This window comes from Numenius arquata, chromosome 2, assembly GCF_964106895.1.
Source record: "Numenius arquata chromosome 2, bNumArq3.hap1.1, whole genome shotgun sequence".
Classification (NCBI taxonomy): Eukaryota; Metazoa; Chordata; class Aves; order Charadriiformes; family Scolopacidae; genus Numenius; species Numenius arquata.
The window spans coordinates 115,874,123-115,993,289 of NC_133577.1; the positions used below are offsets into that span (position 1 = coordinate 115,874,123).

The window sequence follows — 119,167 nt, forward strand, 5'->3', positions numbered from 1 at the left end:
GGCAGGGGTGGAAAGTGAGCTGCCAGTACCTATCAGCTGGGGAGTGAGAACTCTCTCATTTTATTTTCAGCTGCTGGCCACCTGCTAAGCCACAGAAATGCCGCCTTCAAACACCAGTGAAAGACTTTGAAAAGAAACGGGGATGGCTCTAATCTCCATCGCACCACCACAGCGAATCCCTTGAAATAGGTGCTTTCATCACAGGGATCACAGCTGCAACTACAGGGACAGCCGCTTTACTTTTTCTTTCTTTCTTTGTGGTTCTTTTTTTTTGTGTTTGATTGCTAACATGTAAGTTCAAAACCCAGTTTGCTGGTTGATCTGTGGCTCTGGGGTCAGAGGTGGCTGGTGGGGACGACGCACAGGGGGAGCTGGAAACCTCTGAGTGACAGAGCAGTCACTCCTGCTTGGGGACGCTGAGGGGCACCAGCAGCCTCCCACCCCTCTGGGAGGCACCACCTAAACCTCTGCTTGGAAAAGGAAGGTCCAGCAGAGCCCAGACTTCCCAAAATGACAGCATGAGTGCAGCTTCTTCTCCCTTCCATCACCAAAACAGAATCCAGCAACACTTTCCTTTTGGGCTAAATCCTCTTTTTTCCCCTTGGTCCAAACCACAGTGCTTCTGTTCCTATTTCAGGCATCTTAAAAGGCGGCAAACATAGGATAGAGAGGCTTTAAAAACCCAGGCAAGACAAACTATTTGCTGAAAATCAGAGCTCGGGCCCCTTGGTGGGTGGCGGAGGGGAAGGCAGAGAGCGTCTCACTTCGAGCTGCGGCTGCCTGGCTCCAGGATGCCCTACCGCAGGCTGCTGGCACCTCCGCTTGCAGCTTAATCCCCAAGGTCTGCACGCATGAGTCCCCCTTCTCACAGTGACATGCCCCTCCCGCAGCTTTGCTCCACGCTCTTTAGGCTTGGCGCTGCTTTCTTCTGTGCACGGAGCTTGGTTCTGAGGTGGCAATTTTCTGTGCAAGTGCTCAGTTAACACATCACCTGGCACTTGGTGGCCAGGAAGAGCACGTTACTTGCTACTTTTTTCCAGGCAGCCCTCACTGGATAAGAATTGCATGTATACTCCCAAAACAGCTATTTGCATGTCTACCCTCTCAGTTCTTTGAAAAACACTGGGCAATTGGAAAGCAAGTAGTTATGCTCTGTGAGACAGCAGTAAATATGGTTTTTTCACATCTATGCTCTCTGGTGCAATTACATGGGTTTTCATTAGTGAAAAACCAGGCTGACAGCTCCAAAATCAACAGGCAATTCCACTGGCAAATAAACCTTTGAAGTTCATTGCATCCTTTTAACGCACTTTCTGCTCTCAATACTGTTCATTTACAAGATAGTGCCCCGTGTGCCAAAGGGACCTTTCTACTAACCTCTGTGTATTGCTGAACTACGTTTTCAGGGGTGGGTCCAAGGAAAACATAAAAGTCGAGGATGCCTCCAATAGTGCGGAAAGTTAAGGACGGGTTTGGACTCAGGGAAACATCTGAAAAACAAAAAAAAAAAAACAGATTCTCGGTACAAACCCACTCTGTATGGGAATGGTTCAAAGCTGCACAAGGGGAGGTTTAGACTGGACATCAGGTGTTTTTTTACCGAGAGGGTGATCAAACACTGGAACAGGCTTCCTAGAGAGGTGGTAGATGCCCCAAGTCTGTCAGTGTTTAAGAGGCATTTGGACAATGCCATTAACAATACACTTTAACTTTTGATCAGCCCTAACGGGTCAGGCAGTTGGACTGGATGGTCATTGGAGGTTACTTCCAATTGAACTATTTTGTTCTGTTCTATTTTATCCCATCCTGTTCTTTTCTATCGATTCACCCTGGGCTCTTCCGTGCATAAATGTATCCTCGGGCAGAGGTGGCTCCACTTTCAAGTCACTACCCAATGCCTTGTGGGTACCACTGGATGAGCAAACAGGACCTGTATGTAGGCTAGCAGTTGTCCAGTGTTTCTGTAATCCTGCTTTCAGGCTGGCATTGTGCAGCAGTAAATCACAGAAACCCACACGGAGTAGATTGCACAGATCCATTTTCTCAGTTTCATTTATATATAAAGGAACCACAAGCTTGTGTTTAGGGTTCCTCTATGCTATTTTAATCTTCTTATTGGAAGTCATTGCCTGCCAGGGGAAACTGATTTTATAGACTGAGTGAAGATTCCCCTTTTCTGAAATTATACCACTGGATTAATACAGTAAGGTGACCATGGCAACGCACAAAATTATGCTCCACAGACAGAATATAGGACTAACTTAAATTGATTTGATTCAGTTATGCCAATCCCAGAGGAAATTTCTTCTACCTTCTCCTTTCCCTGTATGTGCATCTATTTTCAAAAAAACATTAATCATGTATTTTCACTGAAAATACCTTACCTTGTTAAACAGTCATTCCAATGAAATCCCTTTGAAAACTTTATAGTACTTCCTGGAACCTCAGTTATGGAACAGTCACTCATATTTGTACCACATTGAAAAAGCAGTCATTAAAACAGTTTTTTATACTTAGTAATTTACCGTCTTTTCTATATGCAGTCCATACAGGGAAACCACATATCTTTTTACCTTGTGCATTGGAGTTCAGAAGGAGAACACCGTGGGCGTTGGAGTCAGGTTCTACACACATATAGAAAGGGTGAACTCCATAGAGGTTGGCAAATGGCTGAAACATAAACAGCACATTAGATGTGGTTTGACTTTGCTATTTTTCATAGTTTTTGCCAGCTAGGTACACATGCAAAGACAAGGAAACAAATTTATTCATAGAGACTTGTTTTGAAAGGTTGGGGATTCTTTCATCTAAGCTGATGAGAAGTCAAATGGATAGAAAAGAGTTGCTTTTTCTGTCTCATCACAACAGTACCCTGTCAATGGTATTCTGTCTCAGTTAAACCTTCCGTATTCTACCAACCCTCCAAAACGGCATGGGTAAGAACTGCTTTGCTAGTTAAAGTGACTCATCAGCCACTGACCTCAGTTTAGCCAAACATCTAATGAGTCCTGCTGAAGTCCAGCTTATTTGGATGAACAGGGATTCATCCAAGCATGAAATTAAATGCTTTCCTGAACCACGATCGTGGCCCACAAAATACTTTTCTCTGAACTCTTGCTGCACCGTAAGAAAGCTTCCAATGAAAGGTTTCAATGTCCCTTCAAAATGACTCATGGTTTTGTCAGTTAATTAAAACTTACGACACCTGAAAAACTTGTGACATTCCCTGTTTGCCATTGATTCACGTTAGCAGTGCTAACATACAGGCAGAGGTGCTCCCTCGACAAAGCTGTACTTCGCCACCTCCGTTTGGTGGTACAAGTTAGGACAAAGTGTGGCATGAAGTGAATTACCGTTGGTGCCTGATCCCTGCTGAACATGCCATAGGTAACAAAGTCCATGTTGTGTTTGAAGGACAGGTGCTCCTGCTCACCAAACCCATAGACTGAGGTGGATGGCACAGTGGTTGTGATCTGAAGATACTGGTTGGAGAAAAACAGATCGAGCAGGGGACTGTCCCACCTGTGACAAATAGAGGGAGACATGATTAGTTTACTTATCTTTGGCATGCATCATTTTAAGTTCACATCTGGCTATTTATACTTCTTATGTATTTTGGAGAGTAACAATATTAAAAAAACATTAAATTCTATGTATGCCTCTAACATGCTTAACCTAACACACATTAAATTAACCTTGCAATGGCTGCAGATATCTCATCTACTTATACAATAAAATGCATCAGTATAATTTTGAAAAGAACAACCAAAATAACAGAAGACACTATCTATAACCCTATTACCAAAATAAGTGGTTGCTTGTGCTATTTCTATGACAACCAACGGGGCAGGCTAAAAATTGTTATTACGCAGTGGGGTTCAGAATCTTTAATGAGAACAACAGACATTCAGTCGTTATCACTTTTTACTTTTTAATGCTTTGCTGGATCAGAACCTGACTACTCTTGTTACCCCCGGCTTTATGCAGGCACCTAAAGCAGAGCGATAGCTTCCTCCAGACTCCGCTTGAATGAGATGTTTATATTGTGATGACTCTCTCCTGCTTCCCTCGCCGGCTTAATGCCTTTATTTCTATTGAATCATCTGTGGACACGGGCTCACATTTTAATTAGGTGTTACATTCTGTTTCCTATCTCTAGTGCTATAATGAGCTGCAAGCTAGATGGGGGAGAACATAGTCAAGCTGTGGAGAAGTGTTTCGTTAATGGTATTGTGTATGCCATGAGTATCACATTTAGATAGCACCCTCTCGAGCCTTGTTTAACCATGAATTTGTTACAGCTAATTAAAATAAATGAGCCAAAGCCATAGAGTGTAGAAGTGGCATAACTCTCCTTTTAATGGTCTTTTGTCAATGATTTTGACAAAATTAAATGGTTGATCAAATTGACCGGCAAATCAGAGAAGTGGAAGGCTGTGTCACTGGGGAGCAGCGCTACCCCTGTGAGGACAATGCTCTCTGATGAGCCCTGGCTGCCACCCACACCACTGGCACTGCTGCTTGGGGACAAGTCACTGCTGCTGGGACAACTGGGAGGGTACCACCGCTTCCCCACAGGGAAGCAAGGACAAGCACATACAGGGATGCCTGGAGGCAGATCCGAGGCACCCTCCTGCCTCTGCATGCAAAAGGCAGGCACAATCTACCCCTGAAGTGTCCTAGTCAAGTCCTAAGTCAAGCACATGTACTGAAAAGTCTCTCTGACCTTTCTCACAAGCAGGAAAATTAAGAATTTGTATTTAATTCTTGTTTTGGTTGTTTGACAGCAGAAACCCTCCCTCCCTCCCATCATCTCCTCCACCCACACCCAGCACTGAATAAGGTTATTTTCTTATAGGAAGGTTAATGCACGCAAAATATCTCTGAGAATCCAATCCAGCCCTAGGCAAACGGAGGCCTTTCTGCAAGAGGCTGCTGCTGTGTAGGAACAGGGATGGGCTCTGGAGCTATATTCCTGTCCAAAGGAACGCCGACACGTAGCTCTGCTGTGTGCCAAGGCAGGCACGGTCACTGCTCTGAGCAGACCACGGGGTTACGCAAAAAGCACAGAATGCCGGAGGGGAAATGCTTTGGGAAGAGCTTAAATATCTGTCCTAACTCATTGAGCACTCTCCATGATATCTGTTCAGAGGACACGAGGCTGTGTACATTCATGGAACCCACATTATGGCACCGACATTTCCCACTGTGAGAGCAATTAGTGTTACCATGGCATTAAAAGTGCTCCTTCCGCTCTCCCTGCCCAGGAGGGTCACTGGGGTGGTGCAAACCACAGCCCCTCTGCCCCACCATGCTTTTACATGGCACGGAGAAAACTGTTTTATACCTCATGCCTTCCCTCAGGCCACTGTCACGCACTCAGCTTCTGCATGGCATCGCCGAGCAGTGTCCCTCTCTGCAGCCCTCCATCACTCGGCTCCTGGGGGCTCCCCATGCTCTGCTGCCAGCCATCGCTCTCCACCAGCCTCGGCTTTTGTCAGACCTCTGCTTGCCAGAACCACCATACGCTAAATATGGCATTAACTATGACATAAAAAGACAGGTAATGACTCCCATTTTTTTTCCAGGCACCATTGTGTCTTCTCCATCTGAAGGAAAGCATGGACAGGTTTTCCCCTGGCACCTCTCTCTGCCTCCACTCCCAAGTGGCTGCCCTTGTGCTCTGCAGCGCGCTGTGGTCAGCTCTTGTGTTACTTTATGCGTTTGCTTGTGTTGTGTTGGCAAAGAGCAATCATTTAAATGAAAAAAAAAAAAAATACATCTGTCATTCCTTAAACGCTTGGAGGCAATAAAATAAAATGTTATATTTCTCCGACCTCCCCCCTACTGGTTTAAAGCAGATAGAAGGAACAAAACAGGAGGGAGCACAAAATGACACCATGCGCGCAGGAATTTGCGTGGTTCTCCTCCAACAGTGCTACAAACCGTAACGGCGCTGTGATGGACAGTAGAAGGGATCTAAAAATCTAAAAAAAAAAATCTAAAAATACAGCTGAGCAGTTGCTCACTGTCAAAAATTCAACCCCTACCCGCAGTTAGACATGGCAAAGCTTGTGAAGATGAGAATCCTTTTCTTTGCACAAGAGGTAACAGCTGCTCTCAGCGTCACTGCTGAAAGTCCTAACCTTTGTGGTGGGAACACTCCTGCCTGTGGAAATACAAACTGGGCTGCCCACACGCCTGCCTGGCCCGTTGCCTGCTGCCCGTCCGGGAAGTCGGACTGATAAAAGCCAGTGTTTTCTTCCAAACACCATGCACTACACTCAAGAGTAAATCTCTCTATTTTTAAGCTCACATCAGGAAAAAAAAGAATGAATCGGGGCTGAAAAGACCTGTGTGAAAATTAACATTTCTGGCCAGCAAGTGAACTAGTCTCACATCCAGCAGTCAGCCCTCAGGCCACCGGGACGAAACGTGACTACAGCGGAGCAGGGAAGCCGTATTCAAGGAAGGTGGGTAGGCAGAGAGATAAAACGTCTGTTCGTGTTGAAGGTGTAGTATATGACTGATGTTGTCACGGCGTTTGAGGGGGATGACTAAAAGGCAATGTAAAGTGGTTTTCAGAAGTGCAATCATCTGTCCTTTGTAATACAGACCGGACACGGCGACGTACCTGGTTGAATGACTTCGCTCTGTTGAAGTTTATTGGAGACCAATAACTGCAGTGTGTGCGATGGAGCACTGACTCGCCTGCCGCGAGCAAGCAGCTGGTGACACTTATAAAGCTGGTCTATGAAACCTCCAGAACGAGGAGACTTGGGACACGTATGATATATCACTAAGATATGCATCATACATTACCTGGACATTCAAAAATCATTTTAGGTTAGGAGAAGGTTTTATTTTTTTCTTGTTGTTGCAATGTATCTGAGAGAAATAAGCTCATTACTTTCAGGTGTGAACACCTGTCCCACTCAGTTGCCTGGAGAAAATGTCCTCTTTAACATCTGCTTCTCTTGGCCTCCAGGCCCTTTAGAAATGGAGCCTTGTGAAAGGGAGCACACTGTATATATTATCTGTGTGCAAATTCAGGTGAAAACTTCACATGCCTATCAGAAAAGTGGGTCTAAGCCTGCTGGCAGAGCTTTGGCATACCTTTTCAGGGGGCATGGGCTATCGCCGTATGCACAGGCTGCCTGTAAGCAGTAAGGCACCTTAGGGACTGAGGACTATGGGCCCTATTTTCAGAAGAAACTCAAATACACTTGACCCCTGAGTCACTACACTTGAGCTGCTGGGGAACATCAGGACCCCAGGTCTCCATGATTTTCCATTGCTTTCAGATTGCTGAAAAATATTTCCAACATCTCACAACAGCCGCATTCCTCATATTCTGTAAGTCTTGGGGCAAGCCCAGGCACCACTGGCCTGCAGAAGGCACACCAAGAAGGAATTTTTATATGCTCATCTTACTTTAAAGGTGATTTATCAAACAGAAGGAGAAAGTCAGCACCAGCAACCAACAGATTTTCCAGAAACGTGACGTTTTAAAAGAAATAATTGCAGGGTATATTTACAGTTATCGACACAGTTCTGCTCTATTTCTGTATTCATCATCAAGGTATCTTCTACAAGTGGCTGGATATATAATACTTCATTTTTGTTCTGAAAGACACTTGGATAAGTGATATAACTACAATACTTCTTGCCTACATAACATAGATCTTTATGATTAGAAGACTAAAGTAACGGTTCTTACAAACTAGGAGCAAACTCAAGCTACCCATGATGCACACAATTTGCTCCTGTTGCTTTCAGCAAAATTGCAGTTTAAGACAATAGCATTATAAATCATTCTAATAGCCTTGCCTATGTAAAAACGTCTTCATGGTAAGTGGCGTCTGTGCTTACTGTCACAATCAATAAAAAAGGCAGCTGAACTCTGCAGCAGCCTTTTTGGAATTTAGGGAAAATCTTGATTAGATTTCAGTTATTTGTGCTGTATCTTCACAAGTGTGATAGCAAACGAGGTATTCCAAACTCTTAATAGAGAGAGAGAAGCACTTATCTGGCTTGGGAAAAACGTTCTGCCTTCCATTATTTGTATGACATCATGAAAGAAAAGTCAGTCGGAGAACGGATATTAAAGTGGAGAATCAAATCAATAGTCCATCCCTCCGCAGCCTGTCTCCAGCAATGGCCCAGGCCAGATATTGCAGAGGAAGGCATAAGATGTCACTCAGAGCCAGTCTTGCAATAATCTGCTTATGGAGGAAGTTTCTGGCTGTTTTCATAGAATTAGCTTATGTTGTGAAACATGGAGACAAAAATAGTTTTGTTTTTTTTTCTACAGATGATTTTTTTATGATGTGTGAATGTGTATCCTGCTAAGCCTCCCATGTCAGTACTGCCCTGGGGCAACGAGTCCCACAGAGCAATCACACACTGCAAAATGAGGATGTCTTTGTTACTTATCACTGCCTTAAAGCAAACAGTTCCCGGCCTTTTACTCTCTGTTCTTGAGGAAATCTATGCTTTCTTGAATCCCTCACGCTCCCTCTTGATACTACCTCCTCCAGTGGCTGCTGCTGTTAGTGGCAGGAGCAGAAGGGAGAACAGTACTCAACCTGAGAGCCTGTGACACTAAATAATGCAGAGGCTCTGTTTTGCTCCCTCGCCTGCCTTATTACAACCCAGTATTTTCTCTCCTGTTTTTATTACTGTAGGGCCCTGGCCAACGATGGGCCAGTTTCCCAGCAGAGCTGCAAGATCAGCTAGGATAGCGTGAGTGAGGATTTATTAAACTAAAGCCAAGTACGAATTTCTTGACAAAACGTTTTGCCACTGATTGTGCCAATTTGCCAAAATTACAGAATCACAGAATTGTCATAATAGATATTGTTCCAGCACCACAGGAGCAGGGAGAGGTTCGATGGCCCCACAAAGCTGATAGTTTGGGAGCTTCACCTCCAGGGTCGGAGACCCCAGCCCCAGTCCCTGACCCTGGTGGTTCAGATCTAAGGCCTGGAGCCTTAAATCAACTGGAGGTTTGGGTTACATCCCTGGCAAACTGGAAAACACCTGACATCTGTATAGGAACAGGGGCTCTGCCTTCTCCAGCTATAATCTCACCTCCTTGGCACTTCACCAGCACACACATTGAGGTAGCACCTGTTCACCCCACGGGTGAAGGACCTTCCCCAGCTGCCAACAAAACAGCAGGACCACCGGAGAGGGTGAAGAAGAAGGGCAGGAGCAGGCAGGGCTGGATGGGACAGAGATAAGGACAGCAGTGGAGGAGGAGAGAGGTAAGAGGGAGGAAGCCAAGAGGCAGTACTGGGAGGAGAAAGGGAGGTAGCCCAAGAGCTCCTGGTCCCACAGCCCCCAGCAGCGCCTGGATCATTTCCCCGCATGACCCTGTCTAATTTTCGCCCCATGCAGGCGAAGCAGCGGCTGTCGCCCTGATTACCTCGGAGCAAGCTGAAAGCGTAGCAGGACTTGGTCTTTTATTCTTGCTCCTGGCTCCGCGTGAGGTTTGCAATCAGCTGTTAATGGCTCTCCCCTCACATAATTCATTCCTTCCCCCCCCGTTATTGTAATTACACGGAGCCCTGAGTTTGTCCTGCCCTCCCTGAGCGGGTGCTTTGGTAGCCGGGCTACGGCAAAGGCTCCTTGCTCACGGCAAGCAGGAGAAATGCCTGTGAAGCACATTCAGGAACATCTCCAAGTCTCCGCTGCCTCTCCCCTGCAATGTTTCCAGCCCAGCATTAAATCATCCCTCAGCAGGAGGCGGCTTCATGCGCAGGAATGGCAGCGCTGGGATGGGGTGTTGTATCTGGCAGACAGACGGGGGGCCTGCTGTCAGCTACCCCCTCACGGCAAAGTCTGCGGCGCAGACGCACTGACAGCAGGACAGACCGCACCACGGAAAGGAGGGGAGAGAAATACAAGCATAGACTTTCAAAGAACGACCCAAACCCATAGCATGTCTCTGCTCGGGACAGGCTGCTCCCTCCCCAAGTGGGCTGGGTCAGCTGTGCCACAACACACTGGGGATTTTAGGCTTTTTTTGGGGAGGGGGCTGTCATCCAACAGTGCAAAGCTACTTAAGGAACACCATGTAAAACAGATTTCTGAGTAGCTGGGATTGCTTTACAGTGGGAAAGCCTTCCTCAGAGAAAGGTCCAGCAGAGCACCCGGAGCTGGTTTGGTGTAGATACTTGTTATTATGCACTCACACCCTGGGGAGTGCCACTGCAGCACCTGTGGAAGAGGATTATTTGCACACATCAACTGTTCTGAGCAATATCTGTGTGCATGTGAAGACTAATGATTGATTCAGCTGTTCATTGAGACAGCAAGGCCACGGCTGTTTACATCTTAAAAGAGGAGATTGAAGTCCCCCCAGGTGTTACACATTTGCCTGTTTCTCAGGGACACTTGCCTACGCAGCCTGCCTTGACCTGCCACAGCCGGCTCTGCAGCTTGGTGCCTGGACGTGGGCACACTGGGTGGCCTGGAGAGCAGCAGCTCCCACCTCTGGAGGGAGCCCAGAAGAAAAGATTTGGGCTTTAGCACCTTCTCTGCAGACTGCACCTGGGAAAGGGACGAGGGATGAGGCAATGATGAAGATGCTCTGCAGAGGTTCCTACTGAGCCCTTGCTGCAGCCGCGGGGCACACTCAGACCCACCTCCCAGGTGTCAAACCTGCCTTTGGGCAGGTTGAACTAACATGAACATCTACTTAACATGCCAGATGCCACCAGCACTCCCTGGCCCAGCCAGCCGGTGCAGTCACTGGTGGGGATGCTGCTGTAATGCTGCTTGCCGAGGGTTCATCCTCCCCAGTTGAGCAAATGCAGCCTCCCATGGCTTTTAGGTCAGGATATATAACATGCTTTCCTGTTTGGAAAGAAGATTTCCATCTGCACAGCTCTGCTGGTGGCTAAGGAGGTTGCAAATCCCTCTAAGTCAGGCTGTGCAGGTATCCCTGAGCATCTGCATTCACTCACTCTGACGGGACAGGGAGGCGAGCAAATGAAAGGGAAGCACTTTTGCTCCTCACACAGGGAATTTAACTCCAAATATGATTCAGCTGTGAGAGGAATGGCTCCCTGCCAGGATGTGATCCTTCAGTCCATAAGTGCCGGCTGTGCCATTTCACATGAAACAAAAATTCCCAGGAACATATAATTTCCCTTTCTATATACAAAATATTGCATCTCTACTGATGAGAATCTTTTAGCAGCAGCCTTGCCGTTGTTTGCAGGATAAAAACCCATTAACTGCGCATTATATTCACCTGCAGTTCCCTCTTTTTGGGGTCGGCTGGGTTTGAGGAGAGCTCCTTTACCTGCCCAGAGGCAGCATATGCTTTTCCAGCAGTGATGCTCGGCAGCAGAGCATCGCAGCCCAGCACTGCGCCGATGCTGCTAACCAAGACTGCCCTCTACCTCCCTGTCTTCTGCAGCACAGCACTGCTGCATCCCATGCCTGCGCCACTGCTAAGCACAGATTTTGGGGGACAAGGGGTACCCTGCTGCCAGGGGTATGGAGGAGGCTTCCCTGGGCCAGAAAATGTGCCCTCCTGGAAACTTGCTCAGTGAGGACCAACTTGTGCTCCTCACTGGAGTTCCACCTTTGGCAGCTCAGCTGATCAAACCCTGCATCTGCTTCACAGCCTCTTCCCTTAACTGGAATGTCCCAAATTTGAGCATGCCCTGACTAACCAAGCCTAAACCCTTGGGGTCTGGGTGAAGATGGAGAGGACTGAATGGGAATGGGCCATGAGGTAGCTGCTCGCCGTGCCTCATTGTGCATTCACCACTTACATCACCATTCCAATTAATGAGTCTTTACAAAAATCTCTTATTACAAAGAGAAGAAAATTGGGCCTTTAACGTAAGCCCACTGTTTTCACAAAGCTGTTAAGTCTAATGAGGAATTAAATTGTTTTTGTTATCGGAGTAATGCATAATTTATTCATTTACAATAGCCTGCAAAAAGAAAACTTTACAGAATTGGCTGTGACATGTATGAAAAGAGGTGCCACAAGACTGTAGTTTAAAAGGATGGGCAGCTAATTAAAAAACAAGTGCAGTGGTTCCATCTGCAGACTCAAGCCATTCTAGAGGCTGTTTTGTCTTACTTGCACCACACATGTTAAGTCATCCTTACATTGCTCGCAAAGATTACACTTATATTTTTAATCTGGTTAACAGAGAGTTTCTTGGGAGAGGGAAATCTGAGCTGATTGTTTTTTTAATTTCTTGATTGGGGGTTAGATTTTCTAATGCATGAAATGAACCATTTGGATCCCAATGCACTAGTGGTGGGGTGCAAGTTGGGCAGAGCTGGTGCTGAGGACCCAGCAACTGCACATGTGCTGGGGGCTTGCTCTGAAGCAGCCCTTTAGCGGCTGGGTCACATTGCGTGTGAGAGGACACCTCCTGGTAAGGTTGTGTGGAAGGGACCTAATCCATGTTCCTCAGGACCACTGCAAGGTCAGACAATATGCAAGAGGTGGGTGTAATCAGGAGATCCATACCCCACGCGCTGCTGGTCTGAATTAAAACGCTAATATGGACACCACCACAGCCTGATGTGAACGGCACCCATATTTCTAAATCCTGTGCATCTCCTTCGCCTGCCTGAGTCAAGGGGCGATAACCCAGAGCGGTCTGTAACACTGTCATTTGTCTCCGCAGGCGGCCAGAGACGGCTGCTAACACCACGCTGTAGCATCCCCAAACGCAATGGCAGGAGCACACCTTGACTGGTACTCCCTTGCAAGGTAGCATTACACACTAGAGATGTGTTGGTGGAAGCCAAGAAAATGGGAAATTATGACATTTGCTGGCGAGGGCAGCTTTTGCTGAAGTTAAACTTACAGTACCGGCTTGAGAATACATTCAGTATTTTTGCAGAGGGGCAAACTAGGCCCCCAAATGCCATTGACTGAAACCAGTGGAAGCTGGAGGCTTATGGCCTCTGTGGCTTTGGACTTTAGTTTCCTAGAACTAAAGTGTCAGGGGATTTGGCGCTCAATTTCTGACATGTTAAAACACCTCAAATTTCAGAAATCTAAGGTCAGCGTTTTCACAAGTTGAGCCTACCACCGTCCCAAGCTGGGACATTGTAGCCTCAAAAGTTGAGTTGCTGAATAACCTTTCATATACGCACACAGATAATTGTTTGTTATACAGGCACGTACTCCTATTGATAATGAGTGTTTTCCAGGGACAAGGCATAAATCCGTATTTATGCCACATCCAGTTTGTGCCTGAGCCTGTGTCACGCAGACACAAGCAACAGGGTGTGAGGAAACAGTGCTCGCCCCGTCACGCTTCATTTCTGAGAAAAGGGACATGAATGACATCTGGTACTCACAGCACCGTGCCGGTGCTTTTCCTCTTGATCTTGAAGTGTGAAGAGTCATCTGCAAACTCCACCTGGTAGTTGGCCTCTTCGGCGGTAACCCCGGGGGAGTCGATCTTGAGTGGGACCTCGAACCGCTCCTTGTTGGGGTCGTAGAGCTAAAGCAAGCCAAGGAGGTGGCAGGTTAGCCCATTCGTTAGCATGTGTTGCTTTGATTAAATCATTTCCCCCACCCCAAATACTCACCCTGAACCGGAGTCTGTCCTTTGTCTGGAACTCCACTTCCAAGATGACCGGGGAAATGTCATCTCCGAAGAGGGACAAGGCCTGGCGCTTGTTCAGCTTTACCCTGCAGTGGAAACAGGCGTTGGTGCCCACCACAACCACTTGCTGCCTGCAACCAGCCTGGCATGGACCCGGGGGGAGCAACTCAGCTGTTCTACCCCAACTCTTTAAAAATAAATCATAGACTTATTGATAGAAATAATCTCTGAGGTTAGCTTAGGCTCTTCCTTGACGTTCATGGAGAAAATAGGTGCTGCTGAAACAAGGAGACCTAATGAGACACAGCTCCCAGGGTGGTAAGGACCACCCCGTGCCAGAGCATGGTTTCCTCACCAGCAGCATGATGAGGTGAGGAAACACCAACTCTGCGTGGCTTATACACAGGGAAATATATCCATCATCCTCCTCGTCACAAGCTGAGCACATGGTAGTGAAGCAGCTTGGGGAAGGTCTCCATCAAACTGCTCCCGGAGTGGCAGCAGTGGTCACCACGTGGCGCCGGAGCACGGCACCGCAGGAGCCACGCATGCTTACCTCCAGCCCTTGGTTGTCTGCTCAGCGTTCCCGCCCAGGGAGTAGCCGTAGGGACTGTCCTCAGGGAAGAAGCACCATGGAGCGTTGGTCACATCAGTGGGGCACCAGCTGCAGCCCCGTGCCTCACAGATCTCCTGGGTGGCTCCCGGCTGGGGATGGCAGTCGATGCGCTTCGCCACCACCCCGGAGCACTGCCCCTCCTGGTCTGCGCCCAGGCACCCACCCAGGGCTGGACATGGGGAAAAAGCCATCAGAGCAGCAGAAAACATCTTAACATCTAATCTCCCACCCCCACAATGCAGTGCTCTTTACTTACGCTTTTTTTTGTTGGGGTTTTTCCCCATGTGGGGGCTAATACTTGTGATTCTTTTGACTGAGGTGACAGCAGAGCAGTGTGCCTGCTCTCGACTGAGACAAGAGGAACCGGTTTCTTTTACAAGGGAAGGCAGCGGGGCTGAATTGTCCCCTGCTCAGAGCTGCCGGTGCTCAGCTGAAGCACGACTTGCTTCCCATACGCATGGGAAGTTAAACAGCAGGTGAACGAAACTGCCGGGGAGGGGGGAGGGCAGCACTGCAGGCTGGCCCAACAGGAGGGGTACTTCAGTAAGGACTAAAACTATTATTGGTATTAAAATGCTACTTTTTCTGTAGTTCCTGTATGTTTCTGTAGTTACTCTCTCTCACGTTATACACAGAGGTTATCTATCTATATATATATATATATACACACACATACATATAAACAACTACGTGAAATCAGCATGCACCTGTACCACATAGAAATAAAAAAATACTGATTATAGATATGTTTGAGTTTCATTTCTATATTGCATGACTACTGCATATATGTAGCATTAGTAGCTTGTGTTAGTACAGGCACGGTTATGAGTAAAGGGAAGATGCCAGCAGCGAAAGAAAAAACACACACGAGTCATTTGCAGAATCATCCTGACAAAAACCTCAGCAAGGTGCTAAATCTTTTCGCTTTTTGCAGCTGCAGGTGGAGCCCTGTGGTTCCCCTGCGCAGAGCGAGCCTCAGAGAGCAGGGGGACCGCGAGACCGGCTCCCTGCTGTGCTGACAAAACACTCTGTCACCAAATATTCTTAAAGAGAGCAGGCGTGCTGCGGGCAGAATACTTACTTCGACGTTAACTTATGTCATTTCAGTCATTACAGCAATATTCAAAGATTAAATCTACTTGAACGATAATTGCTCTTTTCCATAAAATGACTAATACCTCTGCTTTAATTTTTATTTTTTTTTTTTTTTTTTTTTTTTTTATGTGGACTGTTGTGTGCTTGAAAGCTTAAAATGTGATTGCCGATGCAGGCTGGGCTTCTCCATAAAAAGAACTTTACAAGCAGATGTGCACAAGCAATAATTATATATACTGGGAAAATTTACAGAATAAAACTGTAGATTCACTAGAAAATGCCATCCTGCTGCGATGCCAGAGTTGATTTCCAAGCAGGGGATGGGAACGCAGAAAAGCAGGAGCTGAGTGCCATCTACATTCGTCTTTTGAGAAAACTCTCATCCTTCCTTTGATGCAGCAGCGTCTGATACTCAGGTCTGACATTCCCGGGACGCGCAGCAGAGCTCGCTCCTCCCTGCCACAACACTTCTGTCACCTTCTAGAGGCAGGAATGAACAGGCGAAATCCTGTTAACCTTCGCCTGCTGCCAGACAGGCAGGCTGGGTGGAAACCCTTCTTTTTTGGGGTGGACAGTCATGCCCCACTGGCTGGCTGCTTTCTGTCCAGCATTCACCTCCCGTGATCTGTCAACATGGGAAAGCCCTAAATTCTGACCCTCTTTTTCATCCAAAGCATAATAGGAATAGGAACATCCCTCTGCAATCCCTGAATTATTTCATCTTGGAGCAGAAATCAGAGAGGATTCATCAGTGATCTACTGATACACTGAAGACCCTGGGCTGGGTGGGTAAAGCCTCGCCTTTTTGTACCGTGCCCCTGCTGCAGATGTGGGAAGAGACAGATTGCAAGTCCCATGGAAATGACTACCACTCCACACTGAATACTCCTGCTTATTGAGGTGGAAGGATTTCAAAGGCTTCCTGCAGCCCTCTGGATCCTCAGGTCCTTAAACCTGTGCAACCACAGAGGCTAAAAAAATGCCATACCGAGCACCACCGCTGTGGTCAATGCACAGTTCTGTGGTCAGCAGCTTTGCACTGCCGTGGCTTGCACATTCGAGTTAACACCTTGGCAGACAAAGCACAAAATAGAGTTAACCCATCACATTTCATTTAGTTTTGGGGTGGTTTGGTTTTTTGGGGTTTTGTTTTGTTTTTCTAATGGGAGACAAATGTAGCCTCAGTGTGCTCATTGCTGAAATCAAAGAATATGACTGAACACACTACAGCAGAATATTAAGTAAGCATCATTTTACATAGCATAGGTTCACAGGAGACTTATCAACTCATTTGTATAATAAAATCTTTTCAAAATACTTCATAAGACAGATATTGTGAATGAAAAAGCTAGTTCAAGGGGAAAAAAAATGCCCCAGCAGAAGCCAAGACATTACTTTAATTCCCTCCCCCCCCATCAACGTGAAGCTTAAATTTTCCACCAAATTTGGCAAACAAGCACTTGCAGGTACAAGCAGCTGAACAAGGCTGCAACCTCCTTCATCCCCTGTGTCTGGATTGACTTCTATTATAGTAAAAATGCAACAGTAGCAAGTGGGAAGATGCAATTTTCCTCCCCTACTTCTTAAAAACAGTTTAATTTTAAAATCTCTGCATTGTTTTCACTGCATTTATGGCCCATGTCTGCAAACATACACAGAAGATGAAATGCAACCGAGCAGTTGAATATAGCAACAGCTGTGGCTACTTGCTGCTTTTCCATGATAATTTCCATGGGAACAGAAGCTATAGCGAGGTAGTTTGGAAGATATATGTGAAAAATTATCCCCATTGATTTTTTAAAACCTTGACTCCAATTTTGTGAAATTAGATTAGAAAATGGTGCAATAAAGCATAAGCAAGGAGTTAAAGTATTACTGCACACCTAGTCTTTACATTTTGGGTTCATCCACACGTTTCAAAGGCATTTGCTGCAGAGGTTCCCTTTTCCTTTATCTACCAACGTAAGATGTATTCTCCCTTTATTAGACTCTAGACCAAATTAACCTCTGGTATACTGGTGTAAAAGTCACAGCAAAGAAACCAGCAAAGCACAGGGTAACTTTCAGCAGCTGACCAGCCCCATTGACACCAACGTGTCTATGCTGGTGCCCAAGAGCTGACTGGGATATACTTCTATACAAGCCAGCCCTTTTGTCTCCCTCACAGAGTCACCTCCGGTGGAGTTAAAGCCATGCCCGTTCTCTCCTTTCCCGTGTGAAAAGAAGACCTCCTCCCATAACAGCTTTTCTCTTGTTGCCACATTTAGATCTTGCTTTGAAGCCTATGACAAAATACAAATGCTGTACGTTTACCTGCCAGCACGGCGGCCAACAAACACAGGCTCCTCATCCTCTCCATGGTCGAAGGCAGATTTCTGCGGGCAGCAGGGAAGCTTTTATACAAGGCAGGGGCACGATAAGCACTTGTTCTGATATGTAACAAGAAACATTGCAAATATTTTCTCAGCATCCATATCTTAGCAGAGACTAATTGTAACACATGACCTTGGCTGTCATCAGCAGATAAGATGGGATGTGGTTACTTATTTGTCCACAAACTTCACTCAACTTCTGAATTCTAACTTTGAGAGAGAACATGTTTTTCCCAGGATTTCTTAGAATTCTTAGAAAATTAATTATTAGAAAACTCATTTTCCAGATAACGCTGCCTCTTTTTCTTTTTGAACAGCTTCAGCCAGAGTCCAACACTTACCTTTTCCTGGTTTCATATTATCTTTTGTTACATATGTAGTTTTATAGCACAAATGAAAAGTTTAGGGAAAACCAGACAGTTGAAGAATTCTACATTAGAACAAGACACCGATACTGTGACCTTTACAAAAATGGCAATTTTCTTCCAATTACTTGATGGCAAGAACTTTCAGAGTAAAGCTGTGTTCAATGATAAGGTCCGGTTTACGTGGAATGTCTTCCTGGAGGAAAAAAAAAAAATAATTTTTTTCTATACACACATTATCTAAGTTCTATTGGTGCCTATCAGGAGATAGCTCTGTGAGACAGAATGTCTGTGCTTGTCAAGCATCACCAGAGAGAAGCATCTGCAATTCGGACCGCTGCCACCACAGCCCCTCACCATATGGTCCGTGAAAGCAGAGCAGCCTGACAGCAGGTCATCACTTCCTAAGTTTGTAAGGACTTTTCTCCTGCAGTTGCAGAACAAAATATTCACACAAATCTTACACACACCAAAAAAACACAGCTAGCCAGGGTTCCCAGATGACACCCATGAGCGTTCAGCTCCAAAACCAGGGGTCACCAAGCCGTTGGCACCATCTCTGTAGCCTGGGACCGTGGGTGGCCTTTACCTGCTGGGCCAGGAGGAACAGGGACCCTCTGCCAGGCACACACAGCCTCTCACAGGAGTCTTGCACGTACATCCACTCTCCACTGGCAGTTTTGCTCAAAGTTGTGATGTGGTCCCAAATCTTATGTGTGTATACCCCTTGAGTAGTCAAAAAGCATGACAGATAAAACCAATTGCTGCTGTTTATTTTAACTAACCTATACATTGTTTCTTAACTATATGTATTGTTAAGCATTTCTGCCCAAGTCTGGAATAAATCAGTAACCTCAAATCACAAGCAGTTTGCATTTTCATCTCTTATCAAGCCGAGCTGAGAAGGAAATAAATCCTCTAAGATCAGTAGGAGGCATCAGAACTTTCCTTTGTTTGACAGACCATATGTAATAAGGTAAGAACTGTCATCTCTTAGGAACAGGAGCCATCTGCTTCATCTTAAGTCTGTACTGTACTTAGGATGAGGGAATCCTACAGGGTTCCTAAGTACTATCAAAACACAAATAACGGCCAAGGAGAAGACAGGCGTGGGACACCAGAACAAGCTATGGGCTATATTACTCAGCAAGCTGTTGCTTGCTACCCTATTGTGTAAAATTGTGCATTTTATATTTGGGGCCTTTGCAAAGGAAGTGATTTATAAGGAAGTATGGTGAAAAAGGCAAGGAGAAGTAGTTCACATTCACATCTTTATTTAAGTGTTACCTACATAAGCTATAATTTACAGACTAATATTTTCTGGGAAAAACAAAACAAAACAAAATAAAACCAAAAAAACCTCAATATCCAAACACTGTATCTGAATCTATGTAATTTTTTAAAATTTGCAGAATTTACAAATTAATATTCAGAGCAGTTGGGTAAATTATACATCCTCCCTCAATATCCACACTCTAGGAGCTTTAAAAGTCATACAGGCACAAGATAAGATATTTTCTTTGTACAACCATCTATTTACATAGCTTTTTCCAATACACGTGGTTCAGTTCTCAAAGTAACTGCCAAGGTTTGCAAAACAGTGTATTTAAAATACATTTAGCAGCATATAAAATTAGATAAAAAGGAAAGACATTTTGCTTTAAAAAAGAAAATGTGAGATGATAAAAACAAATCCATAAGAAAAATAGATTAAGATATATTTCTGTCATGACATTAAGAACACCTAGTCATTACAGAGTATAGGCAAAACACTAATCAAACGTACCAGTTTAGGAGCATTTGAGTTCTAGTCCTGAGCACAGAGTATACATAGCTGCACAACTTTGGTCAACAAGGATTATATGCTAACATTAACACAAATCATAGGGCCTTCGCTGTTAGCGGGGTACAGCCATGTCAGATAGATGTGTCATTAACAGCTTTTACCCATCTTTTATTCACTCCACTTTCCTAACAGCAGTGTAAGTGACCTTTAGAATCTTGAAACTTCTTGTCATAATCAAAGGCTTGTTACTGGGACATCATCATTTCCCTGCTACCCTAAGATGCAGAACAGCTGATGATACTTGTGAGTGAAATACAGCAGAGCACTTCTGTTACATATTCCAGGTTATAATTTTGAGATGGTCATTAGAGAAGACTGATTTCCAGTTAATTTAAACTGCAAGTGTTACTTATGCACACAAATTCAGCCATAATATATAGACATATACATGTGACCATTGAGACACAAGCATGTTACCAGGAGGCTATTTTTTTCTTAAATACAGTACATATTTTAAGGACAGCAGGTCTAGTAGAAGAGTTCACTCTTATTTCTCAGTTCATTCCAGTCATCAGTGTTTACCTAACAAGCATGCAGCAAACTGCATAGAGTGCACCTCAAATTCATCAATATATTCATTTATCCCCATCATTTCAATTACTGGCAAGATCTTCACTTGGATCTCCTGTATCTGAGATCTGTCCATCTATTACATTTCGAGCTTTCCAGATCCTCACAGTCCGGTCACTGAAAAACATAACAAAGCAGTATTAGAGGTAGGTAATTAAATTGGGGAGGTGGGGGAGCTTTCTTAAAAGCTCCGGTGTCTTATTCAGAAAAACATTGTTGGCAAAGTAAGATTTCCTTAATGCATATGCAAGGGTCATTCCACGTCCAGGAGACTTTGTAATCTAAGATGTACCACACTTAAAACTCCCTAACCTTATCATCACAGCACTGGCTACTACCTTTAACCATCTGGGCAAGTATAAAGATTATGTCTAAGGAAAGTAAAATCCTACTTTGTCATTACTTAATTTTTTAAAACACAGCTAATCGTAATAAGCTGAAGTAGACTGGCATCAGAGAAGAACTTCCACCATGCAACTCAGATGACCACAGGCAAACAGCCAGCGTACAGCCAGCAGAGAGAGAGACTCAATAGGACAAGACCACTTCTTGCCATTAAAAAAAGCGTGGAAAGTTATAACAGGTTAAATCAACAGGACCTGAAACATGCTCCATTGGCACAGGAGGTGTCAGTCTATAATAAGAAAAGGTAAAAAAAAAAAAAAAAAAAAAAAAAAGAGGCATAAGACACAACCATAAGACAATGGAAAGTCCTAACCCACCTCACCTCCAAGAACATCCATTTGCTAGGTTCTGGAAGGTGAATACCAGTGAGCAGGTGTTCAGAAGCCCAGGAGAGGCAAGCTGTAATTCTGTACTCTTGGCAACAATCACTACTTACACAGTTTTAAAATATGCATAAGTAAAGTATCATATGGGATGTGTTACAAAACTTTGTTATCATAATTAAAAAGTAAAATATAGAATTAGTCTTGTTAAATGGCAATTTATCCTGTGCAAGAGAAGTTATGAATTTCTCATAAACATTGAATTATGTGACTAGCAAACATTGAGTCATGTGTTCCTTATAAGCCCCTCAAAAAAGCCAGGAGGCAGGAGTCAGGACAGGCTTTATCACAGTACAGAGGTTTTCTGATTTGAGCCTTCACTTCACTGTAAATTGTCAGTAAGTTCTATAGACCTTCACCACAATGTTACAAGTGCCAAAAAGGCTGGGATTTTCTTTCACTAGTATTAAAGAATAAATTTCAGGTGCATGTACGTTCTAGACTTATTAATAATCTTTAGGCAGAGACATAAGCTTTGACATCTCTATCCCTATATATTAATGCTTAAACATATAAATTGGCCACCAAATGTGGAAACTTGACAACTTTGAGATCCTGCTTTGATTCAGAAAGACCTGTTTTCAATTCAGAAAGCCAGAAGCTTCCGTGATTAGCAGAATAAGATAACACAACAGCCTTCACAGCTTCTTTGCTCAGGCTACGCCACTAAGCAGGCTCAGCTGCTGTCGCTCCCGCATTTTCTCCAGAACAACATATTTTTCTTGGTCAAGCCCCCTGAGATTTCAGGTACTCAATCTGCTTATTTTTACTGATGAAGCAAATATTCAAATGAAGGTGTTTAAAGGACGGCAGGACAGCTTGCAAAGCTCCTGCTATATGCCAACACTTAAACAAACAAAAAACCAAAAAACTACATACCATGGCATTTAGATAAATTGCCACAGGTCAGGCATCAGTCCTAGTAGTAAATAGCCCAACTGTAAAGACTAGCTGGTAAAGTTCTCAACTACTGCCAAATTCTCCCTGCCATCACTGGTCTGCAAACTTTTTTTGATCATGCACGCTTATCACTAAAAAATTTTTGAGAACATACCCCCATCTGTATTTATAAATTATATACTTGCACTACTGAAGTTCTAATATTTTCTTCCTGTGGCCTAGTGGATCATGGCATACAGCCCACTATGGAGTTCACTGCAGTAGATTCTGAGCATTTAGAGGCGCAGACCAGGTCTTCCTGTGCTTGCTATGAAGTGAGTTACAGAGCTGAAGATCTCCTAAATGCATCTGCATGGACAGAATTCTCACAGGAGCTATGGAAAAGAAAGATTCATAGAGAAGAAAAAACTCACTCTGCTGCTGTGAAAATCTGGCTGGAGTTCGTGCAGATTGCATTTATGGGGCTGTCGTGTCCCTTCATCTCCCCAATGGGTGCGAAGGTATCCACATTCCAGAGCTTGAGGGTTCCTCCCCGGCAGCCACTGAGGAGAACCGGAGCGCCAGGTACCAGGCCAAGAGCACACACCCAGTCTTTATGAGCATTAGGAACTTGCTGAAAAAGAGAAGGCAGGCAAGTCTCACAAGGGCTGCAAAAACTTCTAGAGGAACGACCATGGCAACGGAAAAGTCCCAAGTTCTAAGGCCGATTTGTGTCCTGCAGTAGGTTGACTACATGGTGCTGGGTATATCCCTGCCCTGTGGCTTCTCCTCCTTTAGGGCAAGGAGAGGGTTATCTTCCATGAGGCTACTTCTATACCATAAGTTTGTTTCTCTTTGTGAAATAGTATTGTTAACAAGAAAATCCAATATGCACAACTGACCCGACTTGGAAGAGAAATTAATTTAGGCTAATGCTAAATCTGCATACGTTCAAATGCATATTTGAACATGTATTTGAACATATGGTCTCCGTATATGTTTGAAGTCTGCCTATAAGACAGTTATAAAACACACAAAGAAAATCCAAAATACCGCTCAAAAAAACGCACCAAGGAGACAAACCATTTCTATATTTGCCTTCCTCCTTTCTTCTTTTCCCATTACACATTATAAATTGATTTCATGATGTAGCACTTAAAAATACATTAATTCTTTATTGAGGAAGGACACTAGCATTTTACAGCTAATTCAGAAAGCAAAATGCTGCACGGACCAGCTGAGAACATCCATTTGATACCAACACTGGGGAAATAATAGCCCAAGTTTGCTGTCTTCTCAGGGGACTCAAGAGTGGCTCTTCTCCAGTTCAGTTTGGTAGGATCTGCTTTTGCTTTGCTGCCTTTCTCATATTATGAAGCGCATTCAGCTTTCTAGGATCATCTCGGCATTTTATCTCTAACGTGCACTGCTATCACAACACTGGTGGTCTGGTCCTGCAGCATTTAATGAAACTGGAGGGGGGGTGGGGCAGGCAGGATGTTGTTCTTAATTTTGTGACAGAAGCATTTTGTGGCTTGGGTTGTACAGCACCAAGTGAAGTAGATGATGTCCGAATTCTTTCCAATAGCATGTTTGTTAAGCATTTTTCATCAGTTTTAGAGGACCAACCTTGTTTAACACGTGTGCCAAACCAGGACGTCTGTTGAAATGTTATACTTTAAAGCAGCCCAGCTCTGTTTCCAGAGTGGGATTTTTTCCCCCCTTCATCTATAGCAGTCACACCATAAATGTACACACACACATAAGTGTACACACCAAAATAAAGTTGCAATGAGAAATTCTGACTGGATATGGGGAAGGGGGGGGAATCATAGAATCATAGAATCATAGAATGGCTAGAGTTGGAAAGGACCTTAAAGATCATCTAGTTCCAACCCCCCTGCCATGGGCAGGGACACCTCTCACTAGAGCAGGTTGCTTAAAGCCCCATCCAGCCTGGCCTTGAACACTTCCAGGGATGGGGCATCCACAACTTCCCTGGGCAACCTGTTCCAGTGCCTCACCACCCTCACTGTAAAGAATTTCTTCCTTATATCTAATCTAAATCTCTTCTCTTCCAATTTAAAACCATTGCCCCTTGTCCTGTCACCACTCTTCCTGACAAAGAGTCCCTCTTCAGCTCTTCTGTAGGCTCCCTTCAGGTATTGATAGGCTGTTATAAGGTCTCCCCGGAGCCTTCTCTTCTCCAGGCTGAACAACCCCAGCTCTCTCAGTCTGTCTTCATAGGAGAGGTGCTCCATCCCTCTGATCATCCTCGTGGCCCTCCGCTGGACCCGTTCCAACAGGTCCATGTCCTTTCTGTGTTGAGGACTCCAAAGCTGGACACAGTACTCCAGGAGGGGTCTCACGAGCGCAGAGTAGAGGGGCAGAATCACCTCGCGAGACCTGCTGGCCACACTTCTCCTGATGCAGCCCAGGACACGGTTGGCTCTCTGGGCTGCCAGTGCACACTGCCTGCTCATGTTGAGCTTCTCATCCATAAGCACTCCCAAGTCCTTCTCCTCGGGGCTGCTCTCCAGCCATTCTCCACCCAACTTGTATTTGTGCCTGGGGTTGCCACGTCCCAGGTGCAGGACCCTGCACTTGGCTTGGTTGAACTTCATGCAATTTGCACGAGCCCACCTCTCCAGCCTGTCTAGGTCCCTCTGGATGGCATCCCTTCCCTCCAGCGTGTCAACTGCGCCACCGAGCTTGGTGTCATCAGCAAACTTGCTGAGGGTGCACTCTATCCCACTGTCCATGTCACCGACAAAGATGTTAAACAGTACTGGTCCCAGTACCGACCCCTGCGGAACACCACTCGTTACTGGCCGCCACCTGGACATTGAGCCATTGATTGTAACCCTTTGGATGCGGCCATCCAGCCAGTTCCCTATCCACCGAGTGGTCCATCCATCGAATCCATGAGTTTCTAATTTTGAGACCAGGATGTCGTGCGGGACAGTGTCAAATGCTTTGCATAAGTCCAGGTAAATGACGTCAGTCGCTCTGCCCTTGTCTACCAAGTCTGTGGCAGTATTGTAAAAGGCCACCAAATTTGTCAGGCACGATTTGCCCTTGGTGAAGCCATGTTGGCTGTTTCCAATCACTTCTTTATTCTCCATGTGCCTTAGCAAGGATTTCAGGAGGATCTGCTCCATGATCTTGCCAGGCACAGAGGTGAGACTGACCGGCCTGTAGTTTCCCGGGTCTTCTTTGTTTCCTTTTTTGAATATTGGAGTTATGTTCCCTTTTTTCCAGTCAGTGGGAACTTCACCAGACTGCCACGATTTCTCAAATATGATGGAGAGGGGCTTAGCAACTTCGTCCGCCAGTTCTCTCAGGACCCGTGGATGGATTTCATCAGGTCCCATGGACTTATGCACCTTCAGGTTCTTTAAGAGGTCTCGAACCTCGTCTTCTTGTACTGTGGGTGCTTCTTCATTCCCAGAGCCCCTGTTCTTGCCCTCCGTGACTTGGGCAGTGTGGTTAGGGCCCTTGCCAGTGAAGACTGAGGCAAAGAAGTCATTCAGTAGCTCAGCCTTATCCACATCCTGGGTGACCAGGTCTCCCGTTTCCTTCCGGAGGGGACCCACAGCTTCCCTCGTCTTATTTTTATCCCTGATATATCTATAGAAGTTCTTCTTGTTATTTTTCACATCCCTGGCTAGATTTAGTTCTGCCTGGGCTTTCGCTTGCCTGATCAGGTTTCTGGTGACTCGGACAGCTTCTCTGTATTCTTCCCAGTCTACCTTTCCCTGCTTCCACCCTCTATAGGCCTCCTTTTTGGTCCTGAGTTTGTCCAGCAGTTCCTTGTTCATCCACGCCGGCCTACTGGCTATTTTGCCCGATTTCTTCTTTTTTGGGATGCACCTCTCCTGAGCTTGGAGGAGGCAATCCTTAAATACCACCCAGCTTTTTTGGGCCCCTCTCCCTTCCAGTTCTTTTTCCCACGCTACCTTACCAATCAGATCTCTCAGGAGATCAAAGTCTGCTCTTTTGAAGTCCAGGGTAGCCAGCTTGCTGCGCACCCTCCTTGCTGCCTTATGAATCTTGAATTCTATCATCTCATGGTCACTGCAGCCGAGGCTACCCTTGAACTTGACATTCCCGACCAGCCCCTCCTTGTTGGTGAGGACAAGGTCCAGCACTGCTCCTTTCCTCGTTGGTTCCTCTATTATTTGCAGAAGAAAGTTGTCGTCTTCGAAATTCATACAAGAGTAGTTAAAGGTTTGCAGTGGGTCACCCAGAGCAGCTGTGCAATCTGTGACCTTGGAGATTTTGAAAAATTCCACTGGGCGAGGCCTTGAGTAACCAAACCTAACTACAAAGTTGGCCTTGCTTAGATTAGCGGGCCAGTTTTGCCCTGTGTGACCTCCGGTGGCCTGTTCCCCCTTAATCATGGGATCATGATTAGCAAAAGTAACAGCACTTTTCTTCATTCTCTAAAAAGACAGTGAATAAAAATTATTTATATTGTTTTGTTAAATGCTTTCGTGTCACCTCCTTGGAAAACACACATCATTTTATAGAGATTAAAAGAAGCAAGATCATTTTTATTCAATTCTACTTTTAAGACCAACAAAAAGTAGGGGAACAAGAAGTACAGGAATTATGAAACGCACATAGACCAAAAGGAAAGTAAGAAAAGGAATACTAGTCCACTGTTACATTCTACTTCACCCCTGCCCCTGTATTCTTTCTGTTGTTAAATTAACTGCAACAGTCAAAATGCACATGGCATAATATTTTTAATAAGCCTAACACACAAAAGTGAAGATGCTTCTTACAACTTTAATGAAGTCATCCTGAGAATACTGAAGTCTTTCCCGTTCCTGGGGTCTCCCCTGATTTTGCTGACAAGCTGCTTAGTACATTTCCCCAGACAGACAGAAATAAGGGCAGATGTCCCAATATGGCCAAGTGAAGATTTTCTGTAAGAAGCTGAATTTCTCAATCCTTATTTTAACTGTGAAATCTTAGTAGTATTCTGAAAAAGAACTGGCACCCAGTTGGACAATTCTGAAAGAAAGTCAAGAAAGATTGTGTATTTGTGGAATACACAATATGGCCATATAGAAATTTTCTTCTTAAGGTGACCAGTCCTTTTTTGTCTCATGTTCCAAAACTTTAATGTTCTATTTGTTTCCTTGCTATCAGTCTGCACATTAAATGCACATAACAATACGCTTGTCTTTCCTCTAAAAATTATTAAATGATTGGTATCTAACCAAACCTTTGCAAAAACAGTGGCACCTTCTAGCATTTGTTTTTCTGCCTTCCATTCTCACGCTGTCTCAACTTAAATAATTGTATCTCTACCTCAACAACTTCTCATAATACCTAGAAGAACAGATTGGCTTACAGCAAGTAGCCAAAAATCTAAGTTCACCATGTCAGACAAATTACAATGAATTTCAACATTCCTCTGGATTTGAGGTCTGTTTTTGCTCTCCCCCATCCTCTCCACACCTTTTTTTTAATGGTAAAAACTTACAGAAAATACATTCTAACAGCAAACAGATGATGTGTGTGTTTTGTACACTACATAATATATGTAGTAGAGATCTAAGGAGCAAGCTTTTTAGCAAAAAAAGGCTGGGTGGAGCGAGGCAGGTTGTAAACCCTCTTCACAAAAAATATCCTGTGGCCCCATCTAAAGCACTGTTTGTCATTAATGGGTTCCCAGTACAAAATTCACCAGCTTGTCAGTGACAAAGATGATATCCAACAGTTCAAATCATAGAGGAGGCAGGTGCTGCCTTCATTCTGAAGCAAAAAAACCCACAAAATCCACATACTCAAAGCTAAAATAGAGGACTAATCACTTCAGAATTTCCTGATGCTTCATACACTGAAAAGAAAAGCAAGCGCATTCCCAGTGTAAAGGATCAAGTACATTATCGATTTCTTTCTTAGTCAGTGTTTTGTGCCTTCCCTATGAAAAACAGCAGTATTTAAGTGAATAGTCACTGTATAAGCCTGAACATTTACACAGCCTGAAAACAGTTCTACAGTATAACCGTCACATTAGCTGCATGATTTTTTCCATTACCTGAAGAAGGTCTTTTTGAGCCAAATCCCATTTCTTAATTCCATTATCTCTGGATCCACTAAAGAGGTTGTCTCCCATAATAGCAAGTGCTTCAATGCCATCATAATGAGGAGGTTCAAAATTGTGTGTAGGACTTACACTTCCAAGAGCCCCTTCAGTCACATCGAACATCTAAAATAAATAAATAAATAAATAAATGATCAAATACGTTAAGAAAAATTATCTGCCATCTAATCATCTTGGAAGATATTGCCATGATAAACTTGAGAGAAAAAGCTTAGGAAGTCTTATTACAGGCCACTGTATCATGATGTATATTTGACAGGATTTATCTACCAGAACAACTCCTTTCTCCTCTTCTACCTCTTGCCTGAAGCAGGAATGCTTCACTGATTTCAGAGAAGGTTGCTCTGGGAAGAAGTGCTAATACTTGGTTATGAAATACACAGTATCTTCTCAAGGAAGAGCCTATATATGTACTGTGTGATGGGCTAGAGGAACAAAGCTCATGAGCGAATGTGGGAAACGTGGCTCACGCTGGGAGAATTGTACAGGCAGCTGCAGGAAGAGGCATTAATATATTTTTCCAGACAAGGTGTTTTGGCAAGGCTTACATAGCATTACATACTGATGCTTTCCATGGGCTAGACACATGCCTCTGCTTGCCTGTGCTTCCAGGAATGGGGGCTTAAAACAGATTCTTAAAGTCAGGCCATTTTAGCAATTTAAAGCATAATCAGCCCCATCAGCTCTTTGTCCCTGGAGAAACCGTGTAAGCAACTCTGGTTTGTTATGGACTGTAGCAAGCCAGAACTCACCCAGTTAGACTGAGCTGAGGAGGAACAGATGAGTCACAACTTTTTAAACCACTACCTCTGTTTCACAAGCAAATGTCAGACTTCATCCCCTATTATTTGCTCTTCATTGACTTTTTAAAATGAGTAAGCTTGGCAATAAAAAAGGGCCCAGTTAGTAGCATAAAAGAATGCCTTGAGTTAAAGGTATTTTAAGTTACAGCATTCAATTAATGTGCATTGGTTCCAATTGTAACAAAAAAATTCAATGATACATCAGAAAAATTAGGCGCTTAGAGGTGACTAATATTCCTGGCTTAGCAGACAAAACAGTAGTTTCCTGTGGCAGGGGACAGCAATATCTCTGACCAGATCTACTACCCCCAGTGGCCCTTATGCATGTGGAAGAGCACTGAGGATTTCCAAACTGCTGCACTGACCATGCACACACAGATCATTTCCACTGTCCAAAACGGATTGACAATATATATGGACACAATCACCTTGCAGAACACCCACTACTCTGCAGCACATACACATGGCCAAAAACCCCTGGATATTCTAGTGGCGTAAGTCAAGAAGCAGGCGGCCTCGTAAGGATTTATGTAGCCTGCCCACAGCAAAGGAGCACACAAGAATGGCAGACAGATTGGTCTGGCTGTTGACAGCTCTCTTTTCCAAAAGCCCTTTCACCGTGTTGCTTGTCACATGAGTGGTAGCATGACAAACTTGCTTTACATGATCACATCCTGTTGTCCCCACTGAGGTCCTATGCTTGTTACTGTGCCAGGATGGTTGTCTTAACTCAGTATTCTGAACTGTGCACAGAAGGAATTATTAGAGTGCCTCTCTCTGTCGCCGTACTGCCTAAGAATCCTCTGGCCTCTAGCTACAGGGACTGCTGATAGGATTCAAATCCTTGGCCCAAACTGTCAAGCTATCCACCCACCTCCCAGTCCATCTTCTGAGGCTGGCCCAGTGCACAGCCAAGCATCCAAGAATTGCAGGTAACATCAAAAAGATAAAACCCAGCTTGGTGAGAAAGATCACGCAGGTTCTGGTTCCTGCTCCACTCCCAGATGTGTTTATACACTTTTTCCAGTGTGCAAGAAGAATAAAGACTGGACTGAAGGGCCCCCCCTCACAACAAGCTAGAGTACCTTGCTCGTTCTCTCTCTAGTCTCATGAATCACATGTTCTTTGCAGTGTGAGGGTCAGCTTTATGGGGAAGATTTCGTATAGTATAGTTCCCATAGTCTGGCGGTTTGAGCATGCTCCTGATAAACAGGAGCTTGTGGGTTCAAATATCACCTGACTGGGGTGGGCTCAAAAAAGAAAAAAAAATAAAGAAAAGAAAAACAACCACAAAAACACAGACACACCTGCAACCCACCTCCCACCCCCACCCCACCCCCCAACCCCGAAAAAAAAAGATTCCCTAGTTACTTTCAATGCCCAAAAGCAGGAAAGTATTGTAACACCACTTCCTGTGCTTTGAACACAACTCAGAGCAACCTGCATGCTAATGAATACACCAAGTAGACTGGGCATATTGGCTGAGACGTGCTGATCTCTCTCTCCTTCCCCACTCCAGAACTCCAGGAACACTTAAGCAAAAGAGCGGGGTCTATCCCAGGCTCTTCTGTGAGGAGCACAGAGTGTCTCTGCTGAGGCAATTAGGTCTGCATTCCGAAACAGAGACACTGACGTAAGATACTTTCAAGAGCTAAATGTTACTTAAAAGTAGGTGTTAGGAGTATTTCTCCATGACTTCACACCTGATGTTCACCTTACTAGGGATTAAAAAAAAGATTAACTACAGACAACCATCCAAATAAAAATAGCACTGAATTATTAAGCTTAAGTGATTATTAAGATTATTAAGAGTTTCTTAAGACTGAACATTATTCATAATCTGTAACTGATGAAAGAATTTCCATCTTGGCTGTCACGTTTCAGATCTGGAGATGTGAGTCACTTCAGTCACTTCAGTCACTTCACTGGGAAGCCTGCATCCCAGGCTGATGTGAAGAGTCAAGATACAGCAGCAAATATTAACAATTTACCTTTATATAATGATCCTTTGAACCAGTGACAATAAGATCTTGTCCATTGGAAATTCGATCTACGGTAAGGCACATAACAGGACCTTGGTGACCAGTTAGCTTTCCTGTAGACTGAAATCTTCAAGATTAAGAGAAGAAAATGAGGTTTTGTTATTTTTTAATATATCCAGTACAATCTATAGCACAGTTTCTGCCAGAAAGGATCCTTTAATTTTGCCAATGTCTTCACTATTCATCCCATGGTTATCGTACACTCTCTTGTTCATACATACGCACGTGTAAATGTTAAATCTATGCTAAATGTAAACAAAAGTTTCTATTTATGTAAAATAAGAATTTAAAAATTTTAAAGACAAATCAGACTCCTGATGGACTAGATGACCTTTAAAGGTTCTTTCCAACCCAAACTATTCTATGATTTGGAGTTTTCCAATCATTTTTAGTGAAACGATTCACCAGAACCTTAACACCTGAGGAGATCAGGAGCACCTCCATTATCTCAGTAACCACCATGGCATGGATTAGTTGATCCATATTCTTGACCATATTTTGCCCAGGTTACAGACATTACCATAAACAGAAAACACTTCACTGACTTTGTATGCACATGTAACCACCTGAAGAACATTCTCTTCTGCTGGTGTTCAGTACCTTTTCAGGTCCCACATCCTCACTGAGTTTCCAGCAGCTGCATAGAGGAATGTGCCAGTTGGATTTAGTGCAATCTGATTGATCTGGTTCTCTCCAGCTGGGATAGTGACTGTTCTGTTAGTACTTCCTGAACACACATCACCAGGCATCGCCTGGCCTGAAGACCTGAGTACAGGAAGGAAGGAAGGAAGAAAAGAAAAAAAAAAAAGAAAAACTCCCTTATTGATAAGCCAATTATGGATATTGAACATTTGATAAAACATTATAGGCATGAATGCAAATTGGTTGTGTTTCTACGCCCTACAGTGACTGAGCCTGAACACAAAGAAAATCTCCAGCCCTGAACAGTGTACTTAAATTACAGTGCTGTCCTGTTGAATTAAATCTAATATTTTTTAGTTTAAATCTAGCTGTAAAGTTCATTTAGACTCTGCATTCGAGGTTTAGCATACTTACGTCAGTGTCCGAATACACTTAGCAGAGTCTCTGATGTCCCACACCTTGATATAGGAGGTTGAGACTGTGAATACCAGGCTAGTGTAATTGCAATATTTTATAGAAACAACATTATTTGGATGACCACCCAGAGACATAATCTCTTGTCCAGTTACCAGATTCCAGACTTTACAGGTACGATCTAAATAAAGACAAGCAAAAAGAGGAAAAAAATTAAATAAAATATTTAAACAAAACCCACCAACGAAACACCACAGAAAACATCTTTTTCCAAAACTCAATTAATTTTAAGAAGTCCATACATTCATTCATACTCATACATATCCCTCCATTTTAGTAGGCACTTTTAAAGACCCATTTAATTAATCTGGTTTTGTAGAGTACACATGGGCATCATCTACCATCATCAAAACTAAGCAAGGTTAATCATTAAATGGCACGTAGAAGGTGTGCATATTAGGTCCCATAGCATTTTAAAAGGATAAAATCCCATGTCAAGCCCAAACTGACAAACAGTTTAGAGGCTGTAAAAGTTTAGATGATGACAGATCAAGAGAACTACTCAATTTTTAATTCAAGGATTCTTCATCAAGAACATAGTTCAGGAGGGGCTTTGAGCCTCAGCATGACAGGGGACTGACAGCCACAACAAAATGACAGAGATGAGAAAGAAACCAAACTACATAGTGCTTTAGAAGTCTCTGAAAATCCCAGTGTAAGTGCTTGAGTCAGTTTTCATTCAGTAGCAAAGGAATTTAAATTCTGCGAACTTTTGTGTACTAAATGCCCAGATGCCTAGAAGTTCTTAAGACTTTTGGAAGACGAATGGAGCCCACACAGGAAACTCTCCTTGTCGCATCGTGTCTCTATCACTCCCTGTATTTTAGAAGTACGTTTTTACGGCAATAAGTACCCGTAGGATGAAGAGAATGTGTAGGCAGTGTTTATAAGAGCACAAACAAAGTAAGTATACCAGGAACTCATCAACCACTTTAAAAATCCCAACTATCAAGACCAGAGCCCAATATCTGCAATGCACCTGAAAGCTTATTGGCACTCCTGAATTGGCACTGTCTGGTAGTGTTACGGCTGTCAGCGAGCTGGGGCTTTCTGCTTCAGCAACAATTTCCAAAAGATTTAACTTTCATTAAACTGCTGTCTACACTCTTGTACTCCTGAGTACAAGTATATTTTGTAAAGCTTTCCCCTCCAAAAATATACACAGCAAAAATTCTTCCATAAGTATGGGAAGCTAGCATATGACGAGAGAGAGCAAATATTTACAACATCTGCAAGCACCCCTGTGTTAAAAACAAACAAAGCCTTTAGAACACAAATGTAGATGTAAAATAAAAAAAATAAATTTGAAAGTCCTTCCCCCCCCCCCCCCCCCATAGCCACTAAATTTGAAATCTCAATACAAATTAACTGAGCAACATTTACAGAAGCTAAAAATGAGCCCTTTTTTTGCATTTGTACCCACTTGCACAAATGCTAAAATGTTGGCTTAAAACTTATTAGGCCAAAAGTTTGTCAATTCACTGTAAGAACATGTCTTGGTATGTTTAACAGCCACATAGTAGATAAGCCACAGAAGGTGTACCTTTCTTCTAAAACACTATTTCTACCAGCTTGTAAAGTACAAGTGAGTGGCTGCACCATCCATTAGGTAATTTAGTCACTACTAGATCTAGTCTCTCTCACAACAGTCATACAACTCTTACACCCATGAGGGACAGGTCAAGGGGGACGGGGGAAGCAGAAAATGGCCCTAGCTCTGCTCAAAGAATCAACTGTGGCAGGAAGAATCTAGTCTGTAGGTAACACAGCCAAACATTTGCTAAATTCACTAACCTCTACTCCTACCCCGAGGCTATCACTTTGCATTGCACATCACGTGTGCACGTTTCCATGATTGATTCCACCATATCACTCAACAAATGTTAATGTTATTCTTGAGAGCTACTTTTTCCACTACAAATAAACAGCCAAATACTACCCATTGGAATGAAAAATCCATAGATAATTACTGTAAATCCTTCTTCAGCTTATGTTGCACAACGGATCCTCACACTTTTCCAAAGCGTTTACAGCACTAAGCACAATTTCACAATACCCCAAGTTATCAAAGCAGCCTCTGTAGGCAGCACAGATGCATGAAGCTTGCCTAACCTTTAGATCCAGTAAAGAGAAGATCATCAGTTGCATCAACACAAAGCACAGCCTTGGTATGTCCTTCAGCTGTATAGATACACTGAAGTGGGGATGACCTGATGCATTTTGAAGCAGGATATGGATTAATTATCCCCCTAAAGAAAAAAAAAAGAATGTGAGTTGGGCATAGTAATAGACACACATCAAAATAATTTACTTAAGTATAGGGAAAAAATTAATCTAGTTTTCTTACATGGGCAGAACAGCTGAATGCCTTTCATAAACTATGTAAGGATTTTTACTGTTTAGCTTCAACAAGTGTCAGCTCTGGACTATCAATTAAAGGAAATCACATACGAAAACAAACAATGGAAAAAGACAAGATGCTGAGCATGGGGTATATGGGAAAGTCTGCGTAATGCTGAAAGAACCAGGAAGCTTAAAGCTCCTGAATTCATAGGACCAATGATAAAACTCTAAATTGCATGAAGTCTAGTTAGTCTAAATATCACGTCTGAAAAATGGAACAAGTGTAGTTGCCAAGTCCAAACTCAGCAGGAATTTTACATCAACTGCCCTCTACAGGCAGGCTGGGAGAACTGCTGCTAACTTGTGTGACTAAGCAGGGCTCCTACCATGCTCCGTACCCAACACCGCCCTTTGTACTCAGGTGGCTAGAAGGGAGTACGGTTGGAGTACAGATACCCCAGAGGAATCCTCCTCGGACTTTGTAGCTAGTCCTGTGGCGATGCCAAAAGACTGTAAGTCAGCCTGAAAAAAAAACCCCAATATCCACAGCTCATCACCAAACAAAAATTCTTTGCAGTGTAAAATCCCATGCATACAACTGCACACACACGGACCCCGCTGATTTCTATGAAGTGTAGAAAAGCCTCAAGGTAATGCCCACAAACACTCAACACAGTGCTGTGACCTGACCGGCTTGCAGTTAAGATTCACTGTCATGTTCTTTTGGGGATTACACTCCACTGAGAAACAGGAACTAAGCCATAGCCCTATCTCACACAAAAAAAAAAAAGTGTCAGATGATTTAGGAAAATGTAAAAATTCCATAATATTGCCCAGAAGCTTGCTATAGGAAGGAAAAAGTCCTTCCTGATACTATTTAACTTTGTGATAATTGGCTGGTTTGTCTACTACAGTCTTAGCAATTATTATTTTATACATTTTTACTGCTCAGGACATCTTCATTCATATAATTCATTACTCCTCTACAATCCTTTCACAGATTTTACTAATATTAATATTGCCTTAAATTTTTTGACATTAACTTTCTCATTTTGGAAAGGCATTCACCTTTCAATCTGCACCTTTTTACATTTTCAAGAATACAGGAACAATTTACCTTATTATTAGTAGTAGTATTATTAATTTAGGTCTCTATGCTTTCATTTTCTAACACCACACAAACCTAATATGGTTTTCTCTGTAGTATTCCCCAGTGGATCATACTGTCTCTAGACTGTTATTCCTACTGCTGTTCTGACCCATTCATTCCCTTGACAAGCCAACTAAAATACAGGTCCCAGAGCTATTTATCTACCTATGCACAGACAAAAAAATGCTACGACTGCTACAATGACCAAAGGTACCATCACATTATTATTAGCCTTTTGACTGCCCTCCTCTTTATAAATTAATTTTCACTGAGTACCAAAATCCAACATGAATGGGGACATTTCCTTCATCTCTTAAGCCACTGTGCATTCTGACAGAAAGACCTAATGAGAAAACTACTAATTTTTATTTACACTAAGATTTAATTTTTACTGACCAAAGAACACAACTAAACAAAAAGAAAGAGAAGCATATAAAACCTAAGAAAAGTCTGTTCCTCTTTTTTTAAAAAAAAACAAAGAGAGAAAGAATATGTCTAAAGAAAGGTTTATATCATACTTCATTCAAAAAGAAAAAACCTGACATGCTCAACAACGATAAGAACATCCTAAAAAAGGAAAGGGGGAGACATGCTTGATGAAAATTTCAGATTTTAAAACTTCTGTCAAAAGCAAAAGAGATACAGTGCACAAGTATCAGGAAAATTCATGCAGCAAAATGAAATTTCCTAAGAACTGGAATAACTTCAGTGAGAGATGCCAAGAAAACAGAAAAGAGAAAGAGAGAGTACCTGTGTACCTCCGACAGAGAGGAATCACTTTCATCAGACCTACAATCAACAGTGGTGGAATTGTAAGGAGAAAGAATATAGGTATCAGCAAAGTAAAGCCTCCATGTGAGAAGAGCAAACAACAGCATGTCCAATTCAGAAAAGCAATGCAAATCCACATACAGTATGTGGCATTGCTCAGGGTATCCTTTAAACTCATCATAATGGGGGGGGAGAATAATCTTAAAACAGCACTCTCAACAGTAGGGTACACTGGTAGACTGTCTCAGCCCAAGAAGCTGAGTAACACCAGCTGAGCCATTTCTTATTTCCCCAACATTTTTTTCTACAGAAGTGAAGGTGACAAAGTAAAAGGAGAAGATGGATGCATAATTTAACCTCCATAACACAGAGCTTATTGAATATATCAAAAGGGAAAAAAAAGATTTCTGAACATCAATGCCTGTTAAGTGTAGAAGAAACATGTAAAGTGTTAATCACAATATAAATATTTAACGTATTGATAGCCCACTGAAATAACAACAGCAATTTGCAAACAATCCTAAGTTTAAAGTTCTTCACCTCTCATTTTCAAAAATTTTTGAAAATAAAAACCAAGAAAACACTCAACAAGAAAAAAATCCCCCCCCAGATATGAACATTTGCAGTAAGTCTTAAGATGTCCTTCATTTTCAACTCAAATCAAACAGATTCAGCAGTTTCAATTTAACTTCAAAGCCAGTCCAGAGAAAATGAAAAGGGTTAGGTGGGAGTTAGCAGTAAGGTAAAGGTAACATAGCTAAGACAAAAGTTACAAGCACAGTTAAACTACTGAAAGCCTTGCAAGCTACTGCTTGGTTACTCTGTAGACCGCTGAAAAAACCCCAAAGTTTTATAAAAAAACAACAGTGTGAGCAGACAAGAGTAATTTCTTGTCTTGCTACAGTCAGAACTAAAGGTTTATTCTAAGTTTGAGGTGTGGTTCATAAGCACTGCACAGCACTAGTATCTGTAGTGAAACCTCCAATAAAGATTCTGCTCAAGTCAAGTCCACTGCATCTTGGAGCAAGGCTCCTGCAGGAACAGATGCCTACTATGCCAGGAAACTGAGCTCTGCTGTTTCTAAACAAGGTATGAATATCACCTGCTCCTCCAGGTCACCTCCTAAAGTCAGTCTGTTCAATAATTTGGATAATCTCTGAACAACTGTGTTCTAGCCATTTTAACATCCCATACTCTGCGGTGCTGTCGTGACAGCACTTGGAGCAACGCTGGAGTAACTGAATAACTGTCAAAATCATTATTTCCTAAATTGTCAGCTAAATCCTACTTTCAGGTGTAAACACACACACAAATATACATATATCTAAGAATTCTACCATTCTTCTCTATCTTGGGTATAAAACTACAAATACCAGACATAGCCTAGAAAACAGGAAACAAGGTTCAGCAGGAAACAGTTTTTCTTGCATTTTTACAATGATTCCATGGCAGTTTAAAATATTTTCTTTGAAAACTACAGGAAAACACAAGAAATGTCTCCTCTTGTTTTGCAGGAGAAGGGCAAAATGTCTAACAGATACTACACTGAGTGCACTTTGCAATTCCCTGGTTGGGGGCTGAGGCTTCCCTCTGTGACTTACTTATCCTGCTGAACTGATGTGTTTCCCTGAGAAACAGTAAGACGACTAAAAACATTCATTTCATTACGGGGCCGGCTTGGTGGGGAAGTAGGAGGTGACAGACTAGCCTCTGGGGCTCCAGAATCTGAGCTACAAGAAAAAAAGAACATCTTCTTAAACAGGTTATGAATGGTTAGAGAAGTTAAATTCAACATGCCTCAAATGTTAGATGCTCTTTTCTTAAGCAAATAAATAAAATTATTAATGCTAGCTACAGGTGCTTCCCAGAGAAGGTAATAAAGTTAAGAGTACAAACCGCTGCAGAGTGCAAGGTGGCACAACGTTCAAAGTTTACATTACTAACAGTGTAAGCTCTAGGCAGAAAACACACATATGTAAAATGAAGACATTCTTATAAAACTCTGGTTTCTTAGAGAAATTGATGACTTCCGGGGTGGAGGGGGGGAAGTCATTTGCAAATGCTCCAAAGGACATTTTCTTGGGAGTCTGCTTCCAAGGTATTTTGTACAGAAAAACATTCTGGAAAAAAAAAAACCCACACACAGAAGTTCAGCAGTGAATAATTTCACTGCTAACAATAAAACCTGTCCTAGAATTAAAGAAATAGAAAGATCTATTTTTCAAGAAAATATACCCAACGTTTAAATTATTTCAGAGAAAATAAATTTAAAAGAATCTTACAGTTTCTGTTCTTTTGCCTTTGTCTTTTCCATTGTTTTCTCATAGGCTTTTCTCTTTGCTAGTGGTGAAGGCTCAGGTATCTTCTTCTCTGACAGAGATGGCTGTCTAGAACTAAAGCAAGAGGAATCATTATCTTACTTTAAGGCCCTTTACAAACTTGCTTTTCTTACATTAGATGTCATTCTCCCACTCAGATTGCAAATTTCAGAATGTGCTTACTCTATTATTGTCTCTCTTGACCCTATGGACTCTAAATGTGTTCTCACGCTTTAATATAAAAGTACACCAAGTTTATTAACTTTCATAGTTCATGAACATATGAAGAGCCAGATACTGAATATGCAATGGAGATTGACTAATTCAATAATAAAAGAGACTGACTAAAAGAAATACAGCAGAGTATGCATCTCAAATTAAGACCATGAAAAAGATGGAAGGTCTAACTAAGATCTAAAATTTCAGATTCCACAACTTTTATCTACAATAGACCACCGACAAACATAAAGAACAGAGAAATCATGATGACTCTTACATATGAATTAAACTTTGTATTAACATATTCATGTTTCAATATCAAATTCAAAATTAAGAAATGAGAAAAAAGTATTTCCCATTGACAGCCTGACTATTATAACATTGATTCTCTTCACCCCCCCCTACTTCTCTTCTTCCTTGCTTTCCATTCCTCCTTTGTCTCTCTGGTTCTTTCTCTGAAATAATTCCAGAGTGCAACATTAATGCTGACACCCAACTGTCATCATTTCACCACAGTCAGTTAAAAGAAAGAAGGGAATCTGGATGAAAAGAAGGTTCATCTGCACCTTCCTGAACTCCTGTTTACCTCTCGCTGGACAATCAGAAAAATAACATTTGCTTTTATTTATCCTTTTCTTCTTCTGTTTAGAAGTTGTTTCTACTAAAATAAGGTCCAGAAACACTTCCTAAAAGAGAAAGCAGATTCTGAAAGTGGTTTTGTGCCACAAAACTTTATTAAGCAGACAAAGTTCATTTGGCAGGCCACCTGCTTAACAGTTACTAGCATCTGGTCTCAGAGTTCTACAGGCTCTGGATTTACACAGCTGCAACTTCTCTACATGAGAAAAGAAGCTGTACCAGTTTCCCTTGAGAGGGAATCTGTGCTATATAAAAATCCATCTGAGGACTGGCATGCAGAATAACATGGTTTACCAGGGAGAGCACAACCAAAACCAGCTACTTGACCCAAGTAGCTGAAACTGACTGTCTCAGGTGATCACATGCACTGTGAACACAAGCCCTAATTGGAAGGTGATGGTCCTACCTATAGGACCTAATGCCAAGCATTTTGTGCAGACCCTAGAGTCCTCCCAGGCTCTTCAAAAGACAGAAAAAGGAGGACAACTAGCAACCTGTCTGGTTTTGCACAAAAGCCTAGCAGTTAAAGCACACAAAAAGGGGAAGGTGGGTTCAATTCTCTCCTCAAGGCCAGAGCACACATTTGTCTGCAAGGCTCCCTTACCTCTAGGCATACGCTCCCAAGGACATAAAAAGAGGTGGAACAGGACACATACGCCTCCTTTCTTTATGGTGGACCAGTATGCATTTAGGAACACAAAAGTCCTGGGGTCACAAGGCAAATCCTATGATCAGCCTGATATCTAGACCTTTCAGCAAGGATGAAAAACTTGGGTTACAGTCTACACTGCTGCGGTTGCCTATGTGTCTACTGTGCAGCTACTACATTAAATAAACCACACCAGAAACTTGGAACCCAAGCTCCTCTGCCTCACACCAGCATCCTATATATTCAGACATGGAGCCAGCTACATCTTCCTCACCCTCTACCTGCCCCTTGAGTCTTCCATCTTTGACTCCACAGTGGCACATCGACAGAAGAAGGTGTAAAGACCATGATCATATTGTGAATTCTTTTTGAAAGCCTGGAAATGCAGGTATTACAAAAATGCAGCAGTCTCACTGAATAAGGTCCTAAGCATAGGCGTAAAACACAGGTGTGAGATGTCAATGACCTGAATAAGAAGGAGCAAGACACACCTAGTTATATTTTCCAGTGCTGTTTTAGATTTCCCTGGATATCAGACATCTGAACAGAGCTGGCACAAGACCTACAGGAGACCACTCTACCCCGAAGAGGCTGTTATAGATGAGTTGAGCATATCAAAGGACAACGGCACTAGCCATCTTTGTAAGCAGAATTCCAACCAAAGTAACTGTTGCCCACATGCAATTAGGTTCTTCTCTGAATCACCACAGATCTGAGAAATCTGAGGGCTTTCCAGGGTGGAGCAGTTTCTACATAAGCAGACACCTAAATTTGCATTTAAGCATGTAATTAATTTCTGTCGCTTCCAGAGAATGCGTATTTTGGATCGCTGTTACTGCGTCTACATCCCTGAATGCCACTTAAGTGGGACAAGGGAGATGTTTATTGCAGATAAGACTACACTGTGCTCTAGAAGACTGCATTTTATTACAAGAGATAGGATGGTACTACAGGCCCATATAGAAAGGTCAGATGGCTCACAAAGACAACCTGGGTATGCCTGAGTATTCTCAGTTCTGTATTCTGAGTTCTAGTTTTGAAAAAGCATCTCAATTACAGTGAGGAAGTCACTGTACACTGATTGTGGGAATTTTCGATCACTTATCTGATAGAAAATGATCAATAACAAAACAAAATACATGTGAGGCCTGCTGCTGATTGAATTGATTTACTGACAGCGCATAACTAATGCTCACAGAACAGAGTTTTGGAAAACTCTTCGTTTTCCTTGTTGCTGGCTCACTTTCATAAATGGATACATTTTAGAAGATGGAGTGAGACAAAAGCTGGTATTACCTGAGTCCTGGATGCCAGGTCATAACACTTGATGTTTTAAATCTTGAAGCTTCAAGAGTCTCTAGTGATCTCACACTAACTGCTGAAACAAGTGGGTTTCTCCACCTATCCTCACCCCCAAGAGCATTCTTTCCAAGCAGATTCTACTCGTAAAGTGCACTGAAGCCATCAGCATGGGTTAATAATTGCTGTCAGCAGTGTTTCTACTATTCATGATTGCCACCTGAAGCACATGCTAAAATACATAGTAAAATAATATTCATTGCAAATGTACATTAGATGGGGACTGCTGTAAAAATATTATGCAAATAGGACAGATGGACAGCAAAAGATGCATAATTCCAGAATCTGTAATACAGACAGCTATGGGACACAGTTCTTCCATATCACTGAATGTGCCAAGCGCATTCAGTTTACGCATGAGTTTGTGCAATTATAGGAGCTAGTACCTAAAAAGCCAAGAAAAGGGTCTCTAGCGGTGAATGGCTAATAACCAACAGTGCTATTGGTAGATATAAAAAGAACAGCAAAAGCAAGTGGGGGAAAAAAAAAGAAAAAAGGGAGTGCACATGAGAGACCTGCTGGCACCAAAGTAAAAAGACAAAAATAGTATTTTTAGTTCTAGTTGGCATCAAATAATACCTTCAGTTAGTAAAACTGTTCTGCAGGTAAGTGTAAACTGCAAATAGAAAGGATTTTTGAGGATTCATAATATCCAATATGTTTCTTTCAACTTTGCACTTGCATACTCTGTTATTTTACAGATATCTTCTTTGTAAGCATTGTCCACACAAGATGACTCACAGAAAGATTTTACCTAATAGTTAGGACCATATACAGATACCATACTACATTATATGAAGTTTTGGGGTTGGGTTTTGGGGTGGTTTGGTTTTTTTATCTCTGCTGTTCTAAGCAGATTCTCACTACCTCCCTAGAATGTGCAGGTCACATAGCACTAATAAAGCAAAGTATCCAAGGAAATAGTTGGGGTTTTCCCACTACTTTGAAACAAGGGTACAATAATTTTCCTATGTCGAAGCAACTTAACAGAATTTATATCTTCAGTATGAAACACGTCACTTACAACAGCGTGTTTATAGTTTCTAGAGTGGTGACGGTAGAAAAGAAGGAGGAGCTTTGTCAGTATTATTTAGTAAGCTTCAAGTATATCAACCTCCTTTGTAAAATTAAACTAATAGATTACAAGAGATTGGCAACATGCAATTTTTTTAAAAGCAAAGGATAATTAGTACAGCATGGCTAAACTTACATGCTGCCTATCTTAGAAGGTAAGCCAGATGGTGGGGGAATAAACTCTCTGTCCCTAGCAGAAGCATCATTTGTGTCAGCAGCCATCCCACTTTCTTGGGTTTCTGCAACTGATGCAAGAGGGCCAGCTGAAGTAGAGTCTGCAGCACTAATGTCAGAGACTAAATCGCTGCTGTCTGCATATAGCAATTCCATCTGGGTAGTGGTCCTCCGGCGGGCCTGGAGACAAATAAAAACCAAATTGTGACTTAAACATTTCATGAAATGTGTCAAAAGTGCTGCATTTAAGCTTATCATTAGCTGGCAATTAGCATCCCCCTCAATTCACTTGGCAACTACCTTTGGAAAGTAAATCAAGGAGCTCACCTGTACTCTTTGGCAACAGTTTCAGAGGAGGCAAGTCAAATTCAACAGCGTGAAACACTGATTTCAGAACTGGTTTCTAAGGTTATCCTTTCAACCAGCTACAAGCACCTCTCGTTACTACAGGAGTACAATACTATTCTCCTAAGGTTTATCCAAATAAAATGTTATAAAGCAGAGAGGAATAAAGTAAAGTGTGAATTTAAATAGCTACAATTATATTGGCATGACTTCTTATATTGATGCTGATTCTGATGTAAAAACTCTGCTTCTTACTTAGTTTATATCATTTCAAAAACAGTTTAAGCCAACATGAATTAAGATTTGCTCAGCATTTCAACAATTTGAAAACAACAGAAAACCTCACAAAGGAGCCAAGCTTTGTGCAATACAGACGTTCTTAAAAACCTGATCATACATGTTGTGATCATCACACATACAAGGTGTGATCATGCTGTGGAATTAAGATCTATTCCTCAGGGAAAGAAAGGTCACTGGGAAAGACAAACGTCCAGTCTGAACAAGACCATTACAAAAATGACGTGTTTATTTTATGCCAACATTTTCAGACCAAACTCACTCAGTTTACCTACGCAAAGACCTGCACACCAATGAAGGTTACCAATAATGCAACAGCCAACCTAGATGTATTCCTCCAAAGCCATCTACAGTCAGAAGAGCGGAGGCCAAGCTTCTGTTTACTTTGCTAACTTGGTTTATGCTCCTGTGAGCACTGAAGCAAAATGGCAATCAGTGCATGTTTCCAGTCCCCACTGCCATTAATATTAAACTGCAGACAACCTAGATATATTCCTTGAATGCCAACTGTAATTAAGAGCCTGGAGATCAAATTTCTATTTATTTTATAAACTTCCTTTACATTTTTATGACCACAGAAGCAAATCACAAACAATAAGCATGTTCACAGTTCCCACTGGCATTAACAATAAACTGCAGCCTAACTAGTATTAAACTGCAAATCTGCTCCAGTTTGGAATACAAGTAAGTGGAAGAACGCATCTCTTTCTGAAATTGTAAAAATTCAACCACAAAAGTATTGAAAAAGTATATTTGTTATTGCTTTTCAGAGAGGAGTATCAGACAAAAGCATATTAAATACAAATCCCAGTATGTGAGTCCACATTTGCACATCTTTGTTCATTAACGTCTCTAGAGCAAAGCAAGAGCATTCCCCAGAAGGTGCCATTAAAGTATGAATTATTATTGTCATCATTGTACAGCCTACCTTGCTTTTGGGTTTGACTTCACCACAAAGCTTCAAAAGATCTGAAGATAATGAGCTAAAAGAAAATTGCATCACAATTAGGAAAAAAAAGTCATATTTTTGCAGAATGTGCATTGTTATTTGATTCTTTCTACTGAAACGCTGGGCAAAGTTGAACAAAGCAATATCAGAGATCTTTTAATAATGGATACATGATGCGTTACAAAAAGAGGAAATGACAGTGTTTTTTCTAGAACCAGTTCCAGTTACCAGTTAACAAAGATTGCTCACCTTCCTTCTGTCCCAGGACTATGCAATGGGGCATCCTCATCGGTACTATCTTCCAAATTTTCTAGAAAATTTCCAAAAGAATAACGTTAGTCTGTCCATCTAAAACACGATGTGCAAATTTTAAGTGCTATACAAGACAGCTCGACAATGTTAAATGTAGATGAAAAGCATACGAAAGGCAGGGTTTTTCAAAATATCTTGACTATTTGCTAGCCAGTTCCCATTGAGTTTTCCTGGCATCTCTAAGGTTTTTTTTAATACAATCTAAATAAATCATACACCTCGTCATACTGAGCCAAATGCGGTCCTCTATTTATTGCAGCAGAACAACAGGGATGACAGAAAACCCGAAATAAATTCTAAAAGGAAATCTGGAAGAAAGAAGATAAAGCAGAGGAAATTAACTGCAAGACATGGAAGAGACAGGACGTAAATCAATGGACAGTAAGGATGTCTTTTCCTCTTTTTTTTTTTTTTTTTTGGTAATCTTTATGCTCCAAGACAGAATCAGCCTGGTTATAATGAAAAAAAAAAATAGTATTTTTAATTAGGTAGTGAGCTGAGTCTTAGCCTCAGCTTATATAAAATGCCACCATTTGGACTGACAAGAAGCAAGCACTTTTTTAGTATATAAGCATTTAGAACTCAAAAGAGGACGACGCCACCATTTATTACTTTAGAACTCTTTCCTAAAAAGAGATTAATTGTACTGAAGTCAATTGTAAAATGAAGCATTTCAGTAGAAATGCTCCTGAAGTAAAATGTGTACACAAACCTGTCCACAAAAGACAAAAACCAGCATGCACGTCACATACTAATACTGTCCAACATTACATTAACATGTCTGCATGCAAACAGTGCAAAACATTAAGCCAAGACAACCAGTCCAGGGCATAAGTAAAATCAATTCCAAACTGTTGGGAAACCAAATCCCCTAATTTGCATATTATTCTAATGATATAGTTTAAGCATAGGTTAAGGATATTGGTAATACAATCCTGCAAGTCCCTTATTTTAGAACATACTCATGAAATTTCATTACATCTCTTTATTCTTAGAGACACTTTATTTACTTAATTTCTGCCCGAAAGCAGATACCATTTGTAATGCATAGAACCGATATATTTGGGACCCATATTAAAATAGGTTTGTCCATGTATGTTTTAAGTGCGATTTCATGCTTTGAAGAAAGAGAGGAAAGATACAGTGTCCAGTTGAATTCTGAGATGGAACAAAGAAAAGAAAATCAAAGGAAAATGCTGCCTTCTTGTGTACACTACAACTAAAAATGTTTCCTGAAAAAAATCAAAACCATACATCAGTCTACCATCAAAACCAACAATGCACTTCAGAGGTACTCAACTACTGTATTAGCTTTAACAATATAACCTTAACTATCAGAAAAACAACAGTACTATAAAGAAAGCAGGCTCACAGAAATAGCACTCTAAACTTTCTTTTTTGTTCCATCCTGGATTTGAGCCCACATTAAACCTTTTCCATACTTGTTATTATTCTGAACCTTCTGCAGAAAAGGGGATCTAGAGAACTGCTTCTTCTAGAAAGGCACAAAAGCAGCATAAATAAAATGTATTTATTTAAAAATATATGATTCATATTAGGGTGATGTTACTTCATCCTCCTCTCAAAGAGCTTGCGATCAGCTTTTACAGGTAACAAAGTAGAAAGCATGGGATGGCTATAAAAGATGGGATTTTATTTGTAGGCTCACACTCATGTGACTTGACATGTACTGATATTTTTCTCCAGTTTGTCTGTAATTCAGCACAGCAAGACTACAAGAAGCCCCCATATGAAACCAGCACATGGACTCAACAAAGGACAAATGAGAAGACGCAGAAGAGCAAGATTCTGCAAGTCCTGAGTGAGCAGAGATGAAAGGAGCAATAAAGTTAGTACTGCTTGCAAGGAGCAGCAGAGATAATAGCTAATAGACCAGTGATTGAAGAACAGTGGAGAGCTTTTCTGATGGCTTGTCTTCATCCTTATACAGAGGTAACTGGACAGTACAAGTACAGTGCAGTGCACCAGCACAGTTCATCCAGAGGAAGTGACATTTGACCAGCCCTCTCAAGATCTGCACATACATTGGCTGTGAGTCACATCTATGAATGTCCAGATGCCACAGGTAGGAAGGAGAAGCAGCTCCCATGATTCTTTAGAAAGGAGTCGCTCCAGCAACACTCCAGGACTCAGCCTTGTGGTCACGTTAACTCTTCACAAGAGCAGATGCAATAGTGAATGGCAGCTAGCTCATCCACACACAAGGTAGGTGTGCATCCAAAACCCATTCTGAGGGTCAAAACCTGAGCCTGTGCGTGCTTTGCTGCAGACCAAACCCTTTCCTTAAGTCTATGCTTGAATGCTGGTGCACAACTACACTAGGGAATGCCTCAACTTCTTCAAGCCAAGTATGTTCAAATGGCTAAGAACTTCTGAAGATACCAGACCTGAAAGTAGGCATCAGGGGAGTGGTTCACAAGCAGCTGATGACAAGCACCCTGGAGGTGCAACCCCTCTGCTTGGGATGAGGCTGGCTGGGTACTGCCACTGAGCTGTCAGACATCCTGGTGAAATTGGTCTCAGGACCTGATGCCACCCAACTTCCACCCCTGGGAATCATGTCAGGTTACAAGGGAGCCCCTGCACCGAGAGTCCCTGCTGACCAGCTGGCAGCCCCAGCCTTGAAACCTCACTTTAACAGTGTCTAAACTCCTTGCAGCTCAAAAGATTTAGCCACTAGCAATCTACAAAACACAGACTATGGACAGTTTGGATTTCAGTGTGGCCTGAGGTTAGTGTGGCGTATTCAGCCAAGATACATCCACAGCGCAGTTTTCTTTCTATGAAGTGTTAACATAGTCCCGAGTGGCTCAGGTGTTTTAAGAGGTTCAGTTCATTCATGCAAAGTGTTAAAAAGCTTCTTTGATATACTCTACAAAAATTGCCATGATAGAGCTACTGTTTCAACGGATTTAACAAGTGTCTTCTCACTGCTTCAGAGCCTGTTAATAAAAATAAGAGCTAAGGAAAATGCAATGCTAACTTCCTGACTGGAGAAGCATCACTCGCATTCCAACAGCGCTGAACACACGCACACACGTTAAGGGTCTATTTTAGATACACTGTGATATTAATAACCATTGAGGTGCTTGAATAAATACTGGCCATATGCAGCAAGATGCCCTGACACAGATCTTCAGGTGTCACCTGTCAGGAATCTGGCAAAGTTCTCACCAGTTTACACCGGATGATGACCTAGACATTTTCAGTGAAGTCAGTAACTAAACCCAATTGAAAAACATGAGATATATTTATATAATTTGTGTAAAATATTTACATTACAAAATAAGCTATTTACATTCCAAAGTAAGCTATCTGCAAAAGGTTAAAAATGACCCACATGTTAAGAATTACTTTTTTCAAACCTAAAAAGATGAGCAGAATTTGTCACCACTACAGCAGTAGTATATCATGAAATAGCTTTATGTAGTCTGAACATACTATAGGTTCGTAAGCAGCAAAGTCATAAATTCGAAATACAGCTCTGCTTACTGTGTTCACTTCTTATCTGACAAATCTAACTCACATGAGGGCTATGGGTGATTTCAGAAAGGAAGAAATGCTCTGTAAGCTCATGGTAATGAGTATATTTACAGAATAGTTCATGCAAACTTCACAAACTCATAAATTCTAAGATGCACCAGTTAGTGAACATGAATGAATTAGTAACTCATGCAGAAAGCTAAACATACTTACCCAACGGTATGCTATCTAGGTCTGTGTAAATAACAGCAACAAGGAAACAAAAGCAACACTCCAATCAAAACATATCCATTTATAGAAAGAAATAAAACAAAAGTACCCAAATATATTCTAAATTTTTCTTAATATCAACTCATGAGAAGCAGAATAGATGCCGTAACAGACATATGATGCCACTTTCAAAATCACTAACATATGATGATTGAACAGGATTGCATACTTAGAATTTCACACTCAGAAGCTAAAATCATACCAAATTGTAAATGCATAATCTTTTGTAAAAATAACAAGCAGATTATTTGAAGTCTTAATAATAAAAAAAACCTTCTTTGTTTCCTATATTTCACTGCCAAGGGGATATATTTAAAAATTACATACATGCACTCAATTGTGAAATAGAGTTTAAGATGTTAAAATACAGCATCTATTCAGAAAAGAAATAGCCTAGAACGCCCAGTACAGCATGCATGAAAGGCAAACATGACATGCACCTGACTCTTCAGAATGCAAGATGACAAAATTACCTTGCAAAGCATGACCCAGCAAAGCATCAAGTTCAGGATTTAACTCAGCTTTTTCTTTTAGCATATGAAACAGCAGTTGGTTTTGGGTAGCACTAGTAATTTCTGTCTGCTTAAGGCGTCCCTCAAGAACTTTAATCTGAGCTTCTTTCTGAGCTGCTTGGAGACCCTAGGAGAGAGAAAGATGACAAATGCTTTATAACAACTCTTTTGTTACAAAATGAGAATTGCCAAAAATTTTTAAAAACTACAAATACAAGCAACTTGTACATTGTAACCTTCCTCTCACATCCTAAAGATCAGGGGCAACTGATCACAGTATCAACTAAAGGACTTTTTTTTTTTTTTTTTTTTAAGGGACTCATTAAGCATTCATTTAACTTGCATTCCTCAGATTCTGCTTGCAAATATGCATCTAGTGGCCAAGTTGGATGTGACTCCCAAGTGCAATTCATAGAGTCTTTGCATTTAAGAATTGCAAGCATCTGAAAAATCAATACCTCCATTTTTCACATAGAAGTACATTGGTTTTTTTAATGATTACCTGTGATAGTCTATAAAAAACAACAGAAAAACAAAACAAACAAAAAACCTAAACCCCCATCTTTCCAACAGAATCACTCAGTGAACTTTCAGCTTCTGCTGAAAGATCAAGGCCTCACTTAAGGGAGAATCCAATCTATGGAAAATTCCCTAGAGTAGTGTAAATTTTTTAGTTGCAGAAAACATAGCCAAGGAAATTTACAGAGAATGGTTTCCAAATAGAAGAAACAGTAAGGAAAGAAAAAGGTACAACACATCTTCTCAAAGACTTGTAGGATAACAGTGGACTTTGAGTGCTAACACTTGAGAAAAGAAGTGTAGTACTAGGGACTTACACATTAGATTCTGATTTTATGATGCACTAAAACAACATATCAATAGACATGTTTTGTGTGTGGAAACACACAACAGAAGAGACAGCTGGCATGACCAATTTTGCAGGAAAATGTACCTTCAGTTTTTCTAAACGATAATTACTTATCACAAATGGGAGAAACACCTTCACATAATGGAGCTGTTTACCATGACAAGGAAAAATTGTTAACAGAGTAAGTCAGAGACACTTCTCCCATATTAACTCTACTGCAAGGAATCAGATATCCATTCAACCCACCCAAGGGCTGAAAAAAAAAAAAAAAGAAAAATTTTTAAAAAATCAAAACAAAAGACTGAAATTTGCAGAAGCCAATGTGATTGTGGGAATTTTCTTTTCCTTTTTTTTAAAAAAATAAAATTTAAAAAAAAAAAAAACAAACAAAACCCCACAAACTCTTTTGATTACCTGCATAGCATTTCAATAGCCTTGAAATCTGTCATTTGATTTAATGACACTGAGTATGGCCTCCAAACAAAGAAAAGCAGCAACAAAAGCATATGATACATGCGCACAGGGTTATAAACTACCAAATACTTGTTTTGAAAATATTACTCCCCAAGGCTTTCAGAAAAAGCCCTTGTTGCTCTACCTAAAAGTAGAGGTCTGACTAAAGTATGCCACACGAATGTATTTTAAAGGCTCACATTTTTAAGGAAGTGGCTGAGCAAGTCTTTACAAAAGATCCTGAGCGCTCTGGAGCTTGTTGAAAAATGTAGAAGGATACTATTTATTTGATTATGAAAAGCTAGTGCTCTTATAAGAGCAATATGAGGTAATTAGCGAAGCAGGCTCTACTGAGGGTTGAAAAACAGGCAGGAGATTGAAGGGGACAATGAATTTCAAGGGCCTTCACACTGAGAACCAGCAAGACTCAGTGGCATTGACCAGCTTTGTTCTGTCTGGCTTACTTTTCACAGGTATGAATTCACATTAGTTAGTATTTACATCAGCACAGCTCTGCTCCTGGTACATGGCATAGTCCTGGCATACACATATTTCACTTAATGCATTACCTTATTGATGCCCATCGTGAGGAAGTGATCAAGCAAATATCGAGCTTCTGTCAAAGTGCAAGCATTAATCACTGCAGTTACATCCAAGGTCTCTCCTTCTTCCTATGTGTGCAACAACAAAAACAGTCAGATGGAGAAAAAATAAACTTAAAAATGCATTTTTTTAATTCGTTACAGTAATCATAGAAAATAGGAACAGTGAAGATGCTGCAATATCACCCAGTTCATCCCCTTGGTACCTCTAAACCATGTCTGACATTTTTTCCAAACTATCCCCAAAACATCCCACAGTACAGATTCTGCAGCCTTCCCAGTCTCTTCCAGTGTTTCAGTTCCTTTCCTATTAGAAAGCATTTATCAACCTCCAACTCAGATCCCTCCTTTCTATAAGCTAAGGTATTCACAATGGATGCAGAAATGAGTGCATTTCTTCACTTTGTGCAGCCTTCAAGCATTTGAAGACTTCTCCTCCTAGTATTTTCCTCATTTTTCTTCCAATTATTCTCAGCCAGTATTAAGCACTCCAGTACCCTTAAGAATTATTAAACCTTTTGTGTTCACTACTTCTTTACTGGTAAAGTCCTGTAACCTTGAACCGTGCTGTCCAAAATTCAAGCAGCGCTGATGTGAGTAAAAGAGTAAAAGCTGCTGGCCATGTAAAATGTATTAAAGCACAGATCAGCCCAAGGTGGGAGAGGAAGAGCTCAAGCACTGCCATATAAAAATGCCAGTAAGTATTAGTTCAGACTTCATGCTACTTGTGCCAAGAAACCTCGGAGACTGTATGTGGTGGATTCTTCCTGCTAGATCGTGTAAGGTACGATGCACATTATAAGAGTTTTCACATTTGGATTTCTGCTTTCGGCAATATTCAAATTTCTACATCAATCGTAATAGCAATTTATTAAAGGGAAATTGCCTATTTGAAAAGTCAACCCTAAACAAGCAACTTGGCCTGAAAAGGCTCTTTAGTTATAAAAAGACACTGTTCCATAACTGAAAATATACTAAAATGCAATATAAAGAATTTGTATAAGTTCTTATATACAAAAAAACCTTAAATATATTTAAAGCATACAAAAACAATACAAAGGAGTGGAAGCATATCAACAGCTGCAGGAAGATGATACAAGCTGTTAGCCTTCAGTTCCAAGAATTATATTAATTTAATGCCAGCAGAATAGAAAGCATCAGTTTTGACATTCAAATATTTTGCAGTCTTAACTTGCACTATTGACACTAAGACTCAGATCTGAAAGTTCAGTTACATAAACGCTCTTCATTTCAGACTTCACCCAAGTTTTCACCAATTGTCACTTCCTGGTTCAATAATTATGAGCCAAACCAAAACTAATTTCTAAATGCAAACATTTTCAAGGCTAAACAAGTTGTTTTTTCTTTTCTCCATTTACCATATTTGACCTACCTTTGCTTCTTCCATTTGCATAATGTTTGCTTGGCAGTCAGAAATGCTGTCGTTAATATAGTCTATATTCGCAGTTAGTGATTCCATCTCTTCATTTATGTTTTGGACATTTCTATCAGCTTCACTGCCACCCCCATCCTTGATGAGCTTCTCCCTTTTCTTTGAAAGCTTTTCTCTTCTTTTTGTAAGTTCTTCACGTTGCTATTTTCCCCAAAGACATAATATTACATAAAAAGGAATTAGTAAATGCTTAGGTGATTTAAGCGTCTTTTTGTTTTGTTTTCCTTTCCTTGTAGTACTTCAACTAACATATCATGATTTCTACAGGAAGAAGTTATACAGGTGAATATATGAATATATTTGCTCATGATTCCATTAATGTGCTTTTTATTTCTTACTAAGCACAGCAACCCCATGGTCCAAACGCTTACTGGAATTGTTTAAAATGTCTTCACTGACTGCAATGGATTCCAATCACTTTGCCTGTGCCACCATCATGGCAAATTAATTTACAGCAAATGTAAATGCACTGCTCTCTCTTTATTTAATACAATGATACCACCAACAACGTGTAGCAGATCACCCACCGTAAGTAACCTGTTCATATCTGCCTCCATATTGGAAATGGTCATCCTCTGCATAATGATGTCAGTCACTCTGCGTTCAAGTAACTGCCACTTCATCCTGGCTGCCTTTGAGGAGTAAACTCTGCTTGTCACTGTTTTCCGCTGATATTTCTTGCTGTGATAAATTCAAGAGAAACATACAGCTAAGTGTGAAGTAGTTCAATTACGCATTTTAATGTGGAAATGATCAGACCAGAATATTTTTCATGGACAACTTAAAAATTTCTTGGAGAATTTCTTGCAGTTTTTTGTCACACCAGACAGCTACCTGCACCCAGCCCTCAACTCTACTGCACTCTAATATACTGCATTTGAAAAACAGCTATCAAACACTGTGGCATCTCGTATGATGCTGCATTGAAATTGAATGCCACGTAAGAGCTGTTCCCTGTTTAACAAGGGGACCCGTTTCAAACCACAGTGGAAGATCACCAGTAAACCTGATGCATTAAATTGTGCTTTGCAATACGTTTTTTATGGCTTTTGTTCTTGTTGGTTTTTGTTTATTTGGTTTGGTTTTGTTGTTGGTTTTTTTATGTAAGAATACTGCAGGCGTTGGACCACCAAGGGCTTTTCTCTTTAAGAGCAGATTAACTGGATTTTGAAATTTTGGATTTTCTTAATGTGACTTGTTCTTTAATGTCATTTTATATTATTGCACACAGCCTTAAACCCACAAAACTCATTTGATTTGCATTTGATAATGGTAAAATGCCCGTTTCATGAGCTTTATGTGACATCAGCTTGAAAAACAGTAATTACTACAGTATGTATCATCATAAGATTATCTGCTAGAAAGTCCATGCAATTTTCAGTTCTCTTAAGAGATTACGAAACAGTTTTAATCCTTACCCTGTTCCATTTGTTGCAGTTACAGATAACGCTTGAACCCTTGCAACAGGAATTCTCATCTTCTGCTGGGCTGCTGTTCTTGGGCCATCGTGCTCGACTGATGAACTAGAACCGGCTTCCTGCATAGGATGCTCAGGCAGGCTCAGCTTCCGACTTACTTTTCCTGCCACTTTATCAGACAGAGGCCTTACTTGCCGACGAAGGGCTGTAACCTGAAAGAGAGTACAGAGATATGATTACTTCTCCCCAAAACTGCATTCTCAGTTACCATACAATATCATTTTGTTTTCAAAGATGCATTACTGTTTGACCACAGTACCTCTTCAGTCTTGCGACGTAAGATAACTTCTTGATTTCTTTTCTGAGCTTCCAGAAGCTTGAGCTGATGCTGTGAAAAAACAGCAGATGATATTTTTTCCATTATCTGCCACAAGGATGGTATGGTACATATAAAAAAAGACCTTTACACAATTATACAAGTTTGCAAAACTGTTGTGACATGAAGTGGTCAAGTCACAATTGTTTCTTACTCTTTCTAGGGCAGAACGAAAACAAGTGTTTCACTATATCAATTCTCTATGAAAAAGAATACTTTCATGCAAGATGTTAGTTTTGTGAAGATTCACTAATAAAATAATACTGATATATATATATTCAATAACTCTTCTGTTTTCTGTTGCACTTATCTGAAGCTAGGAACTGAGTTATCATAGAAATCAAACCAGATTATGTGCATTTTGACTGGCAAAAATATACAGGTGCATGCCTGCCTCAGTGAATGCATGTACACATGGTGTGTGTCTGCAAGCAGATGCACTTCATAATGATAGATGCTTATTCCAAATTAAAGCTCTTTATCCATCAAATCACCTCTCGTTTGCGTTGCTCCTTTTTAAGCTGTGCAATCTCTCTGTTTCTTCTAGATTCGGTCATTCTAGCTTTCTCCTGTTCTTCTTTCATTTGTTTCATCAAGCGAACCTGTAAAGAGGTTGTCACTTAGAAAAGCTGTTTACACTCAAGTGCTGCTCCCTGCCCCCACTGATACAGAATTTCTTCTTCAAATTGCCATCTTCCAGTATATTACATGCTTTTAGCAATTTACCTCCTCCATCTAATGTGTCTTCTTCACTCAGTGCTGAATAACAGCCAATAAGCAGTGCGTCTTCATGTTCGATACTGTAATTTCTGTTCATTAAGCCTAAAAGCCACCCCTCTCCCCCAGGAATAGCCTAGTCTTCATATCTTTTCTGTTTTCAGACTTTTGAGCAGCTGACAGCAAGAACAGAGTTATCTGGTAGGTAAATGCACAGGAGATTTCAACTCATTTTTCAGTAAAACACTCATTGTACAACACTTCAATATACTGAATTATACCTTGGTTTTCTTCATCTCTGTCACCTCCTGCTGCAGTTTCTTCAGTTGCTTTTCATATTGAGACTGATTTTTAAGCAATCGTGCATGTTCCTTTTGCGCTGTTTGAAGTCTCTGCAGTTCTTTATTCATGGCTTGGAGTTTCTTTTCATATTCTGACTTGATTTTTTTTGCCTTTTCTTCTGAATAGGTCTCTACAGAACCTGGAGCAAAAGGGAGTTCTTAATCTGCTTTTGTTCAGGATATTTTCACTTTGCCAGCCACAGCAGATGACTGCTTTCTCTGTTTTTAGCATTATTAGCATTATCTGCAATACCTTTAAAGAATTTAGTTTGTCTCTATCTCCCGTCACCTGCACTGCTTTGAACTATCCACCTTATCTGTCTTCTTGGATAAGAGATCAAGTATTAGCACTTTCCTTCTGATATTTTTGCACTAGGCAACAAATATGAAGACACAGACACACATATGTTCATTCACACTTATGTGCACTAGGTCATAACTGTCCCAAGGGCCATCAAGCCTAGTATTCCTTTTCTGGCACTGATCAAACAGGAAGGTCTAAGGAACAATAAGGAAACAGCAAAAGCATATCAAGTATGTAACTAGAAAGTGTATATAGTATATTTTTAAAAAGAAACAAAAACAAAACACTTCCCCCATTACTCTCCCCAGTTGAACTATTTGTGACTTAGGACTTCCTGAGCCAGAGTTAGTTTTTCATCTCAATATGATCACATATTCAAAAACATTTGGTCAGTAAAACATCTCTGCAAGGCCACTGATCCTAGTTCTATTTTTATGCAAATCAAAAGAAAGGGGGGTAGGAAGGAGTGGGAAAGTACTTTTAATTCAGGAACTATGTTAAAAAATGATTGTTCCTAGAAAACTGAAAGTGTTTATCCAACCAAATCAAATACCTGTTAGTAGCAGTACCTTTGTAAAAAAAAAAAAAAAAAAAAAAAAATCTCAACTCTGGTAGGAACTAGAATGAGTAAAGTATGGTTCGTTGGCATTATGGGTACAAATCTACTGCTTTGTGCAATTTCTTACCACATTTGAAAAAAAAAAAAAAGTGAGGGAAGTAGCAAACGATTCAATTTGAATATCTTACACAACATCTAGTTTTAAATTATTTTGTACTTCTTACCCAAGTTCTGAAGAACCTGATCTCTTTCAAGCTGAGTGTCTCGAATCTTATGTTGCAGCATCATTAGTTTCTCTTCATATTGTTTTTTCAGTGTTTGCAACCTTCGCTGGCTGTTCTCTAGCTCATCTATCAGTTTCTGCTTAATGGCGATTTCACAGGTGATATTTGCCAAGTCAGCTTGATAATTTTCTAAAATAAAAAGATTTGAGTAATTGAAAATTCAGACTTCTGTTAAAGTAATAGTGAGGATCACATAACTATAGATACCCCCTACAACATTAGGGTCCTTTCGTAACATGTAAGCTGTGCACAGGAGAATTCTACACAAAGCACAATGCAGCAAGTGAAATTATCTGTAATTCACGATAATGTCTCCTCCTTAAACACACTCCCCATTCAAGAACTGGGAAAGCAGTAGGAAAAGGAATCTCTCATTGGATCACGATTGCCCATATGTTGTAATTCCTCACATTTAAATCTTAACATCAGCAATCTGTTCTTCCCCCTGCAATAGTTACACAAGCTGTGAGACTTCAGTCACATCTCAGGGCTGGAGAATTACTGTCATTCATAAACCCAGCAGATTATAAAAGGAAAATTTGACTGCTGGCAGCCTCTAAGGGGAGGCTTTCCTTTCCCTAGCTATTAGTAAAGTATAGTCAAAATTCTGAGAAGATAGGAGCCACCTCAATCATGGAAGTGGAATGGTGAGGGAATGAGAAAAGTAGGAGGAAAAACTAAGGGAAAAGGACTAATCCACATGCTAAGTTTATAAAGTTTAATTAATTTCTTTCATTAATTATGCCCTTTTTTGGTTTAAGATTATGTGCTCCAGAATAAAGATGTCAGTTGAGGATTATTATTTTTTCCAGATTCTGCAATTCCTGCTAACGGTCTGTGTGACCCAAACAAGAAGGAACTAACAGACTTGGTTTGCCCATTTGTCCCAACTTCCATCACAGAATTGCTGTTGATGCTGTCTCTGACTCTAGCAGTCCTAATTTGCATATCACATGTAAGCCAGTGTTTAATGTTTCTATAGAAAGCTACAGCCTCTGAAAACGAAGAAGGCTGATGGACTTGCAGCCTTTCAAAATTAAATTCTACCCATTTCCAAATTAGCTGAACAGGAGCTATCACCTTGGTGATTAGTCCCGAGACATAAAAATAACCCAGTACTCAAACTTTATATTTTGGATATTCTGACTAAGGAAGAAATGTGTTATCAAACACCTGATGACCTCTGGTCAATTTTAAAGCCAGTACAGAGACACTTGATCAGATGTGTATTACATGCTTTAGCACCATAATCAAAAAGGAATTCACTGGACGTACAATCCACAGAGAATTATGGGCAGTGGGTTGACAGCACGCTGTCTTGCCTACCTCAACACATGGAATCACAGATAGTATTTAAAAAATTCTACAAAATATTTCACTGACATCACCTTTTTCATCAGAGTCAGAATCCGATTCGTCTGAGCTTTCGACGACTTCCATGTCATCTTCATCCTCATCATCTTCCTCTTCGTCGTCCTCATGGTCACTTACTTCCTGAATTTCCTCCTACAAAATGTACAAAATAGAAAGATGTTGAAGCACACCCACACGTCTCTACCTCCCAATCTCTTGGTGACTATCATTGTGAAGCCACAGTAGTCACCTGACCCATTCCTAATTTCCTTTCTATAATATGTAAATCTATAAAAAGACAATGAACAAATAACCCGAATACTTCTAAATACGTACTGCCTCCAATTCATTGTTCTCTCTCTCCGAAGTGCCTTTTTCATCTCTCTTCTCTTGCTCGTTATCTGTGTTATCTTCTTTAACACTACCAGAAGAGGCACAGAAAGAAAATATTCACAAACTGAAATGGCACTTGTTTCCCATCCCCCAAATCAGTAAATTGTAATTCCAAATACAGATGAAAACCAAAGTGAAGTTAGACAAAAGTACAGGTGTTGGGCATGGGTAAAACACAACTTCCAATTTCCCACAAATAATAAAATAATGCTTAATTACTCATAATGCTTAATTACTCATAATCTTAGCTTGCAAAATATTATTAATAATTAGCATGTTGTTTCAGGGCATATTGCACAACCAGGACAATCAGAATATACATCTTCATATACTACAGCAGTACTCGTTTTGCGTGGAAGTTGCAGTGTTCCCAGAATAGATTTTACAAAACAAAGAAAGAGCATTGTGTGCAGGTACAACAAACATTACAGGTATTACTACACTCTCAAGCTATAACAGAGCCTACTGTGCTTACAATCATCTGAAAATTTATGTTTAAGTCTTAAACAATATCCAAAATTATCCTACTATGGCTACTCTTTTGATCAGTTATCTACTTCGACATCAAGGGAATGCTCAAAATAGGCATTGATACAAAACCTAAAAGAGTTGAGAAATACTGAATTTTTGCAATAGGACTGTCTGGCTCAAAAAGAAACTTTTCCCAACTATTAAGATAACATTTTAATATATTTCCATACTTTTATTTTTCAGACTCTGGTTCAAAACTTATTTGAAAGCCAAGTGTCTGTATATTCTTTCCTATCTTGGCAACATGAACTGTAGTGACAGCTTATGGGGTTTTTGTTTACAGCAGGGTTTTTTGTTTTTGTTTTAAAGGTTTGGTGTATTAGCCATTAAGACAAGTTTTAACGTTTCTAAGTGCATATTTGAGACATCACATACAAATACGAAATTCAAAAAACCAATGTCACTCCGCAAATTATCATGGACAAAACATCAGTCCCTCTAACACTACATATGCAAAATCCAAACCATCCCCAATAGATGGAAAATTGTGATAGAACAGGGCTAGACACCATAGGGTGTAATAAACAAAGTGGTTAGGATTGCGTAATGTGGAATCCACCTTACCTAACTTCAGCTACATACAAGTTTGGTAAGTTACGTGCTGTCACTGATCAGGCAGGGTAACTAGAAACGCACATCTTCCTCCACTGACATCGGAAGTTGCTCAGACTCAAGGTCTAACTCTTAGACACATCTAATACTCAGTGAAGTGACAAGAAATGTCAGTAGATTCAAGACACTATAACTTGGCAAATGACACCTAAAAGCCACCTTAAAAACAGAGCTCTATTCTGAAGAGAGCCAGTTAAGTAATGGAGCGCTTCTATACACACACGATTTTTTGTTATATTATTTAAACTGTTCGGTGCTAATTGGCTCCTTCTGCCCCACTCATCACCAGCAAAATGGAATCCAGCTACAGCTGAGCATGCGCAAGGCAGAAAGATTTTGCTTCGACCGTCTGAATCCACACAGCAGCCAGGGAGGCTGGAAGTAAAAAGCCTAACCGGATTTGTACAGAAAAAAAAATGCCAAACAGGGAACACTGAGCCACACAATCTCATTTCTACAGATTCTCATCTCTCTCAGCCCACAACATATTCTGTTTCGTGTTCATTAATAAGCCTAAATGATAACAGATCCTAGCTGCAATCTTCCTGCAGATTGAGGCAAATCCCCCGTTTCCCTTCTGCCTGCACACAGCACAGAGCTCACCACTACAGGGCATTTGTGTTCTGCCTAATAAAGGGCAGAGACAGGAGAAAGGAGAGCCAGCAGCTCTCCCAGGCAGAGCTGTACTGCTTAATTTGTGTGCTACTGATGTGTGGATTCACAACATCCACATGATTTAAGCAGGGGTTTTGGGGATCAAAGTAGACAGCTGAAACATAAAAGCTCCTTTACTTTCATTTTTAATGACAGTATATTTCTCTTTTTAGAGCCCTCAACTGCTCTCTATGAGTAACTACTTTATCTTCTACTTTGGCTGAAACTGAATGGAAGGAACGGTCAAGGCTTCAGTCACGTGCTTGCAAAAAATAAAAGAAGCAGACTTAACTGAGATGTGAAGGGAGGTCCAAGACCTTCTTGACCTCATATGCCAAAGTTGTTACTGTCATATACTGCCTGCTGTACATCTCATACCATATGAGCTACTACACCTTCCTCCTGCCTTTCATTCCATACAGGCCATGCAAGAACAAGATCTACTTAATTCTATAGCAATTCCCAAAGGCATGACCTCCCCACAAAAGTTTGCTCAACACTGTGAAACCCCAGAGTCAACCTCAATTCTACAACAGAGGTTTCTTCCAGTTAAAACACTTGTTGAAAGTCAGGACACAGGAAATAATTCTGAAAAGCCAAATTAACTACTCTTGAAGTATTTATGAATCTGCCCAACTTCTTCTCATGTATGACAACCAGTTAATTGAAATGACAGGTAATTAAAAACCTGGGAAATATTCCAACCTTCTTTCTTCTTGACTGCTTTCCTCAAGTTTCTGTAGCCTTCAAAAGCACGAGGTACAGTATTGGAAGGCCAAGCCAATGAAGGACAAACCAGACAGTGAAAAGCAAAAGTGATAAGAAGGTAAAAAAATGATATATGAGCTTGTGGAGTTTAAAATGAATTTTTAAAAGATACCATCAAGAGACAACAAGTAGTAAAAAGGCAATACATTTTGCACAGTTGGAAAGTAAATAGAAAACAAAGAAGAAGCATTTGTAGTTTAACTAAGCTGTCACTGTCAACAATTGTAAATTCAAGTTACACTAAAGAAGAAGAAGTTTTAGAAATAAACAATATATTTCACTTAGTGATTTTTTTTTTTTAATTCATATTAGAAGTAATTCTCATAGTTCTTGAAAAAGCTTTCTCCTCTTTTGCCACTTAAAATTGGCAGGTAAAATATCAAAAATTGGAAGAAGTACTGTCATTGAACCAAAGTTATATATCCTTAGGAATGTATCAGAAAAAAACCCAATGCACTAATTTTATATATGCTGATAACATATTGCAATATAAAATGGAGATGAGAAATTTTTAGTACCAATATTCTAAATCATATATTCTGAATATAATTCATATAAAATCTTCAAACTGCATTTAATTTTTTCTTTGGGGTTTTGTTGTTTGTTTTTAAATAAAAAGCAGAAAACTGCAGTTCATTTTTCTGGGATTCAAACAGTACATGCCATGCTTGTTATTTTTATTAACAAAAAATATGCATCAGAAGCAATGAGATGGACAAAATGTTAGTATTTTTACTTGTACTTTTTCCTCTTGAACAAACATGGATGTATAAGTAAAGAAATGTCTGCATGACATATATAAGTGCAGAGATGGCTTAAATTTCAACAACTACTGATATTCCTCATGTTCCCATTTTAACAAGTTTTGAGCAAGTACTTTTGCTGCCTTTTCACCTTACACAGCCTGCCATCTTCCTTCAGTATCAGCTAGCAGCTAACATGATGAACCCCATGGAATTTTATCACTAATTTAGTTTAATAAAGGTTAGGAAAGTCAAAAGACAGCAGTCAAAAAAGGTTACTAGGTACCTAAGGCTGACTAATGATTGAAAGGGACATGGGAGGTTTGCTCTGGAGCTTCTGGTGAGCAGGTCACACTGTGGGACACTCCAATCAAACATGTCACTATTTCAGTAGCCAAAACATTACTGCCGTGTAAACTGGTTCCAATAAACTTTATGACAGATGCTTATTAAAGACTACAGATACATAGCAGTACATACCTGCTGCTCATTCAGAAACTGGCTCTTAGATCTTCAGGCTAGCTCACAACAATTTAGCTAAGTTGCACGTACTTAAAATTATGCACCTTTCATAATACTGACCCATAACCAGGAAACAAAGAGATCAGGAAAGGTAGCAGATGGGGCAGAACTAGTAACTAGGCTTACCGATCCCATTTTAATATGAAAATGCTAGTTAGACAACTTTAAAAGAACAGCAACCCTAGAAAGAAATAGTACAGTGAAAGCAGCTAAATGCCTGTAGAAGACAGAAGTAGAGCAAAGAATCCCTACCAAACTGCAGGGCAAATTGTCCCTTTGTGATACATTAGCAGTATTATCTATTGCCAATTCCTGAAATTCCAGTAGAGTAAAAATTCACAGCGATATATCCTGAACACAGACTTCGCGTTTCATTAATTAGGTAGAAGCAATCTGCAGGTAACAAGCACAGCTATATGCATAATCCCTCAAATTCTAACATTTCTTAGCTTCTAAGGAATTTTTCTCCTAGCATATGCCCCTCAGAAATTTATAAAAATTTATTACAAAGCAGTCTGAAGATGGGCCAGTAGATAGATTCAAACCTTACCAGCACTCTGAAGAGTATGATCCCATTCTATAGAACACAAGACCCACCTTAAGATAGAGGCTGCACCATCAAAAGGTCTCTTCCAACTTAAATTTTTCCATGGTTCTCTAATTCTATGTTAGAATAAAAAAACCTGATCTCAAAAGTCATTTACGGTAAGTAGTCCCTATTACTGGATCAGACCACTTGGCTATCTCATTCACAAGATTATTGTCGTGGTGTGAATAAGTATGACTAGATGCAGAAGCTTCTTTTGAAAAAACAAACCGAAAAAACCAACCCACAACCAAAATGGACAACCATGTGTTTTACTCACTACTGTATGTAGGGTAAAACTTCCAAACGGTTTTTTTAAAGCGATCATCTCCTACAGTAAGATATTACTCAATATATCTAGTAACCTTAGTCTGTTGTTTAGACATAAACGTGTCTGTTACCTAATACTTAGGCCCCAACTGAAGATTTGGGACTCTATCTAAGCATGTATTTAAATGCATGTTTGATTTTACAATGTGTTGAAACACACAAAATTAAATCTCTTTGTTCTTGCATTTACAGTTAAAGAACATATTGAAGCGTTTGGCTGAATAGAGGCCAGAACATTCTCCTGATTACATTTAATACTTCCATCGTCCCCTCAAGTTCCTACAAACATGAGACCAAAATCTATCAAAGTCAAAAATATGAGTTTCCTGAAAAGTGATATGCAAACGAAGAAATCAGTTATTAAAATGAGTGTTCTCTACAAGTATTAGAGATTTGTGTGCTGAATGGATTTATAGACACAGGAACTCAACTCTACTTTATACTTCAACTGTATTTCAGTTTTATACAGTTTTAGTTGTACTCTTAGCTTGTAGAGGTCTGAAGGGCCATTAGTAGAAAGAGTAGAAGATTAGAAGCATGGACAATTTCAAGGAAGACGGGAAGATCTCTAATGGAATCAAAGTCTCAGAGTACACAAACAGATCCTTGCTGTACTAACTGCTGTCTGAACAGGCATTTATATCAATGACCATGAGCATTTTAGTAGATGAGAAGTTGGACAGCAAAAACCAGCAAAGCATGATGTTGTAGAAAATTAGGAAACCTCAAATTAAAAACATTCATAAAAGCAGAAGATAAAGCAAAAGAAGCCATTCCAAGAGCCACTAAAGAATTCCCAGCTATTCAGAATATCTTTTCTTCAGAAAGCTGTTTCAGTTTTGACATACAGTAGAAAAAAGTTTACTGTTTTTGAAAACTCCTGTTGAATTTTGGATGCATTTCTTAAAAAAAAAATATATAATATAAAAATTTATGGAGAGTACCTGTGCTTTTACCATTATGCGTAATTATATAGAAAAATTCATTACAGCAGAAACATTCATTCTACAAACACTGCGTACTTCACTGGAAGAAAAGACGCAAAAGAAAAATGCCTATAACTTTCATGTGTAAAAGGGTTTGAGGGAACAGCAGTTTAGGATCCAAACCCACACAGCAACAAGAAATGAATTTTAAAGCCTCAGTGGTTAAAAAAGCCACACCTCTCTACTAAAGAGAAAGCAAATAGCATTGTAATTCATACACCACCTCTTTTTCTTTTTCCTTTCTTTTTTTTTCAGCTTTTCTAGATCTTTCTTGGCTATATCTAGAATTTCCATTGTCTCTTTCTCTGAAGAAAGCATAGAAGCAGAAAATGCTGATGGTCCACCAAAATACGTGGATCTTGTTGAAGCTCTTGACAAGTTGCGTCGAAGATTTTCATTCACTGCTTCACTTTCTAATAGTTTTGCTCTTAAAAAGAAAAAAAAAAAAAGGAAGAATTGTAGACCATGAATCAAAAGTATTGCTAATGCATGAGATATATACTCTTTAACATCTGTAACTGTAATGCATTAAAATAAGTCTAAAAAGAAGTTATAAACCAAGGTGAAGTCTCACAAAAAACAAGTGTAGTAAATCCCTTGATGAGACCATTTTACACAATGGTTATGTATATTGGACATATATGATATAGCCTAGACAGAATACATTGAAATGTCTGTATAATATATCTGTGTATATATAGCTGTATGTATATTATCTGCGTATGCTGTATGTATATACACATAACACTAATGCTACAAAAAAGCTCTGGGAATAGGCCAGATTATTTCTTGGAGGTGTATCATGAAAAAAAAAAAAAATCAGGAGAAAATATCTAAATTATTTAATATTTTTTTAATTTAAAGAGAAAGCAGATGCTTTTTTTTAACACTAAATTGTAACAAGTAATTTCTCAGTACTATCATTTATATATGAAGTTATGAAGTTATAAAACAATTGTTTCAAATTTTGCTGTCCTTTGTGGAACAATATCAAGTTATCATCATTATTTAGGCAACATCTTACTTTCATTTCTATTGTCAGCTTCATCTTTAACATTTTAATTTATCGTGGCCAAGAGCAACACCAGATGGTCTAAAAAGCTGAAGGACCACTGTCCTAAAGTTATCCCTGCACAGGAAAACAGTGGAAGTATTTACTTACGAACACTTCTAGTATTTTATTTTTTTTAATAAATATTGTTCAAATACATATTATGCAAATACCTGAGATCTTCAATTTCCTTGATATAATTATGAATCATGTTGCTAATTTCTTCATTACCTTCTCCTTTGAAGGACATAGAGAAAGAGGGAGGTGGGGGAAAGAGAAAAATTGAGAAAGGACGGTAACAGCATATATATTTGAATACAGCTACTAACCACAAGGTACAAGGAAAGAGAAATGGTCATATGGGCTACATGTTTATATCTTATCTGATTTGTAAAAGAGATTTCCTCCTTAAGCTGCACTAAGTTTTTGGTTCTTCTGTGTCATATGATCAGGATTATTACAAGTAACTTTTTCTCTCTCATTTGTTTTCCATATTAGCATCTTCTAACAATGCATGTACCATAAATCAAAAGTAACCCGACAAACAGTGCATAAAAAGAACAATGCAGTCATGGTAAGTCAATCAGTTGATTATTCTATGAGATGAAAAGCAAGCCAACATTCACCCATCTGTGTCCAGGTCCTCATCTGAAGCAAAACATTTAAGTCCATATAAAACTAAGCATACAAGTAATTCCTATCCAAAGGTATTATTTCACGTTTCATGTTGCTCATTGTCCTAAATGAATGGTCAAATCGGGGTACCAAACTATTTCTGTTATTAGAAGTCTCCAGAAACAGAGGAAAGAATTAGACGGGGGCCTATCCCTGCCAAAGCCGGTCCTACATTACTGTTACAAAGGTATAGCTTCATTCTAAGGGATGCAAAAACAAGCAAAACCAAATAACTGATTTAAGTTCATGAACTTACTAAGCAGTTTACACACACGCAGAAGGCACCCACAGCATACCTGCTCTGGCTAGCACTTGGTTAGCCTGGTCACTCATAAGCTGCGTTATTCTGGCTCTCAGCGCATCAATAGTCTCTTGCATTGCTTTAATTCTAACACGCAGGTTGTTGTTTTCTGTTTGCAGCATCGCATTTTCATGAAACATGTCATTGATGCTTTCAACACCTTCTTCATCTATAATCCTTTTACCCTTAAGAAAGTAAAGATATTTTATTACTAGTAAAAGCTGACCTACAGATGAAAAAAATTTTAACTTGCCAAAGCAATCCACAGATTACTTGAAATTCCACATGGACACCCATAGCAAAAGATATTCTTCTCTCAAAAAGTGTAAAACAATGGATAAACAGATAGTTTTCAAAACATTGATGTCTGGCCAACACCTTACCATTTGTATGCTATGTAATTCCATCTTAGTCTGAAATACAAACTCTTGAAGAGGTTACGAAATGAGAAGACAATTCTTTATCAAATCGGGATACTATCTCAGGGATAACAAAGGAGCAAGACACTGTTTGGCAACCACATTTATTGGTGAAAACATTATTTGTTAAAAATTTCAGAAAGAAATGGTTATTGTGTAGTATGAGTATAAAGCTTATGCAATTTAAAAGGTATTTTTAAAAACACAAATTGTTTTAGCTGTCTAAGTTTAAGAGCAATACACAATAACTGTTCACATTCATTTGTGTCCCAAGCCAAATCTGGTCATTTTTGATTTGGAAGTGATTATTTCTCATTGCTGAGCAAAACAAGGTCAATTTTTGCCTTTCAAAAAGCAAATAGCATGCAGCATCTGTTGATGTCATTGGCATTCATTGATGCATCTTTTCTCTAGGGATGAAATCCAGGTTTTCTAAAAACATTTGGTAATCACTGGAATTAGAAGTGCTGTTTAAGTTAGGACTGCTATTCATTTTTTTTTTTTAGTGTATAAACTAGAAGTAGCCAACAGAAAAACAAGCTGTAGAACTGTAAGCATTTAAAAAGCAGAACTTCTAAGAGGATACACTTACTGTTTTGTATTCCATGAGTTCCATCTGTAGCCGTGTAATCTCACTGCGCAAAGCATTTATTTGTTGACTAGCCCTATCCTGATTAACCATCACCTTGTTCTTGATGTTCCGTGCCCGGTTGGCATACTTTAATGTGTTCAAGGTCTCCATGAAGTCTCGATCTGAAGGACTCACACATGCTATCATGAGTGTTTGACTGCAAGTTACAAACATAGGTCAGCATTACACATCAAGAACAAAAGGAGGAGAGAGAAGCTAACAAGTCTTCAGGCTGAAGGTGAAACAAGAATAGTGACTTCGTAACACCTGTGAAAATACTCCTCTAACGCACAGTAGAAGACTGTCAACTACAAATTTCAGCACTGTTACATCTCATATCACCCCAGCGTAGCACAGGAGATGCTACATCATTAATTGCTCTATGTGTAAAGTTATAAAAGCAATTAATCCGTGTTCCTAGAGGGTTTTTTTCCAAATTATATTGTTTCCCTAAATCTCAGTTTATGTGTGATTAAGTCCTTAAGATCAACCTAAAGTCCTAGACATGAATTTGAATCACAAAGTAGTCAGGACTGCCTACTCTCATTAATTCCTGAGGTTCCTACATACTTAATCCGAAAGCTGCCTGAATGTTCACCTTAGCTGTCCATGCATGGACACACAACTGCCTAGGGTACTTACCATCTACCTCAGGTACTACCAAGATGCAAACTGCCTGAATTCTCCACTGCGAGTTATCTCCTACTCTCCAATAGAAGCCCACAAGCTAGTACTTACCCTTAGTACATCTGACTATAACTATTTATTCCATGTCTCAGACCACCACTGCCTAGAGCACTTCCACAAAAAGCAGCAGAACCTGAGTTCTAGGCCCAAGAAGACTATAAACAACCATCTTCCTTTCAGGGTCCTACAACACCCTCTAGCTATCCCATCATGGGATATGCAGGGTAACACTATAACTCCCTGCTCCAAATGGAAGACTGAGCAGACAGACAAGCAAGAATCAGTGGGACAAAAGCAGAAGGCAGGCAAAAAGTTATTCATTCCAACCAAGTGGTTTCATCATTCAATAGGCAGATGAAGGAACCTCTCCTCTCTTCTCCCTGGAGCACATTCTCATTTCACATCAGATGAGAACAGCCTAGAGGGGTCAGAACTAAGAGTTCCAGCTGTAGATCATACTCTGAAGGTGCCTACATGGCCTAAATCCCCAATAGAGGGAAACACCTATATTTCATGAACTGAGTCCTCCCCTCCAGATTTGGAAGAATTCGCTTCTCTCTTGTATGTTAAAGCTTAGGTGGTTGCATTAGGAAGAGTGCACTGTCTCCAGGGCAATGGAGCAGTATCTGCATTAGGCAGACCAGATTCTGATCTTCATTTTCTATAATTTCAGACCAAGACAAACAAATTAATCCCTTCAACCCTTTGTGAGGCAAACAATTACTTTCACCATACACACTGGGAAACCAGACTGGAAAGAGTAACTAGCCTGAGGATACAGGGAAGATTCAGTTTCAGCAATTCTTTTCTCAGACCTCCCATGTACCTTTGTGTGAGTTCCCCAAAATGTTTGAGTTTAGTCCTCAAGACAAGAATATCTGAGATTAAGAACAAATTATTAATTCAGACATCAGGACTACTTGTGCTTTCAGTTGAGAATGTGATTACTATTCTAAAATTCAGAAGACTAGTTCTGCTAGGTGTTTGTCTTGAAAACTGAACAACTTGAACTCCACTTTCCTGTCTGAATCATATAGTGGGTCAGTTTGTTGGGGTTTTTTGTACAACTCTTCATTAACAGCAAACTTCTAATTTGACATGTCTCAGCATATATATCATCTGGACAAGCTCGAGAAGTGGGCCCGTGTGAACCTCATGAGGTTTAGCAAGGCCAAATGCAGAGTCCTGCACCTGGGTCAGGGCAAACCCCAGTATCAATACAGGCTGGGAGATTAAGGGACTGAGAGCAGCCCTGCTGAGAAGGACTTGAAGAAAAGGTGGATGAAAAGTTGGACATGGGTCAACAATGTGCGCTTGCAGCCCAGAAAGCCAACCCTATCCTGGGCTGCAGAAAAAGAATCATGGCCAGCAGGTCGAGGGAGGTAGTTCTGCCCCTCTACTCCACTCTGGTGAGACCCCACCTGGAGTACTCCATCCATCTCTGGAGCCCTCAGCACAGGAAAGACATGGGCCTGTTGGAGTGGGTCCAGAGGAGGGTCACAAAAATGATCAGAGGGATGGAACACCTCTGCTATGAGGACAGGCTGAGAGGTGAGGTTGTTCAGCCTGGAGAAGCGAAGGCTCTGGCGAGAACACATTGTGGCCTTTCAGTACTTAAAGGGGGCCTACAGCAAAGATTGGGACAGACTTTTTAGCAGGGCCCATTGTGATAGGACAAGGGGTAATGGCTTTAAACTAAAAGAGGGTAGATTTAGACTAGATTTAAGGAATTATTTTTTTACAATGAGGGTGGTGAAACACTGGCACAGGTTGCCCAGAGAAGCTGTAGTTGCCCCATCCCTGCAAAAATTCAAGGTCAGGCTGGACAGAGCTCTGAGTAACCTGATCTAGTCGAAGATGTCCCTGCTCATTGCAAGGGGTCTGAGTAGATGACCTTTAAAGGTCCCTTCCAACTCACGATTCTATGAACACATAAATAAAAAGAGGGGGGGGGGAGGGGTGTGCATGTGTGCACAAATTTAACGTCAGAAACAGATAGAAAGAGTATATCTGAATATTCTCGTAAATGCTCTGAGACAGCATTTGTGATCTACACATTATACACTAAATTTTGCAATTTCTCCTAAAGAACAGGAGGGGGAGCAGTAGAGCTATAAAAGGAAAACATTTTACAGTCAAAATACTATTTTAACAAAAGTGCAATTTTAGAAGTGTTTGGAGAAAATGCTCATTAGCTAGTCTATTTGATATAAAATTTAGTCTAGCAGTGCTATTTGTAGTTATTTCCAGGAAGAGCTATGCTCTTGACTTCTGCTGATTATTTTTTCATAATTCTTGACTTTCTTTCTCCCTTAAGCACTTCTAAAAATTCTAGCCTTTATTTTACTTTTTTGTCTGGCGCTTTGCTTTTTCTTGCACTGCAGTGCTGCAGGGCATCTCTCTAAAGAATAGAGCAACAATTTAAGAACTCTCTTCCGCTTCTCCCTATTCCTTTGTGAAAGATTCAGAAAACTTCCTACCCTCCTAAAAACAGCAGTCAATGATATTGGATTAAATAGAGGAATAAGAATACTAACTTGCTGAAGCATACTCAACTACACCCCCTTTTGTATTTGTACATGTTAATGTTAAAACAATACAGATTTTATTTTTGTAACAAATTTGTTAATGTTTGAGTAGACGAAGCTTCTAGAGGCCAAAGCCTCTCTTCCTTGCCAGTGCAGTAGGTACACAGAACAGGTTCCTTGTCCTGGTGTGGGGTGGCGCAGGGCCAACTTCCCCTACAGTGACAGAGGCTCTTGCTTGTACCTGTTGCCGTGGCAACCAGGGTCAGCTGACCTGGTTGCTTACCCCATGGAGGGGTCCCACCTGTGGGGAGGCGTGGGCAGGTCAGGTGACCCAAACTGACCAATAGGGTGTTCCATCCCATCTGCCCATGCTCAGGATAAAAGCTGAGGGATGGCAGGGGCCTAGTTGCCTCCTCTCCAAGGGCTCTTCTTCAATGAGGATCATCCTGTCAGTTTGTCTACCTTTGATCCCCATCAGAGTGTTCCGGAATCCAGTTCCCATTCATCACTGAGACCAGTCTGGGACTTTCCTAGTGCCCGACAGTGACATCTCCCTGGGAGCTTGATACGGGTTTGTATATGTTTATATATTTTGTATCTATTTATTTCCCTTTTTTTTATTTTAATATTTCATTAAACTAATTTAGTTTTGCCTAAACTCATAAATCTCTTTACCTCTCTTCTTCCTCTGGTTGGAGCAAGAGGTGGGGGAGAGCATCTGTAATCTCATTATTAGGCAACCCGGCCCAAACCACGACATTCATACAGACAACTCCAGTGACAGAGTGGTTTGCTTTTATTAGGCTCTAATCCAACATCAGATAACTGGACTATGCCCTGAGATATACAAACTTTACAAAAGATGCCAGTGTCTGTGGTGAGCTGACTCCATGCTCCTGTGCATGGCAATCGGAGCAAACAAGCACCATTTAAAAATAAAAAAAAGTAACAAAAAACAATCTCTGAAGGAGAAACTCATCACAGGTTTAAACTACACTGTAATTACAAAGGCTCTAACACAATAACAAATTTTACCATTTATGCTGTCTATAATCTAAAGATGTCTTCATGGAAAGGACTTGTCCTGGTAATTTCTAAGTAACTCAAAGCATCATGTCTAGTAAAGTTATAACAGCACTGAAAAAAGAATGCAAAAAGCCTCTTTAAAATCCTGTATTCCTAAAATCCTTTCAGATTCCCAGCATTTTCTATCATGACAGTAATTTATCTTCAGAACCTCCCTCCAACAAGAAGAGTGGCTCTTTTATCGTTGTTTAATGTTTATTTTACTTTCTGAAGATTATGTACTCATTCATGTTCATTCACAATGAAATACATAAAATGTTCTAGTTTTCATACCTGTTTCCCCCAAGAGAGTCCTGAAGTAGCCTTGTAAGCTTTGAATCTCTGTACGGTACGTGAGTTGCCTTCTTACTTTTATCTCCCAGTGCACTTATTACATTGCCAAGTGCCAGCTATAAAACACCAAATCACATAACACACAAGTTCGAATCAGTTCCTGAGTAGTTTTATATTTTTAAAAAGCTATAAGCTGAGATCTACATATTGTAAAGAAATTATTCTCATGGAAGTTAACATAATTAAAAAAATTCTGAAGATTTTTACATTTTACAGTAGATCTCTTTAAACTTTCATGCTATCAGCAGTGAATCAGATGACTTGCAGTCTGGTATCTGCAAGTGCTAAGCAAAATTTGCATGCACTGTCTATTAATATTTCATACACACTAAAGTTAGAACTACTTCACATAAGAAACATTTACTTTTGATGATTATTAAAGCTGATCTCTATCTCTAGCAGCAGCAATATTCTTTTTTAAATTAATTCTATCAACTCTGCTTTATGCTAGATTTATAGAGAGATATGGGGAATTGACATGAAAAAAAAAATCAGAATTTACTATCCCTACAGATATGAAATAAGGAGGTCTGATGAAGATTACAGCATTTAAGGCTTGAAATTATGTAGTCCATTGCTATCCTATTTCATTCCTAAGAAAGGGTCTAAATCATGTTTATAAACAACCTAACATTTGGCTGTAAAATTATTTTTAGAAGTGCAACTGCAGGTACTTCAGTCAGATTATTCATATGTCAAATTAAAGAACATTCCTCTAGATGGCACCCTGTACAGCCAATTCAGAGTCTTGAAAATGGTCTTACTGCACCCAGCAGTTGAAGAACTGCATATACACCGCATTCTGTGACTGCTTTGAACTATTTAAATCCCTTTCAATCTGTTTCCCAAAACTGAGGGCTGGAATTCACTGTAAATGAAAGTTTTGTGATCATATAAAATAATACTTTTATCACACCGATTTTCGCTTTCATGCATTTTGTATCCAATTTGTTAAGGATACATCTATTTCATCTAAGCCTCCAAATTTATGTTGGCTCTGTGTTTAAATCAATGATGAAGTTGAACTGAATTTCCTTTGTCTTCCATATAATATAACCAGAGTAACTACAGAAAACAAACACTGTCGTGATAGCAAGAGAATCACTAAGAAAGTTCTAGTTGCAGAATACCTCTCTGGTACTACACACTAGATCAGAAAAAGCGCATGTTTTTGCATAAAAAAAAAGTGTACTTTGAGTCTTTAAAAACAGAATTGCACAGAGCCTCCACACAGCCAAGTAGCTCAAAACAAAGGCATAAAAGTACAGTCTCCACTGATAATCACTAGTTCTACTTTTCAGTGTAGTCATAATTAAATAAAACAATACACTTCATTAAAAATCTGCACAGAGAGCCAGTACACAGACCAAAAAAATATAAAGTGATGCTATAAGTTAAAAATTGCATTTCTACTTAGAAGTGTTTTGCCAAGGGTTGTATTACATTATGTTTCATAATTATAACAAAGAACCAGGATCTGTTGATCAGTTAAGCTTATTCATTGTTGACATTTCATATGCCGGTACTCCTTGCAAACTGCCTGTAATGTTCTCCAATTGTTTGGGTCTTGACAGAATAAAAAATGAAAATAAAAAATGTTAAAATAATGTCTCTATCTTTTAAAAGTTAGCATAACATATTATATTGTATTTTGCCACAATTAGAAGTGCTATAACTTGCTAGTTAGGGTCTAGTATAACAGAGAAAGCGTTAGCAAGCCAGAACCCAGTAAGAATCAATATACGCTGTTACGTCTCATGCTACAGTCCTTGTTATGCACATAATCCATTTCTATTTTAGGGACTACAAAAACAATTGATACAAGAAGGAAGCAAAGATGGTACCAATAGCCTATGGAAACAAATTGTGTAGTCTTACTAGTCCACAGTTGATGGAAATGCCTTCTTTTGCCCTTTCCCCTGTAGCTCCTGTTCGCTTTAACCTTTCAGATCCTGCTAGATCAACAAAATGGAACTTGGCAGTAAGAGTTTCAAATTCATTCATTTCAGAAGATTCAGATATTATCCTGTTATCAGTGGCATTATCCTGAAATAAAGAAGAACCCATAAAGCTTGGTAAGATCTTTCACATTAACATTTGTCTACTGCAAAATTCAAATCAACAATTAATTACAAGACTACCTGTTTATCATGCCCATCTCCTTCCTTATTTATTTATTTATTCTCTTATAACAACATCAACATCTCTCAAAAAACTGTCTCCATTTTAGTCATATCCACTAACATATTCTTGATGACCCAGGTCTAGATGCACATGAATACCTGTATACCAATTGCTTCTAAATATGGCCTACAATTGTTTCAGGGAAGGGGAGAATAGGCATATTAAAAATATAAAACTTATCAGCAACTTAGTCAACAAGATGTGTACCTCTCCTGGAATGCAAGTCATAAATCAATTGTCAAAGGAAATTGATTTTTAAAAAAGTAATGATAATATTGCCCTCCTAAATTAGCAGTTCATAAGCCTGTCAAATAACTGAAAGATATTTTGATTTTACACCTCTCTAATCCCCATCATCAGCTTCCCTGTAGCATGATTCTTCAGCTTCATTTTAGGAATTGTTTTTTTAAGTTTTCCCAGCAGCCAGTATTCCACCAGCAGTTCTGACTTGATCAGGAAATAAGGACAGCAGAGAGAACAAGAGAGAAAGAAGAGGTTCTTTTCTTTTTCTCCCTGCCCCAAGGAAGTTGTAATGACCGGCACCTGATGCACACTTCCATCAGTGCCCAGGAACACACTGCACTATGGGCAGGTACTGAACCCTCAGCCTCTTCCCACTTCACATCCCAAAGCACAACAGTAAAATTATCCTATTTCATTAGATAATCCTCCCAGGCCTTTTTTTTTGTCAATTACTGTAGCTGTACCATATACTGTGATTTATTTTACTCTAAGTGTAGTTTGACCTGTTGCTGTGAAAGCAACACCAAATGAGAAAAATCTTTAAATCATTCAGTTGCTGACCTTCCTGCTAAGATACCCATTGCATGGCAATTTCTACCTACTTGCCATGGCAGCACATAATAGGCATATATCTAGTGTATACTTGACTTATATGCATACAGCCCAATCTACAGGCTTTATTAGGAATATTCTATCACAGTAAGCATGGATTGTTTGGGGGTTTTATTTTAAAAAACCTCAGGTATTCTGGGGCAGCGATCTTTATGTCCTTAATCTGCCAGCCCACAGCTCCCTCCAGTATTGCAACAGGTAACGTGTGGCTGCAAACCAAACTGTTCTCACAGTAATTAAACCATGCTGCTTAAGTGATCTCCTTTTGTAGCAGTTTCAGAAGAAACCAGGAATTGTGCCACTTCCACGAGACTCGACTATCACACTTTTTCAGCTATTTTGACATTTGTGCTGCTGGTGGATCACTCTCTCTTTCCCAGACCTCAACGCAACAATTAACGCACCCTTTCCTCTCTCACTTATTTAGTAAATCAAACATACACCCAGAAACTTCTGAGAAGCACGGACGGGACTGTGTGAACACAGGGTGAGGAGCAGGGTGGCTGTGCACTGCAGCCCTGGCTGCCTGCCCACCCCGGGCACCCAGACCATGCGCAGAGAGACAGGCACAGAGCCCACACAGTCATCCCTGGAACTACGTTGCCCTAGTAACGAAGGTCTCCCAAAACTGTTGTCTACAGACAGCAGCAACAACAGAAACTTGAGCTGCATCTCTCCTGGCCATCCAATAAGGGCTCTTATTAATTTGTATTCTGGGAGCATTCAGAGGCCAGTGTCAGGTCTAATCTCTACTCTCCTAAATACTACAGGGAAAAAGGAGGGTGCTGTTTTCAGATTCAGGATCTAGCAATGCCCTACTCCAGGCAGACAAATTACCTTGTTCATGTCCCCTAAAAAAGAAGGAACAAAACACATTTTGACACAAGGCAGAAGGTGGCCACCTATTCCTCTAACACAAGCTTTTGTTAAGAACCAGGCCAGGGCCAGGCAAGAGTCCTGCAGGTGGCTCAGCTAGTGGGGAAGGCTGCAAGTGCACCAGCGGGTTTCTGTGCTGAGGGCCTGCAGGAAACAAGGCTCCCAGGTAAGTTCTCACTCTTCAGCTGCACAGACAGTTTTCAACAAAACCTCCAAGCATACAGTGTCCCTGTGCAGTGACCAAGGTACCCTGTCTGGGATGAAGTGTGATGCCACCCCCTCCTGAGTGAGAAGACAGCTGCCCACGCCACCAGGTCCACAGTTTCAGTGTGGAAAGCAGGAAGGAGTGTTTTTAACCGGTATAAATGAGGTCTACATACCACAAGGGAGCAGGGGGTGACCCTCATTTTGCCTGCAAATGATTATTTGTAGTGTTTAAAAAAAAAAAAAGCAACACCACCCCGAAGACATTAAAAATCAAGTTCACTGTTCCACATGCTTAAAAATGTGATATCCATGTATAAAATACTAGCGAGGTACTTAGAAGTTCACCAAAATTTTTAAAAATGTTGATACTTTTAGAATAATCAAATTAACTCCCCCTGAAACTACTGCAGTTCTCAGTAGTATGGATTTATTCAAAACTCTCCTCTTTACAAGATACACCAACAGCAACTGACAACTGAACGTTTACAGGAGAAAAAAAATCTTCTACAGAAGAACTCTGTGTATATTCATAATTTAAATTTCAGGTTAAATGCATAGACTTAACACCACATCTGAACCCCAAATACATATCCATTTGAAATAAATATGCTAAGCTTCAGAATCGAATGCTTTTCTACTTGCTCCTTGTTGGATATCAACACTTAGTCTGGAATATCCAAGCATTTTCAGATAGCTGCAAGCTTAAACCAAACTACTAAGACACTTAAAAATGCTTTCCCAATTAAAGACAAATTACATTTTAAACTTTCTTACTTGTGTATGTTGCAACAAAATACTGAAGAAAACGCTAGAGGAGAATGGGCAGGTTCATGTACGAGACTGCAGTTTATTGTTGCCTCTGGCTAGGGGATGGTTACATATGCACAGATTAAATCAAATTATTATAATGCTTAGCAAATTCATCGAGCATGATGATGACTGTAGCATCTTTACTAAGTGCAATTCAAATAGCAGTGGCTGCCAAAACCATATTCACATTTTGAAAAATGGTTACTAAAGTGAAGTTTAATAACCGCAAAGATACATACAGTGTTAAATGCAGGACAGACTCTGGTTTGACATAAGTGTATAGTAAAGATAGCATGTGACCGTGAGCTCTGAACGTTCATCTGAGTGCTGGCAGTGGTTCGAGACAAAGCTCCCAGCTTTAAGCACTGCATCATCTAGAAAACAGACAAGAGGTACATTGCATTGCTTGCAGTTTGAATAAAAGTGTTCCTATAACACTGTTTTGGATATAAATTAGCTTTTTCTCTTTGCTATGATTTCAGTTCCTATATGCTAAAAGCACAAAGATTCTTAAGCAAGCAAACTAAAAGGGTTTTTTTGTGGTTTCTGAAAGAAAACACTTAAATCTTTGTACCCCTCTTTATTGTCTCCTGGTAGTAACATAGCAATCTTCCTTCCATTCACCTGTGGCAAAAATGTATAGTACAATAACATTTTTATTCAGGTTTGCAATGCACAGACACTTATTAATGGCAATTTACATCACATCAGTTATCATTAAAAGCTTCCCTGTCACATGAAAAATAACAAATAAAATTTAGGAGATTAGAATTACATATATGCCAAAATTTTCTCTCCCAGCAGAACTATACTATCAGCAAGCCTGTTTCTAGCGTTAAGTGAAAGCGGTATGCACTTATTATCAGATATTTATCAGATTTAAGTCTACAGAAAATAAAGAAAATAAAAGTTTCAGCTAAACTTTACACCTAAATTGTCTGAGATGCAGATGTTAGCAAACATAACCTCTTTAACTGCTTATCAAAAAAGACAACATTTTAGAAAGCAGTTGGTATATTACAGAGAAATTTATTTTCAATGGTCACCTCTGATTCTCCATTCACAGTTCGGGTTGTAACACCCACTGTATAAATTCCTCCTGCTGAATCTTCATGTATTTTAATATTTGATTTTTTATTCTTTGCATCGATATCACGTGTGGTATCAAATAAATCAAGAATTTCTTCATTGTAAAGCTGAGGAGAAAAAAAAATATTAAAAAAAATGTATATTACTTTAGGAATTTTTCCAAAGACTAACAAATCTGTGCATGGCACATACAGAAGGTTCTACAAATCCAAATGCCAAGGCTCTCAAAAAGGAAGCTGTGAAGAATCCAAACTTAAAAGGACAATAGGATGATAGAGCAGCTGCAAATTAAGTCATCTCCCCAGATTACTGTCATACCACCCAAAGAATCATAGAATGGTTTTGAGTTGGAAAGGACTTAAAAATCATCTAGTTCCAAGGTAAGGGACACCTCCCACTAGACCAGGTTACCCAGAGCCTCATCCAGCTTGTCTTTGAGCAGAAGCAGCAGTAACTTCCTCCACATCGTCAGATCTGAGAGAACTGAAATTCTTTGGTGGAACCAGGGAAGGGGAGGCACTCGGTGCCAGCAGAACAACTGCGGCAGTGGTTTCTGTGGCAGGCCCATGCGGTCTTCAGCTTTGACCTGGGGCTTGGCTTTTATTGATTCAGTTGGCTGCACCCTCTTCCGAACACTTCAAACTCACTCCACTTGCTCTCCCTGCTATCACACCTTTTCTCATCTCCTCTCTCACACCTTCATAATTCTGTCTCTCATGCAGATAAACTGTTCCCGCCCTGGAACAAATTTAATGTATAACAGTTTTTGTGCAAGCTGCTTATTAGAGACACCAACCAGCAGGCCAAGAATACTATGTCATAGTTTCTTGAGCAGGGCTTTTGCACCTTCCTCCATACACTCCCTACACTTCGGTGCCCCAGATTTAGTTACAACTTCCAGGCACAATCATATGAGCATCTATTTAGCACATTTCAGGCTGCTTGATGTTTACTATCTGTTTCACTGGGCCTCCTGAAGGCAAGTACACGTATATTTAGTGGTTTTCAACGCAGTATCATTAAAGATGTCAGAATTTTAGTGTCACTAAATGATATGAGAACCAGCAAAGGCATGAGAAATTACTACGCAGTTATCAGCGTTAGAGGAGATGGACTATCATTTCATAGGAATGTTCTGGGTTTTAGGAAAGGTGTTTAAATCCAAATGAAGATAAAGACAAACATAAAAAAAAAAAAAAAGCAGCAGTGTCCCACTGGGAATCTCATGGCTTAGGTCTCTGCTGATATATGCTGGAACAGTGTCTTCTCTTTGGTTATACCAGTTCACTTCAGCAGACCATAGCCCAAACTGATTAAATCCCTGATCAAAGGCCATAGGTAAAAGCCAAAGAACCACTGCAATAGATCTGTATTCACCAGTATACTTTCTCATACACTGAAAGCAAGAGGCTTTATCTTCTCAGAAGTAAAAATCCATCCAGGAAGAAAAGGTTCAGTATCTGTGAATGTGATGCTTTTAATTCTTTGCATAGTAAAAAGGAATTCCATTTAATTATTAGGCATAAATATTCTAAGAGGAGCCTTCTTACTAATGTTTTACCTTGCTAAGTGCAAACAAATTGGTGCCACAATTTAGAGAGGATCCTGATAATGCACCTGTAAGTACATGGACTGCACGTGCCTATGTTTTGGAAAAGTTAGCAGGAAAGCAAGGAGTTAAGAGAGGCAGACTAGAGCAAGCTAAAGAAAAGCAAGCAAGTAGTAAACAGAAGTCACTGTTCCCAATAGTTACCCAGCTGTCAGACTTAAAAGTTATTGCAAAAGAAAATGCTGCTTCAACTTGTTCAATGACTAAATTATTATTAATGTAATCCAGCCCTACTGGTAGATAGGATGGGAGGAAGAGAGTACTTTCTTATACAAGAGTAGTGCATGATACATAACAAATGAGGAAAAGCTCCAATTTAGCCTCAGAACCATTAAAAAAAACATACCAAAAGACATGGCACTTTGTTAAGGAAGAAACTGTTATATACATCATTTAACCTTTCTCTAAATTAGATAAACAACACAGGTTTTAGTATGTACATTTCATCTGAAATATGTTGTAATGACTGCAATTCCACATACCATTATGACCATAACATTCAATTACCGCTCTGCATTTTGGGACTCTCAGTCACATTTGTAATGTTAGGTCAAAAAACACAAGAAATTCAGAAACTACGCTGGTTACTACTCCTTACACTACCCCTGTTGCAGCTGCCTAAGCAGAAATGAAGCTACGAATCCCCGATGTTCAAACAGAGAGAACAGGAGAGTACAGCATTCCCACGGCCCATGCTCAAGTCTAGACTCTCTCTAGGCAAACATTAGCCAGAACAACAAAAAGCTCGGCTTAAGCTTAGTAGGTGGTTAGTGACAAACCTATACTAGTGCAAAACTGATGCCAGCTTGCTAATCTTTAAAACAATTATAGGAACATATGACTAAAGGACCTAGTTTACTTCAGCAGTAATAAAACCCACCGCTTTGTCCAGGGTACTATAAAAGTGGGAGGTTTTCCCCCCCAAAGTAGATAAAGTTGCAATTACTGAAATAAGTAATACACATTACATCTGTCCTTCCTTAAATTGATTCTTCCTCTCTGTGTGCTTAAAGTATCAGATTTTGCAGCCTGGTAGTGAATGTAAATACGTTACGCCCAAATCAATCAATTTAAAAAATAGTTCCACGGGCAGGAGACACAGCCTAAAAGCTGCAAGACTTAAACCAACAGCTGCTGCTGGTTGGAAAGATCACAGATCTTATGGCCTCTCTCACCAGTAGCTGCGTCTACAGGAACACGCAAAGGGAACAGTTTTTCCACGCACTGATTCAGGTCTTCTCTGGGTCTAATGAAAGAGGGAACAGTGACAGAGAAGCCCAATTCTAAACCATTGGGGACCACAGAAAGAAGCAGTTTTATGCTAGGTTTCTTCTTTATTTAACAAGTCTCCTGAACAGATTTTGAAAGCTACAGTAACCTGTGGCAAAGTGACAAAAGCAGGCAAAGCATGGTCACTATACAAAGGCACAAAGTACAATTGAATTTTTTTTTTTTTTTTTGGGGGGGGGGGGCCTAGACAGGGGGAGAGGTGGAGTTGTGGGGTTTTTTTTATAGTTTCTTTGCTTTAAGGTTTTGTAAAGAATTACAGACAGGCAAGAGCAACAGGCCCCACAAACATGTACCACAGAAAGGGACAAATGATGTCTAACGACTATTTCTACACTTCAAAATAATTCTATAAAGGAAGTTCATAAAATAATTGGAATAAGATAAAAAGGCTCTTTTTCATAATTGAAGAGCTGAAGCAAACTCCACAAAATTTCTTTTTGAAATCTTGAAGATTAATTCAAAACACCTCGTGGGAAGTGAATGCAAAAGTAGCAATCAGAAAAATTGTTTACTTGGCTTTCTAAAAAAAAAAAAAAAATGCATGAAGTTACAAACACAGATCATATTTACCTCTAAGAACTGTGCATTCACTTTAAAATCTGGAGGTGGAAGTCCTTGTTTAATAGCAGCTTGTTTTTTTTCTTCAATACATCTGAAAAGATGCTTAACAGCACGTGATATAATGCCTTGTTCCTCTTCTGTTATGTTGACATCAAATCCAGTGCCCATGGTGTATGTTTTGCCAGCACCTGTCTAAAATGAAAAAGGAGTAGTCACTAGAACACATTATTTGGACCTAATTATCACAGGGAAATGCAGTTTGTGAGCACTAGCGCTAGATGATTACCGCTACTTTAGTTTGTCCTCTTTATAATACTAACATGCACAACAACAGGACAGTAGAAAATGGACAAACTCTACTGTTAATCCACAGATCACATAAAAGATTGAACTGGTCCCTGCTTTCTTGGGTAACCTTTCCCCTACAAGCTTCCCCTAAGCTGCTTACATCAGCCTTGAGCTATCATCTAAGGTCAAAAGAATAGTTAATGTTTTCAACCAAGACTGTTAATTAAAGCATATATTTTGAGGGTAGAAGCAGCATTTGCAATTCTTTACTGAAATAGATCAAATGACTCCTTAATTATGATGTCTGAATATCTCAGGCAGAATATTACCATTGTTCTCAAGTTATAGACAGGACTGAAGAATACAAGCTGTACCTTCTCTAGGAAAGCAGTTTAATTAAAAGCAAAGTCCTCTAGAAGACAAGGTAGTGCTGTGTTTTCACTTAATTAGTGGGTCAGGTCTAAGACCAAGATAGTATCACACAGCTGAACATAATCTACTAAACTGGATCTGCAAACTGCTTTGTCTCACTAGGACTAGACTTCACCCAGATAACTTGAGATATAACATTTACCAGTGATTAAATTCAGCATCCAAGACCAAATTTTGTGCAATCAATTCCTAAAGGAATATTCAGAAGAAAACAGCACATTCTCTACACTGTGCTCAATGATATTTCAGCTTTGAAAAGTAAAATGTGGGCCCAGTGTACTGAGAGGGTGTGTTCTCTATGAAAAGCTCTCTGACTTTGGAATCTGATCTCTACATTTTGTCCACAAACAAACAATGTGGCCTGAAGTTCCCTAGGACTATTTTAAAATAAACTTCTCTTCCCAAAAGCATCTGAAAATGCAAAGGGATGAATGATTGTTCAGAAAAGAGTCTCAGTGCAATCTCTGTCTATGTATCAACTGATTAAGTCACTAATTTGTATTGCTGCATTGGGCTAAATTCAGGAATTATATGGACTCATGCTATTTCCAGTATTACTATTAATTCAGACCTACTTCATGCCCCTATAGCTATACCTATACACACGCCCCTATAGCTATACCTATATCTTTTGTGTTTCAATTGTTGTTCTACACAGAATCTATATAGACTCCTAAACAGTCTCCTACAGGACCTCATTTAAAATAAAACTAAGACATTAAAAAACAGGTTCACCCATTCCAAAATTTAAGAGAAAGATCAGCTACAAGAAACTGTTTACTCCAAAATAAATACTTAAAAATAAAATTGTAAAGCTTACTTGGCCATAAGCAAAAACGGTGGCATTATAGCCTTCAAAGCAACCTTCAATCAGTTTTTCTATACACTGTATATAGATCTCTTCTTGCTGTGAGTCAATGTTAAAGACGTAATCAAAAGTGAAGGCCTTATCTTTTCCCAAGAACACTTGAGGTTCACCAGGTGTGACAGATGTACAAATATGGCATCCTTCAATCTTCTCTTTGGCTAGCTGTGGTCTAATTCTGTTTTGGAAGAGACAAAAAGAACTATTAGAAATTCTTGTCATCAGAAACAGGACAATACAAACAATGTACTAAGAGAGCTGAAAAGAATTCCTTACTGACTGAAAACATCAGAACTTTTCATCAAGCCTGGAAGCTTCCAGCTGTCTGAGCCACAGTACTGAATGCATCAGAACCCCACTCATACAACTCTTCATGCAAATGATGTTACCTTCCCTGAAGGTTCACCTACCAACTTCAAGCTGACCACTTGCTTAGAAAGCCAAGCGTTTCTGTATGTGTACCATCCATTACCAAACATTAACTTGCATGATCCATTTATGTCTTTGAAATCAAAATTTCCAGCTTTATTAGATTTTTTCTTGTTTTCGTCATAAAAATGGATTTTTTTTTAAATAGCAACAGAAATATTAAAAAAAAATACAGGATAGTTTAAGTAGAAATTTGGGAGCACAGACACCCAAACCCCAAGTATCATCTTAAATGAAAGCCTCCTTGCTATGAGAGCAAGGAGAAGGCTCACATTTCTTCTTTTCCTTTGACATGAAAGGAGCTTTGCCACAGACAGAATACTTCTGTGAAATGTTTGGTTTCAGAAAAGCAGTATACCTTCAGAGAAAAATAAAAAGAACAATTTCTAAGAAGTTCTAAATGTAGTAGTGTCATTCCTCATTGTTTCCCCACTGAAACAAATTCCACCTTTTATTTCCATTTGTTCAGTTTCTGACAAACTACTTCATAGGACACAGCCATCTCACACTTCATGTATTCTATCATTTTATTAATTCCTCTTCATTCTTAATACTCTTGTAGTCTTGTCAAAATTGACTTCATGTACTAGCTCCATGACTAAAGAAGATTGTGGAAGTTTGCAATTCAATTGGTTAAATGGGTAACTATCAGGAAGAAAAACTCTAGCCAGCATAACATATCATTCTAGCTGTAATTAGCTAGTAATTTGTTTTTTAAATTACCTCTTTTTTTTTAAGAAAAAAAAAATGGTGCTTCCAAGTTCTCAAAGCAGCACAAAATAAAATAAAAATAAGTGTGTGCAGCTTAAAAGACAGGGGACAAATAAGACTATATATGGGTGATAAAACATCAGCGGTACAACTACATTCAAACAAAATCATGGAATATTTAATATAGATTCTCCATTTATATCAAACTTCAAGTACCTATATTTAGCTTGGTGTAGATTCAGTTACACAATGTCAAAGTTGAAGATCTATATACACAAAATATACTTTAAAGGCACATATTTATTTCATATTCCATGCTCTAAGGGCTATATCTACATTAGTGTTTGGTTTGGTGTCTGTGCTGTCTTGAAGCAAATTTCCCCAACAGCTTCACTTACCACATGTTGGTTTGGATCACCAACCAGTTTCAGTGTGCACAAATTATACCCTTTCCAGAGGAAACTAAGCCAAAACGCTCCACTCAACACACATGAAACTTGTTCCAAAAACTAATGGAAACATAAGGGCCCAAAGCTACCTACTGATATGCTGTGGCAGTGCCAATGCTTGCTGATGCAGAGAGAGATGGCCTCCAACAACTCTGAGTGGACTTCAGGTTAATTCAAATTATATCAGCACAAACATACTTTAGTTCAAGTGATAAGTATCCTGTAAGAAAGTCACACAGAGCACGATATATCTTCTTTTTATTGCAGATTACAAATTTTTCACCCAGGGACGTACATTGCCATCAGGAGTATTTTTCAGAATTTTTGTTCTAAAGGTATCATTATATCCCAGTGTGTGACACTAGAGAATAACCGTAATTTATTTGTAAGGTTTTCTGCACACTGCTTCCTTTACAGAAAATTCGTTAAAGATCAGAAGGTACCTCCCTTGTCAGCATACCCTCTAGTGTGGAGTGGAAATTAAACAAACCTTTGAAGAGAATCGTTAAAAGGAACAATTATATGATGTGTAAAATAAGCACATATATTCTACAAACAGTATCTGCATTTAATGACATGGAGTGTGTAATATAGGTCACAGATTTTCTCTCTAACAACATAATAATTATCATAAGGTTTTTTTCCCCTTAAATGAATAAGAACAGTAAAAATAATTCAGGACTTACATAGATCCTTCACTAACAAACAATTTGATCCACTAGCACCTGTGTTCACTAAACACAAAACCTGACAAAAACATACCTAAGCTTGTAAAAAAGTTATTTTGTTCTAGACTAATGAATATTTTATAATAAAACAGCGTTTGTTTCTAGGTAGGGTGAGAAAGTCTTCAAAGAGAAGCCAATCATACGCCTTTCCTAAAAGCACTCTACACAACTGGAAAAATTGAGCATTCTGCCCATAAATGCCAACTTGGTAGCTTATTCCACTGCCTTATTTTAATGCCATGATGTCAGTCAGGGGCCAAGCTTCTTTTTAAAACTAAGCACTCTTATTCTTTCACTAATCCAGTGCAGACAGCACACAGGCAATCAATTGTTCTTACAAGCACGAACTCTTAAACTGGGCTTCTAAAGCTCCAGAGGTACTCCCCTCCCATTGTTTTCTAGTACAAGAAAGCCTAGAAAGACCTTTTCTAAAAAAATCAGGATGGAAAACTCATTTTCAAAATCAAGTAACCATTCTGCATCCCAAAAACCCAACTTCCTCCACAGTTCTGAAAGGCTTTTAGCACTGACTTGTAGAAGGAAGGTTGACAAGTTAAAAAAAATTAGTTTTTCTTCATATATTTTAATTCTGTCTTTTTTTAAAAAAGTTTAAAATTAATTTTCTACGCTGAGGAATTGATGCAATTATGACAGGTGACGAATAATTTTCTCCTTTCTACTACTAAGTCAAGGCTCAGAGTAACCACAAAGAGGAACAGCATGCCTAAAATATCAATAATTTGCATGATAATTGTTACAGTGATGACAGGACGTGAAGCAAACAGTTTCGATGTCAGCCTGTGAAGACTTCCCATGAGAATCCTCCCAGCAAGCTCCCAGCCGTGCCACCAGGCAGCACCTCTGAGTGCTCTCTGCTATAAAACCCAGGACAACAGCAAGCTTCAAGTGCATTATGTATGACCATAACCAGGCCACACCAAGATACCCTTCCAGAGACCAGCCGAGCTGATAGAAATCTGTGTCACTACTAGCAGCTTGTTACAGGCTCAATCACTTCCCCTGGGTTGTGACACAACATCCAGAGACCCAACAGTGATGATGGTATCCTTCCTCCCTGAACTTACCATTAGATCTGAAGGCAGCACTAAGAGGGAATAGTAGCATTTCACCAGCACGTATGCAGCATAAAGGAAAAACAAAGCAAGACTTTCCACCTCAGGAAAGCTTCACCCCAAAGACAGAGACCCTTCTCACTTTGTAATTGCTCTCACACAATGTCCCACTCTGCCACAGAGTTGGGAGGTAGCAACCAGAGAGAGATCATGGCTGCATCAGGTTTGAGAGACATCTTCCCCAAAAAGGATGTGCAGACAAGAGATCTTCATCACCCAGCCTGAGGTCTGCTCAAGGGATACTTCATGCTCTGAAGTCTATATAGCTCTCTTCATTAGTTTAGCACCAAGCTAATGTGATGACCTTAATAAGTAAGCAACAAATGCCTCACCTTCAACCTGATTTCTGGCAACTTATGAGCAGTGTGAGTGGATGCCTGAACCTCAGGCTCTCAAAGACTTACAATTCGCACTGAATGTGTGATCCCGCAAGTAATAGTCCTCATGCAAGTCAGATTCTGCTCCCTCACCACCCCACACATCAATTGGGAAAGTGATTTTTCCTTCTGCTTACAGTCAAATCTTTCCCACTCCAAGGACTTTATGTGGTCACTTCTGTCAGCAAAGCAGGCAGCGCCCATGCTTTAAAATGTGAAAGAGTTCATTTTGGTCATCTCTCTTTGCCCAGTTCCCAGCCTGGCAGTCTGCCACCAGGATTTTTCTTCAGGACCAATTTGACTTCACCCATTTTTGTCTTCAACATGGCCCCATCTCACCTGTTTTTCAGGCTACTCACTTAATTATATACAATCAGGTGTTTTCTACGTATTCCCAATCACATCTTCTTAGATGTGGCAACTTCCCAAACAACATTTTGCCTTGCATCCTTCGCTCTCCTCCTCTCTGAAGCATGAACACACCCAACTCTTGTTTACATGTACTTTGCAGAACCTCCAGGCCACACACATGAAACTTAATCCCCTAAATCTATTCTGCCTCAGCACACTGGGACAAGCTGTCTAATTAGGGAGGGCTAAAATAGCTAGTGGTGGCACAGTAATGACCTGTATTGTACTGGAACTAATCTCTCAGTAGAATAGGTGCACGATGTCTCTGCTAAAAATATTGGCGGCTAGAACAGACTCAGATAATACAGTTCAGGGACTATAGCAATCAGGGGTCAATACCCTGTATTATGCAAGACATCAGACTTCCCAGAATTTATTCCTGTTTAAACTAGATAATATCATAATATCCCTTTGAAAAACATCCTATTTTAGTTTATTTTTAGGATAGAAAACCGTCCCAGTGATTTAAACATATATTATTTAGATATATATGGATATTTAAGGGTATAGATGGATAGATATACACCAATACATCCTTATCAGCTACTGAACAATTTTATCTCTGTTCATTTAAGAGCCTGTATTTCATCTAATTTTTCCACAGAATTTCCACACATCTATGATCAAGCCATCCCTTAATCTCATTTCATATACTAAACAAAACGAGACCAGTGAATTTTTTATTTTGCATGTCTATGTGAAGTATTGCAAATATTACTCTAACAAAGGGTAGAATCATAGAATCATCTAGGTTGGAAGGGACCTTTAAGATCATCTAGTCCAACCATCAACCTAACTCTGATTAAAAAAAACACACAACCACACACAACAACCCATCACTAAACCATGTTACTGAGCACTATGTCAACCCATCTTTTAAATACCTCCAGGGATGGTGCCTCAACCAGGCAGCCCTGGGCAGCCCATTCTGATGCTTAATAACCCTTTCAGTGTAAAAATTTTTCCAGATGTCCAATCTGAACCTCTCCCGGTGCAACTTGAGGTCATTTCCTCTTGTCCTATCGCCTATGACTTGGGAGAAGAGACCAACCCCCACCTCTCTACAACCTGCTTTCAGGTAGTTGTAGAGAGCAATAAGGTCTCCCCTCAGCCTCCTCTTCTCCAGGCTGAACAACCCCAGGTCCCTCAGCCTCTCCTCATAAGGCTTACTCTCCAGACCCCTCACAAGCTTCATTGCCCTTCTCTGGACCCGCTCCAGCACCTCAATGTCTTTTTTGTGGTAAGGGGCCCAAAACTGGACACAGTACTCAAGGTGGGGCCTCACCAGTGCCGAGTACAGGGGGACGATCACCTCCTGAGTCCTACTTACCACAAATATATATATATATACACACACATATACTGTCTCAGCACCTGTACAGAACAGCAATAAGCAAACTTCTAAGAGTGACCTGTAAAGGGTAAAACATCAAATTATTCTTGTTTTATGGGGGGGGGGGAAAAAAGAAAAAAATCACAGAATTATCATTCAGATAGCAATAACTAGCCAGAAGCTGAGTGCTGGAAAAAAGAAAACATGACAGTGAAGTCCCACGTAAAGTTCTTTTTCATTAAACTCTACTGTGGGGAAAGGACTGTGTTCACCTTGCTCAGAAAAGCACAAATTCAAATGTGACTCAAACCACATGCAGTGCTGAGTAGGAAACAAGTTAACCTGTAAACCCAAGACTTTCCAATACTCCTCTCTTACTACACTAAGCCTATTTAATTGCATGCAATTAAGTTTCACATGCGAGTATATGAAATATTAAATCCAAGAGCACCTAATAAAACATTTAATAAAATATAGCAGGCAATATAAACTGGGAAACAAACAAACACTCTCCAAAACCAGAAAAAGAGAAAACAGCTTCCTGATGTTACTTTGGCATCATGATTTGGGTCACAGCAACCCCAGGCAGCGCTACAGGCTTGGGGAAGAATGGCTGGAGAGCTGCCTGGCAGAAAAGGACCTGGGGGTGTTGGTCGACAGCAGGCTGAACATGAGCCAGCAGTGTGCCCAGGTGGCCAAAAAGGCCAACAGCATCCTGGCCTGTATCAAGAACAGTGTAGTGAGTAGGACCCGAGAGGTGATCGTCCCCCTGTACTCGGCACTGGTGAGACCCCACCTCGAGTACTGCGTCCAGTTTTGGGCCCCCTACCACAGGAAAGACATTGAGGTGCTGGAGCAGGTCCAGAGAAGGGCAACGAAGCTGGTGAGGGGTCTGGAGCACAAGTCTTACGAGGAGAGGCTGAGGGAGCTGGGGTTGTTCAGCCTGGGGAAGAGGAGGCTGAGGGGAGACCTTATTGCTCTCTACAAGTACCTGAAAGGAGGCTGTAGAGAGGCGGGGGTCGGTCTCTTCTCCCAAGTTACAGATGATAGGACAAGAGGCAATGGCCTCAAGTTACGCCAGGGGAAGTTCAGGTTAGATATTAGGAAATATTTCTTTACTGAAAGGGTTGTCAGGCATTGGAATGGGCTGCCCAGGGAGGTGGTTGAGGCACCATCCCTGGAGGTATTCAAGAGAGGAGTTGACATAGTGCTTGGGAATATGGATTAGTGTTGGGTGGTGTGGTGGTGTGTGTGTGGGTTGCGTGTGTGGTGGTTTTGTTTTTGTTTTTTTGTGTTGTGTGTGTGTTTTTTGTTTTTTTGTTTGTTTTTTTTTTTTTCATTGGTTGGACTAGATGATCTTAAGAGGTCCCTTCCAACCTCTGTGATTCTGTGATTCCCTCTCCTTTCTATTCCATTATATTTACACTCAAACACTCCCATTAAACATATTCCGTCACAACAAGGAAGGAGTAAAGAAAGCCGAACAGATTCCATCCAACAGACACCTAGTACTTCTGATTGCATTAACTTTTCAGAATTCTTGCTAGCACACATTGGAAGCGTGCTTGCTTCTATGAGCGTTTGCACTCCAAATGAGACCACAACTATAGCATCTAAATGCACTCATCTGAAATAGCTGATTGGTATATTAACTCTTTACCTCTCAGTGAGGTTTAAGAATATGAAAGTGGCTGATATGACAAATGTCACGTCTATCTCTTGTTAACACAGCAATAAGGACACAGGAATAAGCCTTTCAGCTCATGCCAGCAACCATCAGCCATTAAGAGTTTCTGTTCTGTTGCCAGCACATCTCAGCACAATGGCCCCTGCACCTCTGCTGCCTGGGGCGACACAGTCTGTGGCTCTAAATAAAATATTGAATAAAATGAATAAAAGCTCATATTTATTGGGTTATCATTCAGTAACCTTTAGAACACATGTAGCTCTGTAATGTCCTTCTCAGCATTTCCAAAGAGGTTTTTGGTGGCCAGCGAAACAAGTATGACAAGTCTGAGAGTTGTTTTAGTATGCTTTTACCCTGCTTTTTAACTTCTGAAACACACAGTCATACCAATACCCCAACTTTTCAAAAAAAGCGTAAAAGTCAATACCTCACTTTCCAGCCCAACTCCTTCTGAAGGAATATCAGTGATTTATTTTTTTTTTTTTTAAACTCTACTTCAGAATGAGCCAATTTACAAGTTAAATTCAAACTCAATGCCTACAAATCATACCATATAGCAACCTCTCCCCAAGGTTAGCATCAAAACAACCCCCTACACTGTTACAGTAAACACCAGGTAGTCCAAATGATTGTCTCCTGCTTTTCTTTAAGTGCCAGCTGGGCAGTTGTCTCCAAGTAAGCCATAAATATATGGTACTTTCAGTAGCCCTTGATGGCCTTCGAGGGCAGAAGAAACAAGCCTTCATAAAATACTTTAATGACTCAATAATGGAATAAAAGCCATCTTTATAAACGAAAGCAAACAAAGCACAAGACAAATCCAGAGTACCTTTGTAACAGTGCCACTTCTGCAGAAAGACTAACTCCTTTTCTGGATGCCTTAATCATTAGTGTTCAGCGGTGTCAGCTAATGATATAATTTAATATTAATGATAACAATCACTATAATTATACATACCTGTATTAAGATGTAAAAAGGACAGGCAATTACAGATATGCAAGTTACAACAATTACACAAGATGCTGCTCAGCAGCCAAGCTGCAGCAACTGGCCACCCAGCGCATTGCCAAGCCTTTCCCCCCCCATCATGGATCAGCTCCCACCCTGAGAACCCGCTTTGCCCGGGAGAGGCAGGGGCATGCACCAGTCACCCGGCCAGGGACAGGAGCACCCGCTCCCTGCCGCTGTAACTCAATCGTTCTTACGTAAGGTTTGGGCACCGCTCCCATCAGTGTTTCTCCAAAGTTGCCATGGCTGCCACGGTCTAGACTGAGCTCAGCACTGCCAGCAGGTGTGTGTACGCTCAGAGCCCACAGAAACCAGGCAGAGCCCAGGCATTACTCGCCTGGAGTACTTAAACAGGTACCCGAAGTATCTGAAGGGGGCCGGCAGGAGAGATGGGGAGGGACTCTTTGTCAGGGAGCGGAGCAATAGGACAAGGGGTAACAGTTTTAAACTGAAAGAGGGGAGATTTAGATTAGGAAGAAATTCTTTAGTGTGAGGGTAGTGAGGCACTGGAACAGGTTGCCCAGAGAAGCTGTGGATTCCCCATCCCTGGAGGTGTTCAAGGCCAGGCTGGATGGGGCTTTGAAGAACCTGGTCTAGTGGAGGTGTCCCTGCCCGTGGCAGGGGGGTTGGAACTAGATGATCTTTAAGGTCCCTTCCAACCCAAACCATTCTATCATTCTAAATTTGCACCAGCTCCCCAGGCAAGCACAAGTGAGGCAGATGTTTTGCACGTGTACCAATGCTTGCCTTTAGAGACCAGGAAACTTTCAGGCACGTCAAGTAGGTATCTCAGTGTTAAGAGTGGCAACACCAGGGAATAAAACTTCCTGGCTAGCTCTTGCACTTAATGTGCTAAGGACTGTGGCAGAAGCTAGAGCAGATCTACATGGTCCAGATTTTATTCCAAAGTCCTATTAAGATACTGATGAAAAGGTATCAGCATCACTTCAATTCATGTCTAACTATTAAATATGACCATTAAGCCCTTAGCTTTAAACACCCAGCAAAATCAGTCACTAAATTACCAAATGGACTCCAAGATGTTATATTTTCAGTAGATAACTTACTTTACTGTAAATCAAAAAAAAAAATTCTATTCAAAAATACATATGCGGAAAACTTTGTTTCAGTGCTGCAGACTGTCACTTCCAGTTTGCATGTAATGAGTAGACAGCAAATGGAAAACTGGAATTAAATTAAGTTGAGGAAATATATCACTGCTGTAACTAGATTTGTCCAGTTCTCCTCCTCTACACGCAACCTCTACAGCTACTTTTTTTTATTTTTAAACACAAATTTAATTTCAAAAAAACAATTACCCTTTTCAGCAGCTTGCATCTGATCAGGTCATCTACCCAATGAGCTGCTCCTGCTGGGGATTACAGTCGCAGTGCCAGGCTGAGGCGGTTTCGCTGGCTGCGGCTTCCGCTGGGCTCCAGACGCACGCCACAATAGCTGCATCTCCGGGCAGCCACCACGGCTAGCCAGAAAACAGTTTAGCAGTATGATTTCGGATTAATTCTTGTGCAATTCTGTAACAGCCTAGCAGGCTGTGCAGTGCAGATGGCACCCTCACACTGACAGGCACAGTCCCGTGCTTTTGCCAAGAAAACACAAGGAAGGGAAAAGCCCAAGCCTGCCCTCACACAGACCTACTGCCCCACACACTCCCTTCCCCATCCCCACCTCCCAGAGAAGGGCTAAAACACCCTCCAGTACATCTAGTAAGCCTCCAACATCTTTCCTTAAAGCATGAACGAATGCTTTCATCCAAACCTCCTCCTTATGATTTCTCCTGGACTAATTTACTCTCTGATGAGTGAAGAAATCCACAGCTTTCGAAAACAATCTGACTTTTGAGAGAGAAAAAGGGGGACTCTGTTGCAGGATTTGTACAGGCCTTGATTATTTCTAGTTCAAGACAAGGTCAGCTGCAGTGGAAAAGCAGTGCTACCATAAGCTTCCACGTGCCTGCCAAGCACAGGACTGGCGTCCCTCCAAATCCAAGTACAATTTGATTAGAACTAAACTGACATTGGAAACGACATTTCTAAGGCAAATAGATTTTTTTTAAATTGTGCTACTAGCCTTGGGTTTTCTTTGTGAACATGTCTCGCCACTCTCAGAAAACTAGAAAGATAATAACACAGTATCTTAAAGAAAATGAGATCTAAACAAATGCTGCAAAGTTTAATTTATTAATTAACACTTGAAGTATTTATGGTATATTAGCAAGAAATGAAACAAGGAGTTAGGCCTTCCTAAAACTAAAGCTCAAAATTAAATTTCATACCATACAGGAGTGCAGGCACATCTGTATCATGCAATAAAGTTGCAGAATAGAGACTTGGTCCCAGCAGTCATGGGTCAAACATGCTCCGGTGCTGACAGAGACCACAGACACTTGATCTCCATGTAGCTAATTAGCCTGGAGAGGCTGTCTCTCCTTATTAGGGACCATGAACAAGAGCTTAAAGAACAGAGAGGTCACAAATTCAAGAGGAAAGAAAGGTCTTCTGGTGCATCCCCAAACCAGTGTCTACAACTACTGCATTCATGGATCCAAAAAGGTCAGCTAGGCAGTCACGCGTATCTGTGGATAAGGATTCATGAAGAAAGCAATTCTATATTTCTTTTGCAAATTATGGGTGTTTTTTCCTACAAAATTTAGCTTTAACACATAAGTTAACAGCTCTCATCATTCTGGCTCTGGAGCACATAGCTGTAAGGAGTGGCTGAGTCACACCGCTGGTAAACCTTACCAGAGCCTGGTATTAATCATGTAATTAGGGCAGCATCAAGAAAAGTAATACGCTTTCTGTAGCATCTTTCTGCTATATGACTGAATGCTTAACAGAGATTAAATCTGCTAGACAAATGTCCTTGTATGTAACTTAAGATGAAAAAACTTAATCAAAAGAGAGTTTTAGGAAAGCTTGCTGAAGAGTGCAGAGCTCAGCAGCCTGGTAATGAGTCATGATGACAAATGCTGCCAGTATTTTAGAGACAGTTTGTTTCTATTCAACCCTCCAAAATACTGTAGTCACTGCTGTTTTACCAACATTCATTTAGGTATAAAGGGAAAAGGGGAAGGAATTTAAAAAGAAAAGCAACACAAAACAAGGGGAAAAAAAAATAATCACAAAACCACTGTCTAGGCCCCTGCAAACCTGAACTCAGTCACACTTAGAGCTCAGAGATTTGGGGGTAATTCAAGCACATCTTGTAAGCCAGGGCCCAATCAGCCTAACATCCAAACACACCAAGTTGTAAACAGTATGCCACTCATAACACAAACAGAGATGGTGTTAATTCTTTATAAAAGCCTAATTGTAACTACTGTATAATTACAAGAGTCAAACTTTACTAAAAAACACAGTTTTGTGAGACAGCTGGTTTCAAGAACACTGCCCACAGCATCACAGCACACCGATCAATGAACTAATAATGCCTACATAGTATTTTCAATTAAAGGCACAGAATTGACAGTGGCTTTCTGGTTCAAAAGTTGACGACTCCTACTTGCACAGCAACGACAATATTCCTGCACACCCTCACAAAAAAAAAAAAATCTGGTTTACCTGTAAAGTCAAAGGAATAACTTTAAAAGAAAAATATTTCATACAATTAAGTGAAATATTTTAAGAATAAGTACATACATTCCGGAACCTTCCTCACATTCCAAGTTACCAGTACCTTTAGGGAAATCAAGAATAAGTACCACAACAAGTATATTCAGAAATAAGCAAACAAAACAATGAACAATGTTTATTCACTACAGGAAAACAATTTTTTGAATGGGAGAGAAAACAAACTGATGTAATGCAAGATTATCCAGATGACCAAAAACCTGTCAGTCATGCCAACACTAGGCTTCATCCAATTTCTTCCTCTTAACAGTTAAATGTTTGTCTATTTCTAGAAGTTCACCACTTCAGAACATAATAATTTTTAAGAAAAGGTACTTTTTCATTATTAAACAAAGTTAAAAGTATTTCCCTTGTCTCTGGCAAAGAACAACTCTTAATTATGGCCTCCCTTACCCAGATTTCCCTTTCTTTTCACAAACACCCACACACATACACTTACTCTCCAAGCCCTTAGAGCTATAGTCCTGAAATCACTACCCATCCACACCAAGGCTACTGTAGCTCTGAAAGTTGTTTTCATTTATTTCAGCTCCATACAGAGAATGTATCTTCCCATTTATATATTCTTAAGTCTAGGGCAGTTGGTTGTTTTACACTTACGAGCCACAGGTCCAAGAATTACATTTCACTAACTTTATTTAACTCAAAACCAACACAAAGTTACTGACATACTTGTTATAGCTAAAGCTACAAGCCATTTCCCAAGTAATTACAGTTAAATAATACCACAACAGAAAAGGAGGATCAGGTCAGTTAAAAGAAAATTACAAGTTGTCATTAATCATTACTGAAATGACTACTTAGCTAAAACTACTAAAATAACAACCGGACACTTCACAATGGGACAAGATAGCTAAAAACATTTCAGTAATCTGCTCTGAATAGTGCCTTCACTGTTAATTTTCAGTGCAACATTCTTGGAACAAAAACCACTGTATGACTTTTCTGCCACTCCTTGTTAAAAAAAGAAAAGAGGAAAAAAAACGTTGTATCCATAACACCCGATCCACCAAGTTCCAAAGCAAACTACAGAATTTCTTCATATTTATTGTTGACTGTTTCTACTGAACAGAAGTTGCTCTGTTTCAAAACAGAAGGTAGCCTGTTCAAGCACCGACTGAAAGCTCTAAGCTGGTAAATCCTAGCTGTGCAGTAAGGGAAATAACCCATTTGCTTTATTTAGTACTATCTGTTTTAAGACTTGCAAAACAGAAAGGAACAACATTATCCACCTTCTTCAGTCCTTCTGGTTGAGCTACACGTTTTTATATGTCTGAATGTCAATCCCCAATTGTAATTCTTTCCTTCGTGTCTATTCATCCTATTTGCAAGGCTGCAAAAACACCCACATTAGCAGCAACAGCATCAAAAATTAAAGATCAATTTTTCCATCCTTCTTTTCCTATGCAATGACACTGTATTTAGCTGCTCTGTGAAGACTTGACCACCTCACTGCTCTTTGTTGGCTGCAGATGATGCTTTAAAAGAAGGCCTCTAAAAAGTTAGTTAAGAGCCAGAGCAATTCAGGAAACTATGCTAGAAATTCAGTAGGTAGCATTTTTCCACACCGAGTCATACTCCGAATTGATTGCTCAGTGCTATGCTGGATGCTCTTTTGTTACAAGCAAGCATTTTAGGCAAATATGAACTGACAGTCCCCAAACTCCCACGGCTCCAGTCTCCAGTTCCCCCCAAAAGTTGAAATGTTTGCAAGTCTCTTGGTACTAACAACAGTCCCCATGAGGTTTCAACCAGGTGCAAAACTTGGATTACCTATAGGGCATAATCTTTTCTGCTAACTGCAGGCTGACTTTCAGATGTAGCAGAGACAGGACAGGGAGGGACAAAAAAAGAAATGCTTTTGTTATTGAACGAATATTTAGCATTTATATGGAAATACCAGTGGAAAGCTGAAATAATTGGAGCTTAAATAACAAGAGAAGTGAAAAGAAAGGGACTGGTCACAGCTGACTAGTGAAACAAGTTTGCAGTTGGTACCACTGTGAAGACTATCAGGCCCTGCTCAACAGTGTCTGAGCAAAAAATCCACTGGAATCTGGTACTTCACAGGAAAGCCAACTTCCACACACAAATTCACATCCCAAGGCTAGCAGGAAGAGAGGGACCAAGGGCCGAGCTGCCACCATTTCACATCCTCAGCCTTTTCTCCAGTCTGAGGGAAGTAATACAGAAGGACTTTCATATACATGGGACTACATAAGTGCAGGGTAGTAGCTTCTGAGACAAATCCAGTTCTTTTCATTTATACACCTTCAGTTCTCACAGAAGAAAACATTTGCAGCACACACTCAGATGTATTACCCTGAGGAAAGGCAAGAAACCACTATCATCAAAAGCTTTTTCACTAAAACAGTTCTGGCAGAAAATTGGGAACTTGATTAAAATGAAGACTCTGCATGGAAAGTTTTTCTAAATATTTTCATATTTTACTAAATATATAAATAATTGGAATTATTTCAACTTCTTATTTGTTTGATTTGGGCAAAGACAATTACATTGGGTAAAAAGCTGCAACCACTATGGCTTTTTCCACATTGCCCAGCATATTACATTTCCCCACTGCCAGTAGAGAATAACATCCTCTATGTAAAGATAGAGAAAAAATATCAGAGAATGGCGTAAGCTGAAAAAAAAAAAAATTTAAAAAACTGATTGACTGATGCTTATCACCTAAGTTAAAGATGCAATGCTTCATTATTACTTCTACGAGTTCTCCATTAACAGCTAAAACTATCCAAATAACTTACTGACTATAATAGTCAACATATCACTGGAGATTTTAACCTAATTGGAAGTGAAAGAGTGTGCTCTGCTAGCTGATCAGGAAAGCATGGGCTAAATTCACATTCTTGACCTTTGATAACATATAAAATAGAAGAGACTGTCTGATTGTCTAACAGCTAAGCTTCCACTCCAGGCAGGTAGAAAGTCCTTGCTGGCCACGCTGAGCAAATTCAGCATGGAAATCACTGTGGAAATACAATTCTTCTCCTGGTTTAATTGCTATCAGCACGCAGACCTCACTGCACTAGCAAGCCTAAAGTTTGGAATTGCCACTAATAAAAAAAATAATACTGTTAATACAATTTCAGCAAAATTTTAGCTCCAGGACAGAGCAGGTCCATGAAGGAAGTGCACTCTGGTAATGCACCGCAATGTAAACCGACAGGTTCACAACTGAACTACATAGTTAGCTCATGACATACACACTGTGAATAAAAGCTAGCAAGAACTGGCTACTTCCTTGCTACTTGTATCTGCTTTAAACTACTAATATCTACGCTGGCGTAACAGCAAGGCTAAGTACTTCCTGCTGTTCTAGCCATTCTAGCTGTAGGCTTAATTTTTCATTAGGGCTCAGGTTCCTCGATTAGATTACAAATCCAACCAGAACTCCAAAACTATTAGTGCAAAGTCACTTCAAAAAAAAAAAAAAAAAAAAAGAAAGAAAGGATAGATCACGCAGCAAGGTACCACACACAAATTAAAAGCAGTGCTCTCAATTTTACATTAGAGGCATGGGATGCTCTGCCTCTGTTTCTGGAACAATCCTCCTGTTCTGCACGCAGCTGCCGGGCTCTGCTCTGCCAGCCTCCCGCAGCTCCAGCGCACACAAAGCAGCAACACCTGATCCTGGGACCATCCCCGTCTGCTGAACGCTTGGCTGCAGCTCCTTGGGGACAGAAAGAAAAGTCTGTCCTGACAAGCTTCTTCAGGGTCAAAACCCATTTCTTTGTCTTGACTGAATTAATTCAGCTCTTCTTGGCATATAATACTTCTCAATCAGGCATTTCGCAGCTGCTCTCAGAAGTCATCAATGCAAATCACTTGTGGCTTGTCTGCGTAAGGGTTCATAGTCCCTCATGTGCTGGAGGTAGCACAGATGCTTTAAAAACAAGTATTCTTACATATACAGTTTCAAATTGCCTTAGAAATTTAAGCTTACAGTAAGTGTTCACATATCAGGACTACAGTAAAGCCAACTGAGATGTCTGTGGTCCCTGCCACAAGACTTGCCATCAAATACTCAATTCCTCTGAACGCTTAACATCAGACAAGGTAAGAGTTCCTTTGGGTTAAGTGAGTCCTGACAGGACGGTACATGAAGGGAGGTGCACGCAAGGTTTTCCAGGATCAATACCTAAGCTAACAAGAAACTTTGCCAGGAAATGGAAAACTATGAGTTCACACAAAATAACACAGTTATGGCATACTGGGAGTGCCTAAAGGCCAGGGAGGGCTTTACACTAAGGCTTATGTAAAGCTTTCATAAAGGGTCATACATTTATTAAAAGCCACAGACAGATCTATCTACGTATTAATCCATAACTTTAAAGCTGTTTCAGGCTGTTTCCTCATCAGCACCAAGACGACACAAGCTACAAACTCTGCATCGTCAACTGCAATTAATCAGGCAGCTGCCTCCCACACCAATACATGTGCATGACTGTCACTCCATTGGTGCACCCAGCTTCAACCACATACTACCACCGCTTTCACAGTAAACCTCAAAAAAAAAAAGCCAAAAAAAAATCATACAGCAATAACAAAGATCTAGTGTTTTGGCCAACCTTGTTTCCACTTGAAATAATTTCCTTTAGCATGACAAACAACATTTGGGGGATGGGTAGAAGAGGTAGAAGTCTGTTTATTCCAGCATATGCTAAGGTAACAGTTATCTAGAAAGAAGAGTTGAATATTTACACAAAACTTCTTAAGCTAACTGGTGTTCTACACAAATTACCCAGAATTTCCAGTTTTCTCTAAAGCAGGTACTTCTAATTCTTCCATGGCAGTCTCCTATTACAATTTCAGTGTGAAAGCTAAAGAGAAAAATCTCTGTGCTGTTTTAAATTCTAACATTTTGCTAACTCATACTACACAAAATTTTAATTCTATTTAACTGATTTCACCACTGAATCCAAAGAAATGCTAAAGCAAGAAACAACATTAGCAATGAAGGCTCTTTCCGTTCTTAAAAAAAGAAAAAGCTTTTTTTTTTAATAAAGTACTTTCAGGTTGGTTGTTTTTTTTTTAAATAAGAAACATGACAGTTAATCAGATAGTACCACCTTAAGATCCTCCCAGAAAAGTTTGTTTTCTCCCTGGTTTCAACTATAGACTTTGCTTGCCCATGCCTTATCACTTGACTTTTGTTTACACAGAAATACAGAACTCTGTCATCAAATGAAGTGCAACTGCAATGCGGCCCTTATGTAAGCCTCATCACATGAATAATTAGTAGGGCCCATAGGAAACTACAAATAGCTTATTTCCCAACCATACTTACTAGAGTTAACCATTTCTAGACCACTGAATTAAGAACCTGTGGCTAAAGAATGAGAACAAGACAAATTCAAACTATAAGTGAGCAACAGATTCAGGACAGGGAGTGGGATTACCTGGAACTAATGAAAGGAGAGGATTTCCCTGCCTCTTGTAGTTTGAGGTCAGGACTGGTTGCACTTCACACACAATCATGTTTTTAACTAAACACGTAATTGGATTCTCAATCAAATCCAGTGGACAGGTGTTACACATTATGTCGGATAATCTTATCAGCAAAATGGATCAAACAACATACAGAATCGCTTGTGTCTTTTCTATACTACCCATCATCATCTCATCCTAACCTGGAGGTACCACAGGTTTCAGTTCAGAGCAACAAGACTTCAGCCCTCCAATCCCAGGCAGCCATTGCAAAGCAGCACATTTAGAGCATTGACCTCTAATCTACAGCAGCAGCGTTGGCAGAGGGGTCTTGCAAAGGCAGCAAAAATGGAACAACACAAAGACTCAGCAGCCGGAAAACAGTACAACGGTGACACTCCACCTAAAACCTGCTGTCACAGCAGGAACTGCTACCTTCAGTACCTCTAGCAATTCTTGCTGGAAACATTTAAAAAAAAATAAAAAATATAATCTGATATTTGAAGTCCTTTTTCACCTACCTTAGCTAACAATTTCAAGTAAACAAACCAGATGAGGACTCAAGACAAACTTGACCAAAAAAAAAAAAAAAAAAAAAAATCAGTTTTCCTTTTTGAAAAAAACCAAAAGCTCACACTCCACACAAGAGAGGTCCTTGTGCAATACATAGCTCTACTGTGATTTTTGCATTAGTCACAAGCACACTGAACAACTCCATATGTAATGGCACATAATAAGGATATCCAGAAAGATTTGTGGACTAGAAGTATGAAAGCTCTGTCTGTCCTTGAACCTTTGAGACTTCACAATAAAATTGGAAAGTCCCTTGCTCTACACTCTCTTGCCATTCCTGCTTGGTGGTGGGGAAGGACCTAGGATCTTTGAAAGTTTATTTCCTTTGGGAACAAGACTTTTCAGCTATTTGCAAAGTAATTGAAGATAACATGTACCTTTGTGCTCCAAATGTACCATTGTACCTAGATCAATAAGCAATAAGAGTCTCCCCAGCATGTTAAATACTGAACAAATACACAGAAGACAGGATCATTGACACTCAAACACCAGAGTTGACACTATAAGCGGCAGCAGACACCCAAGACTTTGTAGCTTGGCCTTATTCTGAAGAAAAAAACCTAAAACAAGTCACACAGATTACTTAGGTACTTCCATCTTTGGAAGAGAGACGACCGATGTCTCCTAACCAGAGATTTGCTCATGCTGGCACACAGAAGTGGGGACACTGGTATATATAGGGCACATGCCATCACCCATCTTGACAGGTAGTAGTATATCCAGAGAACTCCCGGTACTGGTAACAGCTGCAGCAGAGAGACAGACCCCTTAAGTACAAAAATCTCTTTCAGCTATTTCTCCCAGCAGTACCTTCTAAGTTATCCATCCAGTATCACTTTACATAACCAACACTTGTGCTCATATATTAATATATCCACGTCTTTGTTTTAGCCAGGCAGTTTTCCTTCTGGTGTTTCCCTCACCTACGTTTGAGATCTCCAGAGCCTTCAACCTCAAAGGACAAACAGATAAGGAAAATAATATAATTTTTATATTACACTTTAAAAGTAAAATGACTCAGAGGGAAAAGGTCTTACAATGTGTTGTATGTATTAATACCTGAAATCCTGGGTTACAACATAACTTAAAATCATGCACTAAGCTGATTGGGTTTGAGTATTTGAACACCACCCCTAGAGCCTTTCTGAATGATCTGACATTCAGAAGCTGGAGGCAGAAATACAAGACAACTAAATCGCCAAAGCATTATTAGCAGACAAGGAAGAACCAAATCAAAAACACTATACCCTACAGAAAACAGCAAGTGACTCAGAAAAAAATAATTTTACAAGTTTAAGCATTTGAAATACAGTTACTCACTAAAATATTTAGCACATTAATACACTAAATGAAAATTGTAGCACTGTTGTTATTTTGAACAGAAAGTGGGTTAACAGTCAGGATCCTACAGTTTATTTTTTATTTTCAGAATGGAAAAATAATACAATGCCAATTCACGTAACTTCTGAGCAAAGGAGAGGACCTCTCACACACATTACTGTGCTGGAATGACCATCCCCCTCTATACTAAGGAGACAACAAAACAGAAGAGCAATTTTCACTAAAACAGTACATTACAAGCGTTCTGCCCCACTGGATATTCCTTGATTAGAAATACAGCCTTGCCCAAAAGAAGTTTAATCTTAAGATGAAAAATGCATTCATAAACAACAGAATACACACCTAAAAAAAAGCCATCAGTTGTTCAGCTGGACTACAATTAGTCAAATTTCCTCAACATATATAATAAAACTTAGAAGCCAGTAGCATTTCCTAGCTGCAATCTGAGAAATCAAAAGCACTTTCCTCAGTCTACTAATAAATTCCTCTGTTTTAAACAGATTGAACTTCAACCAGACAACACTTACATTGATACCAGGCAGACATCCAACAATGCAAACCAAGCTGAATGTTAACTTTGCCCAGTGCTCCACACACATTATATGTATGCACAAACTTGAAGAAATAAATACAACTTTCAAATCCATTTTTCAATAGATAAGACAAAAACTGATAATGCAAATTATAATTCATTTCTAAGAAACCATAAGAAACTGTTCCAAGATAAGTAACCAATGCTTTGGGTTTTATTCACAAGATTATCATGTGCTTCACGTGATAAACCACTGACACTTGTCTGCCATATATTTCTGACTTACAAAAGATACTGTTTGAACAAGCCAGAAGAACTGCAAGACTGAAACATGAACTGTCCGGGGGGAACAGGGAAACAAACACGATTATTCTATGAGATGGCCGAGGAGAGCATGAACATCTGAAAAGCATAGAAACATTAAACAGGGCTGGAGGTTAATCATTCTCACTAGTCAGCTTGGCCAAAAGGGTGAGTGAGCTTAAACTGTGGCAGAGAAAATGCAGGCAGAAGGTGACCGTCACACATTCCTGCCAGGAGAAGAGGAAAGTAGATTGTTACCCATAACAGAATGGCACTCCAAATGCCTTCACAGCAGGAATATCACACGTACCATGAAATAGTCTTGTAGACGGGTAGGGAAGGGCTAAATGATGGGGACGAACACAGTTTAGAACAGAAAGAATATAGAAACCATGAAAACAAACAAAAGCTTCCAGTACTGCGTTCTGTGTGTGCTTACAACACATTATCGCCTAACAGCAGCCATATCACCAGCACTACTGGGTGACTGTCAGTCCCCCAAGAACCTGCTCTACCATATTCAGAGCTCACTGGGAGACAAGGCTGCACCCCCCTTCCTGAAGCTGTCCCCCATATCTCACCCTTTCCAACAGATCATAGGCACAGAGCTCTTCAACATCTTCCTTGCTTTTAGACCCTGCCTGCTCTCTTCCGATACAGAAGATTACCAAGACAGACCCAAGCTCCTTACTGAGGTCTACATCAGGAGGACAAAGAGGCAGCAGTCATAAACCAAAGCAAGAGAGACTTTCCCAACTTGGCATAAGGAAAAAATTTTGTCCATTAGGACAGTCAAGTACTGGTTGCCCAGAGACTGAGGACCCTCTATCCTCAGATGTTTTTGGGGTTTTTTTCCAAGATCTAACTTGCTAGAGCCTTGAGCAACCTTGCCTGAATTTAGTTTTGACCCTGCTTTGAGTGAGAGCTTGGATCAGATGACCTCCTGAAGTCCCTTCAAACTTGAATTAGTCTAAGCTTACCCTTCCAAATCTGTAGGGCTTTGCTGTCCATGTGGGTTTTTTTACACTTCTGTAAACGTATTCCAACGTCTGAATGGGGTCATTCAACTGTGCTGAATTTGGGTCCTAGCACTCAACATGCAGCTGCACAGAACTACAGATAAGTGGGATAGAAGAGAGCTGGAAAAATCATAGAGTTTATTCATCCATTCTACCTTTCTGGACCAAGGTAATATCAACTATGTCCAAAATGTACCTGGCAGTTAGTTATCAGCTTGAACTGTTTATAAAAGTCTCCTACACAGGCGATTCCACATCTCCACAGAAAAATTGTTCCAGGCCATCCATTCTTACAACAGAAAAATATTTTCTTCCTATCTTTTACTTTTCTTACTGTAATTTAAGCCACTAATTACTCTAAAGTGTAATTTATCCACTTCACCTTGAACATGAAGAACAATTTATTCCCTTCTACTTTGTATTTGATTCTAGGCATTTCAAGACGCATCTCTTGGCAGTCTTCATTCTTTATACCTCACACTATGGTACTGGTCATGTTTTCTAGACAGTCATTTCCCTTCTCCTTTCAATTGCTCCCAGATAGTCCACATTTTTCTTGAAATGCAGCATCCAAAACCTAACACTAGACATCAGCTAAGTCATTAGCAGTACTGAACAAAAGATATGGATTACTTTGCAGCTTACATAAAACCTCCAATTTCTATACACACTAATTTTCTTCTTTTGCCACAACACTGCTGTTTCATGCTTAATTTTTTACACACTATTCATAATCACTTGAATTCTTCCCTAGAGTAGCAGCAAAAAAGCACACTGGCCCTTTATGTTCAGTCAAGCATCATCCAAGATGTAGGCCAACACCATTTTATGCAAGTCTTCTCTTCCCAAAGAAATATCTCAGCATTCAGGAGTCTTGAGAGTTAAAAATCAACAGAAGCGTTGGCCTGGCATGGGCCAGCCCTGCAAGCACAGAACAAAGCACTTTCATCTGAAGCTCTCAACTGTGCAATGTTTCTTCCTCTTTGGGGCCTACCAAGGCTTTACTTGTTGACATTTAGAGAACAATTAAAAGTCCATCTGTTCCTCAAAAGCTTTGCTAACAATGATAACGAAATATATCTACAGCTACACTTTAAAATGCAGAGCCAAGACAGCAGGTTAACTAGATGACCAGCCAACATGTATCACTTTGGGGACTGTGTGGGAAGAAAAAGAAAGAAAAAAAATCAACAATAAAAAGACACCCACAAAACAACCACCACCACCCACCCAAAAGTCTGAAGCTTTTGGGAGTATAAAAGAAATAAAGAAGTGACATTTAATTATACTAATGTTTAATTGTCAAATAGTTTGCCTGCCAATACCAGTTCAGCCCTGTCTCAGGTCTCATTTTTAGAGCTCACTGAACACCAATCCACTTTTGCTGAACTCAAAGTTCTGCTAGTGAAGATCAAAATGGCAATTTTATTGTTTCTGAGTGATGGGCTGACTTATTAGATTAGACAGAAGCATAAGCTGTGCTCTACGTTACACAGATTGAACAGGTGGCCTTCTCTCTGACCTACTACCTCTTCAAACACTGTTAAAACCAGAATCCTTCTCTTTTCTATCATGTCTAGAAAATATACATTCAGCTATTTACTCCTCCTTAACCCAACATAAAAATATTTTTCTGGTCTTTAATGTGTTTCAAACAGTTTGCTCATAAAACAAATGAACCTTTCTCTAATATACCAGTTATTCACACACACGATATAATTGTAACTAGAAAAAGAAAACACAGGAGATGTTGAGATTATATCAATATCCCTAGTCTGCAATTCAATGTGTATAGATAAAAGATCTTAAAAAAAAAAAAAAAAAAAAAAAATTCTAAGGCATCACATTACAGAGCCAGGGCCTAAAGATAATGGTTTCATAAAATTAAAGACCAGACTTCAAAAGGAATGCATTCGAGAACAGGGAGCAAAACAAACTTTAGCTAGACAACTTCTGTAGAGTGAAAACTGAAGCAATGTATAGTTTGCTTAGCAGGTTAAAAAAAAAAAAAATTAGTCAACTATATCCTACAGATCAAAGAGTCTGGTACAGGCATAATTTTTTTCTTCCTCACACAGAAACAAATGGTGGGGGAGGGAGAAACAAAGCCATATACATGTTTTAGCAAAACAGATTTTTTAATTGTAATACTTTTCATAGAAGGTAAACTACAAAAACTCAGGTGTTTAGTAGCAGTTGCTTTTCTCATGATACTACATCATGTATTATTTATATCACACCATAAGAATTTACTATACTTTAAAGCTACATCTTTGGCCTGAGGAGCTTATGACATAATTCTGAGATGGTAATACACAAAGCACCAGTGGAGCATGAGGAGGGAAGAGCAGGAAAATATTAAAAAAGGCAAGAGATTCACTACCTACACTCATAGCCCTCTCATATCCTCAGAAGGGTGGAGATGGGGACACAGAGATTCTTTCCTAGGACAGAATCAAGCACAAACTAAGACAGAGGCACTGCTGCCGTTGGCAAATATATTTATATTTAATCAATACTATTGAGTGAGAGATCAGCAATTCCAGGTTTTTGGGATAATGAGTCACACAAAAGGTTTCAGGACTCATCTCCCAATTAGTCCCATGCTAAAGGGAAGAAATGCCCAACAACATGTATGCTAAGAATTACTACTGGCTTTGAAAAACAAAGTTAATTAGGTAACATCTTCATTTTCAATATTTTGAATAAGTTATATAAACAGGCATCTTATTTAATTCAGTCTACCTTCCTATCACTTTATTCCAAGAAGATGCAGTCTCACAGGCAATGTGGTACCAAATACTTCAAAGAAGTGGCTTATCTGGGTTCCTACATTCAGTACAATACTAAGGGTTATATTGTACATGGGACATTTCTTAGCAGGCTTGGTACTGACCCCAGAATTATGCAAGACTATATTTCATTATTTGCAACATATTTCTAGAGGACACTCCTTCTTTTATGTTTTAAACTGTTGATGATGACTTGCATAACCTTTTGATCAACATTGCTAAAAAGTCACATACTTCAATATAGTCTCTTGACTGACATCAATATTCCACAGATATATACATTATCAGCTTAAGATGCCCCCTTAACTTTGTTTTAGTAGTATTAAGCAAAATGCAACTACCATGGTTAGAAATGGGAGGAAAAGAAAAAAGTTAATGAAAATAATGAAAAAATGCATGGGCTTAAACCAAGATAATAAACAAGTTGCTGGAGCATTGACCCAAGATGTGGAAAGACCTTTGTTCAAGATCCCCAAATGAGATTAGACCAGGTAAACAGAGAAGACTCTTTGATCAAACTCTTCCATTTGAGATGTCTCACAGGAAAGAAACATTTTCTGTCCAGTCCTATCAGTCTACCTCACCTTCCCTGTGTTCAGCTGTGGTAGTTGAACTGTCATGCCATAGCATGCTACAGTCCTTTAACCTTTATCCACTTTGAGAATCATGTTTTATTTATGTTTTTAACAGATCAATTATGTTGAACATAAATGAAAGGGAAAATAAGTGTCCTTCAAAGCTACAGTGTACAAGAAAAAGCATTTCAAGGAACCTCAAGTATTTAAGAGCAAGTATGGAAAGACTATGTTAAATCTAAAGTGTCTTGCAAAGAGTTAGGTACTTGCTAACCAACTGAAGTATGCAGGGTTCCTGTAACAGCATGAACGCAAGAACCATCAGCGAGACACCAAAAAATTCAGTGAGACAACAAATCCTTTAATCCATTTTAAAATTCAACAATGGAAATGCACTATTCAACTTGAATGCATATGAATTGCTGTGTATAGTAGAACAATAATATCATAACCCTTTACTAAGGTTTTGTTGCTCTCAGCTTTCTGGGTTGAAACTCCACAGCAAACAGGCTCAAGGGATATGTCACTCATTTTTGTTAGGTCGACAAAGACCTAAAGATGCATAAAGGGCCCATTGTCCCAAACAGCAAGCCGAGCAGTTATCAGCTGATTTTAAAAAAAAAAAAAAAAAAAAAGTGTTCTTTAAACCAAAATGAATTTTCCAGCAGTGGCACACTTTACCAAATCTGTTGTGGATGCTAACAAAATAAAGAACCAGGTGGTACCCGCTCCTCACTCCTTATTTCCATATAGATTCTATCCAGGAAATATTTTATGCTAATCAGTTGTTAGCTCTGAATCAGCAGTTTTTCACATTTTAAAATACATACTGAACAGACCTTCTCTATGCATCAAACTCACTGTGACACTGACCTTAAAATCCTTTCACCATTCTCCATTTGCATCTTGTTGCTATGGCAAACACATCAAACAAGAAAACATGTTTGAAGAAAAATCAGGCTACATTTCTCCCTTTAGTTACACTGGAACAGACACATTTATTCCAGAGAAGTTTCACCAGGGAAAAGTGGAAATAAACATGGAGAGTTACAAAAAAGGAGGAAGGATGGGAAGAAAATGAACAAAGATTTAAAACAATTATAGAGGAGAAGAGAAAGAGAGCACAAGAAAAAGGCACAGCTCATGTAGTTACTCTTGCTGAACTTGTTCAGATCTGGTTTGATTTCTAATTAAACTTTCTTGTTCACCAGTTCAAATGATACTTTTAACTTCTTGCAAGTATTTTACATAGGAATAATATTAGCACAACAAAAAATTCTCTGCTCTGGCAGCTGCAGATCCAGCAGGACACTGAATCTTTTCCTTCGACAGAAAAAGGAAAAAAAAAAGCACTTAAAATTACTTTATTTCCTCAGCAGTAATCAGGCAACAGAACATGAAAGTAAGAATTCCAGCAGCCATCTCTGGCCAGCAAGGGCAATCTATAAAATGCTTAAAGCAAATAAAGGGAAAGCAGAGGGAGGGAGCAAGGTTCCCTTGATCTCAAGCACGAGGGCCATTCAACTACTATAGAAGAACTTACAGAAGTCACACAGAAAAACTGAAAATGTGATGCCTTGTTTCAGTAATAAAGGAATGTCTAGGCCAACAATATAAAACCTAGCTCTCCACAGAGCGTAAGTAGTAAAGAAAACATTATCAAATAGAAATTGATGGCTAACTCAATGGATTTTCAAAGCGAAGTAAATTCCCAAGTCTTCCACAAACTTTGGAAAAAGCCAAGTTAGAAATAGAATTCATCCACTAGCATGAACAGACCACTCATGCACACCACTCATTGCTTTTTCTTCTTCTTAAATTCAAAACACACCCATCTTTTGGCAAGGAATACGTGACATCAACAGCAATGTCCGACTAGGATTTCTTTCCCCTCCCTCAAAGAACTGAGTTTGTGTTTACATCACATGAGTTGTGGAAAGGGAAATTTATTTCCTAGAAAGCAAGATCACAGATTTCAGCCTGCCCCAAGCAATATCAGTTACAGATGATCAAGTCAGATATGATGAAACCTGAATTAATTCAGCAGCAGATGGTGTTGTGTCTTTTTTTTTTTTTTTCCAGCTAAAATGCAAAACGTGGATAGGGTAAAGTTTCAGGGAAGGACAAGGGTATGTTTGTTTAAGTCAGGGAGCAAAGAAAAACATCAAACTAACAAAAGAGATGCAACATGAGCTTTCCAAAAATAAGATCTCTTTCGTAGCTTTCCACTAACAGGCTCTCTCTCCAAAAGAGTTATTTCCCAACACCTAACATGTCTCCAGAAGATTACTATTTAATACTGTTGAACAATTTTCTTCATCTTTGGTGAAGCACACTTGCTACCGATAGACTGCTGAACGTCATCAATACAGTTACTTTGAGACGTTTTCCCCCCAAAACGGCTTCACAATATTACAGGTGGGTAATAACTATTGTCCAGTAAAAGGAAAACTTTGGTTCATTTTAAGGAGCCAATAAGTAGTACTGTAATCTGTTGCTTATCTAGTTACAGAATGATTTATGAGAGTGCTTAGCACTGTATGGGAAGCGTGAAATTAGTACCTCTGCCCGCCAGAGCTTATGATATATACCACAGCATATACGGCCATTCAGCTGACATTTGAGGATCTATTCATGGTAGGAAGCTTTAACACAGCATACAGCCGTGTTTGCCAAACAGCAGCCCAAGAAAGAAAATCAATTTCAACAGCCATCAAAACGCCTCAAAACACACCTATCAAAAAGACAGGTTCCTTCCACTCAGCTGCTTCTTTCCTAATGTATTTAACAGTAGCTGGATCCAGCACAGAGGAGAACAACTTCAGTGTAAAAGCTATTATAAAAAAAAAAGACTGAAAAAGAGGAATGCGAAAGATGAAAAGGTAGACAGAGAGAAGACAACAACAAACAAAGGATTCTGTATGGGGAGAAAAAAAAAAAACCACACAGAAGCTAGCAAAGGAAAAAAAAAAAACGCAGAAGTAGTCCAACTGGTCCCATAGTTCAAGAACTGGCGGTATGAAAAGAAGAAACCCAGTGTTCCCATAGCAAACCTTTGCAGTGGAAGGCTAAGGTTACAAGGGATGAACATATCCCATTTGCCTTATCAAAAGTTAACAATGTATCCTGATTTCATGCCACAAGCAGCTTGATTACTTGCGCAAAAAAAAAAAAAAAAATCTCTGTTCCTAAACTGAATTAGTAACCAATACATTTTTCCACAGCACTTAATTTCCCTTTTGGAATACCAGAAACAGAAGGTGGATGCTTTTAGTTCAACAGCTGCAGTTACTACTCCCACTGTTATTAGAAATGGAGCCCAGTAGATCCATTACATTTTGCACACATAATTTCCATTCTTGTCAAACATCAACACTTCACCTTTGCAAAGCAGTGTCACAACACGTTGCAGGCACCCAGGGTGGGTACCAGGAGGAAACTTTTTAGATGATTCGGGAAAGAGCTGGGTGGCCGGATCCCACAGCATCCCTACACAAGTGAGGAGGAAGGTAGCAATGGTCCCCTTCTTTGCTTGAGGCGTGAAACACTGAGCAGGTGCCAGTCACAGCAGCTGAAGTGGTGGCACTGAGGTACTCTTGCCAAAGTAGGGAAGGCAGCACGTATCCACAAACACGCTGAGGATGATGAAAAGTGGAAACTTTCACAGCTCTGCTCTTTACTGCTCAATGATGTTAAACGTTATCTGTTTATAAAACATCATCCCCTACCTGCTCTCTCCCCTGGTTCTTTGCATTCTACCCATTAATACAGTTTTAACTGGGAATGGCAACAAGCCCAATGCCAAAGCCCTACTTCCTTTGGTTTCACCAACTGTCACTTCATGTCCTGGTATTGTCCACTCCACCCAAGCATGTCTTACTTTTCCAGACTACTGGTCAGCTTCCACAGCTATTCATCTTTCCACATTGTTCTTAATTATTTATTCTTCTGTTTTCATACAGCATCTTATTACAGCAGTACTTCTGAGGCCTCCACTGACCCGGAGTGAATCAAGGCCACCTTCTTCCTTTGGAGGACTAGAAGATAGATGTTTACTTCAACATTCTACATTGTTGTGTCTTCTCCATAGCAGGACCCAAATAACAGACATCCTTCTGTGCTTTATCGGGTAGCAGTCCGCCATGCAAAGCCCTCTGTTGAGCTCCGTCCGAATGTTATCAGTCTCCAAGAGTTCCCTTGTTTAGCATGTGTCCAAAAAATGCAAAAGGACGTAAGCCAAACTGTCTTGTCTTCTTAGATCATCACTCCTAGGATGTTCTAACCCTACAGCTCCAAGCCATACAGAGTGAGGACAGGCACTAACTGTTACCTCTCCAGTTGGAGCTATTTCAATTCCTATGGCACAGCCCAGGTCTAGTTGGTAAAAGCAGGCGTAACTCTGACCAAACGGGTACGGGCACTGAGTGCAGTGACCCCAAACAGGCCCCAGATAGCTCATACAGCGACTCTCCAGAACGCAACACTCAATAGCCAGTGGTCTGTGTCAGTACCTCAGTCTTAGGCAAGAACTTCGTCTACCCAGCATGCAGGAAGCCTACACGCCGTGTTTTGGCTGTGGACACCATTTAAGTGGCAAGAAACAAGAATTAGGAACTATAACCTATATCCTTTTTGTGGTCTTGGTTCCAGAAATATGAACTCTGAAGTTTATACCATTTCATAGCCTCCTCGGGAAAAGCTGGTTTTCATATCCTGAAAAGATACTTACAAAAGAAAGATGGCAATTGCAGATTTACAAAAAATGGTAGCTTTTCATGGTTAAAAGAAAAACTATCCATCTGATTAGATAACTATCACAGGGGCCCTCTGAATTCATCTGAAAACAGACACTATACACAGTCCCGCAGAGAGCAAACCTCTTTGTTGAAGTTGCACACCATCATCAAATCTGCAAGTCCAGAAATCTTTCAGTGGTGGCTAACAATAGAGAAAGAATTTTTTTCTTAATTGGGGTATTTAACATTAGCAACCGGATTATCTGCCAAACTATTTTCAGCTTTCATGCTTCGCTAAACTGGAGTATTCAGCTCATCGTTCACAAACCCATTATTACACTAAAGAAAATGGGGAGCAATTAGCATACAAGATGATAGCTTAAAGGTGGTGTTAATTGGAAAGAATGAAGTATTTTTGAATCCTGTTGTATACCATTAAGTGAGATAACCAGGTTCTGAAAAAACCAATTTGCTAAACAATTTCAGTGATATCTGTCCTGTAGCCTATGTTTAAATTTTGAGCACATTCCGTTTGGCAGTAAATTGGGTGCGATATGTCTTTGCAGTATCTTACCTCAGTTACTACCACGGGGGCTGCAGACTAAAAGCTGGTCCTGCTGTCGAGCAAGCCTTATTCAGCGAATGCACATACAAAAACAACGACTAATTAATTCATCACAACAGTGGAGATTGTCACTGAACTAAGCTCTAGTTACCCAAAAGAACTGAAAAGCAAAACCAACAAGGAAACAGAATGTAATTCATAATGCACGGTACAGCACGGCGCTGATACACAGCGAGTTGCAAGACCAGTTGAATTATAGGACTGTGCAAAATACACAACCAGAAATTTAAAAAAAAAAAATCTACAAAGAACTATTGGTGGAAAAAAAAAAAAATAATTGTGCGTGCTTTTGTTCACAATTGCTAAGAAAAGAGGGAGAAATCTTGTGCATGAATAGTTAATCTGCCAAAAGGAAAAAAGCAGAACAGGAGAGAAGATGCAATTCTTCATTACTAGTGAACTGCACTCAGACAGAAGATGGTAGTTAGACGATTATATTAGAGAAATAAGCCTCACAACATTAGGGATTTGTTTTCAAGAGCTACAGCTGGGTGAATTTAATTCACTTTTACAAACTCTTTGCCATATCTTATTTCTAATCTATTTATCACACACCTATAACTATTAACATATTTGCACCAGTAGGTTTTATTTAATTCCTAGCTGCAACAAACCTCTGTATTTGTAAATGAGCTTCTACATCACTATTTTTTTTGGCTCAGAACATATTTAATATTTTCTTCAAATGATAGAGCAGTCTGTAAACCTGTAACACACCCTATTTTTAGGCTCACACCTATCTCATATTTTCCTTTTTAAAAATACAGCCTAATTATGCTTTGGAATAATACCTCCCTGTACTTTATGTGAGAAACGCTTCAACAGATAACACTCACAAAAGCATCTCTCCCCATAGAAAATGCTACAGACTTTGATGAACAACTGCAGCATACACCCCATGTTATCATGCAGGGGCGGTGTTTCTCTGTTCACTGAAAATGTTATTGAACCGTTCCCCCCACACGCACATACCAACAAGAGCACACAGTAACATCACTTAGTCCTACACCCTTCAGAGAAAAAACGATTTATCCTCTGTGTCTTCCTGCACAACCTTTGAATTATATACCAAGGTGAGATGTATGCAGTGGTTCCAAGGATCCATCGGTAGATACACACCTTACCCTAAAGTCTGATTTCTTGTGGCATAACACTCCAAGTGTATCAGAATATAATATAAAGAAACTTCTTTAAAGGGAAGATATAAATCGTCACCCATTATCACAATCATAACTCAAATATTGACATGTGTGCACATATACACACATATATATACATGCATACGTATATATATTTCTTTTTTTTCCTCCTCATGTTTGAATCACATAAAGACATCTTGAAAATTAAGGCATCCGTGGGCTAATCTGGAAGTTCTTCAAACAATAAAATAATTTCTTCACATAGAAAACCAAGAAGAGCCAAGAGTTCACTGATGAACAACAGATTTTTCTCTCTGATAAGAAGAGTAATTTGAATTAGCTGATGCTTTAAGACGATACAAGCTCCACTCCCATTACGACTTCTACATATACCTAGCCTAATTTACTGGGAGCAGCCTCACGGAAGCCCATCCCCGCCGGTGTGTAAGGTCAGACGCAGCCTCCGTGGGATAAAAGCCTTTTTACCCTTCTAAAAATATCAGTCTGCCGGGATCGGCTCTCGCAAACCTGCGTGATGCAGGCGGCACCGCCACAGCCACGGCGCGGCTCTACTCCCATGAGTAAGCACTTGCAGCACCGGGCTATAATTAGTTGGAATATTTTTAGGGTCATTGCTGAAAATCAGAGCGAAACGACTGAGAAAGATCTCAGAAAGGGTTGGGTTGGTGGGTTGGTTTGTTTTTGTTTTTTTTTCCCCCCACTCTCCTTTGGCTATTTCCAAGTGCTGCAAGGAAAAAGAGGCTCAGCAGGAGCCGAGGCGACACGCTCGTTCTGCGGGGAAGATGTCCCTCGCTGCTGCTCCTGTCCCCGCGGGTGGGGAGCTCGCACCCCCGCGGTCACCCGTGGGGCGAGAGCCCGCGGGGAGCGCTCCCCCCCGCCGCCCGCCCCCACGGCCCCCCCCGGGAGAGGCGGCGCCGCCGCTTACCTGACCGCCACCCGCACCGAGCTCTCGTCCTGGCCGGCCGACATGGTGCCGGGGGGCAGGCGAGGGACGGACGCCAGCCTCGCCGGGAGCGGGGGGCACCGCCGGGCCGAGGAGGGGCCGGTCGGGGAGGAGGTAGGGGCACTGCGGCGGCTCCCCCCCCTCACCTCCTCCTCCCGCTCCGCCGCCTCCTCTCTCCAGCCATTTTAGGTGCCTGAATGAATAGGTAGGAGCGGCGGCAGCGCAGGGCGGTTCGCGCCGCTCCTCCTCCCACCCCCCGCCCCGCTCCGGCCCTCCCAGTCCCTGGGCGGGGAGCGCTGTCAGCCCGCCGGCGGGCGGAGGGACGGTCCCCGGGCACCGCCGCCCCCCTCCCCGCCGGGGTCCGGCTCCCCCGCCCCGGCCCGCTCCAGCCGCAATGCGTCAGCAGGCCCCGCCCCGGCCGGCGCGGGCACGGCGGGGGGCGCGGGCACGGCGGGGGGCGCGGGCACGGCGGGGGGCGCGGGCACGGCGGGGGGCGCGGGCACGGCGGGGGGCGCGCCTCAGCGGACTCTCCTCAGCGGGCACAGGGCCCCCGGCACGGCCCTGCTCACACAGGCACGGCTCTGCACACTCACAGCTCTGCACACGCGGCTCTGCACGCTCACAGGTCCCCAGGCACACGGCTTTGCACACACGGCTCCCCCCCTAGACGCGTCTCTGCACACATGGATCTGCACACACACACAGACACACGCACCCCCTGTTCACGTGCCCATCTCCACACACACCCACCCCTCTCCACACACACAAACACCCCTCTCCACACACACCTGTCCACGTGCACACCCCTCTCCACACACACACACCCCTCTCCATACACACAAACACCCCTCTCCATGCACACACCTCACGCACACACCCCTCTCCACACACACACCCCTCTCCACGCACACACCTCACACACACACCCCTCTCCACACACACACCCCTCTCCACGCACACACCTCACGCACACACCCCTCTCCATACACACAAACACCCCTCTCCATGCACACACCTCACACACACACCCCTCTCCACGCACACACCTCACACACACACCCCTCTCCATACACACAAACACCCCTCTCCACGCACACACCTCACACACACACCCCTCTCCACGCACACACCCCTCTCCATACACACAAACACCCCTCTCCACGCACACACCTCTCCATACACACTCCTCTTGCACAGCCCTTCCCACACACACGTCTTGCACACTCTCCTGGCTCATGCCTTTGCACACACCCATGTGGCGCTCACCCTCCATGCACACACAGCCCTGCACACACCTCTTGCACACACACCTATGCACGGGCAGCTAGGGGCACAGGCTGATGTTGGTGCCTGGCTCACAGGCAGTTCTTCCGCAGAGGCACACGAGCGTGGCACTTGCACACCCGCAGGCAGTGCTCTGCACACACCGCTCGTCCTCCCCCAGTCCTCCGCTCATGCTATCAACACGTGTGGTGGCTCTCGCACACGCACATGCACGGCCTCACACGAGGGCTCTGCCCACAGCTTTCGAGGCCTCCCTGCTGGGAGAGAGGAGCCAAACCCTCTCCCAGGGCTGGTTTTTTTGCTCTTCCACCTGCTTCCCTCTCCCGAGCAGGAATGCCATGTCCTCCTTCCTCCCGGTTCCCCGCCGGGCCCTGTGGGGTCCTCACCACCCTCCTGCCTGCGGGAGCACGCAGCTCTCCCCTGTTGCTGGCCGTGCTCGGCAGGTTTGTTTGCCCTCGCTCCTCCAGCCAGGCATCGCTGTTCTCACTTCACTAATGAAACGCCTGGTTTTAGGTTGGAAACTGAGTGGGCGGATGACATTAATTTTTGATGCAAATAGTATCTCTGCCAGGAAACAAGCCCGGTTATTTTGCCCTAAACAATTCACATTCCTAAGGAAAATTTTCCATCAGAATAGGCCTGGGTTTGAATTTATGATGATATGCTAAAAACCTTGCAGTTCAAGTTGCTTTGCTTCTGATAGTGAAGGCTGTTCACGCCCAGGCTCCAACCTCTCTCAGAGATGGGCAGGTGAGGTCTGCCGGCAGGATGGGGCTCTAACCACGTCCAGGCTCTCTCAAGAGGCAGATCCCTCCTTCTCAGAAAAAAAATAGCTTTATTATTGTACCTCTGTATGTTCCTCATAGTTATTTTCTCTATCTATCTTTTCTATTTTTCTCTATTGATTTAGAAATTGGATTGTTTCTGGAAAATGGCCCTCCTGGAAGTTGCTATACAAAATGATGGTCTTCTGCCTTCTTCTGAATTAAACAGCATCACCATACAAAGATCTGACATCACGGGGGACTTAAGCTACATAGCATATGGCCAAGGCATAATGCAATAATATTTATCTGGAAGGCAGAAAAATGGAGACACGGATAGTTCAGTCTGAAGCCACCAAGGGAATCTGGTACAGGCAGAACAAAGCATGCATTTCCCTGGGCTTCCCAGCTCATGATTCTCTATTTAATGCCATAGGCCAGATGCTTTGCTTCTCTTTTTTTTTTTTTTTTTTGCAATATATTATAGAACGGGCAAGATAGCAGGGAAAAAACCACCCAAACTCCTGCAGGTGAACTGTGTTGGCATTCATACAAAAGAGCCTCAAAATGAAAGTAATAGAAGGCTCATAATTCAGGGCGTTTCCAGCAAGTGGAGATTAAACACTCCTGTGTCGTATATCTGCTTGTATCCCACTGAGCTATTTAAAAATACCTGCAGCCCATCCACAGTGAGTGGAATCCTATGGCATAATTAGGTTATCATAATTTATTTACACCAGATTTACAAATCAAGCCAACAAAAAAGCTTAAGCAAATAGGGAAAAGGGAAGGTCGCTATGTTTTCGCCGTAAAAGCGTTAGTAACTTGGACACTTTCTTATCCAAGAGTATCCAATGCATTTTTTCAGCTGACACAGCTACAAGGTTAATGTAACAAATGCACTCAAGCCAAATTTGTACCTTGGCCGATACCCGCCTGCTCTTGTTGCACACAGCATCTTTTGCTGGGTGGGCCGCAGTGCAGCAAAGCTCATCCACATCTCCCTGAGCATGTGTATAAAATCCTTCTCAGTCAGTGCCTCCGGTTCTCTGATATTGATATAGCAAGTTACATTCAGCTTCTTGCCATGTTTCATGCAAATTGCCTGATTTGTGACCATTCAGATGTAAAACAGGAAAAAGACTCAGGTCCTATTTCTTTAATGACAGATTTTCCTCTGTGTTCCCAGTTTCCAGAAAGCAATCCTTTTGCTAAAAAGAAAGCAATCCTTTTGCTAAAATAAGCCATTTTATTTTGTTTTTTTCCCAACTTGTCCAACTTGTAAACAAGCAGTCTGCTGTCCTGTTAACTTGTCTGCCCCAGGAAACTTAAATCAGTTCTTCCGCTTCTCATTTCTTATAATGTGGTTGGCCTTTGCTCTCCGGCATCCTATTCATCTCGTTGAAGGATTAACTTGAATAAATAAGGGCACAATCACTCCCTTTCTTTCATTGTCTAAGTACGTATCCATATTGCCAATGTCTTGTTTATCTTTAATAAAGCTGTATTGTAACATTTACAGATTTGTCCAATCTCACAGCTAATGAATGAGGTTTCCCAGAAGGTCCCCTCTCCTCGCGTTCCTCAGTCAGCATGCCTACAGGTAGGACCTCCAGCAGAGCACCCCATCTTTCCTGTGGCTCCAACACCACAGGAACCAGCCATCTCTGGTCTCCCTTGACCAACTGCAGAGGTTCCCAGAGAGGGGACAAACTGCAGGGCTGGGGAGCAGGAATGGAGTTCCCAGCTCTGGTTGCTGCTCTGAGCTTGGAGGAGGACTGTTAGGAACATCCCTCCCTGGCAGCCATCCCCGGTGATGGCTCTTACACTTTCACCTCCTCCGTTCTCCTGCCAAATGACTCAGCACCATGAGCTTCATCCACCAGGGCAACCAGACAAAGACCTGCGTTTGGAAGGGTGAGCAGCACACACACACATGCACACCCTGCAGAGATGGTGAAGCTGCCCAGAGAGGTCTTTTAAGCATCAGAAAATCACTGAGCTGTAGACAGCCTGAATGAGCCAAGCTGACTCCGCTCAGGAGGAGAGTCCTAGCCGTGCATTTTGATGTATGTGTGTTTGCAGACAAGTTGTTTAGGCTGTGCCTATGCTGTACCAGTTGATTTTGAAATGATCTAATTAAAATAGACCACTTACAGTAGTAGAGCCCTCACTTGAAATGTTTTAACTGTGGTAATTTACCAGTTCTAAATAAGCCAATTTAATCAAAGGTTCAACTTGTTCATTAGGGCCATGCTAAGGTTGCCTATTTCTTTGACCTCCTAAAAATATCGTTTAGTTCAGAGATAAGACTCTGTTGATGGAAATAACAGAACAGTGTTAGAAGATAGTGACATTGAGGGAATTTGTAACCACAAGGATCTATCACATAATGGTTTGATAAGGATCTTTTATGTAAGATT

General features: G+C 40.6%; 2 protein-coding genes across 2 annotated transcripts; both read right to left on the minus strand.

Annotated features, from left to right (window-relative positions):
- Positions 1 to 581: 581 nt before the first annotated feature.
- LOC141478691 (sucrase-isomaltase, intestinal-like) lies at positions 582 to 13,646 on the minus strand. The gene is made up of 5 exons (XM_074167679.1): positions 13,585 to 13,646; positions 3,354 to 3,522; positions 2,574 to 2,670; positions 1,378 to 1,490; positions 582 to 641 (listed from the first exon to the last, which is right to left on the minus strand). Exons 1-5 carry the CDS (start codon positions 13,644 to 13,646, stop codon positions 582 to 584), a joined length of 501 nt encoding a protein of 166 aa, XP_074023780.1.
- Positions 13,647 to 19,308: 5,662 nt separating this feature from the next.
- Positions 19,309 to 114,959, minus strand: KIF21A (kinesin family member 21A). Its single transcript, XM_074168115.1, has 37 exons — positions 114,679 to 114,959; positions 82,685 to 82,907; positions 81,154 to 81,336; positions 77,642 to 77,791; positions 76,835 to 76,969; positions 73,542 to 73,709; positions 71,604 to 71,719; positions 66,991 to 67,186; positions 65,975 to 66,164; positions 65,177 to 65,240; positions 64,176 to 64,379; positions 60,723 to 60,761; positions 58,164 to 58,248; positions 57,863 to 57,980; positions 56,415 to 56,603; positions 55,268 to 55,467; positions 54,764 to 54,871; positions 54,213 to 54,281; positions 53,894 to 54,105; positions 53,003 to 53,156; positions 52,416 to 52,616; positions 50,990 to 51,091; positions 49,061 to 49,226; positions 48,531 to 48,551; positions 44,751 to 44,811; positions 44,481 to 44,535; positions 42,873 to 43,090; positions 38,761 to 38,871; positions 38,080 to 38,208; positions 36,458 to 36,496; positions 34,327 to 34,463; positions 32,155 to 32,335; positions 31,699 to 31,863; positions 31,048 to 31,165; positions 28,188 to 28,358; positions 22,567 to 22,766; positions 19,309 to 20,582 (listed from the first exon to the last, which is right to left on the minus strand). The coding sequence occupies exons 1-37, from the start codon at positions 114,720 to 114,722 to the stop codon at positions 20,489 to 20,491; spliced, it is 5,016 nt and encodes a 1,671-aa protein (XP_074024216.1). The 5' UTR covers positions 114,723 to 114,959; the 3' UTR covers positions 19,309 to 20,488.
- Between the last annotated feature and the right edge of the window lie 4,208 nt (positions 114,960 to 119,167).

What these genes read in the sequence shown, in the direction of transcription:
- LOC141478691 (XM_074167679.1), bottom strand. Translation starts at nt 13,646, where the DNA reads ATGACATTTCCCCGGTCATCTTGGAAGTGGAGTTCCAGACAAAGGACA. An exon ending in GCAGGGATCAGGCACCAACG is followed by an intron (nt 2,671 to 3,353) that starts GTAATTCACTTC and finishes TTTATGTTTCAG; the next exon opens with CCATTTGCCAACCTCTATGG. An exon ending in TAGTTCAGCAATACACAGAG is followed by an intron (nt 642 to 1,377) that starts GTTAGTAGAAAG and finishes CCGCCTTTTAAG; the next exon opens with ATGCCTGAAATAGGAACAGA.
- KIF21A (XM_074168115.1), bottom strand. Translation starts at nt 114,722, where the DNA reads ATGTCGGCCGGCCAGGACGAGAGCTCGGTGCGGGTGGCGGTCAG. An exon ending in GCTGGGTCATGCTTTGCAAG is followed by an intron (nt 48,552 to 49,060) that starts GTAATTTTGTCA and finishes TTATTTACACAG; the next exon opens with ACCTAGATAGCATACCGTTG. An exon ending in ACATCAGTTCAGCAGGATAA is followed by an intron (nt 36,497 to 38,079) that starts GTAAGTCACAGA and finishes TGTTGATTGTAG; the next exon opens with GTCTGATGAAAGTGATTCCT.